We start from the raw sequence: 144,179 nt of genomic DNA on the forward strand, positions 1-144,179 counted from the left end.
CTAATTATCTACCAGGATATTTGCATTCCATTTCAAAGTTAGCAAAGCAGAGACCTGGGAAACCCTGCTTTGGGAGTCTGGCTCCCACGCACAGGGTGCTACAGTGATCTATCACATGTTATGGGAAGGATCAATCAAAGAACAAAGGTATCACTGAGACTGGAATGAAAGCCTCACACAGTCTGTAAGACTTAATGAAGAGTCACACTAGCAGTCACTGCTGACTGACCAATGAAAGAATCTTAAAGTCTGAAACTTGCTTAAGGAACTTTGCTCACATTCTACTGATTTTTTGTTTCATGAATTTCAGTATCTAATTTGGAGATTTCAAGGTACTTCTATAATTTATTTATTCTTTTTAGCTATACATGACAGAAGAATTTAAAAAAATATTTATCACTGTCAAAGAAAAGTTGCTGAAAATAAATAAGTGAAAGTTTTTTAAAAAGATATAAATGACACTAGAGTATATTTTGACATATTATACATACATGGAATATATCCCATTCTTGTGGTTATACATGACATGGAGTTTCACTGGTGGTGTATTCATATATGAACACAGGAAAGGTCAATTCATTTTACTATTTTTTCTATTCTTATTCTGTAATTAATTTTTTGATTGACTCATGTATTTTATAAGTATTTATCAATTATCTACTATGTATTAAGTATTTATTCCACAAGTCCTAAGATTTTATTTTTAAATAGTGAACTAAGTAAAGAAAAACAGATGGGTATTGTGTAATAAATTTTGACTAAAAAAATGACAAAACTTTGAAGAGCATCTTGTAAAGTTTCCCCTGTTTACTGCTCACAATCTTGCCTTGCCCAATTTCAGATGGACAGATGATCCCAGAACCACTCACCAGCTTTGTCAGAAATCTTGATGGTCCCTTTAGCTTAAAGTAAATGAACTGAAACTAATATTTCAGTTGGCGACTCTTGCATCAGAGACAGAATTTATGCATTGACATTAGCATGATTAACTCCTATCTAAACAATTACACAAAAATTTATAATCTTTAGAGGAATATAATAGAATTGAGAGTCTTTTGGTGAATCATTGATAATGTCTAAGACATAATTCCAAATGACTTGGCATGTGAAGAAACAAAATGTTCTACACAACACACAAGGATTTTATAAATATAAGGATAGTGATATCAAGGTAATATAATTTAGTAATGTTAAACAGATAGTGAAGGATAGTGCCACATGTAGAAATCTGGTTTGCTAACTCTGAATCCTACTTTCCTTCTGTATCTATACCTCTATTACATCTCTAAAACTTTATGTATATGTGAAATATTGCTTCCAATTTAAAAGGAATATCTTGCTCTAAGACCGGTCAAAATAGAATAGCAATCACTGTTACTATAAAAGAATACTTCAAGATCCTCTTTTCAACTTTACTCCCTTCTGGAAATTGTTAGTTGCCTAGTTGCAGTTTTACCTTGTTAACAAAGTCTAGTTTTGTTCTATCTGGAGTACCATCTGGGTAAATACTGGTTTTCCTAGCCTCCTATACAGCTACCTACCGGGTCCAGTTCTGACTGTGAAGATAAAGTAGAAATCAGCAACTTCTACTGACATTGTTCCCACCTACTTTCTGCATTGAAAATAGACATTACATCTTGTCTACAAGAAGAGGAATCTTCTAACCATGAGGTGAAATACTCAGATAAATCCAGAATACAAAAGATCCTGAGCCTTTGAATCATTGCCAGAAGCTGCCTTCTTCTAGACTGTTTTTTATGTGAGATAAACAAAAACCTTATTTACTTCATTGACATAATAAAGAATTCTGTTTCTTGTAGCCAAATAGATCCAAACTAACAAATGTATAAGAGAGTTAAGACACCAGCATCTCAGTCCCTGGAAGTCACATTCTTTGTAGTTGTAAGGTATCATCTGTTTAAGATGAGCCATAGATTTTCATGGGAAAACCCAGAAACATTACACTAAATGTACACATGATTTATACAACCTAAACGTATTGCAGCAATTTTAAAGTGTGTAGAGAGGTAGAAGTCAAAATACTGCTTAAGCAATGAATTACAGCTACACACATACTAGAATCCAGACAGACAAACTGATAATGCCAATTACTGACAAGGATGAAGACTACAGGAACTCTCAGTCATTTCTAGTGAAAGTGTAAAACATTACCAGCACTGTGCAATATGGTTTTACAATTTTATGTAAAACTGAACATTGCTTTAGCATGCGATCTTGCAATTGCACTCTTATTTACCCAACTGATTTGAAAATGTGTCTACCCCAAACCTGCATGTGAAGTTTTATAAAGCAACTTTATTCAAATTCACCAAAAAGTGGAACCAGCTAAGATAATCTTCAATGGGTAAGTAAACTTTGATATTTCCACATATTGAGATGCTAATCAGTATTTTCAAAAGAAATCTGCCATTAGGACACAGAAGCATAAGTGAATATTAAATGCATACTTCTAAGCAAAGGTAGCCTATCTGAAAAGTCTACATACTATGTGATTCCCTTTATTAAACTTTATATCACCAAGAGTGAATTTTAATTCCTATTAATTTTTAAAAAAATACAGAGATTGATGGATCCCAGGGGAGAATGCAGAATGTGGAAAAATAATGTAACTGTATCAGTAATGTATGAAATAACATGACTGAAGAAGATGGGGTGGGGGTGGGGTAGGTGTTGACCTAAATAACTTTGGAAATGATTGGAGATGGTAAGATTAAAGGCAAAGGAACTGTTTACAAGGACTGTATTCTTTCTATTTATTAAAAATTTTCCCCATGGGGTATAGGTTATCATTTCTGAAACCACACTTTTTTTTATTAGAATTAAACAAATTAGTAAATAGGTGTCAAATGGGGAGACCAGGTTGCAGATAAACAAGGGGTGCACTATAATAACCTATGCAGTAAGACTCAAATTGGAGATGGGAAGTTATGCTCCATTTATTTATGATGTGTTGGGTGCACTCTGCTGCCATGTATACTTCATTAGAACAAATTTTAAAAAGACTCAAATTGGAGACATCAGTATGAACTCCTGTTTATCTTAGTATAAATGTATGTGGATATATAGAGAAATGCTTGTAGATATATGTGTGTGTGCACAAGGTAGTATGAACACATGCTCATCACATGTACTCTGTCAGCCAAGAAGGTATGGAAGCAGCAGCAACCTGGTGGTAATAAGAAAACCCAGAATCCAGATTTTTACTATTCCCATCCTATGAAGAGAAACAGGGCTTCACGAAGAAAGGGTTGACTCTAGGCCTGGGGCATCTGTAGGGCCAAAAAGGAAGTTCTCAAATAAGTAAATAAATGAATAAATTGATGGTGAAGATATATCCAAGGGACATAAGAGTCGACTGAACGAGCTCCCAATAGCCAAAGCTGGAATAGTTGGAGAAACACAATAAATGGCTTAGCATTGGATGATGAGCCAAAATATAAAATCTATGTGTTCACACTGTTGTGAAGAAATGATCGAGTGGCTAAATGTAGAATAAACAAAACATACATACACGTTCCCTCTCAGGGAGAAAAAGCAAACTTCTCACCCTGTAAGTGTGGGCTATACATAATGGTGTCCTTCTAAATAGTACAGTAAGGAAAGGGAGGAAGGAATAACCTTATAGTGGAGAAATCCCCTAAATCTTACCTGCGGGGGAGATCGCAGTTCAACATCAGTGATAAGTCATGTTGATGACATGAGCACTTAACTTCATTTAAAAAAAAAAAAAAAAAAAAAAAAAAAACCCAGACAACCCAAATTAAAGAACATTCTACATAATTCCTAGCCAGTACTCTCAAAATTGTCGAGATGATCAAGAGTCTGAGAAAAATGAAAATCCAAGAAACTGTCACAGTCTAGAGGAGACCAAGGAAGCTTGCCAAATAAATGCAATTTTGTATTCTGGATAGGATCCACAGACAGAGGAAAAAAGGATATTGGGTAAATGTAGAAACCTGAGTAGCCTAGACTTTAGTTAAAAATTGTATGTCAATATTGGTTCATCAGTTTTGACAAAGGTCTAACGGAAATGTGAGACATGGATAGGAGGAGAATTGGTGTGTGAGGTACAGAGGAACTCTCTGTGAAACCTTCAATCTCTTCTGCAAATCCGAAAATATTCTACAAATGTTTATGCAAAGTGCATTTGTTGGGGGAGGGAAGCACCTGTTGAAATCTAGATAACATGGTGTTGGGACTGTGTTCAGTTGTACTGGTTTGTCAAAGAGTTTTTGGTTCTGAACTTATGAAATGATTGTCACTGAGCTCTCTAATAAGCTCTGCCTTCGCTGGAGACTGTTTTTATATTTTCTTCTACTGTGTCAAGTCTGTAATTCCAAGAGCAGGATTAATTTGCTTTGTGCTCAGGTAGACAGAATTAGAATCATGATCAATGTGGTGGTACTGAAAAAGTTTTCCTCACAATAACAGGCCTTTCTCTTGATTTGTGAGATCTTTCCCCAAGAAATGAAAGAGCTTTTATACTTCATAAAATCCAAAGAATGGAAATGGAAAGAGGAAATAAAACTTTAAAATCATGTTAATAAAAAAATTAAGCCATTGGAAACAGTTCAAAACATTGAAGTGTTTGGAATTCAAATATTCTTTGTGGCAAAACTGATGAAAGCAAAAAGAAGATCTGGAAAGGATGTTAATAAGTGGGGGAACATAAATACCATCTCACAAATCAGAATCTGTTTATTAAGACAACGAATGGTCAGCCAGCCTGTATTTCTTTTACATATTTCCTCTCCCTTATAATTTCTTTCCTTTTCACCTCATGGCTTCCATTTCAAAGTGATGGAATTTTAAGTCTCTAATGTCTTAGCATGTATTAGCTATTTATAAAATACGGAGGGAAAGGAATAATGTTTGTATTTTTGAATGAGTGTTTCACTTCATGATTTTGGTCTGAATGCTACTATGGAACCAGAAAGATATTATGGAAATCCTCAATAACACCATATCTACCTGCTGTCAAAAAGTGGCTTGGGTGCCATGTACAAGTGCATTCACTCACACATACACACTTCTCATGCTGCAAGCTATACATACACAACACACTGCTCACACCTGTTAAAAGACTGGATGGCTATACTCAGCGTGATGAGAAGGGAAGAACAGTGCCATGTACTCCAGAGAGCCAGTTGAGGGGGAGAGGTTAAGAAAGCTTCTGGTGCATGTATGGTAAATTACGAGGTTTTGGTGATAATTGTTAACATTTTGAGACAGTGGAGTACAGAATAGCCGAGTTTAAATGCAAGCATGTGTGATTGTGAGCAGGCTTAGGGACGTGGAGCAGTGCTGGGTAGGCAGGATTCAGGTTATGAAGTTAGTCTGAGAATCCCTGAACAATCCATGGGGGAGCAGTACAGGCCTTTATGACAAACCTCTACAGGGAAAAGGGGAACAGTTAGGAGAATAAAATGCCACGTAGGCAAATATTCTGTTTCCCCATTTCATCCTGGAGAACCCTCCTTAGAGAAGCTTCTGGGTCATTTTGTAGACAGAATAACTGGTTTTGAGACTTAAAAGCAGGATATTTCACTGTCCCTTGTCTCACGCACAGCATAGAGAAAATGTCATTGAGTGACGAGTCAAGGACTTGCTTCTACTTTCAGCTCTGCCTCTAATTTAACGTGTACCCTTGGGGGGAGCATCTTAATGTTCTGACCTTAGGATTTTTTTTTCATTTTTTAAAATGAAAATATTTGATAGATGCTCTGCAAATCCCTTCCAAATGTACTTTTCTAAAAGACTTGGAGGTTAATATTACTGTCTGATCAAATTTCCCGGAAAGCTTCCCCAGAAAACTGGCACATTAGGAAAATGCCTTTAGATAAAATACTCTGAATTCAAAATCTACAACTAAATAGATTTTGTGATTCTCATGCCCGTGTTCCTGTATTTTCACGTTGTAAATACAAAGATTATTTTGTAGCCAAATTGCCTGTCTTTCCGTCCACTGTTTGTGTTTTCCCCTTTCCTTCATATTTGCTCCTAGTACGAGAAGAGTTGAAGCAAGTTTGGATATTTGTGGCTTTGAGTCCAGGCCCCAGGGCTCTGAGCAGTGAGGACTTTCTGTTTCCTATTCATTAGGCATATGTTATCCTCCGAAGATTCTTAGAAAATGTACTATTCTCTGGACTAATTTGACCCCTTGAGAATATTTAATATCACACATTCTATCTCCTTAGAACTGTTTTCATGGCTAAATTGTGCTTTTGAGTCTGTGACTCTTTGAGTTTGGTAAGAATATTCAAGTGAATCAGTTCTGTGTGGGACATGTTTTCCATTTACACATTCTTGTGCAGATCCCTAAACATGGCACCAGTAGTATTTTCCCAGACTGCATTAGGGCTTTCTCAGGAATCCAAACAGGATGGTGAGCTGTTGGTCTTTCTTGCCTATTGCCTGTCATCTGTGTCTCTGGAGCGTGAATAGGCAATGACAGCAATATTCTTTTTTCATAAGGAGGGAGAGGATTTCTACACATCAGCCATTTCATGGATTTTTAGGTGACAGTTTGTGAGTAGGATGCTGGTGATATATAATGTTCATAACCATCAAGTTTTCAATTGACAAATTAACCAGGGTTTTTTTTTTTCCAGTCATTAACTGCTTGACTGATTGTCTGAGAGTACAAACTGCTTTGGACTGATTCTTGGTGACAATCTTGTTAAGCTTTGACACATCATGTCTCTAATGTCTTCATCCTTATTCAAAATGTTCTCACAAAGTCCATACAAAGTTCATAACTGCTTTATAAGAACTAGTGATATTTTAGCAGCTTAAAAAACCACCTTTGAATATTATACATGAAATTATTTTTAAAATAAGAAAAAAGAAATCTGCTAATCAAACAAAATATAGCCTTCACTTCTCATAAGGGCAAACATGAAATTTTGAATTATCAAATCTTAAGAGACCAAAACTTGTTGAGTCATCTAATCGTTAATACCTACAACTGAGGGGTACTTAAGTATAGTCAGCCCTCCATGTCTATGGGTTAAGCGTTGGCAGATTTAACCAACTACAGCTGGAAAATATTCATAGCAACTATTTCTGTAGCATTTATGTTGTATTAGATACTGTAAGTAACCTAGAGGTGACTTAATGCATATAAGAGGATGTACATAGGTTATTTGCAAATTATTTGCCACGTTATATATGGAACTTGAGCATCTATGGATTTGGCCGTATCAGTGCCCTCCCCCTCCAGCTTACCAGTGGATGATTGTTTTTATATGTATGTATGGTTTCTAATATGTTATTTAAAAAGGAACTCAATACCTCTTAGAGAAATATTTGGGGTACCTCCTCCATTTTGGAGATTATGTTAGAGAAGTTGTGTGTCAATGAAGCTGAGTCAGCTCATCATCTCTGAACAGTTTCCTGTTTTCACCATAACACATCTTGACTATAGTTTTTATCTCCTTTACTTTTTTATCTTCTGTTTCTCTAAGCTTTGGCACTTCTTTTTTTATATTAATCCCCCCCCCCCCTTTTTTTTGTTGTTGCGTTCCTATAAGGTTGTATGAATATAAAAGCTCCTTCAGAGCTGGAGACTTTCATCATTCTTTTATATTCTTATTGCCTTAATAAGCTACAGACAACTTTTGGGTTCCTGCTCTGTGGTCGTTACTACATTAGGACTTTGGCATTTATTATCCATTAATTTTTTTCAGATATCTTGAACTGTAGGTTTAAAAATCCCAGTTTAAGTATTGAAACTGAGATCAGAAACATTGAGATTTCTTAAACAACCAGTAAATGATAGAGCTTAGATTAGAGTGCAGATTATGTGATTCCAATGATCAATTGTTTGTCAACTTAATGATTCTTCTTTAAAAGAAATAAAAATGCAGTTTATTCTGAGCCAAATGTGAATGACCATGGCTCAGAAACAAAATCAAGTCACCTGAATAACATGTTTGGCTATAGGTGAGGTTATAAAAACTTTCATAGTCACAGAACAAAGAAAGTCATACATCAATACATTTACCAAGAACATTGGTGGAGGCATTAGGTAGGCAGCTACAGCCAAATGGGGTAATCTTTTCTATAGGTTTCAGAAGCAATCTTATAGCATTCTTAACTTTAGGGCTACTGGAGGCTACAGGCTCACTAGACTTAGGAATATATTACAAGAGTTTTGCATAATAGTCATCAGTATGTTAGATCAGATACAGAGGTTGGAAGTGAACGGCTATCAAAGGGATGAAGATAGCCCAAGGTAATTTTGGCTGCCAACCCATAGCATTCCATCTCTCCATAATCATGGTCTTCTAGGCTGGCCAATGTCCAACATTCTGCAGGATCTTTAATGTGAATGCAGCTTCTTCAGAGAACTTCTGTTTATACTTGTAGTTCACAGATTTATATATTAGTTTCTCTGTAGTCTAATAATATATTAATATTGTACATTATTAAGCATTTATGTGTATCAGTCATGGTGCTAAGTATTTCATGCATCCTATTCTATGTAGTTCTCCTAGGAACTGCCCACAGTATATAAAAATACTTCCTTGGAGAGGTTAAGAGACATGGTCACGCAGGCAGGAAGTGATGCTGCCTCAGAGCCTTGCTATGAAGTCATATGCCATAACATGCTAAGTCTTGGGCAAGTTTTCCAGGATGAATTTCAGGTAAAGAACAAGCCATACCCATGTACAGTCCTGACTGTTGTATCAGAAATAAAGGGCAGTTAACAACTGCAAATTCATAAATTACATGATTTTTGAGAAACTTTGTTCCTTCTGTTTTAGTTTGCTTCAAGGAGTATGCTAGCTATATCTAAAATCTTAGTTTATTGGGTGACCCTGGCTAAATCTGGCTTGCTAGAGGATAAAGAAATAAGACTTTGTGATAACCAAGGACATTTTAATAACAAATGTGTTGTCCAGTTCAGTCATTTGCCAACTGGTCTTTCCCTAGCTAAGAATCTGGCTTGGAGTTTCCACCTACATTTAAATGATGCTCATTGTCCTAAGGGACCTGGCATTTTCAGTAGATGTTGCTATCACTATCCTATGATGATAAGGAAGCATTTGCATATTTTTAAATAATGAATTTTTAGTAATTATAAGTATGAACACTAGCAATTTTAATGCTTTGGGGGAAATAAAGCTCATTGATTTACTTTATGTAAAGAACTAGAGGCATAGAAAAATAGAACATTCTTAAACTTTCAGAAATCAAACTTGTATTGAACATGTTATCTGTGCATTTTTTGAAAAGTGATTTACTTTACCAATAGAATCAAAATATGAAATATCACATATACTTCATGCAGAGAATGTGTGGCACTACTCTAGATTTTGCCAGAAATGTTATATTTTAAACCTAGAAGCTAAAGAGCTTAAAATCTTTCAGGTCAAATTGGGCTGGTGTTAAATTATGGATGGACTCAAAACATGGTTCATTTATGCTATGCTTGCTCTGAGTGGAGAGGCAGAGCAGCGGGAATCCTGCCAAAATGCTTCCCCAGCTTGTAGTCACCCATGCTAAAAGATGCTGGCTTTTCACAGTGTGGTAAAGTGGCAGAGTCTCACACAAAACTGCACAGGGCTCAGCTGCCCATGGTTGGCACCCACACAGCTGGTGCCATCCTTTTTCATTGCTGCCTCATCCATTTATGGGCAAGCCATTCTCACCACTCCTGGGAAATCAGCCCACGTCATTGAGTTCCACTGCTGGAGAGTCTCCTGGAATCCATTTTGACACATCTGGGTGTGAATTTTGGCTCTTCTAGTTACCAGTTCTCTGAACTTGGGCAAGGCATTTAACCTCTCTAATTCTATGTCTACCCTAGTTAAAGGGGGATAAAGAATACTTATATGATTATCATAAAAATTAAATATTTAGCACAGTGCTAGATAAGTAGCAAATGCTCAATGACTGGTAGATATTATTACTGTCCAGAGGCAGAATATCTATTTCACTTAAGCCAGGGAGTTGTAATATTATCCTATTATTAAATATTATTTCATAAGGAGATTCCACTCATTCTTAGGGAGCTCATCTCCATTTTTAACTTATACTTAAATTTGTTGTCTCTTGCAATATTAAAGACCTTAAACAAATTTTTATGCTATGAGGGAATCACAGAAACTAGTTCCTTGTTATACATAAAATTTGAAATCATGCTCTGTAAAAAGGTTTTGGGCAGTTTTTAAATGCCCACAAGATATTCAGTTTAGAGCCATCCCAATAAAGTTCTCAGATCTGGATGGTGTCCTTTGACTATGACACATACAACTGTGGAGGTATGTTAGAAATAGGTGAAATTGAGCACTGACCCTCTGCTGACCTGTGTACTCAATAATGTGCACAGATATAAAGTAGGACAGTTCTTGACTGCTGCTCAGCTGGCTGGGAGAAAGTGATCTCATATTATGCAGCTTATCATAAATTTATTGTCTTAATACTGAGGTCTAATCCCTGCCCCGTCCCCTTTTTGAGTAGTTCCATTTCCACCCAGTGATTCACTCAGACCCCTTCTCCCAAGCTACCCAAAGCTTTGGAACAACTATACACCTTCTCTTTTGGCCCATTGTGTTGTCCCATGTTCCGCATTGCTGCTTACAGCCCAGAGAACTTGAAGGCAGGGGGACACACTTCCCTGAAAAGAATTGACAAATGCCTGGGGGTCTCAAACACTAGATTTAGTTTCCAATTGCGTTAATTAGCTTTCTATTCTTGTGAAAAACTGGAGTGTAGCAACTTAAGCAGAAGGATTTATTTTGGCTCACGGTTTCAGAGATTTCAGTCTATGGTTCACTGACTCCATTGCTTTGAGGTCTGAGATGAGGCAGAAATATTATGGCAGAAAGGTGTAACAGAGGGAAGATGCTCACCTCATGGCATCCAGGAAGCAGAGGGAGAAAGAGAACAAGGAGGGGGTTGGGAACAAGACATACCCGCCCAGGGACTATCCCCAGTGACCCACTTCCTGCAACTAGGTTTCACCTCCCACCATCTCCCTCAGCTCCCAGTACTGCCATCAGATTTCAAACCCATCCACAAATCAATCCATGGATGAGGTTAGAGCCCTTGTGATCCACCACTCCCCAAAACTCCCACCTATGAACACTGCGACATGGGGGACCAAGTCTTCAACACATGAACTCTTGGGGGACATTCCAGATGCAAATCATAACACCAGTGGCGAATTCAAACTCCTCGGGCACAAGGCAAGCAGTCACTTAATACTCTGATACTAAGGAGAACCCATTCTCTTATCCAGACCCCATAGTTCTGCTACCACAAAGATGAACTGTGTTTTAGATTCTAAGGAAGGCCAAGATAAAGCTGAATAAAATGCACAAAGAATTGAGGACTCTTCTTGTTGAAAGTCAATTATTAGTTCTCTGAGACTATTAGGCTCTTAAAAACTAATCTTTCTAGTAAAATTTGATTATTATGATTATTTCTAACTACAGCAATTCATTCCTCCACAGAGAAGTAAAGACTAAAGAGAAAGACTTGTCATTCAGGCATTGGAATTAGAATTTGAAGGACTGTGTATCTGTGCTTGGAGATCAGAATAGGCTTTTTAAAAAAATTATCATTATTCTTTTGTGTGTGTGAATTTGTGATTTTTTTTTTTTGTTCTGTCTTTATGTGGCATACTTGAGTGGAGGTCTTGTTGATCTAATGGATTCAGATCTCTCTCTTCAAGCAATTGGAAATGTTCCAGTCGGTAGAGTCCTTTAGACAGTTCTATATTTTCTACATCCACTTTATAGATCATATGTTTTGTCGACAATGCTCTTAAAAACAAAACAGACACACCAACAATTGAATAATCTTAAAAAGTCATAAAGCTGACAGATAGGAAAAAGAAAAGGCAAGGTTCAAATTCTATGTCCACAAACCCACTAAAAGAATTTTCATTTTAGAAAAGTGAATATTTTTGTCATATATTTTTGTCTTGAGCTTAAATAAATTCTAAGTGTAATTTCCAGTGATGCAAATACTGCATTTAAAAGTAAAAAGCATTCTTTATATATCCAATAGAATAAAAATGTTATAGATATTTGACATTCAACATTCTTTTTAAAGTATATATGAACAAACTCTTTAAAAACTAGATAGCTTGCAATATCCGTATATTTTCTTGAAATTGAATTTTCATTCCAACATAGAATTTTATCATATTACAGTATAACTTTACTTTTTATAATCTTCTTATACATTCTTCAAATATATACATATTTTATGTATATGCACACATATGTACACATATATTTAGTTTTTTAAAACTCTTGTTACTAACAGGTTATAAGATAAAAATTTTGCTTGAGTGATTATAATTATTTATATATGCATTTAATCAAAATAACAAATAATAATTCTAACATGAAATACAATTTTATTAAAAATACTTCTCTTTATGAATGAAGTATCCTGAAGGAGTTGATTTATCCCTTGTTTTAGGGCTCTGGAGATTTGTACCTCTCAGATCCACTACTATATTAGACTCCTGACTAGTGAGAAACAGTTAAAAAAAAAAAAAAAAAACTCTTTTGAAAGATGGGAGAGAAGGCACCTTTACAGCCAGAGGAGTTTTAGGAAAGAAAACATGTAAAATATCAGATATTTAAGATATTACTCTTCCTAAAACTTTCCCTTCCTGCCCATAACTTGGAAGTCTTTTGAGACTCCTGGCATATTCATATGCCAGACTGAAGACTACTGGGCAGGTTCACAAATACCTGCTCCTTTTATAAAAGTGAAATCAAGGTCTAAAAAACGAAGTAATTTATTCTGCTTTTACATAGCGAATGAGTGGCTTGTTTGGGTCTCAAGTTCCTGGTTATGTGTCTCAGCCCCCTTTATTTTATGCCACGAGAGTATCATGGTCACACTACCAGTTGTATCCTTTGACCTCACCTGCAGGTGTAGAATTACATTTTGCCATCACCCAATCAGTGTAACTTGGAAACAAGAGGACTTGAACCTTAGTTGTTTACTGTGATGCTCTATTGATCATATTATAGAATTTAATTTGTCTCCATATCTTAGACCCCTGACCCTTTAGTGTTCAAATATTCAGAAACTAAAGATTTCCTCACAGGAACTGGCATGTCCTACCATGCTTACTTTTACTTTTTTTTTTTTTTTTTTTTTAAGAGGAAGGTGAAACATGCTAAAAAACTTTACTAACCCAGAGTAAATAAAATTTTATCTGGCCTGAATAATCTATCCTTCTGAAAAATTGCTGTTTTATTCACTATTACCAAAACAAAGTCTAATAAAACTATAAAACAGCCTGGTTGTGATTTGCCTGTAATCTGCTTGTGGCATGACTAAAACAGCCTACACAGTGAAATTCATCTCTTTCATCAAGATACTGTACTTGATGCAGCCTGGAATACCAGTTTGGATGGCAGTCATTGCACACATAGGTTTGTAATCAGTTAAGAAAAATATTCTTTGATATGGGTTTAGTTTTCATGCTGCAACTATCTATTGAGAAACCATCATCTACTGAATTTTAGTGTAATAAGAAGAAAGAATATTCATAGTTATCTGAAGAGGTAATTAAAATACTACTTACTTTTCCAACTACATTATTGGTGGAAGTCCAGGTTTTCTTTACTCCCTTCAATCAAAGTAGCACATTAAGACAGACTGGATACAGAAGTTCACATGAGCATCCAGATGTTTTCTATTAAGTCAGACATTATGTAGATTTGCAAAATTGTAAAATGACGTCACTCTTTTCCCTAAATTTTTATTTTGGAAGAATATGGTTATCTTCAGAAAAACACATTTGTGTTAACATGTAATGAATTTATTGTTATTTGTTACTGAATTAATCACTGTTTAAAAAGTTGTTTAGTTTTAGTTTAATGTCTAATGTAGAGGATGCCAAGAAATAGATTCCAAGTAAACAAAAGCTCAAAAATGTTTAAGAGTATAAGGAGATCTAGACTCCAAAACAGTTGAGAACACCATTCTAACACAGTGGTTCTCAGCCATGGCTACACATTATAATCAGCTGGGACTTTTACACAAATCACTTGCTTGAGGCTCACTCCCAGAAGTTCGAATTAATTGGCCTGCTTTGGAGTCTGGATAAAAGGATCTTAAAAACTGTTCTGGTGAATATACTATGCAGACAATCTTGAGAGCCATTGTAAGGGCCTGTCTGCCCAATAATCACCTTGGCATGAATGTCCACAGCTTATTAGAGCACCTTGCCCGCCATCTCCTAGTCCACATTCTATAATGGACTTATAAATTGCTACCATGTCTCAGGAATTCTTATATCCTGTTGCTTCTGGAAAAGTATATTTTTAAAGTTTTTAAAAAAATTTGTATTATTTTTAGTTATACATGACAGTATAGTCTATTTTGACATATTATACAAACATGAAATATATCTTATTTTAATGAGAATCTGTCCTCTCTTGTTTGGGGTAGTGTTTTTATAAACCATTCTGTTTTCTATCTGTTTGCATCTCTTCATTCATGTATGTATGCATTTATTCAATAAATACTTTGAAATGGCCTCTTTCTTTGGCCTAGGCATTGTTTGATAAAATATAACTAAGAAGGTAGTCACATTGGCTGGAAATTAACCTGACTATGCTGAAATCTTAATAGGAGGTGGGCCTATTTGAACAAGGGTTTAGAAGCAGTTCAAAGTGTGTGAAAAACTGACCAGGTTCTGTTCAGTGGTTGGTAATAGCTTCATTTAGTCATTGTTCCTCACAGAAGTCTTTGCTCAGACTCTTAATGGCCGTTTGAATTAGCATTCTAATAACTATGCTTTATTTTTTTCTGAAATACCCTTTGAACACACTAACTTCTGTTCACTCAAAGCATTTGTTATGTGCTATCACATCTGATATTAAGCTTCCAACCAGAGCATGAGAAATACTTCTTCTGCAAATACAGGTCTCATTTCTCCATGAGCAGCATGGTTCTCTGATCCTCAAAGCTCTGGGGATTTCCTGTGGCTCAGTCCTTTGTGCTGCCTAGCACTGGCCACCAAGTGTCACTCTTGCTCTTTTTTGTTACTAAAAAATTTTTAAAAAATGTTTTCATAGACTTGATCTCTATCCCAAGCCTGATTTATAGCTTCTAGTTCCAATATTGTTGCATATTAACCAGATTTCTCATTTGACATCATTTTAGCAATTCAGAGTCTGTAGTTTGGATCCTGCTGTTTGGGTTAATGACATGAAGAGGAAAGAGCAATAGTACACAGATGTGATGGATGTGGGCCTTTGTGTCCCCATCACCTGGGCAAGCTGAATTGCCCAGCTCATTTCTCAGCTTGGAGAAATCACTCTGACAACCCTCTATGCAGGTGACCATTCAGAGTCAGTCATTTGTAGATTCCTATTGATAGCAAAGCAATGCTGGTTATTTATAGCAGTAGAACTATGTAATTTCAAAGGGGTTAAAATGATTACAAACTCAATTTTCCTATCTGTGTAAGGCTAACTTACAGAAGCAAAATATAGAGCACACTATTGAGAAATAAATGCATTATGTGTTAAAGAAACATACTTTGTCAGAATTGCAATGGCAAGATCCTGTAGGGGATGGTATTTTAGTCCATTCTATTAACTTTAGCCTACAGAGTTTAGTTGGGGGCAGGGGAGAGAAGTTAATGAAATTGGATGTTAATAAAAGAGAGTTGATCTCAATGCAAATACTAATTTGATATCTGGGGATATGCTTTTGATAAAAACTTACACAACCTAGAACATGCCTTTCTAGTTCCACGGTCAATAGGTAGAAAGTGATGTTTGGTGCCTCCAGTCATGAGTTAATCACATTGCAATTTCTCACATTTATACTCTGACCTTCTGAAATTCATAAAGCAGAGTTGGAAGTCCCAGTATTGGATCCGACCTGATTTAATATGATCCAGGGCTGAGATTGAGAGATTGGATTCTGTGCTTACAACTTTTGGTGCCTTAAAAGTTTATCATTAGTAGGACAGACTGGGACAAATAAGTTAGAAACTAAGGGTCTGCATAGGAATGCTATTCACTGGCACCCCTCTACCTAACCCTACTCAAATGGCATTAATTATTAATGCTATATACACACATTGAACATTGTATTGTGTCATGAGATGGACTTGGTTTTTGATTCTAATGGTCCTGGGACTTCTTGTTTCAATAAATATTAACTATTTAACATGAACAAGTCACTTAACCACTCTAAATAGTAGTTTCTTCAGCTTTAAAATGCATAATAATAATTTTCCAGGGTTATAATTAAAAGCAATCACATGTACAGTGTTGGGTACATAATAAGCACTCAATAAGAGTGTAAGAAACTGGCTGATACAAGTGTTCCTTAGCTCCAAATTTGCCATATTCCCACCAAACAAAAACAAAACCATAAAATTTTAAACTGCCCTGCTAATAACTATCCTATATCCAGTCAGTGAAATGAAGGAAGGTAGCTGTCTGGAAACAATAGTTGTTAGTTGATATATTAGTTATCCATTGCTGCTGTAACAAATGACCACAAACATGAATTTATGGAAATTATAAGAGGATTTACATTAAATGGTTCTAAGAAACAGTTTCTCAAAGTGGCATTCCAGAACGAGAGCTTGTCATATTTTCAAGAAGTATAGTATAATCATCACCTTGTGAGAGCAAGAGGCAGGGAGAACATCATAACCTATTATGCAAGGGGAATCATGGTCACTTGGGTTATCCCAGGTAGGATAGTATTAAGTGGGAAATGAAAATTAATCACTATAAAAGTGAAGTGATTATGGTCCTAGAAAACCCTTATAGGAGAAAGGAGAAATCAAAAACCATGGGCAACTAATAGAGAACACACAAGGAGAACCCAAACGTCTCCATGTGAGTTTTGAAGGAATGCTCTGGGCAGATGTGACTTCCGACCAGTCCCAGGGATGATCTGCAGGTCAGAGTGTAACCTCACTAAGTATCTTACAACAATATCATGGCACTACTGGGGAAGAAGTAGGAGGTTGAGAAATGGAAGAGACATTTGGGCTGACCTGGTCAAGACAAAAATGTCCTGAATGTCCCCTAAATTATTTTGCCTATGGAAGTTTCCATTTCCCTATCTGAGGAAACAGTCTTTGCCAAATACACCTTTCAATGACTGTTTTTGGCACTAAACTCCCAAATTGTACTTTTCCCTACTACTTCTTATTGTCTTCAAGGCAGGTATAAGATTTAGGTTGTAGGATTCATTTAACATAGGAAGGTTAAATAGAAGCTCTACTTAGAACACACAGATAGCCTATAGAACAAAAGTTACCAGTGGAAGCCAGAGAAGCAGGTGGGGGTCAATTCTAAGGGTGTTTGAAAAGTGGGGATAAAATAAAAAGCTCAGACCAAATTCATTGCTGTGGAGAACCACCAAGGAGTCAGGACTTAATAAGTTGGTTTAAGCATGTTCACATGATACGTATCATGTCTAGGGTTGGCAAACCCAAGTGTAAACTCATCAGTAGCCTGGATTTTTAAATATAAAAATGGAAACTTCCTCCAGGGAAGTAGCTGTGGGAGTCTGTAAACTTGGGAAAATGGGAATGTTGGAATGATCTATTGACTGCAACCTTCTATGCCTGGGACAATTCAGAGGACCTTCCTTTCAACAGATTAGGAAACGTGTTATTCTTGGACAGTAAAAGCAAATGTTTAGTCTTTTAAACATAATATTTTATAACTGTAAAATTTCCTCCTCAAGTCTTCTTGTAAAGTTTTCCAATAGCATTTGCTAGAGTACTGAAAAAATAAACAACTGTAAAAATAATATAATGCATTGGAATTATTTAGAATACCAGACAAAAAAGATGTAGAATTGGTGGTCATAAGTTATAATACAAGTCACTTGCCTATATAAAAATAAAATATTGTTATTATAATGCTCAAAAATAGGTAATCAGCAATGTCATTTGACAAACTGAACTTAACAATTCCTATTTATATTTGATTACTATAAATCCAACAAGTATAGTTAAAGCTTTATCCCTTTCTGTTTTTAAATTTAATATAATGTTTAGCAATTATATAACAGTTGTACTTTCCAAAAGTATGTTAACATATTGTTCATATGGTATATTGAACATGTGTTTTTAAGTGCATAAACATGGATTATAGTTTAATGAATACTCAACAAAGAAAACTTGAAGTAAGTATCACCCAGGTAGAGAAACGGTACATTACTATCCCAAGTTTCTCTGCTTGCATCTGATTCCAATCATATCATACTCCCTAACACTAACCACTGTCCTAAAATTTCTTGCTTTTCATTCATTCTTTGAGATTTTACCACCTGTATATATACTTTTTTTTTTTTTTTTTTTTTTTTTTTTGCAGCACTGGGGATTGAACCCAGGGCCTTGTGCTTGTGAGGCAAGTATTTTACTATATGTGCAATTTTGGACAGTCTAATTTCATTTTGCCTAACTTTTCACTTTCTTTAAAAATTATTTTTAAAATGCCAAGGCAAGAGAAAAGTGGCAAGTGCAATAAGTTAAATGAAAGGAACATTTCTAACACAATTAAATAAAATCAAGTATGAATTAAGTATGAAATGACATGAAGTTTTAATTTTGTTAAGTGCAATGATAGTATTTTGGCTAAGTAGAAAAAAAGTTTTTAGAGATGCAAACTAAGATGTTTAGAAGTATGATATCAAAATGTCATTAATTAAATATTTCAGCATAAAAACAAGTAAAGTGAATTTTAAAAATACATACTATATAAACCATAGTTGGAGAATAAATGGCTTTAGGATAAGACTTTTCATCCTTTGTTAATGACTATTCTCTATTTAAAAAAACTGCTCTTGGCTGGCTACTGGACCCTGGTGGAGACTGAATGAATGACTATGGGTCACCTAGTAAGTATGTGACTTGAGCTGCCAATCATAGACTGGTGTTCTCTAATCTGTTGAACCATAAAATTGGACATGTACAACAACATTACATTCTAAGTGGAAGTTGAATATAGAGACCAGGTTTGAGCAGTAAAAAAGGCAGAAGCCAACTGCATGATCAGGTGGTCAGATTCTCCGGGTACCCACTCCTGATGCTTCACTGACTCTGTTTCAACCTACACCCATGATATTATGACTGATTCTCTGACAAGTTAAAGGAAGAGGGTAACATTTGGGTCTAATTACAGTTATATCTGCCTCATACACTAGGAAAACAAGCCACTATACTGTAATCTCACAAGGTGTGCTAGGGAGGGGCAGGGGTGAAGGGAAATTCTCCCAGTGGCCAGAACTCAGAAAGGTGCATCTAACTGCCCACTTGGTGTTAAAGAGAGATGCCTAAGGTGCAACTCTACACTGACCATGGACAGGGGCTAACATATTTTTCTATTTCTCAGACTATGAAAGAACAAATTAGAAAAATTATTGAAGAATTCTGAGGGGAAGAGATGTGAATGTTTTCTCAGAATGAACAGTATGAAGATATTTATATCCCATGTAAATGTGTACCAGAGGGCATTCCCTCTGGAGGAGACCCACAATCAAGTGGACAAAGGGAACTCATTCTCCAGATGTCAGCCTCTTCCCAGCCACCCTACAACTTACTTAATGGATCCATGTACAAAGTGGTCATAGCAGCTGGGATAGCAGCTACAATATAGTCTTTTCCTTATATAGGCTAATTTGCTATTGTGGTACTGAGTGCCCAACCTTCTAAAAGCAAAAGTTGATGCTGAGCACCTGTGTGGTACCACTTACCAAGAATCAAACTGGTTTCCTAGGGACAGATTATCCCATAATGCAGAATGTATCACTTTGTCCTTTACAGGGCAGACATATATTTCACCAAAAATGTGTGTGCTTCATGTGCAATGCTCCTGATAGAACTATCTTTTGTGAACTCAAAGAACACCCTTTTTAGTTATTATCAAATTCTGTCTTTGTCTGTTTGTGCTACTATAACAAAATACCTGAGACTGGGTAATGTATATATAATAGAAAATTTATGACACCAGAGTCTGCAAAGTCCAAGATAAAGGCACCAGTAGGTTCAGTTGTTTGATGAGGGCTGCTCTCACATTTTAAGATGGTACTATGAATCCAGTACCCTTTTGTGGTAGAAGGACAAACAGGGGAGAAGTTGGGAATGCTAAGTGAAGATTCTTTTATAAAATATTAATCCAATTCACAAAGGTGGAACTCTAATGACCTAATGACTTCCCGAAGGTCCCATTTTCTAATAGTGTTGCATTGGGGATTAAGTTTCAATATGAATGTTAAAGGAAACACAAATATTCAAACCATAATGGTATCCCATGAAATATCACTTCAGGCCAGGGAGCATGTTATATGCAAAGGAAGTGAGTTCTGGGCTCCTCCTTGTGAAACTCACTGTCTTGCCTCTATGAGTTGCACCTCAAGGATATAGAGACACTGGATCCAAAGTTTGGGACATGTCAGAGGAGATATCCTGAAAATGCTTTCTTGACTTTGAGAGTCTCCTTGTTTCCCTGAAGTGCATGCCTGCCTTTTCTATGTTAGTTAACCAGTCCTTTTGTACAATATTATATTTATGTCAGTTAAAGGCACTAATTCCACAAGAAAGCAGCTCTACAATAACTTCTTTTCCTGAGGAAGGTATGACAAGCTAATGGGAGGTGACTTTGGAAATGGCACAATTGTCTTCAGTACTCACATCATATAAACATAAACATTCACCTGGTGTTAACAAGGGAATGAATAATTTAGATAATAAAGAGCAAGCTACTTTCATTATTGTTCTGAAGAGAGTCTCATGGTTGTTAGACAAGCTGCCAGACTAACATATTGGCTTTTAAATTATTTCACCCATTCAGCCAGGAAAATGGTTTTATGTGGGTTTTTTTCATCCCTGAATACAATAAAGAATGAAAGATAGCCAACCTGGTTCATGAATACATAATGAACACTGCCTGGAAGACATGAGTCTGGTAGCACCTCAGAGTCGATCAACTGGAAACTGTCCCCACGTTGATTTTGTGCTCAGTGAGGAGCCACTGCTATAAATTTGGGACAACTATAAAGGCTCTCACTTTAGGGGAAGGCTTTGTGCCCAGGTGACCTACAGGGCAGGTGCAAGCAGTGTTCTCAGCGGGCGTCACTTACAGAGGGCAGGAACCCCTGGTTGCAGAGTTTTGCTTATTTTCTCAAATTATTTTTCTGTCTCCTTCTAAAAATGCTGGAATTTTCCTTTCTTTCTTTCTTTCTTTTTTTTTTTTTTTTTTTTTTTTTTTTTAGCAATGCAGCTGAAGCTCATTTTATGTAAGAATGGTTTGAACAGATCTCTATTATTTCCTGCTTCTCAGTTTTTTTCAAGCTGTGCCACTGTTTTGATTATTAATCTATTATGACTGAGAATAAGCCTATTGTGCTTGCTTTATTTGTAACTTTTAATTTTATACATTTGAATCCCCTTGAGTTAGGGCATTGTTCTGGTCCTTCCTTCACTGTGCATGTTATGGTGCTTTGCATTTTGGGTTTTTGTTTAATAGACAGTTGGAAAGATGATGGATGGTTGAGTGAATCCATGGATGATGATGTACCTGGTTTGGAATGGGTGAGTAAAGAGGACAAAATAGTAATATATCAGGTTATATATTTTTGTTTTATTTTATTTAGTAGCAAATTAACTAATTTTTCTATTAACTAATACCTTGATCTCATTTAATAAGAGTTCACAAATACTGAGTATTTTAACAAAAAATGCAGCTATCTTATATTTCCAATTACTTGTATTTTTGGTGGTTCTAAATACCTTGATCTTTTCATTTTGTTATCAAAATTATCCATTCAGTCAAAACCTCATGACATGGAAGAGCAATCCCCACCTCCCAACACATACAGTTGCTCCCAGGAGCCTTAAATTATTCCATATGCTTCAAAAAATATAGAATCAGTGACAGCCATAGTATTTTCTAAAATATTATTTTATTATAAAACAAATTTATCTTTGGGAAATAAGTTTTAAACAATGTAAAAACTTTAAAGACAGTAGCCATGACCTAAAATTTGTTAGCACTAAAAGATGATTGCTGTAATGACCTCAAAAATACAGGGCATAGTAAAGGAAAGATGAAAGATAAATGTTGGATAAGATGTGTGGAAAAAGAAACCACTGGACACAGTTAGTGGAATGTAAGTTAGTATAACCATTGTGGAAAACAGTATGGAGGTTCCTTGGAAAATTAAAAATAGAATTAACATATGATCCAGCAATGCTATTTCTGGGTATATATCTAAAGGAAGTTAAATCAATGAGATGTCTCAGATCCCATGATCACTGCAGTACTGTTCCTAATAACCATGATCTGAAATCAACCTAAGCATCTTGGATGAATGAAGAAAATGTACAAATACACTCACGCGTACATATTCACACACACTGAAATATTCTTTAGCCTTTAAAATGAAGGAAATCTTGTCATTTGCAACAATGTGGATGAACCTTGAAAACATTATGCTAGGTAAAATATGCCCAGCACAGAAGGACGAGTACTGTATGATCTCAATTCTAAGTGAAATCTACAAAAGCAGAACTTATGGAAGCAGAATAGCATGGTGAATGGAAGCAGAATAGCATGGTGATCACTAAAAGCAGTGGTAGGAGGTGGTGGGGATCCCTGGGGGTTGGAGAGAGATATTGGTCAAAGTATACACAGTTTCAGTTAGGATGGACAAGTTCTAGAGATCAATAGTACAGTATGGTGATCACAGTTAATAAGAATTTATTATATACTTGAAATTTACTAAATATTCTCACCACCAAAAAAAGATGGGTATGTGAAGTGATAGATAAGTTAATTAGCTTGATTGAACCATTTCAAAATATGTAGGTACACTGTAAACTCACAAAATTTTAATCTGTCAATTTTACCTTAATAGAGCTGTAGGGTGGGAAGACAAGCCATAAAGTGGAAGAAAATATTTACAAATCTAATGGAGGTCATCTTCAGGATATATAAAGTTCTCTTAAAATCTATAACAAGAATATAAGTAACATGGTAAAAGGGCAAAAAATTTGAACAGATACTTCACCAAAGAAGGTACATGGATGACAAAATAGAAGTGTTCAGCATCAGTAATCATAGAAAAATAAAAATAAAAACCACAATAAATATATAACCACAATGACATAACTATGTGAGTTTCACAGTCAACAGACTGAGCACACCAAATAACAGGGAGCATATGGGGCCCTTGCAACATTCACACATTTCTGGAGACAATGTAAAATGGCACCACTGCTTTGGAAAACAGTTTGGCAGTTTCTTGAATAGTTAAAAATAGATTAGCATGAGATTCAGCCATCACCTTCCTAAATATTTACCAAGAGGACTAAAGGTATATGTTCATACAAAAACATGAATGGTTTTAATGTGCATTTCTCTAATTACTAGGGATGATGAGCACTTTTTCATATATTTGTTGATCACCTATATATCTTCGTCTGTGAAGTATCTGCCCAGTTCCTTAATCCATTTATTGATTGGGTTCTTTATATTTTTGGTGTAAAGTTTTTAAAGTTCTTTATAAACTTGGAGATTAGTACTCTGTCTGAAGTGTGTAGAAAAGATTTTCTCCCACTCTGTAGATTCTCTTTTCACATTATTGATTGTTTCCTTTGCTGAGAAAAAGATTTTTAGTTTGAATCGATCCCATTTATTGATTTTTGTTTTTATTTCTTGCACTCTGGGGGTCTTGCTAAGGAAGTCTGGTCCTAAGCCAACATGATGAAGATTCGGGCCTACGTTTTCTTCTATTTGGTGAAGGGTCTCAGGTTTAATTCCTAGATCTTTCATCCATTTTGAGTTGAGTTTTTTACAGGGTGAGAGATAGGGGTTTATTATCACTTTACTGCATATGAATTTTCAGTTTCGCCAGCACCATTTGTTGAAGAGGCTATCTTTTCTCCATTGTAAGTTCTTGGCACCTTTGTCTAGTATGACATAACTGTACTTATGTGGGTATGTCTCCATGTCTTCTATCCTGTACCATTGGTCTACCTGTCTATTTTAGTGCCAATACCATGGGGTTTTTGTTACTATTGCTCTATAGTACAGTTTAAGGTCTGGTGTTGTGATACCTCCTGAGTCAATTATATTTTGACAAATTTAATTAAATAAAATAAAAAAGAAAATGGGAAGAAAATAGTTGCTGTTAAGTACATGGCTGCATATGTGAAAAAAATTGTGTGTGTGTGTCTCCTGACTGGAAGTGTAGTTCCTCTATAACCCTGAACCAGAATTAGATTAGGGACTGGAGTTTGGTGAGAAAGCTGCCTTTCCCTGAGCCTTGCACTAAGACTACTTTCATATACTCCTCCTCCCACAGTCATCTCCTGTCATCCGTCCCCAGTTTTACCCACAGAGTCTTAAACCTTGTGATTTGTACCTCAAAATTATTGATGAGGTAAAGTGTCTCTTTACCTGCTGCTCTTTGCTCCTTCTTAGAGCCAAGAATGTAGCTCGTCCAGGATCTCTCCTAAATGCCCAGTAGTGTACAAAGAGGGATGGTTTCAGGACTCAGGACCCTAAGCTGCCATATTTTCAGAAACTCTGCTTGGATTAAGAAATTAGCAATATGCTTATTAAAATGCTTTTACCTTACTTCTCTAATTTAAGCTGAAATACCAAGCTTGCTCTGGAACCTAATGCTCTTTCTTACAACTCTCCTTCTCAGACTGGACTCAATTTGGGGCATGGAACAAAGATGGCAGATTTGAGTGTTCCTGGAAGTCATGGGCAGAGGAATAATAAGGTGACACTCCATTGAAGGAACCCACCTCCATGAGAACCCTGAAGAAAATGGGAAGAAAATAATTGCTGTTAAGTGCATGGCTGCATATGTGAAAAAAATTGTGTGTGTGTGTGTGTGTGTGTGTGTGCATGCGTCTCTGTGTGTGTGTGTATGTGTGTGTGTGTGTCTGTGTGTCTCCTGACTGGAAGTATAGTTCCTCTGCAACCCTGAACCAGAATTAGGGACTGTGGTGGAACTTGGTGGCAGGCTGCCTTTGAGGATAAAATTCTTCCCCCTTGCTGTGGTTTGAACAGAGCTACTGACTGTGAGACACTCAGAATGGAGCCCGTCTCCTAGCTCCTCAACAGGAAGGTCAGAAGCTTCCTTTACATGTCTGGCCTTCACATGTGGGAAGTGCTGTCTACAGATTTGCCACAATGGAAGAGCCCAACAGCTTGATCTGCACAAATGTGAAAGGAAGACAGAAGTATGAGCAGGCATAGGAAGCTCACAACCCACTCCAGGGAACTCTGTCACCTGTAAGAACAGGACCTAGTGGATAAGAACAGATGGCTCAAAATGAACTAGAACTAATGGAAAGGAATTTAAATAAAAACCTGTGAGAACTCTCAGGAGATAAAACTAGAGCATTAAAAATACTTTGGGAACAAAATACCACGATTTCAACATTTGAAATTCAATAGATGAATTTAAAAAGAGGATGATTTCTCCTGAGCACAGAATTGGTACTTTGAAAGAAAGATCTGACAAGAGAGAGTTGCAATACAGAGGTAGATATCATGAAGCAAAGCATAAGGTTTGGGGGATAGATCCAGGAGAATTATTGCCAGATATGCTGAATTCCAAGTGTGGAATTAAGCATCTCCAAGGAAACTATATTACAATAGAACTCTTCAAGCAAATACCAGATGGACAACTTCTTCTCATAAAGAGATTAAACGACAGGCAAGCACTTGAAGCCTGTGAGATAAGGGCTACTTTGAGCCTCTAGAAGACAAGCTGTCACTTCTGACCTTTTGCATATGACTTAACATTCTCATGAAATTTAGGTAAATTTTCTGGGATGCATGTTTGACTTTAATAACTATTTATAGCTTGACAAAGAACAGACTGCTAACTTGACCCATCTTCTCACCAGGAATGCAACTAAGATACCATCTCATCCAATGGTCAAATGTTCCTACCTAAGGTTAACCCACCTGTGTAATGTCCCTACTGGTATACTTCACTGTACATATTGATTCCCAATTACCTTTGTCCTCTGCCTATAAATGTTGTAACAATCTATTTCTTCAGAGTACTTTTTTTCAGGACAACTTGATTCTGTGTTTCTGGGCCATGGTCATTCATATTTGACTCAGAACCAACTGTTTTCTTATTTCCTTTAAAGCAGATTCATTATTTTACATCAACATAATGATATAGATTCCCAAGTATTTTATTTTTTTCGAGGCTATTGTGAATGGGGTAGTTTTCCTAATATCTTTGCCAATCATATTTCAGATAGAGCACTAATCTCCAGAATCTATAAAGAACTCAAAAAACTCTACTCCAAGAATTCAAATAATCCAGTCGACAAATGGGCTAAGGAAATGAATAGACACTTCACAGAAGAAGATCTACAAGCAATCAACAAACATATGGAAAAATGCTCAACATCTCTAGTAATAAGAGAAATGCAAATCAAAACCATCCTAAGATTCCATCTCACCCCAATTAGAATGGCGATTATCAAGAATACTAGCAACAATAGGTGTTGGCGGGGATGTGGGGAGAAAGGTACACTCATACATTGCTGGTGGGGCTGCAAATTAGTGCAGCCACTCTGGAAAGCAGTGTGGAGATTCCTTAGAAAACTTGGAATAGACCCTCCATTTGACCCAGCTATCCCACTCCTTGGCCTATACCCAAAGGACTTAAAATCAGCATACTACAGAGATACAGCCACATCAATGTTCATAGCTGCTCAATTCACAATAGCCAGACTGTGGAACCAACCTAGATGCCCTTCAATTGATGAGTGGATAAAGAAACTGTGGTATATATATACAATGGAATATTACTGAGCCATAAAGAATGATAAAATTATGGCATTTGCAGGCAAATGGATGAAATTGGAGAATATCATGCTAAGTGAGATAAGCCAATCTCAAAAAGCCAAAGGACGAATGATATCGCTAATAAGTGGATGATGACACATAATGGTGGGAGGGAAGGGTTAGTGTTAGGGTTAGAGTTAGGGTTAGGGAGGGGGGCAAGTATGGAGGAAGGAAGCACTGTATAGAGGGAAAAGAGGGGTGGGAGGGGTGGGGGGAAGGGAAAAAGTAACAGAATGAATCAAACAACATTACTCTATGTAAATTTATGATTACATAAATGGTATGCCTTTACACCATGTACAAACAGAGAAATAACATGTATCCCATTTGTTTACAATAAAAAAAAAACAATGGTATAGAAAAAGTGTTAAAAGATCCCAGCAGGAGAGGAATGATGCTTATTTTCATATGAACAAATATCCAAATAGCTTAAGAATATCTTATTGGTTACAATGAAAACTAGAAGATATGGAACAAACTCATTGAGAGGGAAGAATTGTGATATAATAACTCAATTTCCAATTGATATACATTATTCACCTGTAAGGACAGTACAATAGGTAGAATTCTCAAGATGGACCTCCCCCTGACATTCTTATTTTCTGGTTATTTAATTAAATACTAATCTAGATGCTGTTGTGAAGGGATTTTTCTAGATATAATTAGAGACCTGCATTGGTTTACCTAAAATTTGGAGATTATGCATTTGTCCTTCCCTAGTCCTGCTGAGCCTTTAGAGGCAGAGAACTTCTGGCTGATAGTAGAGGATGAGTCAGAGGTTTGTGCCATTACTGTTTCTAAAGATGGAGGGGATCATGCGCTATGAAATGTGGGCAGCTTTTGGGAGATGACAGTAGCCTCTGGCTGATAACCAGCAAGAAAATGAAGACCTCAGTTCCATGATATATGAAATTGAACTTGGCCACCAACCTACGTGAGCTCAGAAGTGGATTAGCATCCAGAATCTCCAGATAATATCACATCTTGACCAACACCTTAATTTTAGTCTTATAGAGACTTGAGCTAACAATCTACCCAAGTCTGCCTGGATTTTTGATCTATATAGTTTTAATATAATAAATGAGTATTATTTTAATTATAAGATTTATGTTAATTTGGTATGCAGCAATACAAAACTAATGCAAAAGTAATTTAAATATGTTTGTTTTCAGAAAGCATTCTATGTACTCATCCTACCCTAAGGGAGTCCCAAAAGAGGTACTGTCATGAAGCACTCATTAAGTCAAGCAGAAATCTCAAAGTACGGGAGAAGAAGAGAGGAAACAGGGTGAGCAGGGAGCCTTTCATGATAAGTGATTAACTGTAGATGAAAATGACTGAGATTTGTAAGGTGAGGGTTAATGTAGAGGTTAATGCATTAGCTTGGCACTTAGCTTCTAAATTATCTCAATAAAACTCAGCTTATGATAGATTCGGAGAGCAGAGAGAAACTTCAAGTGAGACTTTCATTTGAGCAGTGGAACTGAAATGAAGGGGAAATTCATTAATCCAGTCAAAGTAAGGAAAGGAGAAGAGGGAAACAGTGAGCTTATTAAATAGTAGAAATAAAATAAGATGGAGTGAATAAAGTCATAAGCAGTGGTTGATGCCATAAATGGGAAGTGCTGAACTCCCCAGCTGAATTCTTCTATCAAAGATGGAAACTGTCAGATAGGGTTAAAAATTGGGTGTATTTGTAAGAAATACATCTGAAATAAAATGATACAGAAATGTCAAAAATAAAAGAACGAACAAAGGCCTACATGGCAAACTAAAAGAAAACAGTAATGTATGTGATATGATAAAAGGACCTTCAAAGACAAAGACAAAAACATTTAATGAGACAAAGGGGGAAGTTACAGATGTTACTTGGGGATAAAAGTTACAATCCACCAAGAAAATAACATGGAAACAAACTTAAATCACTAAGAACCACTGAGCATGTAAAAGAAAAAGTCCTCAAAATACAAACAGATGAAGATGAAAGCAAAGTGATGTCCTTTAACATCCCCCAAATTTAATGACTCAAGGAGACAGAAAAGTAATCATGGATATAGAGTTATATAATGCAAACAATATAAGTCTGTATTTTATTGCTGTTATTAGAAGATAAAAACATAGTAGAAAACTTGGTGTGTTCCAAATGAATGTACTTTGTTTTATTATGCTCATGGAACTTTTTGTTTTTAAACCCGTAGACTTTGACAATTAAAGCTAAATAAATTCTAATATATATTTTCTAATTACAATTGATTGACTCATCATCAGAATTTTAATTATGTGAAAAACAAGAATATACTATTAAAACTTCTCCATCAAAGAGGCCATCATACTTGAAATTGTAAATTATATACAAATCTTCAAAACTGAGAACAAGCCTGGTGTGGTGGTGCATGCCTGTAATCCCAGCAGTTCAGGAGGTTGAGGCAGGAGGATTGCAAGTTCAAAGCCAGTCTCAGCAACTTGGTAAGGCCCTAAGCAACTTGGTGAAACCCTGTTTCAAAATTTAAAAAAAAATTTTAAGAAGGGGGTTGGGAAATAGCTTAGTGGTTAAGCACCCCCTGGGTTCAATGCCTGGTACCAAAAAAAAAAAAAAAAAAAAAAGAGAAAGAACAAAACTTTCAGCTAAAATGATTAGAACATAACTAAGCTGTACTTAGAGGAAAAAGAGAGATTAAAAATAAGAAAAATTGACAGTTAAATGTCTTTTATTTCTGGGATAGCACAATTTCATTTTAATATATTTCTATATTGCTAATTTGGTTAACTAATATTTTGTTTGAAATATTTGTATAAACCTTTTCCTTTTTAATAATTTATTTATTCATGTCTTGTTAATTTCATCATCAAAGCAATTACCCATAAAATATATGGAAAAATATATCAATTCTACTTATTTTATTAGAAATAACACATACTTAGTCATATATATACATAATGTTAATTATTTGTTCTGAATAAAGATTTTTTTTAGTTAAGAAACTTCAAATTATTTATTCTCAGAGTGCACATTTCCTCAAGAATGATTCAGTATAGCACTAGTGATTACAAAAATGATTAAAACACTATTTGAATGTGCTACTTATATTGTCCTTAGATAACTCCTTGCTAGAATACTAATCTACCTTCTTAGACTATTGAGCTAAAGTCAGTTTTTTAATTATGAACTGAAAACTGGTCAAATAAAGAAAATTAATTTATCCCATCTAAAATTTAAATAGGGATTACAAAGTGGTTGGTCCATTCTTTTTTTTTTAAATTTATTTTTATTGTAAACAAATGCACTACATCTTGTTTCTCTGTACATGAAGTAGAGGCATACCATTTGTGTAATCATACATTTACATAGTATAAAGGCGTTTGATTCATTCTGTTATTTTTTCCTTCCCCTCCACCCCTCCCATCCCTCTTTTCCCTCTCTACAGTTCCTCCTTCCTCCATTCCTGCCTCCCTCTTACCCCCCATTATGTGTCATCATCCGCTTATCAGTGAGATCATCCGTCCTTTGGTTTTTTGAGATTGGCTTATCTCACTTAGCATGATATTCTCCAATTTCATCCATTTACCTGCAAATGCCATCATTTTATTATTCTTTATGACTGAGTAATATTCCATGTGTGTGTGAGAGAGTGTGTGTGTGTGTGTGTGTGTGTTTATATATGTATGTATCTCACAGTTTCTTTATCCATTCATCAATTGAAGGGCATCTAGGTTGGTTCCACAATCTGGCTATTGTGAATTGAGCAGCTATGAATATTGGTGTGGCTTGCATCTGTGCAGTATGCTGATTTTAAGTCCTTTGGGTATAGGCCAAGGAGTGGGATAGCTGGGTCAAATGGAGGGTCCATTCCAAGTTTTCTAAGGAATCTCCACACTGCTTTCCAGAGTGGCTGCACTAATTTGCAGCCCCACCAGCAATGTATGAGTGTACCTTTCTCCCCACATCCCCGCCAACACCTATTGTTGCTAGTATTCTTGATAATCGCCATTCTAATTGGGGTGAGATGGAATCTTAGGGTAGTTTTGATTTGCTTTTCTCTTATTACTAGAGATGTTGAACATTTTTTCATATATCTGTTGATTGCTTGTAGATCTTCTTCTGTGAAGTGTCTGTTCATTTCCTTAGCCCATTTGTTGATTGGATTATTTGTATTCTTGGTGTAGAGTTTGAATTCTTTATAGATTCTGGAAATTAGTGCTGTATCTGAAGTATGAGTGGCAAAGATATTCTCCCACTCTGTAGGCTCTCTCTTTGCATTGCTGATAGTTTCCTTTGCTGAGAGAAAGCTTTTTAGTTTGAATCTATCCCAGTTGTTGAGTCTAGCTTTTATTTCTTGTGCTATGGGAGTCCTGTTAAGGAAGTCTGATCCTAAGCCAACAAGGTGAAGATTTGGACCTACTTTTTCTTCTATAAGATGCAGGGTCTCTGGTCTGATTCCAAGGTCCTTGATCCATTCTGAGTTGAGTTTTGTGCAGGGTGAGAGATAGGGGTTTAGTTTCATTCTACTGCATATGGATTTCCAGTTTTCCCAGCACCATTTGTTAAACAGGCGCGCGCACACACACACACACACACACATTCATATGCCATATGCACCAGCAATTTTGTTTCAACCATTATATGTGCAAATGTAGCATATCATCAGTCATAGAAAAATTTCTTATATTTGCATTGATACTGGAAAAATTGCTAAGAGCACATTCACAAAGCTCTTTAAGTTGAATATTGGGGTGTATTTCCTTAAGATATTTTCATTTCTCTTTATAATGGTAGAATATTTCACTCACTTGCATTGGTTTTAGATTTGCTGTTGAGGTTGATACTACTTTAATAGTTGAATTTTTTAACTTAGTTTCTGAGTGCATATGTAAGTTTTTCTAAAAAACATTTATGTCTTTTTTGCTTTTCTTTTCTTTTTTTTTTTTTTTTTTTTTTTTTTTTTGGTACCAGGAATTGAACTCAGTTGCATTTAACCACTGAGCCACATCCCCAGCCCTTTTTTATTTTTTATGTTTGAGACACAGTCTTGCCAAGTTGCTCAGAGCCTCACTACATTGATGAGGCTGGCTTCAAACTTGCGATCCTCCTGCCTGAGCCCTGCAGGAGTCACCAGGATTACAGGAGTGTGCCACCATGTCTGGCTGCTCTGCATTTCTTCTACTGGCAGTCTACGATGAATATTCAAAGTGGGGAAGTCAGCAGACATTATTGAGTAATTTAAAAACTATGTGATATTTGAATCTTCTAGCAAGATTTACTGCACTTCACAGAATTATGTGCCAATATTTCCTACTTTTCCAACAACCTAGTTTTTTGACTTATTTTGCACCAAGCTAGTTATTTTTTAGAAAACCACTCAAAGGATTTGTATAGAATGTATTTCACATATAAAAATATGAATCTTAATTTTATTTGTAACAATGACTCATTGCTGTCTGCAGATGGGGCCACTTTTGTGTTTTCTGTTCTTTGCACTTTTCCCCTTTCTGCATCTATGGCCTTCCTTTTGGGATCTATTTGTCCTTGCCCTGGAGCACCCTTTATAGGGAGTGTCTTTATTCACCCTCAATCTTCAAAGATAACTTTGGTGAATATTCAATTTTGACTTCTAGTATGATAACTATTCTCTTTCTTCATTTTAGGGCATTATCACTCTGTCTTTGGACATCAATTGCATTGTTTGGGAAATCAACTTCTGTCAAGCATTAAAACTTTTATCTGGGTATAATAACCTTCCCTGGCTTAGAACAGTTAAGGGCTGCAACACCACAGTAGCTTTTTAAAAGAACTACCATTGACTCTACTTCAAGTCCTGGGAACATGATAAAAACCTCATGTATCTCTTTCTTTTATCTCATTATAAGCAGCTAATTGTATGGGGCTAAAATTTTGAACTTCAAATTATGCAGAGAATTAAAAAAATTCAGTTACTTAAGTTAGTTAAGTATATCCATCTAATAAATGTTAGGTCCAGATGCTTATAAGACATTATTTGATTAGATTATAGCTTTTCTACAAGTATTCATTTATATATGCTAGAGATTTTCATTCATCTTCATTATAAATCTTTATAATGGTCTTTATTTCTTTAGTCAGCACTATACAAAAGAAAAAAAGGTTTTTGAAGTACATTCAGAGAAAACCTAGCAATTGTTCTTAAATTTTCAGGTAAATTATAATATTTTATAAAATGTTCATTCAAAGTCAGCTTGGCTTATATGATACTCTGGCATAATAGATCTAGGAAGAGTTCCAACATTTAAATTCAATTATCAAAATACAAGTTGACCAACAAGCTAATAAAACTTAACCTTGTCAAATCAAATTTCCTAAGTATAAATTAAATATGTACCATCTCACTATTTTAATCAATTTTTCGAGGAGTGCATTTTAGATGAAACAGTCATTAAGTTATAAATTAATAACATTTCATGTGTTAGAGTAGCATGTGTTAGTCTTATTGTAACCCTAATACCTTTCAGAATTAATCAAAGCTTTCTACAAAGTATAATTTTTATTTGGGTTAGCATTTGACTTTTGCTCTATGCTACACATTTCACAGGGAGAGTAGCTGTTTCTTTTGAAAAAGGGTGAAAATTGTTTTATTTCACTCTTTAGAAACATTGAGAAGTTTGCAGTATTGACCCAATATCAAAAAATGAAAAATAATGGCATCACAAATGTTTTTTTAAGATATGAATGATTTTGATTCTCAAAAATAGTAATCATTCTTAATTATTACAGATTACTTGAAGGACTATCAGAACAATAGTATGCTCAGTCCTGAACAGATTTATTTTTAAAGTTTGTTGTGAGAGCTGAACTTATTTCAGGTACTGCACTGGGGCAGTTCATAGAAGGACAGATGTTCCCTACTCCTGAAGTTTGTACTCTATCAAGGAAAAAGTCATGAACAAGTATTAGCTCTGTACTTGGTACAGGTCTACGTCGGCATTTGAGTTTCTAAATAATCTCACATTTTGCAAAGTTAGTTACTGAGATACAGTATATTAATTAGGATAAAGTTATGATTAATTAATAACAAGAACACAGTTCTCAGTAACCTGAAACAAGTAACTGAATTTCTCACACTCCACATTCAGAGTTGTTGGGCAAAACTCCATCTGTTCATCATACTCTGCTGGAAGCAATACCATGTTACAGTACTGTCATTTCAATTGGAGTTTGTTTAGGTTCAACTCAGTAGAGGGAGATCTAGACATTCTTGCACTGAAATTAAATATGTCTGCCTCAAAGTGACATATGTCATTTCTACTTACATTTCTTAATTTCAGCTGGATGGAAAAATGTAATCCTCTATCATGAACAAATAAAAGCGGGCAAAATACTGATGAACACTGTTAATATCTATCTTGGAAAACAAATCTGATCATCAAATATTCAGTATATTCTTCTTCCCACTCATTTTATATGTTCAGCCCTCCACAAAAGAACTTCAAATAACCAGTCATGACTTTAAGATCAAAATCCAGTATTTTTTCTATTAAGGCATAATAAATAGTGGTTATCAGATTCAGATGATGTTTCTGTTGATCCAAAGGACACTGAAATAAAAAGCTAAATTCTCTTTCTCCACCTCCACCCTACTCACATGGTGTATAATGGTAGGAAAAAGACAGGGTACCAGCAATAAACAACCCTATCTGTGATGGGGGAACAGAGGGCACACAGGATTCACAGATGTGTAGCATTTATGAAATCCCACTGGCAGATGTATTGAGGACCATAAACCCTAGGAGTGAGGGCTGTTCTTTGCTGGGGCCCTGAAGATATTCTCGGAGGATGTCTCTTGTCTTCTGTTCTCCATGGCCCTTGGCTCTGTCCACCCTGAGGTTCTTCCTTTTCTACTAGACTGCTGGTCAGATCTGAGATGGGCATTGCAACATATGCAGTTGTTGAGGACCACATAAATTATTCGGCACACTTCCTTTATGTGTGTAAGTATTTGGGTGAACAAGACTGATTTTTAAGTCTTAAGTAGTCAAGGGATCCTGGTTTCTTTCATTAGTACAGTTTTCTCTATTTGGTCCCAGCAATCTCTCTCTGCCAGTAGCCACTCCCTTCGTTCTTTTTAAGGCAAAGTTCCCAAAGCTGCTACACAGAGGAAATGGATCAATAAATCAACTCTAATTCTTTCTCCCTCTCCCTACCTTATGATTTCATGAAAGGCATTGTGAGGCCATTGGCTTTGGTGTTTAGTGGAACAGTTACATTTCATTCTCTTAATTTTGCATCATTTTTTTTTTTCCAAGTTGAAAAGTTTCTACAGCAGAACTTCCACTTTAGGCCATGATGGAGATCAGATTTAACCTCCTGCTTTAAACAACTTGAAAACTGGGAGAACTATATGAAACAGCTAATTTCAACATTGGACACAAGGCAACACAGGACTCTGGTCACTGAATAAAAGTACACACATGAGTTCAATGACAATGTTTTCCTTTCCACCTGGAAGTGACATGGAGAAGGATGCCAAACAGAACCACAGCTGCCTCAGGTAGCTAGGAATTATAGGAAAGAGTTCCAGAGAGGAATCAGTGCTATAGGAAAGAGCTCCAGATATCTGAGAATGAGTTTCCTAGACATGTTAGCTGAGTAATAATCTGTTCATGCACTGGAGAAAACTGTGAAGTCAGAGAGGAGCTGTGAGATGAACAGCTCGCAGAACTCACCCAGTGACATGGCTAATCACCCAGTAGAGACCCCAAATGTAGTAAATCTAAACATCCATAAGAATAAAGGTTACCCTAGACCTGCCCTAACAATGTTTAAAAACAAGACTTACCAGGATCAAACTGAGCAGCAGGGAACTTAATTGCCTATCAGAACAAAATCCACACTCTTTCAAGGAAGTCAACAAAATCCAGATATTCAACAATCAATATAAACTACAAATACAGGATCCAGAAAAAAATAAATATACAAACAAAAACTACTAGGCATGGATTCTGACTAGAATGATCTGAGTTCCAGTCTTGGCTTTCGGACTTATGGATCATTGGTACTTAGGCAACTTCTCAGCTTCTCAGAGCTCAGTTTACTTACATCTGAAGTTATTATAATTATAATTATCTCACTGAGCTGTTGAGAGGACTAAATATACAAAGACTGCTTAGAAGAGTGGTTTAAATAAATGTAAACTACGGTTGTATTTATCTTCAGGTTTAGCTTGCACATAGATATAGGGATCAACAAAACACTGGTGGATACACAGTGGAGGATGGAGTCTGTGTGCGGCCCACCCTCTATGAGCACAGGCAGGAAGTAATAAGAGGTGGTGGGTTCCCTAAACACACCCATCCTCCTTGGTGGTTACGTAGTCACCGTGAAATGGCACAGTGCCGGGTGCTGTGCTGGGCATGATGATACATAGGATAACTCACTGATGAATCAGAATCTCCTCAGAGTGACATTTTATTGAACATTTTATATATTTCCATTTGGACTGAAAAATAGTTCATGAGTCTTTTTCTGAGTTGAAAGTAAAACAAATGTCTAATAAGACAGTTTACTAGGTTGGATGTTGACAAGACTTGAACCACTCATCTGTGTTCTGGTTTTACAAAGGAAGTTCAAAGTCATCCTATGTTCTAAACATGGGTGTAGTGCCTGCATTATTCAATCAGTCAAATCGTATTTACTGAGGGCCCCACATTGTGCAGGACACCCCTGCAGATTCTTGGGATACATCACAGGTTAAAATAGGAGAAAATGCCAATGCTCATACAACTTATATTCTACATTATAAGAAAGACAGAGAGGCATGGATAATTCATGTAAAGCAACTTGCATAGATGTTTTGGAAATAAAATTTCCAATTTGACTGGTAAAAAAATTTCATTGGTTTATCTCTCCTTTGTGACAAACTTTATTCTTTAGTCAATAATTGTCTCTTCTCTATGGTACCCCCTACATTCACAGTCAATATATGTCTCAGAACTGTAAGTTTTCTGGAAATTATCTGGTCCAAATTTCTCATTCTATAGATGTGACAATTGAGACCTTCCAAATTAAGAGGACTTAGCTTAAGATTTCAGAGCGAATGGCTGACCTTGGCAGACATGTGTTTACCTATAACAGATTTCTTGTGAAAATTAGGTAAAAAGAAATAAATAGTTCAGTGACTTTTTTTCCACTCTAATTCATGATGCTCTTATCTTTGAGTCCTCTAATTAATGTTTATTTATAATATAATTCTATGTATATGACATGGTACCTCCATCAATCAGAAATGGATTTGGTTCAAATGATAGCAAACACCAATGAGGCCGTGGCCTGAGGAAGACAGAGACTGATTTCTCTGTGATGTGAAGGAAACATGGAGCTGGGCGCTCTGGGGTGGCACGGCAGCTCTATCATATTCAAGCCGCAGCTCCTTGCAGCCCACTCTGCACCACCCTTGGTGTGGGCCCTTGTCCTCATGTCCAGGTTGGCTCCCGTAGCCATCAGATCTTTGTTCTAGACAGCATGGTTGTGGAATGGGCAAAGACGGGCAAAGTGTGCTGCCACTATATTGGTGTCTATGAGGGCTGCTCAGAGAGGCAGCTGCCTAGGAATGAATGAAAATAAGGCATTTATTTCAGGGATCTTCTACAACTATGGGCACTAGTTGAACTTCTGTTTTGGTTTTGAATATAGTGCTAGGCCTACTGAGATAGCAGGGCAGGCAGTCAAGAAGGAAAGATGGACATTGTCAAAGTGAGTTTTATGAGTCAATGCAGGTAGGTTAGAGCCCCCAGGCATTGAATCTACACTAATCTGGGTTTGCTGTGAAGGTATTTTTTGGATATAATTCAAATCTATACTCCATTGACTTAAATAAGGAAAATTACCCCAGATAATGAGGATGGGCCTGATGCCATCAGTTGAAAGAGCTTCAGAGTAGAACAGGCTCCCCAGAAAGCAAAGAAACTTCACTTGTGGACAGCAGCTCCAGCTTCTGCCCAAGAGTTCAGCCTGTCCTTCCTGACAGTCTTCCCTACAGATATCACACTTGCCTGGCCAGCTTACACAGCCACATATGCACACACACACACATATCCCTACCAATTCTGGTGCAACCCTGACTTGTAAGCTGTGATGTGATAGAGAAGGATACCCTGGAACCCACAAGGACAAAGTGGACTCTGCATCAGTCCCTAACTCTCTCCAGCCTCCAATTTCAATGGTGTTGGTGACCTGGAGGAGAAGGAGGGCACCCTCTGTCAAGTGCACCTTATCCATGAGTTGCAGAAGTCAAGGAGGAAATCCAGAAGGATATGCTAAAGACCTGGCTGTTGTCTTCTGCTGCCAAGGTGAGCCAGCAGGGCTGTGAAGAGTATGTGGCCACAACAGCCAACTCTACACAGAACTTGCAAGTACAAATGTGGCTCTTACCTTCCAATATTGTGCACGCTTCTCTTGTGGCATGAAGTTCAGAACCATCCTGGGAAGATAATTCTGGGAAGCACTGTTCCAGTTTAGTTAGGGGGACACAGTAGAAAGTCTTCACAGCTAGGTATCTTTGGAGAAGTTTCGTGGAATCTTCTACATGACATCATCTTTGATAGCTCCTAAGAACTAAATCACATAATCACACCTGGCTACAAGGCTAAACCTCAGAGGTTCTCTTCTACAGAGGGGAGAATGGAGATTGGCGTACATAAAGAGCCCTTTCTGCCTCCTTATAGGACCCAGTTCCTATCCTCTACAGTCTAATTTTTTGGAAGGGAAAAAGGACACTATATAAACCTGTATTGAGTTTTGAGTTTTCAGCTAAATAGAAATACTTTCCCTTCGTAGTCCCTTGGAAAACTTCTCTGAGTGTTTTTATGATTAAAGAACTTTCCATATATCAAAACATTATTCTCAGGACAGCCGTGAACCACTGTTAGTGGGAGATTCTTTACCCTGGGTGTCAGGAGTGTTTTATATGGATTAGCAGCAGGACTTTTTAAAGGCCTTTTGGGGAGCTGTTTTCTTTCCCTGGAAGAAGAGAATGCAGAGTAATAACCAGGGGCCTCCCTTATACAAGCAATGACTTGGTGAATCTGCTTTAGTACATTGAAAAGGAAACTAATTTATCGTGTGGATTTACATAGATAAAGTAGGTTTTATTTCAATGCCCCTTTGTACAAATACATCTAAATCAACTCCAGCTCATATTTGTGTAGCAATGATATTTAATGCTTGTTGAGCTTTACCATAGACCAGGCACTAGTCTAAGCAATTCATATTTACATCCATATTTAATCTCACAAGAACTCCATGTGGTATCACTATTACTCACATTTGACAGATGAAGCATGGATGGTAAATTGACAAAATCACTTAAACAGACAGGATGAGGGTAGGAAAGAGCTCCAGAGCATATCTCCCAGATGCATATCTGCAGCTTGACATATTCCAGAAGCAATGTGTTGTGCACTCTCTTCTTACTAGGGCAGAAAAGTGAATATGAGGGAAAGGTGTTACAACAAGGGACTGACACCAAAGGGGTCTCTACCTAGCCCATAGTTGACTGGAAAGTTAAATTAATTAGAAGCTCCACTGCAAGATCATTCTGATTAAATAGTCAAATAATTAATATCCTCTCAGGACATTTAAATCAGCCCTAAAAGATAAACCAGGAGATTGGTAGGAAGAGGATAAGGAAGGAGGGCAGACCTCCAGGAGCACCTGTCTGGTGGTCTCTGTTTCCACCCACACCTATTTGGACAGCAGGGGCCTAGCTATGTTCCTTGAGCATCCAGGGGGGCCGAATATCACAGGGGCTCAATAATGTTTCAGGAAGGACTAATAGAAGGAAGGGGTTTCCGAGCAAGGTGTCGGTTTGGAACCTTCTAGAGTGGTACAGTGTGCTCCATTTTATGCTGAACACAGGACTCCAGGAAGCAGATTTTGTTTTGTTTTGTGGGTTTTTTGTTTGTTTGCTTTGGACCAGGGATTGAACCCCGGGGGCGCTCCAACACCTAACCACATCCCCAGCCCTATTCTGTATTTTATTTAGAGACAGGGTTTCACTGAGTGCTAGGACCTCCTAAGTGCTGAGGCTGGCTCTGTCCTCCTGCCTCAGCCTCCCCATTACAGGCATGTTTTGTCTGGATGTTATCGGAATCCACCGGGGCTTGGAACCCATATGTGGTACAATTACTGGGCACTCTTTGCAGGCAGGTTTGGTGTGGAAGTTTCACAGAAACCACCCAACTGGGCTTATGCAGGCAGCTAGTGCTGAGACACCTTGTAAGCAGGCAATCAGGTGGCCGAGGATGTGATTTTTCATTGCTCTTAAATTCGCCTCATACCTCCTTGTGGCCACGTGACTGACAGGGCAAGCCCCAGACAGGTTGAGTGTTGCAGAAAATATGAAATGAGCCAGAAGCCTGTAAGTCCATGGAGGGTTGTTTTTTTTCCCCCTTTTTCGGACATCTAATAACAAAGGGGTCCCCAGCGTAACAAACTGCCTGCCTGCATTCACCTCGTCTCAAACTCCTCCTGGCTCCCCGATATTTTGTGCTTTCAGTTTGAAAATGGAATTTTGGAATGACAGAGTGTACAGGGGCATTCAAAATCCAAAGGCTAGAGACATTTCTGCCATTCACAGAATTTATGAAAATCCCTTGTCTCCGGAAGGCTCTTGAGCTCAAAATGCTCAGCGCAACCGGCGCTTTCCCTGCAGCAGCTGGAAGTGGAGCTATAAATAGAGCGGGGAGGGAAGCGCCCTCCGGAGGGGGAGCGGGCGGGAGATTCCCGGCTCTCCCCTCCGCCGCCCCCGCTGCCGCGCGCTCTCGGCGGGGGAAGCCGGCGGGCGGGCGCGCGGCCTTAACCCTTGCGGCGCCCTGCAGCTCCATGCGGCACCCGTCAGGGCGTGATGCAGAAGACGCCGGGAAAAGGGAATCTAGACACGTTTCTAACCTTGTGTTGCAACACCCAGGATCTGCGTTTTCTCTCCTCCGATGCTCTGGTTAACATACCTGAAAAATCCTAACACGCGCGCGCGCGTACACACACACACACACACACACACACACACACACACACACGATGGAATTTATTCCATACCAGTATTTTTTTTTTTTAGAAGCTTAAAGCCGAGCCTTAAAACCAATATCATCCCCAAATTTGGTCTTGGGAATAATGTTGGCTTTCATATTTAAGCACAGGGATCCCCTCCTCCCCCATGTTCCATGCAGCTTAGGGACAGTTTTCTCCAAAGGGAACTATTAAGTGGAAACGGTGTGTGTGTGTGGGGGGGGGGGGGTGCGCGCGCGCGTGTTTTATTTTTGGCGCATGCACACCCTCAGTAGCCTCAAGGTCGGCAATACCCTGAGCGTTCGCGGGCCCCCAGCCGACCCTGTTCGCTCCCGCCAGCCAAGGACTCCGGAAGGAGGGAGTCCCCAGTCCCCGCGGGGCGTCTTGAGACTAGGTTCAGTTTTTAGCCCGGTCGGTACTGAAGCAAGGCAAGTAGGAGCTGGGTTCCCCGAAGATTTACTTGTATCAGCCGCGAGTGGGAAGCGGGGGCCTGGCTGGTTCCAGCCGCGCCCCCCGTCCGGCGCCCGCACCCGGGGGCATCCCCGCCAGCTCTCGGCGCCCCGGACCCGGGAGGAGGGGGTGCGGTGCTCCCTGGCTGCGAGCTGTCACGGAATTTGACACCCGAGTGGCAGCTGGTCCCGGCCAGGACTCCTGTCCTTCTCAAATGGAAACACTTTCTCCCAGTGAACCTACCGGAATTCTCGGAGGAATCGCACTTCGGCTTTGCCCCCTGGCGCATTTAACCAAGGCCGCATTTACCACTTTGAGGCGAGGAATTCTTCAGATGGAGCGGGGTTCCTGGTTGCAGAACAAGGTAAGCTCGCGACGAAGGTGACATTGTCTGGGGGCTACAGATTTAGTGGGAACCAGTCTCCCCCAGACAAGATGGTGAAGTTTGCCTTGGGCTTCCACTCCTTCCCTCCCCCACCCAGGCCTCCAGTCCCCTGCAAAGTCTCTTCCTGCTCTGCCTTTCCCCCGCCCTGGGCTCCTACCTTAAAAAGAGAGATTCGCGAGTGGGTGGGATTCCCTTATGCTCTTTTATCATTGTAACGTTCTACACTGAAGGTCAAGGCCATAGCATGACCTGAAGTTTCCCAATCTCCCCATCCGTTTTCTCAGGTTCTCTTTCCTTATCTGATCTACTTTTCTTTGCCATCCCCCTTTCTAACTTCCCTTTCCTTTGAAAATGTGCATCAAAAGGAGAGAGGGGAGAGTGCTGTGATTCTTGTGTAATGCCATGCTGGGGTTATAGGGCACAGCAATGGATGGTTTATGAGCATTTACTTGTCACATAGTGTGAAGTACCTACTCTGTTGCTGCTCAGCTTCTTCAGGTTGGGGGTCAGGAGACCATTTATTGAAAATAATATGCCCCAGGAACTAACCCCCCCCCAACATTCTTCTCTGTGTCTTTCTCTTGGTCATAGGAATGCGTATCTGCAACAACAGAAGGATGCAGAACCTGAGTGGGAGAGAGCTCTTTAGGTCAAGGCTGGTTTGGTTTATACTCTCAAGTCATTGAGCAGTGATAACAAAATTTCATCTTAATAATAATAACTGGCATTTATTGAGCACTTGCTATATTTGTGGCATTATTCTACGAACTTGACAAATATTAACTCAAATATTAAACCTCTTAAGCACCCCCGTGAAGTAAGGACTGTTATCTCATTTTGTAGGGGACACAACTTGGGAATAGATGATTGAAGTAATTTGTTCAGGATCATAGTAAGTGAGGGAGCTGAGATTGAAACTCAGAGCATCTGAGTCTAGAACATAACAATACAGTGCATGTCTCTGTCACTCAACATATTCATCTCTCTACTCTGTGCTTGGTGCTGTTCTAAGCATTGGAGATGGGACAGTGAACAAGGCAGACAAGACCCTGGTATTCTAGTTGAAGGAGACAGATCATATATTAGTGAACCATGTTCAGGGAGTGGTAGATACCATAAAGGAATTCGAACAGAATAATATGCTAGGAAGGGTTACCTCCACATGGAGAGTGGTAAGAGAAGTTCTCTTTGCAGTAGGACATTCAGGCTGGATCTTGAAGAATTTAGGAGGAAAAAAAATGCAAATTAGTCAATGAACACAAGAACTGATGGTGATTACCTTTAATAATCATGGAATTGCAAACCAAGTCCACATTGAGATATCTTCTATTTGCATTTGGTTGGTTCCAAATTAAAAGTTTGACAATATAATTTTGTTGAATTTGATGTAGATCCAAAGGATCTTCAAATACTGCTTGTAGAAGTATGAATTAAAGCAGTGACTTTGGAAAACAGGAGGGCATTCTAGCCTAATGTGAACATTGGTGCACCTGTGAGCCAACTGTTTAGTGTCTTCCACATTTTCAGCAGGAGACATGTATATGAATATGCATAACGTTGTGGTTCCCAGTAATGAAAACCTGGAAGGAACACCAATACCTATGGCCAGAGAGTGGAAGCAGTAGTGCAATACTGCACAACCATAAAAGTGAACAGATTAAGTGACATATAACAACATAATTAGTTCTTTGCAATGTAATATTAGGTGAAAAGTTAAGTCTAAAACATTGCATAAAGCATGGTAGTTTTATATTAAGAGCTACTAAAATAAAAAGCCCAACTATTTAGGAATATGTAAATATATATATATATATATGCTATAATGTTATATAAATAGGAAAGCAAGAAAATGATTATCATGAGATTTGTGATTATGGTTTGCTTAATGAGGAGAAGCCAAAGGACCATATGTTTGGTTAGAGGCAAGTCACTGGCAAAGCCTGAGCTGAGTTTTGGTTGGTAGGCCAGGTGTTCCTACTGCATCATTCAAAATAACTAGTAGTATGACCAGTCATGTGTGGATTAATGATGAGAGTATATGATGAACCAAATATTAAGATTAACTCAGTTCTGCACACTGTGGTCTGAAGTGAAGGGCAGCAAGGGACGAGCTGAAGGTAGACGCCTCACTTGGGGGAAGGAAGCTGGGTGTTCTAAGAAGGAGAAAAGCAGCTGGAGTAAGGATGGGCCAGCAGAGGGGACCTGGGACCAGATTATGCAGGTTCATATAGGACAAGGTGAAGAATGGAAGGGTTTAAAGAGGAAGGTGGCATAGCCGTCTTTGCGATTTCAAACTGCTCTGGATGCTGTGTGAAGACTGAACAATGGGCGTGGCTCTCGGGAGGCCCCTGCAGTAGTAGAGGGGAAGATGCTGGCGGAAGGCCACTGGGTTTCTGCAGGTTCTTTACTGCGCAGGGTGCCCAGCCTGGAGGCGTTAAGCCACTGAAACCCAGCCCATGTTCCTCCATCAGCAAATGTCCTGGCGCCGGGCTGTGAAGGGCTCGAGGAAGGACACATTTTTCAAATTGCACAGAGGGCTGTGTAGGCCCGCAGTAGCCTGAAGGTGGGTCGGGGTGGTGGGGATGGACTTGAAGAGAAGTGGATGGATCAGGACATGTTTTGGAGATAGAATGGCCAAGACTTGATGGTGAATTAGATAGAGGAGTTAGAGAAAGAGATAATCGAAGATCTTTAACTCCTGGATTTTTTGTTTGTTTGTTTGACTGCAAGGATATTGATTCTGTGTATACTAAAGAGGAAGAGCAGGGAGTGTTCACATTCCCCCGGGGGGGTGGGGAATCGCACGTTGGACATATTAATTTTAAAATGCAAGTACAGATATCAGATAGGATGTTAGACATGAATCTGACGCTTGAGGGAGATTTAGGGTAAGACATAATTGTGGAAAGTGTAGTATATTTATGGTATAGTTCAAGATCCTGCACCTGGTTGTCATTGTCAGCTTGTGAAATGCATTAGACAGGGACACTTTTATCTTTTTTTATCCCTAGCAAAGTGTAAAGGAGAATAGCTTATCAATAAATATTTGTCAAATAGCTGACAGAAGGATGCATACACAAAGAGAAGTGGAGGAAATGCCCCAGGTTTCTGACCCTGCTGTTGAATGAAGCCTCCAGCGTGTGGTTTTCAATCCCTGTGAGGCCGAAGTAAGTCTGATGGTGGGGCCAGCCCATTAAGAGGATGTGACCCAGTGGTCTTGGGGCTAGTGTCACATGTGGGGTCACAGAACTTTTAGAGCGGCTGGAAATGACAGGGTGGCCAGGAGAGCCCTGAGTGTTCAGGAAGGAAGAGTAGGGAGCACTGAGCCAGAAACAGGGACACACCCAAGAACACAGCAGCCCTTGTGGATGCAGGGAGGGTCCGTCCAGCAGGAGGAGACGGAACCAAGGGCAAACAGACAGATCCAGGAAAGATGGTGCTAATGGAGCTTCAAGGCTTAGAGGCTATTGTACTGCAGGTATTTTTCATAGTAGCCAACTGTGTGCTGGATGCCATGGTCCTGGCCACTGCAGCCCAGCACCAACTCAGGCTGGGTGTCCTGTTTTGTGACATCTCATTTACGGAATCTTTGCTGAGGCCTTCCCACAGAAGATACGCAATCCCATCACCCTGCTAGTCTGGGTATGATGCATTTGGCTTGGTGTGGCTATCCAGTGCCTTCACAGTACCATCCTGGTGCCAGGGCTGAGACCTGGCCCTGTCTTGCTACCCTTGGGTCTGACATGGCTCTCCCATGTCACCACATCCTATCACCCCGTAACATCTAGTTCTCAGCCTCTCACTGCTGTTCACTGCTGTTGACTTGTCTGGCTCTTTTCCTCAAATGGATGTCCTCAGTCCCTCATTCAGTGGTGTATCTCTAATGCCCAGTACAGTGCCTGGCATGCAGTAAACAGGCAGTAATGGTAAAAGGCAGAAAGGAAGCAGAAGAGTAAGGGAGAAACAGGAGTTCTCCTTTCTGCTTGACTTTGAGTTGATCAGAATGAGACCATCCCTCCCTGACTCATGATAAAGGCACAAGTTCCCTCTTTCTGCAGACAGAAAGCCTGAGTGTGGAACTGATTTAGAATATAGGCTCTGGAACACACTAGACCTACAGTTCCACTCTGACCCCACCACGCGTAGCCTGGTTGGAGGTCACTTATCTCTCCAGGACTCATGTGTGAAGTACAGATAACAACAAATCCTACCATATAGATGGTTGTGAGTTTTAAATGTGATCATGAGGTAAAGCCTGTGGTGCAGTTCAGCTCTTATTATATTCCAAGTCACTTAAATGTCAGTGACTCTTATTGAGCAACTTCAATGAATGCTTCCAATTATGAGATTTGGGGCTCTTTGTCTGGTGAAGCCAGGACTCTGTCAGTGGGTAGTAGCCATTTTTGGCAGATGGGGAACTATTCCTGAGCACTTGAGCATTCGCTGTTCGATTTCTCACATTATGCCACATAGTCTTCCACTTCACATAATTCACAGCTAGCTGAATAATAGTGAGAATTCAGAATTTATTCATTCAGCATTCCATGAACAGTGATTGAATATCTTCCTATGTAAATGGAGACACAGTGATGACTAAGAGGCAGTCCCTGCTTTCAAGGAAATCACAGTCCAGTGAGGGCGCAGGCAAGTAAACAGAAATTATACTACAGACGTTCAAGGGACCACCTCTGGTGCAGACCCCTACCTCATGAAACCCTCACCCCACACTGCTGGGAGAGTGCTGTGAATACTGATGGCCCCTTGTGTTTGCACATAGATTTGCAATTCATAAATCACATTCACTTTGAATTATTTCACTTGATTTTCACAATTGTATGAGTTAGGCAGAGAGCAAAAGTGACTCATGCAGGACAGTGCTGTGATCTGTCCTTCCAGCCCCTTGGCACAGTGTTCCCATTTGGGGATCTGTCTAGACTGCCATTCTTGTGGGATGGGCTTTGGTTCTGATTCTGATCTCAGCCCTGAGACTCAATGACTGGGTATAGCTATCATCTTTGTTGGGATCTTTGCTCTCTGTTACCTATGCTGACATTCAGGTGTCTTTGTGAAACCATTTCAATCTTTGGGGACTCTTAGTATTGGCTGGATGGTGAAACCCAGATGAGGATAAGGATGGTTCCTATGTTTGTCCAACTGGAAAATAGAGGAACTGGCAGAAGGACATTTGGGTTGCTTAGTTTTAAAAGCTTGTGCAATTGGCTGGGTGTTTCTCCTGATGAGGAAAGCAAGTCAGGAGTCACTTATCCTCCTTAAAAATGGAATGACCAATTTGCACTTTATTAGAGATGTTTTAACAGTAGTTGGCCATTAATGGTCATTTGAAGTCTTCCAATACATAATTAATTAGTGATTAAAATCTGTTGATTGGTTATTTACATAAGGAATATGGGTTCTTTTCTCTTTTGAAATCTAACCAGGGAAAGTGAAATTCACAGACTTACTTGTCATATGATTATAACATGGGAAAATGAGTTTGTTGTCCAGAACAACATGTGTATTTCAAATCTACCTCTGTGTTTTTATCTTTGTGGAAGATACTGTATTTTGCTGTCCACAGCATGTCTGGGGGGTGGAGGCTGCTCCAGTACCTCCTGCCAGACCTGCAGTCTGTCAAGAGGATGCCCTGCCTGTGGCACTCTGGAATTGTTGAAGGAGCACCTCCCTCCGTTCAGCCAGAATTTTGACCATGGTAACTTGGGTTGGGTTATCTTATGTTGGGGGAAAAATTGGTTAGGTGGCTGTTTTCTTTGACTTTATAGATATGAGTTTGTGAAATACACAAAAAATAAGAGCTCTAATTTATCAAAGGTGAGTTTTGACAAGGGCTTTTTAATTTTCATTTGCTTCAGCGTATTAGGGATCAAGTCACACGTGTTAACTGATGCAGAAACCCCACTAATTTATTTTCCAGTGTGCAGAGAGACCAATCTGAATTAGTAAAAAGTCTGAATTAGCGTGTGTATGCACGTGCTTTAAGAAATATTTTGTTTTGATTTCAATTCATGCAGTTATATACCAAAAGAGCCTTTTGCATTAGAGTTGTATAGGTAAGACTCACATGGAGTTGTTAGCATCCACTTAATGTAAACAGATAAACTTTTTCTTTCAAGGCAGTTAAAATTTTAGAGTAATAATTTATTTACCAAACTTTCCATTGCTCCAGCCTAAGCTACTTAAAAGAGTATTGAATTTCTAAATTACTGAAACCTAAATGATTTTTTTATAATAAATTCACATGAAAACCAAGCATCCAAAGTTGAAACTTGATTATTTTGCTTAACTTTAAGGGAGAAATGTTTTTTCCTTCCAGCTTGGAGAAAAATTTGCTCTCTGCCTTGTCTTGACGGTTTTGATGTGTTCAGACATCGCTGCTCAGCGTGTCCCTCATACTCCAGTCCCGTTGTGGATCTCAAAAATTTTCCTACAGTCTCTCAGATAACTGACTGACAAAACTAAACCCCGGATGATGATTATCATGGATGTGTCTGAAGTTGCTGACTGCTCTTTGTCAAGGCATCTCTGGCCAAAATTAGCATTGACTGACTCTTCCTGCTATGTTTGTTATACCTCTGTTGCAAAACAGAAATCTGGTTTTGCCTAATGTGGAATGGTGGAGACAAATAGATGAAGGCATGCATCAAATCATGCTTTCTATGCCCAGATCCCTAAATCTTGCCCCCAGAGATTCTGACTCAGTGATCAGGGCAAAACCCCCAAATATTCATTTCCAACAACTGTCACGTGATGCTTCTGCTGCAGGTCTGTGCAGCACTGACATAGATCACGTTTGAGGAGACTCAGGTGGTGATAATGGTGTTTCAGAAACAAAACTCACCAGAATGTGACCTGTCTAGCACACAGAGAAAAGGAGAGGCTGAGGTGACCAACTGCTGTGGTTTGACTTACACTGGCCTGGTTTTCGCACTGAGAGTCTTGTATCCCAGGAAACCACTCAGTCCCAGACAAACTGGAAAGTTGGCCACCCCTCAAGGCATACTAAGCAGGCGAATCATGGCAGCTTTGTTGTGCTTTAAAGAGACGGGTGTTTAGCTTAAATTTTAAACCCACTGTGTATTTCAAGATGAGCCACTGAGCATGCTGTCAAATGACATGTAGTCGTATATAACAGAGGTGTTGCTAGAGCCTTCAGCTTTTTTAAGTCTCTTTCCTTACAAGTTATGGTAGACCCAGGGTCCCCAAACTTGTCCACATATTGGAATCACCTGGGGAGCCTAAAAACGAAAAGAAATGCCCATGATCTACCCCCAGAGGCTCTGAATTAATTGGTTTCAACTACGGCCTGTGTGCTTGTAGGTTCACAAAGATCCCCAGATGATTCTACTTTGTAGACATATTTAGGAATCTCCCTAAATGGCAACCATTAATATCCTGCATTGTGCTGATGGGCTTGGCGTTTATCCTACCAGGAGGAAAGGCCTGTTTCTGGTCCTTTTGAATTGTGCTGCCTTTGTGACTTGATTTGAACAATAAAATTCAGTAAAGGTGACATTTGAACTTCTGAGCCCAGGCTTTAAGAGGACTGGTAGCTTTTGCTTCCTTCTGGGAGCCAGTCTCTGCTAGCGTTCTGACTGTCGGGAGTCCACAATGTAAGGAAGCTCAAACTTGCTTTGGGGAGACCTGCCATGTGAAGTAAGAGCAAGACATTAGATATGTGACTGGTGCTTTCTAGGACCTTCTAACCCTGCCAGCTAATAGCTAAATTTGACTGAGTAACCCTGGGAGCAGAACCATTCTGGCAAGTACTCCTCCCCTCATCAATCATTTTAGATTGGTTGTAGAAAAACATAGGTGAAGTGCAAATGCATCCCTTATACTTATTTGTAATAACAACATAAAGACATTTGTAATAACAAAATAAACACATTTTGATAGGCCTTGTAATAATGAGGAATGTTTTATCATTTTCAAAGGGCAAAACAAAACCAACCCAAATGTTCTGCACATTTGATGGGCAAAATTATTTTTATTAATATAATTATTAGTGATCATTTGCAAAAACGCAGTAGCTTCAACAGTGCCACCTCTTGCATCCTGTAGAAAGCAAAAGCCAAGGTAATGCTTAGGGTGCTCTCAATATTGTTTGGCTTGCACAACTCCAGAGAGAGAGAGTGTACAAGGCAAGGGAGAATATGATCGAGTACACTGTTAGTCAGAAGCTAGGATGCAGCTCACTATGTCACTCTAAGCACACTCACTTGGGCATTTGGGGCTTTTCCAGGAAGACTGAAGAAGAAACTCTATGTTGAAAAAGTTCATGTGAGAGAAGAAAGAAAGAGGAAGTTAGCTTCCATGATGATTGCTCTTATTTCTCTTTATCCATTATCCATTCATCTGTTGAAGGGCACCTAGTTTCGTTCCATAGCTTCTGTAAACATTGATAAGGCTATGTCACTGTAGTATGCTGATTTTAAGCCTTTGGGTATAAACTGAGGAGTGGGATAGCTGGGTCACAAGGTGGTTACAATCCAGGTTTGCTGAGGAATCTCCATACTGCTTTCCAGAGTGGTTGCACCAATATGCAGTCCCACCAGTAATGTATGAGTGCATCTTTTTCCCCACACCCTTGCCAACATTTATTGTTACTTATGTTTTTGATAATTGCCATTCTGTCTGGAGTGAGATGAAATTTCAGTGTAATTTTAATTTGCATTTCTCTAATTGCTAGAGATGTTGAACACTTTTTTATGTATTTGTGGACCATTCGTATTCTTTTGAGAAGTATCTGTTCAGTGCCTTTGCCCATTTATTTATTGAGTTTTTTTTTCTCTTTCTGGTTCTAAGTTTTTGAACTTCTTATTTCCTCTTGATGAAGTCATACCCCAAGGTCTGCAAACTTCTTCCTCTGGGATCCAGGCACCCTACCACACAATCCCTGGATTTACTCCAGTTCAAATGTGGAGGGACCCTGACCAAGACAAACAAGTCGGAAGAGGTTGAGGGAATCTGAGAAGGTGTATATGGGTTTTTGTTTGTTTCATCTGATTATTGGTTTTTGCTAAAACAAACACTGTGAGATATACCTTACTTTGATACTGCTTTTGTGGAGTACAATCTTAGAAGGAGAGAATACAATTGTATGGATTCTTATTCTACCTTTTGCCATATGCACATAAATGCAGTGGTAGTCTTGACTGGTCTTTTCCCTTCCAATAATCAAAAACAACACTCACCCTGGACATTTGCAAAAGTACTTGTAACACCTATTTCCTTCTTCAGCTCCAAGGATTTGATTCTTATTTTACTACTTTGCAGAGCCATGCCTTTTACAAAATACATGTATAAAATGAAGTATGCATGCTTTATAGCCTTGAGAGCGAAGCCAGACACCAATAAGCTAGCACTCCTGAACATCCATCCTCTTTGATAAGTGTTAACTCTTTTCCTTGGCAGGGTTTTTTTGTTTTGTTTTTGTTTTTGTTTTTTTGAATGCAACAAAGAACTTTGAGTGTAAACATTTTCATGTCTAGTTATTTCATGAAGCTGGGTAGTTCGTAAATGTCTGTGGCTTTATCTATCATATTTTTGCAACCCAGTTCCAACCTGAAGTAGGAGCCTCAGTATGAAAGAATCAAAAGTCTACTTGATAATACCAGCAACTTGGGAGGCTGAGGCAGGAGGATGACAAGTTCAAAGCCAGTCTCAGCAACTTAGTGAGACCCTGTCTCAAAATAAAACAGAAAAAGGGCTGGGGATGTAGCTCAGTGTTTAAGCACCTTTGGGTTCAATCCCTGGTACCAAAAATGTCTGTGTGAATATTGGAAGATTCCCTGTTCGGAGCCTAATTTTTCTGGAAAAGTTGTTTGTATGTGTGTCCCCAGAATTTTTTTTTTCCCTTTTAATTGTTTCATGTAACTAAGAGAAGGCAAAAGGAATTTTGTGTGCAGTTCAAGTCTGTCTGGCCACTGTTTTTCCTGCAAACCAGGTCCTTTCCTCTCCTACCTTAGAACTAAAGTGCTTGACTATAGTGGTAACCAGCTGTTAGTCTCCTGCCCCTTCCTGGGGCACTGAGAAGAAGATGGTTTCTTTACATTTCATAAATGATAGTCCTAAAATGTAAGCATGGAAAGACTCTATGATAGGGCAAGATTTGCAGAGTACCTCATATTTTTGTCCCTTCACCATGCTGCAACATGGGAACTGTCCTTAGAAACGGAAAGCTAAGTCTGTGCTATCATTGTTTGCTAGTGACAGTTATTAGGTTCTTCCTAGTCACACGGGAAGCAGACTTGGCATGCAGTTAATGTCCAGCAGTCCACACTTCCCATGGGTGTGGTCATTCTAAATGTCCCCATGAAGGTTGTTCCAAGGTCTTTGGGAATAATGATTACTTGTCAAACAGAAAGGATGCTCTGTGCATGGGCGAGAGCAGTGTTGTTTTATTTTAGATTTTTTACCATAGTAAAGTAAGGAAACCCAATCCAACTGGCACAAACCAAAAAGGAACCAGGAAGCTCATTAACACAGAGGCCATGGGTGGACCAACTGTATCTAAGACTCAAATAATGATGTCATCAAAGCCCTTCTCCCTTTTTCTATCTCCAATTTTATGTTTGTCTCTTAGTTCTTTTTTGGTTCATAGTGGCTTTGTTCTCAGGCATGGTTTTTCTCTTATGGCTCCCTGACAAAGACCAATGGATCTAAGCTTTACCTTTCAGCATAGCTTGGTTTAACCAAAACTCTAGGGTTGAGTTTAAATGGATAGGACTAGAGTAAGGGGCCATTTTCAGATTTTGGAAGAATCTTGGAGTGATTCCTAAGGGAAATTCAAGATGCTGTATCAGAAACATGGAAAGTGTGACAGGCTGGCAATAACAATGGATACACTGTTGTGGGAAAGGGACTCACTAACTCCTTGCTAAGAGACTCTAGCTGTTATAGCTTACATGCCTACTGAAAATGGACTGAAGTTTTAGGAGAATAGACTCACATTAACTGAACTCAGAGAGACTGATATATAAACTGAATACCAATTTATTATGTTACAACTGCCACTATTGACAAAGCAGTAATATTTTCTTCTTAGAAAAACCACAAGGAAAGCCAATCATAGGAAATCTGCTCAAAAAACATGGATGAACACAGAGGAGACAGTGTCATGTCTACAGTAGCATGTGCCACAGGGGCCAGAACCCTGGAATTCCCTGGGTCAGAACAGCATTGTTTCTGGATGGAGAGTCTCTGAAATTTTAATGGTTTGGGCTTCTCTTTTGATCAGAGTTTATCAAAGTGTGGCCTCACCAACAGCATTAGAATCATCTTGTAGCTTGATTGGTTGCAGGTTTCTGGTCTTACTCAGATGTACAGGATTGGAACTAATGGGATGAATTTGCATTTCCCACAAGCTCTCGTGGCTTTGCCTCTGTAGCATAAGAGTTGTTTGTCTAAGCTAATCAAATCCCTTTGTTCACACAGTCCTTATTCTAACAGGATACAAGTGATTAGATTTCTACTTAAATTATTAAACAATTTGCTTTCAAATTCTTATCAAAGCTCTCAATTTAGATTATTTTTAGATTCATCTTAAGCATAACTTCTGATTAAAAAGTAATAAAAATATTTATAGAAAATTTGGAAAGAATGGAGAAGATATAGAAGGGATTAAGCAAAATCATCTAAATTTATGATTTGTTTTATCTTTTCTGTGTGTAGAAGCATATCTTTTGTGAAGACAGAATTTGATTCATGCTTCATATCTCCAGTTTAATTTGAAAGCATCTCCCTATATCTTTAGTCCTCCCATGATATTAATGGCCATTCTAAAACATTTTATATTTATAATTTTACCACCACAGGTTATTAATCATATATATTGCTTATAGTTTTTAACTGTGGAAAAATTATATGTTGTATTTTATAATTTGGGGAAAGGGGTGCTGGGGATAGAATTTAGGGGTCTGAAGCCTGCTAGGTAAGTGCTCTACCACTGAGTTAATCCCCTGCTAGAGATGTTGTATTTTACTGAAAAACTGATAATATTCAAGGAGGGAGGCCCTTAGGCATGTTCCAAGTATGGGAATATTATAACAAAGTCACAGAGGTCATGGTTAATTATCACAGGGTTGACAAGTGTTTAACTTCCTGTTATTAAAATAGTTTTTAAGTTTATAGTTTTATATATTAATTTAAGCAAATCTAATTTTTGCATTAAATAGTCGAACAGATGCATTTTTCTGCAGCAGATATACTTAGCCTCAAGGGTATAGGTCAATAATCCTTGGAAGATAGTAGTTCAATAAATTTCTGAAATATTTCACCCTTTTTAGAATACAGTTGGGCAGAAACTCAGAAGATGTAGAAGAAATATGAATTTAACAGAAAGATTATGGTCACATAAAAATTTTATGGGCACACATGGTCTGCAGTTGTCCCAGGCCCTTTTATTCACTGCTTCAGGTCAACTTGGCTTTGTCCAGCCCCTGGGCCTCAGATTCACAGTGTGACAGTTGACTCTTTTTCCAGGGGTGAAAGCCCAGGCTGCTGTGTCTCTCTGCTGGCATATACTTTGGGTCCCTGCACGTGGCAACCACTGACAAGGAGAGCCTGCTGCACCTGGTCCTGCCTGCTTTCAGGGACTCCACCTCCTCACTACTCCCAGGAGACTGGGAACATCCAGGATGCAGGAGACTTAATTCACCAGGGGGTGGACACTTACAATGAAAGATGGGAGAAGAAAAGACAGTGCTTAAATTACTTGCATTTCTTCTCCCACCTACAGACTTTCCCAAGTTGTAGGATTTTATGCAGCCTGTCTGCAGAGAGCCTGGAGATTGAGCAGCTGGCTTTGTCTGCGGTGAAGGTATTGCCAAGCTCAGTTACATGCTCCTTTTATTTGCTCTCCTTTCCTGAGGGACTCGCTCTTGCTTCTTTTTCTGGGGTTACTTCCACATTCACCCTTCACCAAAAATAAAAATAAAAACTAGTGCCTTGCCTTCTCAAAAACACCTGTGCCAGCATCTTTTCTGGAAGTTATAATTAAATACTGTTGAATCCTAAAAACCTTCGACTATAGATTTTTGAGATTTTAAAGCCATTTGGGACTCATGATAGTGTTTTTTTTTTTTTTTTCCCCCTTGCTAGTAAGATTCTAAAGCTGCCCTTTTTCTCCATTCCCCTAAATTCTTGTGGGTTTTCCAAGCTGGCCACATATATCCACCAGCAATATTGTTTTCCAAGGATGAGGTGAAAATCTCCTATTTTGTGGTGCTGTTAGCGTTGTCAGAACTAACACTGTTCAAGCTCATAGAGACCAAAGTTTAAACCCTAATCATTTTTAACATTTTTTTTTTTTTGTATTAGGAATTGAACTGGGGGAGGGTACTTAACCATTGAGCCAAATCCCCAGTCCTTTTTATTTTTTTTTATTTTGAGACAGGATCTCACTTAGTTGCTTATGGCCTCTCTAAGTTGGTAAGGCTGGCTTTGAATTTGCGATCCTCCTGCCTCAGCCTCCCAAGCTTCTGGGATTACAGGCGTGTGCCACCACACCTAGTTATTTTATTTGTGAGCTGTAACTATGAGGGTGTGGGGTGCTACAAACATGTGTCACTGAGGGAGGGTGACCTGGGTTCTTGCTCCCTGGTGTGTGAAATTGGGCATATTACCAAACTTCTTTAAACTTCAGTGTGTTTGTATGGAGAGTTGTGGAAATCAACCTTCCTATGTTCACATATGAGTACACCACTAGTGAAACTCCACATCACGTACGACCAGAGGAATGGGATCCTAATTAGAATGTTATATTCCATGTATGTATGTCAGAATACACTCTACTGTCGTGTATATCTAAAAAGAATAAAAAAGATGAATAATATTGAGGAACATTTTCTATATTTGACTCATTCACTCAGTGCCTTCACAGTTTCAGCTTGTTCTTATACCCACTTGTCTTAAACAGTGTTCTTTGAATTGATTAATTATAAATATTAGCACATGCAAAGGAATGATTTTTGTGAAACTACAGGGTTCAATGGGCTAGCCATATGCATATATGTTGAGAGCTATTACTGAGATCGGGGGTCTCTGATGCCCTCATGAATGTGGCATGTCCAGTAGCTGGAAATGTTTCTGTGTAAGGGCACAGGATGCCTAGCTGCTGTAGCAAAGCCCTGCATGAGTAGGCTCTGTGCACATGTCCTATCAACTCTGACCTTGATCTCAGGCACTCAGGTCCCCGGAAGGAAGGAACTCTTTTGGTAGACAACCACAGTGTTTCACCAGCTCCGCTTCTCCAGTTCCTGCCTGCCTTATAGTAACTTTTAACAATGAACTTTCTTCAGAGCTGCACAAAGCTCCTAACATTGCACTTTGCAACTGTGAATTGCAAACGTGGAAAAGCTACATAGGATGTCCTAATTTCTGTAACTTTTCTGAATACAAAGAATAATGGTTGCAGTCTTTAACCTGATAATGAGAAATAAGTAAATAAAGATTGCTGGTGTAACTCTTTAGATCTGCATTTCCATCAGAGAGCAGAACTCCGCCTGATCCCAGCTTAATCTTCAAGATCTGTGTCTTTGACTCTTTATTTTCCAATCCCCCTTCACCCCTCACCAGACCCAAGAGTTTGGTCGTGCTCCTCACGGCACATATGTAGGTAAAGATAATTAGTTGCAAATAATACAGTCCACTCTAGCTAATGTAAGCATGAAGAATTTTTTTCTGAAGGATGTTAGATGGTGCCCCAAGTGTCTGAAAGGTCCAGAGGCCAAAGCATGCATGCCATAGCGAGGGGCATCTAGCAAGCACACAAAGCCCAGACCAGGAGAAGTCCTGGAAACCTCAGCAACTACTGTAGGACCACACCAAAGTTACCCAAAGGGGCTGTCACCACTGTACGCTTGTAATCCAACCCCCCACTCTAGCTGCCAAAATACATTGCTTGTTCCCATGCCAAAATTGTTTGAGGATGTGTCTTTTTGAAAAACTCTTAGGTCACAAGCTTGCTTCAGGGAATGTAGGGAAGGTGATTTGCATTTCCAGCCTTTGTGTTCCAGGCAGTGGGTAATTGAAATAGCAGTTAAATCAATGTACAGTATCTGCCACATGCATGAAAACTGAAAGAAGTCATTGGTGTATCGATCTTCCTGTGTACAGAGCACATTTATCACACTTTGGAAAACCAAAGTGAATTAACATATACATGGAGCTGTGTGTAAAGCTCTCAATCTATGGTGATATTGATATGATCACTTTTCCCTCTTTCATCGTCTCTGTCCAGCACCAGAGACACACTTCCCATTCTTCTGTTCATCTACAGGTGTTACCAGGTGAGGTCATGAGGTACTTTGACGAGGTACATAGACTTTGGAGCCAAACTGCTAGGATCCATTATTTTTGTTTTCTGTGAGGATCTAAGGAAGGAATGTTAAACTGATTAGCCAAACTAGGTAAAACTCAGTTTTGCTCTGGGCATCTGTGTTAATGTGAAAATGAAAACTTTTACAAAGACTCAGTTATTGCAAGTAGTTATTAAAAACAATGAAAACAACAAGCCCTGGACAACTTGTGCAGCTAAAATAGAAAAATACCAAGAGCACTTGAAAGGATAGGTGGTTCAGTGTTAAGAGTGGACCTTGCTCCTTACAGATTTATTGAGGACCAGCATTTGTGCATTTTTAAGGGACTGCATTGGGGCAATGACAATGGCCCGTGTCCTCTGCTCTCACCCTGTCCCAGCCTGACTCAGTGCAGCAGCTTCCTTTGAAGAGTTGTCTAAGTGAAAGGCTGGTTCTGCATAAGAGGAAATTGACTTGGAATTTGTTTCAGCTGCCCAGAGAGATTAATGTCCTCACCAGGAGCTAGAGGACAGTCAGAATTAAAAATAACTTGGTGACAATTTCATGATGAAGAGAAGAAAGTCAGTCACTTTTAAACCTTATTCAGAGGAGAGAGACTCTATGAAAATTAAAAGTGATCCAAGGGTGGATGTTTAAAAATGCAAAACTCACTTTAATTTTGAAAATGAATTGAAATTCTTGAACTCTATTTCTTTCAAAAGTCACTGGTATATGTCCCACGAACCACAAGACACAAAGATGGGCTCAGTCTCTGCCTACCTTCTTCCTTCTGTCCCTGTGATATTCACAGCCCTTAGCACAGTGCCCAGTACTCAGCTGATTTATAAGAAATATAAGTTCAGCCGGGTTCTGGACTTTGATTCTATTGACTTTTTTGTCTGTATTTATAGCAATAAAACAATATCTTAATTACAAAAAAAAAAAAGAAATATAAGTTCATTGAGCGATTCTTAAAAGGGTATGGTATAATACTCAGTTTATACTAAACACAGATTGGAGATGGGGAAAATTGGTATATATTCCAGAGTTCTAAATTCTACTGAATGCTCATGAATTTCTTAAAGATGTCATTACTTAAAGGTAATGACATCTTAATAATTTCTTAAACACCTTGAGTGACTTGCCTGAATGCACAAGAAGAACTCAGAGGGTTAGCTTTTAGAAGGGCTAGAATTTTATAAAAGATATAAACCCAGCAGCTTGGTAGGTCAAGGCAGGAGGATTGCAAGTTTAAAGCCAGCCTCAGCAACTTAGTGAGGCCCTGTCTCAAAAATAATAAAATTGAAAGGGTTGGGGATGTTGCTCAGTGATTAAGAACTCCTGGGTTCAATTCCTGCTACCAAAAAAAAAAAAAAAAAAAAAAAAAAAAAAAAAAAAAAAAAAAAAAAAGAAAAAAAAAAAAAAAAAATTAAGAAAACCAACTATGAAGAATTTAAATTTGCATTTCCATGTATGACGTGTATTTCCTTATATTGCATGGAGTCTTAAAGCTTAAATGAAACTGAAAATTTGCTTGAGAAATTTTTGATTCTTTTTGAAGACTCATTAACTTATTAACATTTTGCTATAAAATATGCTGCTATGTAAAGTATAGGACTAATTTCACCTGTTTGCTCAGCACTTCAAATCTGGGGATAAAAATAAAGTCATACCAACAGGTCTGTTTCTCTGTGAGGTAAGTTGCAAAATTAGCCTCAAGTCATTCCCACCTTTCAATTCATACACTGTGACAATAAGATTCCTCTTATCAAGTGGGTAGCACCCATGTCCTTAGCCCTTGAATCTAGGTTGGCCAGGTGACTTGCTTTAGCCAAGAGGGCCTCAGCACACGTCTCAAGCAGAGTCCTGAAGAGTGCTTGCGTATTGGGGCTTGTCTTTTGCTGCTCTGGGGACTCATGCTGTTTTTCCTGTGTGAAGAAGCCTGGACTGGACACCATGGCCCAGATGACAGCCACAAGCAGAATCACTTAGCTCACCATGGATGCAGGACTGAGTCCATGTGTGAGGCCAGGAAGAGAAACACCCAGCTGTTCCCAGCCTAAATTGTAAGCTAAAGATTTGTTTTAAGCCATTGGGTTTGGAATGGTCTGGGGTGCAGCAGTAGATAAGCAGTGTACTGGGCACTTTTGTACAGGAATTCCACTCCTCCTTAAGTTTCTCCTCAGCAGTTCTAGGAGTTCCAGGTGGCTGTCACGGTTCTCTGAGGTGTAGTTCTCCAGCCCACTGCGCCTCACGTAATCTTTCTTTCTCCTCTTTGGCTCAGGGTCTATGCTGCTGGTGTCTTTGGGAGTTGTCATTGTCCAAAGGTACAGTTCTGGTTACTTTGGAGATGACATCCTTTCTGATTTCCACCAGAAATACCCACGCTGTAATGTGCAATCCAACTCACGTTGAGGGCCTCTGTGATACCATAATTAGGACAAAATAAGAGAGAGGTGTGTGGAGTGAGTGGGAACAGGCATAAGAACAAAACCAGAATAGACATGAGTTGAGAGCTGGCGGGACCTTCAAGACCGTCTCTTCCAGCTCCTCATTTTAACAAGAGGCTCCTTGCACAGAATGCTTATGTTTCTGGCCCAAGGCCCCATTATCTCTGGGATCAGAGTAGAATTTCCTCATTCCAATTCCAAATAGTCCTCATTTAGGGACTATTTCCATTTCATTGTTTTTTTTTTTTTTTTTTTTTTTTTATGCCACTTAGGATTTTCTAAAGAGAAATGTAGATTTGGGGGGAAAGCTTATTAATAGTGATAGAGAAAAAAAATCTGGGGTATGATGAATTATCACTAGAAAATGATTTGAATGCAACAGTAGAAAGATGGTAGTTTCCCTTTTATATGTGCATTATCCTATTTAAATGCCTGTTTCAGCTGGGAAGTGCATTGGAGATGGAACTTCCTCTTAGGCAGGTTCTATAGCATTTGGAGACCTAAGCATCCTCTTCTCCCAGCCAAGCAGGTTACTGGCATTTCTAATGGTATGCCCCATGGAAACCGATACCATTATTGGAGATCTACCTTAGCTCAGACTAAGCACAGTAGGGATACCCACAAAGCCCTCCCATATTAATAAGACCTCATGTGGAGCTGTGACTCATTGTGGCAGAGAGTTGCCTGGGGTGCAGACATCACAATTGCTACATGGGAGCCTATACTGTGAAACCCTGAAGTTCCTGTAGGGACAGCAGGACATACAGCTGGGGACACTAACAATACTGGGTTGTGTTGGGGGCTGTGCCATGTGGGCTGTGCCGGGATGGTGCCTGGCGGCCAGCCGGAGGTTGCTTTGATCACATCGGCAGTGAGGAGGTTGATTAACATAAGCACAATCAGGTGATTTATCATTGGCCGTATTCAATTAAGTCCATGCACACAACGCGTGCACAGGTGTTCCCGAGTGCTCCTGCTCAGGCCTGCTCATTTTGACCTTTGCCATGATAGGGCAGCTGGCTCCTCGCCTGATGTCAACTGGTGTGGCCCCCGCCCTCCGCCTCCTGGAGGGACTATAAGCGGGCAGTAGGCAGAAGGCAATTAGCAGCAGTAAGACGCAGCAGCTAGCAGAGAGAAGAAGCAGCAGTAAGCAGAAGCAGCTAGCCCTCACATAGATAGCACCTAGTTCACAGGATGCGGGATGCAACTCTAAGAAGAAATAGATCCCTGATAAGCGTAGAAGCCTCTCTTTCTCTAAAACTTACTCTCTAAGCAAAGTCTCTTTTTCTATAAGCAAAGCCTATCTTTCTCTCAAAGTTTCTCTTCCTCTAAGCAAAGTTTCTCTTCCTCTAAGCAAAGCCTATCTTTCTCTCAAAGTCTCTCTTCCTCTATAAATTAGTGAATATAGGAAAAGTAGTCTATTTTAAGTCCATCTCAGATAAATACCCGCACAATTGTTGCCGCAGGTGGCAACAGGGTTGTTCATATACCAGGATCGAAAGACAAAGAGCACAGCCCCAGATCTTGAGGGCTGCAACTCTTGTATTTTGTTTATTTCTGTCAGGTGATTGGTGGCCCTTTTACACTTGCCCTTCCTCTCTTCCCCCTTCAGTAAGATAATTGTAACTGGCCTTCATTAGCAATGCTTGGAAAATTGGGGAGAAACAGGGAATGGAGCTGCCTGAGGGAGGAGTGTAGGACCGTACTTTGTGGAAGGCCCCATGCTCATGCTGTGTCACTTCAAGGCAGAGACAAAGCAGGTGTGTGAAAATCGGAGGACATTTCTCAGCTCCAGCTAGGCAGAGGTCTCCCTGTGGCAGAGGGTCAGAGAAGTGGAAGGCAAAGACTTGCCCTCCTCAGCTGGCCACTTTGTGTCATTATAAACAGATCAGGAGTGACTTACTTCGTTCAACAAATATGTTTGTCTTGGGTATATTAAAAATATTCCCAAGCTTTTCTTTTTGGGCATATTCTTTCCATGTTATTCTCTTAATAATGCTGCAAGAATATTACTTGAGAATGATCAGTACAATTGCAGTGTAGAGTTGAGGACACTGTCCATTGAGCTAATGTATGGAGTACAGAAAAATCAGGGCAGTCTGCTCATAACATTTCAATTTCAAGCTTCTGATGGATATTAAAAATGATTAAAGGGAATTCAAAAAATAATGAAAAATACCTTGAGGGTGTCACTTTAAATTAGGAAACCCAAATGAAGAAGTACATCAATACTTTTAAGGTAAATTAGAATACAGAACACATAGGACCTACGAAACAATGACCTTGATAAAAATTGAGAACAGGAGGTGGTCTTGTTCCTGTCCTCCAGACACACAATCTGGTGGAACTTGTTGACTGGCTCCATTTCCTGTCTATACACAGTAATTCAAGGATTCAGTGTTTATCCAGTGCCTGCCTGTGTCAGCATTGAGCTAGGTACCAGGAATCTAAGAAAAGAGACCAGCATTCGGGATTTTTTTTCCATATCCTGACCCCTTAGAGAGACAGGTGTTGAGACTAGAATGGAAGAAGAAATTTCTCAGGCAAGTGGAATCTCATGGGGGAAAGTAGTTTGAGTTGTTGCAAGCTGCTAAAAGGTGGAGATGGGGATGTCTCTTCTAGGGCAGCTTGAAGAATGCTTGGAGGCCCAGAGGAGCATATGAAGAGTGGTTTGTTTCCTGTTATGGCTGAAACATAGGCGGGCAGAGGAAGGGTGTGGTGGCAGAAAGTGAGGCAGGAAAATGTGGACTGAGACCAATATGGTTTGGGGTTTGTGATTCTGAATCAAGAATTTGGACTTGATTCTTTATACCCAGTTATCTCCGTGTGCAGAACACCTCTGCTGAAAATGTGTGCTGATGTGATATTTACCAGAGTTATAAGCAAGAAAGTATGTATCATCTTTTTAAAAATATCTATCAACCTCATGACCTGACCAGAGAAGTTCAGCTTTGCAGTGAGGCTGCTTGATTTTAATAACCCAGGTACATTCATATTTCCCACTTCCTCCATCCTCGAATATACCAGCCCCCTGACAGCCTATGTAAAAATGTGTGCAGATGCATTCACTCATCAAGCTTCTGGCCATAGTCAATATGACATTTTCTATTAAGAATAAAGTTCTCCTTCCTCAACAATTGAGGAATAAGGAGTATTAAGGACTTTTGTAATTTAAGTCAGAAAAATCTAGCAAAATTTCAAAACTGCAAAACTTTGAGTCCAAAACCGGCTATTCAAAAACAAGGCAGGATGTGACCATAATACAATATTGCCAGTCCTATGTACGATAAATCATTACTCAACTATATAATCAGGGTTACAAGAAGCTCTTTCTCAATGAAGCCCCACAGCAGCGTGAAAACAGCATGAGCTTCAGGGTGGGGCAGGTCTAGGCTCAAATGCCGGCTGTCCTCCTTTCTACCTGTAGGAGCTTCAGCAGCGTATTCGTTCTCTAGATCTCAGCTACCACAGCTAAAAGACAGGACCAGTGATAACTAGCGTCTAGGGCCACTCAGGAAGAGTTGTTCTTTTTAAATCCATCCTGTTATACCTTGGAACTTAGACCGGGACTTTACGAGGCCACATACCCTGGTTGATGTCGCTGAACTTGATCTCTGGCACATAGCAGGCTCTCAGTGAATACTTAGGGGAGGGAGGGAGTCTTCAAGAACATCTGTTTTTTAGCAGTTCCCAAACATATCTTGCCACAGCCATCAGATTTAAGAGGAAAATTAAACCATAGGGGTGAGAGGGAAGGAGAAAGAGGGGATACATGTGAATGAATAATTGGAAATTCATGTATAACTTACAGCGTCCAGGTCCTTCTCTTCTCTGCGCATGCCTGCATTTCCAGCCGGCATTCCTCTTGCTCTCCTGAATTTCGTAACGTGCAAAGTAACATATTTTGTGAAGAGAAAACTAAGAAGGAAGAACTGCAGTGAATTCACCTTTACCTGCTGCCTTTCAGAGGGGAACAGGTGGTGTATTGGTGTCTGTCCTGCAGTGCTGGGCAGGAGGCGATCCAGATGCTGGTCTCTCCTCCAGACTCTTCTCTCCAGTGTTGGAATCTAAGAATACTCTACCAAATATTTGGGAGTGAGAAACTTGAAAACTAGAGAGAAAAAGCAACTTGCTCAAGGGTATGCATATAACAAACAGGATTTCTTATTGCACATTCAGGTTCTAATCTTGCTCTCAAGGGTATCATAGCTACATAAAATAAGTTAGAGTTTTTTCCTCTTTACTTTCTGGAAAAAAAATTGTATGAACATCTTTATGTGTTTGATAGAATTTCCAGTGAAGGTTTCCTGGCTTGGGGATACCAGGGATATGGTGGTGATGGGGAGTTATTTATTCATTTACCTTCTTTAAAAGATAGAGGGCTATTCAAAATACATGTTTTTTTTATGAAAGTTTGGAGTCTTTCAAGGAATTTCCTCATTCTGTCTCTTTTGATAAATTTATTGATGTAAAATTATTTGTAATATCATCTCAGTTAAAACAGAAAAAGCACTGAACAAAATTCAAAGCCCTTTCATGAAGAATACACTCAGTACATCTGGAATAGTAGAAAATTACCTCAACATAATAAAAATCCTATGTGAAAAACCATATGGAAAATCTTAATGACTGAAAGGCTGAATGCTTTTCCCCTAAGATGAGGTATGAGAAGAACTCACCTTTGCCACTTCTCTTCAACATAGTATTACTGTTGTTAACCAGAGTAATTGGGCAAGAAAAAAGAATAACAGGCATCCAAATCAGAAGGGAAGAAGTAAAATTATCTCTGTTCACAGATGATATCTTATACAAATTTTATGCTTAAGATTACATGAACCCCCCACACAACTGTTGAAACTAATAAATCAAGCAAAGTAGGATACAAAGTTGATACACAAAATCAGTCGCATTTCTAGACATTAACACTGAGAAAACTGAAAAGAAAAATTACAAGAATAAATTCTATTTATAGTAGCATAAAACAGGATAGAAGGTGAGAACCCATAAAACTCAACATCAAGAAAACAACCTTAAACACAATTGGCTAAAGGACTTGAACTGAAATTTCTCCAAAGAAAATATACAAATGGTCAATAAGTAAATGAAGAGATGTTTCAATCTCTAATCACTAGAAGAATACAAATCAGTAAGATCTTACCTCACATATGTTAGGATAGCTAGGAAGCAAAGCAAAACAAAAACAAGTATTGACAAGGATTTAGAAAAATCAGATACTGCTGTACTATTGGTGGGAATGTAAAATGATACAGATGCTGTGGAAAACATTATGACAATTCTTTTTAAAAATGAACACAGAAACCATTTAATTCAGAAATTCCATTTTTGGATACATACCCCCCACCCCAAAGTGAAGGCAAAATGTTAAAAAGATATTTGTGTTCCAATGTTTATAGCACCATTATTTACAATAACTAAAGCTTGGAGGTGCCCTTAGTGTCAATCAGTAGATGAATGGATAGACAAAATGTGGTATACACATACAAAGGAATATTATACAGTCTTGAAAAAGCTGGAAATCCTAACATGTTATACAACATTAGACATTAATGTAAGCAAAATAAGCAACCAGAAGAAGACAAATCCTATGATTCTACATTTATCAAATACTTAGTTGAAATTCGAGTGACAGAAAGTAGAAGCGTGGTTGCCAGGGGCTAAATGAAGAAGGAAATGAGTTATTGCTTAAAGTGGCATAGAATTTCAGTTTTACAAGATGAATAGTCATACAGATGGTCATATGTAACAGTGGTGATAGTTGTACAACATTATGATTATTTAATTCCATGAATTTTATGCTTAGAAATGTTTAAGATAGCAAATTTGGTTAACTATTTACCATACTCAAATATTGGAAAAATTATATATTTTATTGTTTTCCATTTGCTTCTATAGGATCTCTAGTGATGTCTCCTTTTAAATTCTTCCTAAGTTTATCTAGAGTTTTATTTTTTGAAAAAACCATTGATTTTATTGAGTTCTCTATTTTGATTTCATCGATTTTTTTTTTTGCTTGTATCTATATTTTTATCTTCTACCTATTCTGTATTTAATTTGTCCTGCTACCTTTAGTTGAATGTCAGAAGTTTTAAAATTCTATCTTTATTTTCATTCAGTTCAGAATATTTTCTAATTTCCCTATTTCTTTGTTGCCTGAATTTTTGAAGTGGAATTTTAAGAAAGTAATAGACCTTCTCAGAATAATTTTGGATTTATAGAAAACTGAGCAGAGCATAGAAAGTGCTGTCATGTTTCTCTTCTCTGCCCTACTCAGGGATTCCTGTATTATTTAACATCTTTCATTAGGTAGTATGATTTTTATAATTGATGAACTATTACTGATTCATTATTCTTAATATATGCATAGTTTAATTTTGTGCTCACTTTTGTACAGTTCTGTGGGTCTTGATGAATGTGTTGTTTGTCTGTGGCATTAGAGAATTGCACAGGATAGTTTCACTGTTCTTAAAATCTCCTTTGTTCCATCTATTCATTCCTTTGTTTCCACCTGAAACCCCTTATCCTTCTACTGTTTCTTGTAGTTATGACTATTTTGAATGTTGGTATCATATATCACGTAGCCTTTTCAGACTTGGTTCTTTTACTTAGCAATATGAGTTTTAAATTCCACCATGTCTTTTTATGGCTTGATAGCACATTTTCTTTTTTTTTCTTTATTTGGGGGAGTCGAATAATATTCCATTGTTTGGATGTACCAGAATCTACCCATCCAGTTGCTTATTGAAGAACATTGTGATTACTTTCTGTTTTTATCAAATATGAATAAAGCTGCTGTAAACATTCATATAAAAGTTTTTGTGTGGACATGTTTTCAAATCATTTGGGAAAATAGGAGCGTGATTGCTGAATGGTTTATTAAAAGTATACGTGGCTTTGAAAAGAAACTGCCAAAGTGTCTCTTCCAAATGGCAGCACCATATTACACTCACACTGGCAATGAGTAGGGGGCACCCCAAGCGCTACATCCTCACCAGTGGTTGGTGTTGTTAGTTTTTTTTAAGTCTAGGTTGTAGTGACTTTTTTAAAGCCTTTATAATAGGTAGGTTGTTACTTTAATATGTGATTCCCTAAATGGCATATGATATATAGCTTTTTGTGCTTATTTGTCCTCTGTGTATATTGTGATGAGATATCTATTCAAATCTTTTTTCTAGTTTTAAATTGGATTGTTTCCTTAGCATTAAATTTTATGAATTCTTTGGGTTACAAGTCCTTTATTAGATACATGTTTTGCAAATATTTTCGATTATGTGGCTTACCTTTTAATTCTGACACTGTCATTCACAGAGCAATTTTCATTTTAGTGACATGTTACTTATTAGCTTTGTCTATCATGAAATATGCTTCTGTGTTTATCTATATAGTCACCACCAAACCTAAGCTCACCTGGATTTTCTATTTTTTTTTTTTAGAAGTTATATAACTTTGTGTTTTATATTTGGAATTAGGATCCATTTTGAGTTAATGCTTATGAAAAATTATAATCTGTATTTATTTTGCATGTGGATGTTGTTCTAGCACCATTTTTGAAAAGATTATCTTTGCTCCATATACTTGTCTTTTCTCTTTTGTCAACAGGCACTTGCTACCACCTGTGTGTGCCCATTTCTGATCTTTATATTCTGATTCATTGATATGTGACTTTTTTAGCCAGAACCATACTCTCTTGATTACTATGGCTCTTTAGTAGGTTTCAAAGTCAGATAATGTCTGTTCTCAGCTTTCGCATTGTCTTGGCTATTCTGGGTCTTTTGCCTTTCCACGTAAACTCTAGCATCAGTTTGTTGACTTCTCCAAAATAGCTTTGGGGATTTTAATTTTATTATGTATAATCTCTAGGGAAAGTTGGGAAGAACTGACATCTTTACCATAACGAGTCTCTACTAATGTCTTTAATTGTTTCCATCAGGGTTCTATAGTTTTTTTTCCAGATAGATCATTTATATATTTTGTTAGATTTATACATAGGTGATTTTTTAATGCTTTGTAACTGACATTGTGTTTTTTAATTTCAGATTCCAATTGCTCATTTTTTTGGTATATAGAGAAATGAGTGACTTCTTAATGTTAATCTGTTATCCTGCAACCCTGTTGTAATTTCGGATGTTAAACATTGATTTTTTTTTTCAATTATTTTGTATCAAGAAACACATGGTTCAATTCTTTTAAATTTATCGGAACATGTTTCTTGGTTTAGCATAAGATCTAAGATTGCAAATGTTCCCAAGGCACTGGAAAATAATCTTGTTTTGTAGTGATTGTTCTGTAAATGTCAGTCAGTTGGTGGGGGCATAGTGTTCTTTCCTTCAAGTCTTCTTTATCTTTACTAATTTTTGTCTTTTTATTCCACTAATTACTGAAAAAGAATTGTTAAACTCTCGCAATAATTATTGATTTCTTTCCTTTTCAGTTGTGTCTACTTTGCTTCCTACATTTCAGAACAGTTATCTGGAACATTCATATTGAGGATTCTTATGTGTTTTTGATAAATACACTTTTTTAACTATCAAATGTCATTTCTCATCTATAACCCTGAAGTCTGACATTAGTATAGCAACTACAGTTAATTTTTGGTTATTATTTGCTTATAGATTCTTTTTTACTTCTTTTCTCCCTCCCTTCCTTACTTTTCACTTTTAACCTTTCTCCGAGTTTACACTTAAAGTGCATTTCCCACAGGCAGTGTACAGCTTTTATATTCCTTCTAAAACTTTTTTAACTTTTACCTGGAATGATTCATCCATTCCCATTTGTGTAATTTTTGATACGATTAGGTTTAGGTCTCCCTCTTCACTTTTTAAATTTTATCTTATTTAACTTCTGTTTCTATCTTTATTCTCTACTGTCTTTTTTTGGATTGACTAAATCTATTTGGTATTCCATTTTTATCTCCTCTGTTGGCTTATCAGCTCTATTTCCTTATTTTAGTTTTCAATGTTTGCTGTAGAGGTAATATTATCTTTAACTTATCCTAATCTGCCTTCAAATAGTTTTATTACTTTTCATGTAAGGTAAGAACTGTATAATGTACTTCCATTTTCCTGAGTTCTTGTTCTATTTTTATTGTACATTTTTCTTCTGTAGAGGCTGTACATCTCATGTTTATTAACATTGTTAATTTTTATACTTTGCAATTTCTTTCTGGTATTTTTCTTCAGTAAGTTTCCTTTCACCTATCTTTAGTGTAGATCTGGTGGCAATAAAATCTATCAGGTCTATTTAAACAAAAACTTATTTCACTTCTATTTTTGAAGAATGTTTTCACTGGATGTGAATTCCCGTTTATAGTTTTTCTCCTTCAGTCTTTTAAAAAACACTTTCATTGTCTGTCTTGAATTCAGAAACTTGAATTGTTTTGTGAAATGATGTTGCCTATTATTCTTATCTTTGGTCCCAAAAAAGTAATTTGTTTTGCTTCTCTAGATAATATTTTCTTTATCATTTATTCTTAACAATCTTGTTATGATCTTGTTTTCTTTTTGCTTATTGTGCTTGTGTTTCATTGAATTCCTTAAATCTGTAGAATTTTTGAACCAAATTTGTAAAATTTTGTTAATTTTGAAGTATGTTTCTGCCTTGATTTCCTCAGTTCTGCTCTTCTGGGATGCCAGTCAGCTCTGTGTTGCATTGTATTATATTGTCTCCCAAGTGCTCTGTTCACTTTTTTTGCTTTTGGGTTTGGAAAATACTTGATGACTATTGTCTTCAAGTATTCTTATTTCTTCTTTAGTGTCTAATCTGTTAGTCTCATTCAGAACATTTTTAAATTTTAAGCATTATAATGTTAAGTTTTCATTCTTCTTACTATAATTGCATATAAATCCTTGAATGTATTTGCAGGTTTTGTTTGCTAATTTCATCATCTATGGTTTTGGGTTCTGTTTATATTGACTGAGATTTTTGTTAGTACTGACAGATTATTTTCTTGTATCTTATAATTTTTTTTTTTTTTTTTTTTTTTTTTGTACTGGGGATTGAACTCAGGGGCACTCAACCACTAAGCCACATCCCCAGCCCTATTTTGTGTTTTATTTAGAGACAGGATCTCTCTCATTGAGTTGCTTAGTGCCTCACCATTACTGAGACTGACTTTGACCCTCAATCCTCCTGTCTCAGCCTCCTGTGCCATTGGGATTACAGGTGTGTACTACCACACTCAGCTTCTTCTAATTTTTTATTGGGTGCTAGTCATTGTAATATAATAAGTATTCCTTATATACAGAAGATATGTTCTATGATCTCCAGTGAATGCCTAAAACCAAAAATAGCACCAAATTCTATATATCCTATGCTTTTTCCCATACAGACACACCTGTGATAAAATTTAATTAAATTAGGCACAGTAAGAGATAACAGCGACTAATAATGAAACAGAATAATAGAATAATTATAATGGTATATTATAGTTATATGAATGTAGTCACAATATAATTTTCTTTCTTTTTTGGGGGGCGGGTACCAGGGATTGAACTCAGGGGCACTCAAGCACCGAGTCACATCCCCAGTCCTATTTTGTGTTTTATTTAGAGACAGGATCTCACCATGTTGCTTAGTGTCTTGCTTTTGCTGAGGCTGGCTTTGAAACTTGCAATCCTCCTGCCTCAGCCTCTCCAGCAGCTGGGATTACAGGCATACTACACTGTGCCTGGCTCATTTGTTTTTCACTGTGTGGAGGTTTCTTGTTCTGACTTCTGTGTCAGGCTTTATCATATGGCCCTCAGCATTGCCACATAGATTAACAAGAGTTAATCTGTCCTTCTATGTTTTATGCCCTGGTGCCTCCTTTGCACTTTTATGAGTGTATTATTGGGATTTATTCAGAAGGGTCTGATTCCATTGCAATTGAATACTTGCCTTGGATGCTATTCTTTTTTCTTAATCCATTTAGTCTCATTGTCCCAGATGTGAATACCTTTTAACAACTTAAATGAAATAAATAATATGGTAATTATAATATAATTATATTAATTGACATAATACATAAGCTGTAGAACATGATTTCCAACCTATTTTAATGTGTCTGTGTCATTGAAATATTTGCAGAATTAAAAACTTGGACTCAATTGGTTTAATCAATTTCTTCACCTCTCCTGACAATGTGGCTACAGCTTCTTTGTTGACAGACAGCCCCTCCATTAATTTTTATGATTTCATTCCAAACTTTTTCCTGAATTTGTCCAATTGTCCCCCTCTTGGACTAAATGGCTGGATGTCATTCATCTCAGGGGATCCCTTGCTTAATGAATTCTTTGTTTAGGATTGATTCTTTCTGGAGCCATATGTTTCTGTTAATTACACCATGTTCTCTCTTCATGCCTCCCACTCACAAATTTAGTGTCTTTTCAATCTTAGCTAAGCATTCATCATGGACTGTCGCCATAACTTTTGCAGTTTGAAGTGCAACAGCAAAGCTAGCACAAAGTTATTTTTCCTCCATCAAAATTTTAGGGATAGATTTGTTCTTACCATCGATCTTAGTAAGCTCAATATGTGATTTTTCTTTCTGTAATAAGTTGAGAACTTCTACCTTTTCACTTAGAGGAAGCAGTTTATGGCTTCTCTTTGGCCTATTAGAATTGTCAGCATTGCTACTTCTGCACATTGGGCCTGTTATTAAGTAAAATAAGGATTACTTGAGCATAAGCACTATAATATTGAGATACCTACTTAGTGACTCATAAGCAGGTAGCACAAACCATGTGGATACACTGGGACAAAGGGAAGATTAGTGTTCTGCAGGGAATGGCATGGAATGACCAAATTTCATCATGCTATCCCACAACAGCATGTATATGAATTTTGTGAATTATTTCTGAAAATTTTCACTTAATATTTTTGGACCATGATTGTGCATGGGTGACTGAAACAACAGAAAGCAAAACCATTGATGAAGGTGTACTGTAGAACTCTGCTACTTAGTGTCGATTTTGTTGTCTTCCTTGAAAACTACTGAGTTTTGTTATGGCAGTTAACTAGTGATAGATAAGATCCAACCTTCTGAGATTTATCCTTAAGCTTTTCCAGGTGGGTCTAGAATAGTCCTTACCCTAGGGCTGGTTTGCCTTCTGGATTTTAGTCCTGGTTTAGTCCTACTCCTGAAATGAATGTCCCAGATACTCAGAGTGACCTTTTCACTCTAGCTCACCAGGATTTGAATGTCTCCCAACTCAGTGGTAGCTCCAGTAGCTTATAGAGGGTTTTTAAGAAGCCGTGATTGTTCTCTGGCAGGCCTTGTGGAATCCCATCCGACACATATGCAGCTTGATAGTCACGTTAAGAACTTGGGGGGATCCTGATGCAGAGTTACAGAATTCTCTTCCTGCAAATTGCCAATTCCAGATGCAGGTGTTCTCTTAAATTTAAACCTCTGTCTTCTTGGCTTAGAGAAATTGTTCTTCTCTTCTTACATTTCCCTTTCCTGAAATGGGGTCAGAAAATTGCTTCAGGCAGAAAGCTGAGGCAACAATATTTCTTCTTTTTATTTTAATCTGTAGCTTGTGCTTATTGGGATATAATGTAGGTTAAACCAGTGCCCTGGGTATAGAGTAGGAAAAGACTTTAGGATTGAGAAACCTTCCAGACTTTCCTATTATTATATACTTTAAGTGCAAATTAAGAATCTGAGTATGTTATTTTAAAGTGATTATCAATATCTTATTGTTTCAATGAATGCTTTACAGTATTTCTTTGTGAGGTTGGGGGTTGAATGGGTATTATTCTCATGGTTATGCCTAAAGACTGAAGGGTCGAATTAGTGAATATCCCTTGATTAAATAAGAAAAGCTGAATTTTAGACTGTGAATTATCCTGTGTTGTCACTGCAGGTATATTTTCATGTATTTAGAGCAAAGCAGTCTCATAGATTTTTAATCACTTAAAATTAAAAGTTAGTATTTCTTATATAGTCGTGTGCTGTTTTAACCGTGGGACATTCTGGGAAGTTCATCACTAGGCAATTTTGTCCTTGTATGAACTTCATAGAGCATACTTACACTAAGATGGCTATATTGTCATTATCTTATGGACAACTGTCATAAATGTGGACTATTGTTATGCAGTGCATAACTATAATGGTCTGAGTTGACAAGTAAGGGTTCAGAAAAATCTCCAAGTTAACTTTTACACTGATCAGGAAGCATTAAGGATAAAGGAAAAAAATCGGGATGTTTTGATTCTCTTATTGTATTTTCTATGGAAAATTCAGATAATATAAAAACTGAGCCAGAATATCCAGGGGGGTGGGGAATCAGTACATTTATAACTTAAGAGAAGTGGTTTTGTTCCTTTGCAAAGAGCAGACATGAATAATTATCTCAAATTGGAAGTTTGGATAAAATCTTCACAGGTTTCTGAATTCTACAGAACAACTACATCCATAATCATTCTGCATATTTGTGCCTCTTAAGTTTCTTCAGTTATAGAGAGTCTAGAATTTATCTTGTTTTTCAACTTTTTCTCTGAAGGAATTCTTTCCTAAGTCAAACTTGAACAAGTACTGTAACATTTCAGAGCCCCTATCTCAAGGAGGATTGAGAACCAGAAACCTATTGCCATAGTTAGGTGCTGTGAAAAAATTTAAAAATTCATCTCTTTTTTTTTTTTGGGGGGGGGGGAGGGGGGAGTGCTAGGGATCGAACCCAGGGCCTTGTGCTTACAAGGCAAGCACTCTACCGACTGAGCTATCTCCCCAGCCCCCCAAAAACTCATCTCTTAGTACAGTTTCTGTATATCTTTATGGTTTTTGAATGTACATATATAACATAGAAAGTGAGGAAGTGACATTCAAATAGAGTTTTAAGGTTTACAAAGTATTTTTCTCTAGAGGTTTAAAATAATAAAAATATGTTAGAGGCCTACGATACCTATAGTTCTCTCTGCACAGCACTTTTGCCTCATCCTATTCTTCTACCATTAGCCACCTTCCAGCTTTCCTTTGAGGATGTTTTTGCCCTATCACATGTTTCCAAGTGGGCTGGTTCTCACAGTCTCTTGCTGTCCCCTGCCTGTTTCCCCCCACCCCCAGGTGGTGAGTCAAAATAACCATTCTAATCTTCATTGTTCACAATGGTTGGTTGAAAATCGCATGTTATTCCGGTAGGGTCTGCAGGAACTCTCTGTGACATTTCCCTGCTAAAATTAATGTTGAGAAAATATTCTTTTGCTTTTGGAATCATTTTGCTAGGTTTGGAGCTGCATGGAATATCCAGGTGGTTGTGTAGAGCAGGAGTGAATGAGGCTAACATGCTGAGATGAGTTTAGATGAAATAGAGAGAATTTCCAATGGGTCAAACTCCTAGATCTAGCCATATTTAAATTGTTTCATGAGGTGATAAGTTCCTTTACCTTTAATTTAAGATGAAATTTTCTCTCTCACAACCTAAAGAATTTCCCCATTACAGATATTTCTGCAGGTGAAAAACTGAGTTTCTATGAGGGTAAGTAACCAATCTATGTCTATATGTAGTGTGGGAGACTTGAATAGAACCTGTTCTCATTTCAGTTAACCATTCTCTCCGCCAGCTACCTTCCTGCTCAAGAAAAAATATCTATGACCTTTCATTTTTTTTGTTGGCTTTTTTTCCTTAACTTTTAGTGGGTGATCTTGTTTCATCCCCCTAGATAGTTTGCAGATTGACTACAGAACATTTTCTGCTTGTGTCCCTGCAGGTAGTTATTGTGGAGCTTCCTGGCTCTTTCCTGACACTCTACCTACCTGGCCTCCACAAGGCCAGGTTCCCATGCTGCAAGTGTAGAGCTTGTAACAGGCCTTCTGTAGAAACACACTCTCCAGACTCCTATCATTTTAAAGCTGACTCTGAAGACAATAGAGTTGGATCCGGGCAGACCATCTCATCTTACACCATTGTAACATCTTTCAAAAGACGCCTTGTGGTGGTCTGTGAGGAGAGAGGATTCTCCCTGTTTGAAAACATGGCTTGACTGGGCTATCTGTCCCTAGCTAGTCCCCTACCCTCCTCGGAGACCAAATGGCAGAGAAATGGCTTCAGAAGTAAGGAGAAAAAACTACTTCCATAGTTTGTGAACAAAAAAGAAAAGGAACAAGTAATGTGATTCTTCAAAGGTTAAATATGGTAGCAACGCCCAATTTGGCTTTGCTGGAGAAAGAACTGCTCTGTAAGTGAATTTTGAGGAAGCACTTTAAGCACCAAAAACTGTTTATAAAAATCTATTTTGACAATTATGAGGTTGGAATCTTATAAGATCTCCTGCCAACTCCACCACTCTGCTCTGTGAAGCAGAGCTCTCCTAATATAACCTCTTCCTTAGAGGCTCAGGGCCTCCTCTCCGTCGTTTCTGGATGACACACAGTGGGGTACTCTGTGCTTGTTTGTGATTCTAATGTGTTTTTAAAACTGCTAGTTCTCCTGTGTGTTTTAAGTGCGAGTTTTCTCTACTGCCCTTCTCCTGGCTCTTGGTATGTTTTCCCCTCTTGCTTTAAGTCTTCTTACTTCTCACAGAGCACAAGGCTGTCAGCAGCCCCCTCTTACGGTGTGGAAAGTGAATTTGTAGTACCATCTTCTTTTTAATCACATATTTATATCTTCTGCTTACGTATCTTGTCCCCAAACTGGGCTTGGACATGAAGGATGACTGAATCTCAGGGAGAAGGAAGAACTTGGTCAGATATCTACTTAATAACAACTATCCTTTTGCTGACCATGTGTGGGGTCTCTGGTGATGTGCCTTATCTCATTGAAAAACAAGGCTTGGAGGAAGATTTGCCAGGCAATGTGCTAATGGTTTTACACATATTATCTCATTTAATTCTCAAACATCCCTATGAGCCTCAGGAGAGGAAGGGGACTTAGAGTTAAACAGGCACAGATTTTGACTTCAGTGTTCTGGGTTCTGGGGTATATTACAATGTAATTACAAATTCTATCATATGAGATTTTATTTAGCAAGATCTATTGCCCAGGATCATAGAGCAAATGGCAGAACTAAGATTCAACTCTGATTATTCCAGAGGTCATGCTCTTACCCACCATTCATTTGGCTTTGATTTCTTGCCTGTATTCTATTTGGTTTCTTTATAGTACAGCAGGCTTCCTCTAGGACTTGGTCTGCCTAACTTTCCCTAGCTCTTCTTTCCTAGGATGGAAATCTTTTCCCCACATATCCTACTTACCTATAGACAAATCCCTGTGTTCTCAGTAATTCCTTACTGACTTTCACATTGTGTCCTCTGTGTGGGGTGTGTGTGTGTGTGTGTGTGTGTGTATGTATATATGTGTGTACTGTATCCTCCGGACATCATGGACATCATATTAGAATAATCTAGTTGTCCAGGACATTTAAATGTATATTTACATATGAGTGTCTTTTTTAATCAAGCACATATTTACTACATAAATCTGAAAGACTTCCTCATGTATCTGACCTATAGAAAATGCACACATTGATTCGTAGACCCTTTGCCATGAGTCAGTGGTCCTCGAGGGTCTACGGTCCACAGGTTGAGATCACTGTGTAGGAGCAGTGTATCTTAATGGCAGAGAGCCAGACTCAGAAGTCAAAGACACTTGCCTCAAACCTGTCACTCTGAGCTCTCTAGGTTCCTTGAGCTGAACTATGAATCTTCACCATCACTCACACAACTACTTTTTTTCTGAGGGTTGTTGTAATGTTTAAATGAGTTCAGGCGCTTAAGCACATGACAGGGCAGCAAGCTGTTCCTTCATGGGAAGTCATGGTTTAGAGGTTAAAAGGCAATGCAAACAACTGTGTACCAGCTTTGACCATGCCACCCTGGATCCTGAGCAGATTTGGTAACAGTCTGAAATTGCAAGTTCTGTTATATAATGACCTCGAAACAGGGACTTGTATTGTCTCGATGGTGAAGAAACCTATAACCAAGTTACAGTATGATGGCCGATACATCATTCCTTGGACGTGTCATTCCTCTTCCACATCTCTTATCAGGGCCTGTTGTTTAGAATCCAGGCCAAATAGTAGACCTTATTTAATGGTTACACTTGATAGGTATTATTCTAGAAATAAGCTTTGAAGGAAGTTTTCTTTTCTTTTGGTAACATTGTAAATTAAATATAGGTCCAAGCTTAGTTTCCACATGATAGTAAGTAGCTATGTGTGGACAGGTGATCACACAGGTCTTTCAGTTTCAGTCTGTTCAGATGACAAACGCTCTGAACTACAAGTGAGTTCCAGTATTCAAAAAGAGAATTAAAGCAGAGTGTTGAAATATCTTTATAAATTTATTAACCATGCTGGAAAACTGCCTCTGTGTCCCATAGTTGGTGAGTTGCTAGCGTCATATATGTAGGTTTAGTACCCATTCACAGCTCATGGATTATGTGGACCTGGAATAGCCTGCAGACAGTAGTGGGTTTTATCAATTGTCATTTGTCCACCTTGCTGAGGACTACCCTTTCCCACCTTGGGCACTGTCCTGCCAGTGTTGAAGGAAGCAGACAATCCAACACAATAGATCTCTTGTTTTCTTTCCCTCTTATTATCTTCAGGATAAAATCGCAGCAGATGAAGTTCCCCATCCATTTAAAGTATGAACTTCTGTTGCATCCTAGGCTTGCAGACTGTCCGCAAGCACCACCCAGACTACCCAGACTTACCAAGGAGCTGCAATTGTTCAGCAACTTTTCTACCTCCTATCTGGTGCTTCCTGTCAGTTTTCTGCTAATTTGTCTCCAGTGCCCTGAGTTTCTTCCATATTCTTTTATTTCCTTTTGCTGCTATTTAAAAAACAAAAAAACAAACAAACAAACAAAACCAAAACACACATTTAGTGGATTAAAACAACAGAAATTTATTATCTTCTGGTATTGGAGGCCAGAAATCTGAAATAAGTTTTACATGGCTAAAGTCAAGATGTCAGCAGGGCTAGGTCCCTTCAGGAGGCTGTAAAGGGGGAATTTGTTTTCTTTTCCAGGTTTTGGAGTCTGTGCTTGTTCCTTGGTTCATCACCTTTTCTCTCTGTTTCTCTTCTCCCATGGCTGTTGCTGTCTGACCGTCCTGTATTCCTCTTTTAAGGATCCTTGTGATTATACTGGACCCACTGGATAATTTCCCCATCTGAAAGTCCTTAACTTAATCCTATCTGCAAAGTTTCTAGCCATGTGAAATAAAATTCACAGATTCTAGGGATTGGAATTTGAATATCTTTAGGCCATTATCCAATCTGTCACATGTTTGTTTTATGAAGGACTGTTTAAAGAAAAAGGTTTTATAGTACAGTAGGAATATGAAGGAGCACAGAAATTTGGTTCCACCCTTGAACCTGACATTACATTCATTTTTAGCATGAATAAAGCATGTCACTTTCCTGAGAGAATGGTACAGTTGGAATTTTGGATTAATTTAGTAATATCCCTCACAGTCATACAATGGTATAACTTGACAAACTTATGCATATTGACATATAAATGATTTGGAGCAATTTTGGTGGGGATTAAGCTTTTTTCCAAAGAATTGACTTTATGTTAAAAGTAATCGTTTATCACATTTCATGAAAGAAGTATTTTCTTTTGAAAAGAAGCATCTTCAGAACTATTGGGACCACACCGTGTGGGCAACACTGCTCTTCCTCCAGGGTGAAGACTGGTCCAACTTGGGGCCAGTCACACACCTGAATATGGAGGCCAAGGTTTCTCAGCAAGTGGATCAACTGCATTAGCCTCACTTGGGACAGGTGTTAAAATTGGATATTTCTTGTCTGCATACTCCCACCTATCCCACAGAGCTGATGATTGACATATGCTAAGTGGCTCAAAGGAATCATTTGAACAATAAAGTTTGAAGAAAAAACAGAACTGGTTATAGCTTGTGGCATTATAAAATGCATACATTGTTAAAACTGGAAGGGATATTTCCTACTCCCTTTTCCACTTCCATATTCACAGATTCCCTAAGAAATCTAAGACTTAGAGGAGTAAAATTCTTGCTCCAAATCCAACAACTCCTTCAAGGCAGAGTCAAAAGTACAGTTAGTCTCTTTACTTTATGTTTAGAGTTCATTGGCAATGGTGCTATTTTTTTCTTGTAAAAATTCTTTTGACCCGATTACAACTTTTCTTTAGATATATGGTAACCACTACTTTTCTAAAGGACTTGGTCAAAAAGACTGTCAGTAGAATGACCACAAATATTTCAAAGTGATTTCTATTATCAATGTTAGATCCTTACTCACAAAAAGAAAAAAAAAAAAAAAGGTTTCTTTTAAATTACATGTCTTAGGACTGGGGGTGTTGCTCAGTGGTAGAACTAACATCTATGAGACCACGAGTCTGATCCCCAGCAACACGAACAAACACCAAACAAAAAAGAGGAAAAAAAAAAACAACTACATATAGTTTTAAAATTTTGATCTATAAAATGTTAAAAATAATCAAGTAGGTCATAAAATATATTTCTACTTTAAAATGAAAAATATTATACTTGAAACGTGCTTCTTTGATACTAACTCCATAGGAATGTATGTCCTGTGCATTACTTCACAAATCACAATGTCATTTAGTCTTATTCTTAATTTAACCATCCCCTTAAATCTCAATCTTACAGATCAGAAATGAATGAGATTATCTGTAAGCAGTGGATGAAAATAGAGTAGAAAGGAATAAGACATGTCCGGGTATCATTTTAATGTGGAATTGACTTTTTTTTTTATTGTAAACAAATGGGATACATGTTGTTTCTCTGTTTGTACATGGAGTAAAGGCAAACTATTTGTGTAATCATAAATTTACATAGGGTAATGTTGTTTGATTCATTCTGTTATTTTTCCCTTCCCTCCCACCCCTCTTTTCCCTCTGTACAGTCCTTCCTTCCTCCATTCTTGCCACCCTCCTTAACCCTAACTCTAATGCTAACCCCTCCCACTCCCCATTATATGTCATCATCCGCTTATCAGCAACATCATTCATCCTTTGGTTTTTTGAGATTGGAGAATATCATGCTAAGTGAGATAAGCCAATTTCATCCATTTGCCTGCAAATGCCATAATTTTATCATTCTTCATGGCGGAGTAATATTCCATTGTATATATATGCCACAGTTTCTTTATCCATTCATCAACTGAAGGGCATCTAGGTTGGTTCCACAATCTGGCTATGGTGAATTGAGCAGCTATGAACATTGATGTGGCTGTATCTCTGTAGTATGCTGATTTTAAGTCCTTTGGGTATAGGCCAAGGAGTGGGATAGCTGGGTCAAATGGTGGTTCCATTCCAAGATTTCTGAGGAATCTCCATACTGCTTTCCAGAGTGGCTGCACTAATTTGCAACCCCACCAGCAATGTATGAGTGTACCTTTCTCCCCACATCCTCGCCAACACCTATTGTTGCTTGTGTTCTTGATAATCGCCATTCTAATTGGGGTGAGATGGAATCTTAGGGTAGTTTTGATTTGCATTTCTCTTATTACTAGAGATGTTGAACATTTTTTCATATATCTGTTGATTGCTTGTAGATCTTCTTCTGTGAAGTGTCTGTTCATTTCCTTAGCCCATTTGTTGATTGGGTTATTTGTACTCTTGGTGTAGAGTTTGAGTTCTTTATAGATTCTGGAAATTAGTGCTCTATCTGAAGTATGAGTGGCAAAGATATTCTCCCACTCTGTAGGCTCTCTCTTCGCATTGCTGATAGTTTCCTTTGCTGAGAGAAAGCCTTTTAGTTTGAATCTATCCCAGTTGTTGATTCTTGTTTTTATTTCTTGTGCTATGGGAGTCCTGTTAAGGAAGTCTGATCCTAAGCCAACAAGGTGAAGATTTGGACCTACTTTTCTTCTATAAGATGCAGGGTCTCTGGTCTGATTCTGAGGTCCTTGATCCATTTTGAGTTGATTTTTGTGCAGGGTGAGAGATAGGGGTTTAATTTTGGAATTGACTTTTGAACCATGTGAATGTTTCACAATTTCCTAAAGAAAAAATAATTCTAAAAGGATGGGGAAAACTCCTATGTTAAATTACTCCAAATATATATGAAATTTATAACAAGGAAAACATTCCAACTGTTTTATATATATTAATCAATTTTATCCCCTCAGTGCGATTTTTTAAAAACAAAATTAAACCATGCTGGGCGTGCTGGCACATGCCTGTAATCCTAGTGCCTCAGGAGGCTGAAGCAGGAAGATCGCAAGTTCAAAGCCAGTCTCAGCAAAAGGAAGGTGCTAAGCAACTCAGTGAGACCCTGTCTCTAAATAAAATACAAAATAGGCAAAATAGGGCTGGAGATGTGGCTCAGTGGTTGAGTGCCCCTGAGTTCAATCCCCAGTTACCCTTCCTGCAGAAATCAAACCAAAGAAATGTCAATTTCTTAAGTTTCTTGTTGGAAATGATACAGGTATGATGTTGCTGAATTTTGTGTATTATAGTGTTAAATCAAGGAGTAAATATATTGTTTTGAGAAACCACTGTTCTCACTGTAGAGGAGGGGAAATAAACTATGAATTGGGGAGAGGAAGAATCCTCTCCTTGCATCTATTGAGATGGATCTCTGGTATATTTGAGTGTGTATGTGTCTGTGTATGACCTTTGTTCAAGGAAGTCAAAGGGCCAAGAAGCAATGATTTGCAAGTGGTAATGAGATAACTGGAGCTCAGACCTTGGTTTTTAGTGAAAGAATCTAGGAATCATTGTAGAAATTATAGATTCTGAGTCTAGGAGTGGAAATAAAAGTTAATCCTAAATGCTTTATTATGCCAGAAAATAAGAAATGTTTAAAAACTGATATTGAAATGTCAGGTGGTACAGAAATTCTTTTCCGTCCATTGTACCCAAACCTACTGATCCAAACTGAACCATTTGAACCTGGATAGATGGTGGCAATAATGAGTTATTAAATATTTGATAAAAATGAATGTAAGTTCACAGTGATAGAAATTTATATACACTGTGTGTATACATATATACATATCAACCTTTTTTCAAAATATTTGTGTAATATCCTCACTTATTATATATACAGTATATGCACTACTTACATTGTTTAGGTAAATATCTTTCACTGTTATTATAACTTGTATTTCACATAGTCAGATATTAAAGCAGTGCATATTTATAAATTCTAAACTGAATATTATTTGATATATGTGAACTTTTATGGATGTAATTTGCTTGGCAGTTTTTGTAATTTATTTTCAACTGTTATCTATTTTAAAACTATATAAATATCCATACAGTTTTAAAATTAGCAAGGAGTTTAGGGAATTAACAGTCATTCATCTCACAAATAAGTCTTACCTGAGGGCCCGTCCTACTACGACTATGGTGAACCTTGTGTGTTTGTATAATACACATCTCTAGGGGGCACCATTGGCATAGTGGTTTTCAAAGTAAATACAGCCTAGTTGTTTCAACACCCTAATTCCTGGACATACAATGGTGAAAAATGAAAAGTTCTAGACCTCTGAATCATCTCAATCGAGAGAATAAAAGTACACATGAGTAAGCAAATGTACAACAGCGATTAAAGCAACATGACAGTCCTTAGGAGTGCCTGAAAGGGGCACCCACCTCAGGACTAGGGGATAAGGGGGTAGGATAGAGATTTCCTGAGCAAATCAGTTATTTATCTGCTGGGATCTGAATTGAAAGGACAATCTGGTGAAAGGAAAAGAGGCACAGAGAGACAAAAAAGAATGTTTGGGCAGAATTTATTGCAAGTACTTCAAGGTAAAGAGAGAGGGTGGTGCTTAGGAATGTAAATAGTCCTGTTGCAGACAAAGAATTGCTAAGGCACACTAGTGACTTGACCAGAATCATCTCCTCCTCACTTTTGATTCATTAATGAATATGTTAAATTATAGCACATTTATTCACCACATATACAAATACATACCCTGGGAAATGCCATTAATATTTATACGATAGTCAACTCCCAGGTACTTCTCATCCTAGGCTAGAGATTGCTGGTTCTCAAATGCCAGCAACTGTGTCCTGCTTATCTTTGCATATCCACAGAGCCTACTTGTTGACTTGCATGTAGCCGTCTTTGGAGATGTTTTGATTGTTGAGGTCCCACACCAATGTAAACAACTGAAGTACAGGTGGTCCTTGACTTATGACATTTCCACTTAAGATTTTTATCTTTATAATGATATGAAAGTGATACACATTAGTAGAAACCACACTTTGGATTTTAATTTTTTTTTTTTTTATCAGCTGGCCATATGGGGTATGATAGTCTCTCCTGATGATGGGCAATGACAGTGAGCTGCTGGTCAGTCAGCCATACAGTGATGGTGGGGACCACAGACACTCTACAGTGTTAATAAGATGATACCCCACTGGGCTGGGGATATAGCTCAGTTGGTAGAATGCTTGCTTTGCAAGCACAAGGCCCTGGGTTCAATCCCTAGCACTGCCAAAAAAAAAAAAAAAAAAAAAAAAAAAAATACCCTTTAGGTTGGATGGATTAAATGCATTTTCAACTTACAGTATTTCTTTTTTTTTTTTTTTTTTTTTTTTTTTTTTGCAGTGCTAGGGATTCAAACCCAGGGCTTTGTGCTTGCAAGGCAACCACTCTACCGACTGAGCTACCTCCCCAGCCCAACTTACAGTATTTCTAACGTGAGGAGGAGTTTACTGGAATGTAACCCCATTCTTAAGTCTAGGAGCATCTATATAAGTAATTATTACAGGAAGATGTTTCATCCTGGTTTGAGGGAATCTTTGTATTCAGAAGCTACCTGCGAAAGCATACTAGCTTCCTTAGTGGTATCCTGTTTCTAGTCTCATTTGCTCCTTGTTATCAGTCTTTTAGCAATCAAGGCAACTCGTCTGTAAGTCAAACAAAATTGAATTAATAAAATAAGATGACATGAGTCAATCTTAAGAGTCTTAAATACATTAAGATATGCTTCCATTTATAACAATGTTTAACACTGCATCTATGAAAGCAATTAAATATATTTCATTATTTTGGCTGTCAAAATGTCAGTGTAGCTGAGCTTGGTGTCACACACTTGTAATCCCAGCAGCTCAGAAGACTGAGGCAGGAAGATCACAAGTTAAAAACTTGTGATCACAAGTTAAAAACTTAGTGCCTCAGCAAAAGCAAGGCACTAAGAACTTAATGAGCCCCTGCCCCTAAATAAAATACAAAATAGGACTGGGGATGTGGCTCACTGAGTTCCATCCTTGGTACCACCCCCCCCCGCTCATAGGTGGCTCATAGATTATCATATTTGCTTTTGTTTTTTGTTAGATTCATGAACTTTTTAGGAGTTAAATTTAGTCCTGAGGGAAGTTAATGAGGGCCTGGAGGTGGACTGTGGTTAGTCCTCAGTCTTCAGCGATTTGTGCTTGGCAATGTTACAATACTTAGTTCCTTTGTTCAGATTGGTTAAAAGAAGAAATTTGTAATGTTCATCTGTATTATCATTTCTTCTTATGGTTATCTTGAGAAAATCTATAATTTCTATAAAAATTTTATTTCCCAATAGTTTTCTTTTTTTATTTTTTGGTACCAGGGATTGAACCCAAGGGCACTGAACTACTGAGCCACATCCCCAGCCCTTTTATTCTTTATTTAGAGATAGGGTCTCACTGAATTGCTTAGGTCCTCACTAAATTGCTGAGGCTGGCTTTGAACTCACTATTCTCCTACCTCAGCCTCCCAAGCTGTTGGGATTACAGGCATCCACCACTGAGCTTGAGTTTGCCAATATTTTTCTAACTTGTTATTGTGTTTATAGTGCAGCAATTCAACTTTTGGGTTTTTCTTTTGAACTAACCATTTTGCTCAATTATATTAGTTCTAAACTTTTCCTCCACATTTTACTATGACATTTTTTGAATGTTTTGAAAAGTTGAAAGTATTTGCAAAGAATATTTGTGAACCCAAAATTTGGTTTCTGACAACAGTTTACTTGCTAATCCTTTTCAGTTGATTTCTTATTTTTATTCTTTTGGATTTCCTAGACGAACTACTAAGTACAAGGTAAATAATCATTTTTACTCTATTTATACCTCTTGATCCCTGGCTAATTTAAGAAAGTATTTTTAAATAATAGCCATTGTTGACTTGTTCCCATGGAAAAAAAAATTGTCCAACATTGAGGATTGTTTGACATTGATACTCTTTTCACATTAAGGAAGTGTTTTCATCGTATATAATTTCTTCATTGGGGCAGATAACTTTGGGCATTTACTTATAATTACAACTTTTCCCCTTTCATTTTGCTGATCAATTGATTGCTACTTAGTTGATTAATTCATTTATGGAATTTTATTAAAATCTGATGTTTCAGGCACACTGGGCATATTGTAAAAAAACACCCCAAGCATCCTGGTTCCTAACTTCTTAGGGATTATAATCTAGTTGTGTTGGCATAGTAAATTATGATAATGTATGATCTACCATTAAGATATCCTGTTATTAATGACATAAACTTACTTGATATTAATATTTTATTTTTTAAGGATATGAATGTTTTAGTATGTTTGGGCTGCTATAAACAAAACGCTATAAACTGGGTAGCTTACAAACAACAGAAATTTCCGTCTCACGGTTCTGGGAGGTTGGAAGTCCAAGGTCAAGGCAGAGTTGGTATTTGATGAAGGCTCACTTTCTGGCTTGACTATGGCTCCTTTGTGCTGTGTCTCGTTGGTAGAAGGGGTGGAGACTTCCTCTTGGGCCTCTTAAAACACTACTCCATTCATAACAGCTCTACTCCTGTGACGAATTACCTCTGAGTCCCTGCCTCCTACTGCCATCACCTTGGGTCTTAGGATTTCAGCATTCAGATTTCATGGGGATGCAATTGGTGGGATCATAGCAACAAAAGAGTTGGTTTTTTCATATTTTATGGGGATTCTTTGTAATTTTAACAAAAATTTATAAGTAATTTTGTTTTGATTTCTTGTTGCATTTACCAAATTCTCATACACAGATTATGCTTGTTTTATCATTTTTCAGGCTTGAGACTTTAAAATTCACATGCATGAGATATATCTGTTTCTTGAATATTTGAAACGATTTGTTAATGCAAACTTCTAAGTTAATTCTTTTCTATTTTGAAATAATGTATTATACTAGAAATTCATAATTTCACTTTCATTTTAAGTTTCTTCATATTGAGCTGCATAGAGAGTTCTCTAAATTTTGGAATGTCTACCATGGGCCTGTCTCCTTTCTTATTTATTAACTTGTAATATTTGTTAAAAAAAAAGTGATCTGCTTCTGTGCTGGATAAATGCTCTATCATTACAAGGGGACTGGTGATATGTTTTAAATAGCCTCTTAAGAGCATATATGTGGGAGCACCGCATTATCAACTTCCTCCATGACTTCAGCCTACTGAAGGCTAAGGGGGGATATATATAGAAATCTTCAGGGACATTGTAAGTCAATAGAGGAAATCTGCAATATCTCAGCGGTCCACTGATACCTGAACAATATGAGAAAACAAGGAAAGAAAATGCTGCAAACAAATCTAGATGTTACATCAATAAAACCCAATGACAGCATGGCAGAAGAAATGACAGAAAAGGAGTTCAGAATGTACATAATTAAAATGATCAGAGAAGCAAATGATGAGATGAAAGAGCAAATGCAAGCATTGAATGATCGCACCAATCGACAGTTAAAAGAGCAAATACAGGAAGCAAAAGATCATTTCAATAAAGAGTTAGAGATATTGAAAAAAACCCAAACAGAAATCCTTGACATGAAGGAAACAATAAACCAAATTAAGAACTCCATAGAAAGCATATCCAATAGGATAGAACACCTGGAAGACAGAACCTCAGACATTGAAGACAAAATATTTACCCTTGAAAACAAAGTTGAACAAACAGAGAAGATGGTAAGAAATCATGAACAGAATCTACAAGAACTATGGGATATCATGAAAAGGCCAAATTTAAGAATTATTGGGATTGAGGAAGGCCTAGAGAAACAAGCCAAAGGAATGAACAATTTATTCAATGAAATAATATCAGAAAACTTCCCAAATCTGAAGAATGAAATGGAAAATCAAGTTCAAGAGGCTTATAGGACTCCAAATACACAAAATTACAACAGACCCACACCAAGGCACATTATAATGAAAATACCTAACATACAAAATAAAGACAGAATTTTAAAGGCTGTGAGAGAAAAGAACCAAATTACATTCAGGGGGAAACCAATACGCATATCAGCAGATTTTTCAATCCAGACCCTAAAAGCTAGAAGGGCCTGAACAACATTTTTCAAGCCCTGAAAGAAAATGGATGCCAACCAAGAATCTTATACCCAGCAAAACTTACCTTCAAATTTGACGATGAAATAAAATCCTTTCATGATAAACAAAGCTAAAGGAATTTACAAAAAGAAAGTCAGCATTACAGAACATTCTCAACAAAATATTCCATGAGGAAGAGATGAAAAACAAAGAAGCAAATCAGCAAAGGGAGGAATTATCCTAAAGGAATTGTCAAATAAAGGAGGAAACAAATTGTGTCAAACAAATAAATAAACAAAATTTTAAAAATGAACCAAATGACCGGGAAACCAAATCATTTCTCTATAATAACCCTGAATGTTAATGGCCTGAATTCATCAATCAAAAGACATAGACTGGCAGATTGGATTAAAAAGAAAGATCCAACAATATGTTGCGTACAAGAGACTCACCTCATAGAAAAAGATACCCATAGACTAAAGGTGAAAGGATGGGGAAAAACATACCATGCACATGGACTCAGCAAAAAAGCTGGAGTATCCATCCTCATTCCAGATAATGTGGACTTCAAGCCAAAGTTAGTCAGAAGGGATAAAGAAGGTCATTTCATACTGCTTAAGGGAAGCATAAATCAGCAAGATATAACAATCATAAACATCTATGCCCCAAACAGTGGCTCATCTATGTATGTCAAACAAATCCTTCTCAATTTCAGAAACCAAATAGACCACAACACAATAATACTAGGTGATTTTAACACGCCTCTCTCACCACTGGACAGATCTTCCAACAAAAATTGAACAAAGAAACCATAGATCTCAATAACACAATCAATAATTTAGACTTAACGGACATTTATAGAATATACCATCCAACCAAGAGTGAATACACTTTCTTCTCAGCAGCACATGGATCCTTCTCTAAAATAGACCATATATTATGCCACAAAGCTAATGTTAGCAAATACAAGAAGATAGAGACACTAGCATGTATTCTATCAGATCATAATGGATTGAAGTTAGAAATAAATGAAAGAGTAAAAAACAGAAGCTACTCCAACATCTGGAGATTAAACAATATGCTATTATATGATGAATGGATAACAGAAGATATTAGGAAGGAAATTAAAAAATTCTTAGAGGTAAATGAGAACAAAGAAACATCATATCAAAATCTCTGGGACACTATGAAAGCAGTACTTAGAGGGAAATTTATTTCATGGAGCGCATTTAATAAAAGAAGTAAAAACTCAACAAATAAACAACCTAACACTACAGCTCAAAGCCCTAGAAAAAGAAGAACAGAACAGCACCAAAAGTAGTAGAAGACAGGAAATAGTTAAACTCAGAGCTGAAATCAATGAAATTGAAACAAAAGAAACAATACAAAAATTGACAAAATAAATAGTTGGTTCTTCGAAAAAATAAACAAAATTGATAAACCTTTAGCCACACTAACAAAGAGAAGACGAGAGAAAACCCAAATCACTAAAATTCGGAATGAACAAGGAAATATCACAACAGACAGGATTGAAATACAAAACATAATTAGAAGCTATTTTGAAAATCTATACTCCAACAAAATAGAAAATTTCGAAGACATCAACAGGTTTCTAGAGACATATGAATTGCCTAAACTGAACGAGGAGGACATAAACAATTTAAATAGACCAATTTCAAGTACTGAAATAGAAGAAGTCATCAAAAGCCTACCAACAAAGAAAAGTCCGGGACCAGATGGGTTCTCAGCCGAGTTCTACAAAACCTTTAAAGAAGAGCTCATTCCAATACTTCTCAAAGTATTCCATAAAATAGAAGAGGAAGGAACCCTCCCAAACTCATTCTATGAAGCCAATATCACACTGATACCTAAACCAGACAGAGACTCATCAAGGAAAGAAAATTTCAGACCAATATCCTTAATGAACATCGATGCAAAAATTCTCAACAAAATTTTAGCAAATCGCATACAAAAACATATTAAAAAGATAGTGCACCATGATCAAGTGGGTTTCATCCCAGGGATGCAAGGTTGGTTCAACATCAGGAAATCAATAAACGTAATTCACCATATTAATAGACTTAAAGTCAAGAATCACATGATTATTCAATAGATGCAGAAAAAGCATTTGATAAAATACAGCACCCCTTCATGCTCAAAACACTAGAAAAAATAGGGATAGTGGGAACATTCCTTAACATTGTAAAGGCCATTTATGCTAAGCCCATGGCTAATATCATTCTAAATGGTGAAAAACTGAAAGCATTCCCCCTAAAAACTGGAACAAGGCAGGGATGCCCTCTTTCACCACTTCTATTCAACATCGTTCTTGAGACTCTGGCCAGAGCAATTAGACAAACCAAAGAAATTAAAGGGATACGAATTGGAAAAGAAGAACTCAAACTATCCCTGTTCGCTGATGACATGATTATATATTTAGAGGAACCTGGAGATTCCACCAGAAAACTCTTAGAACTCATAAGTGAATTCAGTAAAGTAGCAGGTTACAAGATCAGTGCCCATAAATCCAACGCATTTTTATACATAAGTGATGAATCTTCAGAAAGAGAAATTAGGAAAACTACCCCATTCACAATAGCTTTGAAAAAAATAAAATACTTGGGAATCAATCTCACAAAAGAGGTGAAAGACCTCTACAATGAGAACTATAGAACACTAAAGAAAGAAATTAAAGAACACCTTAGAAGATGGAAAGATCTTCCATGTTCTTGGATAGGAAGAATTAATATTGTCAAAATGGCCATACTACCTAAAGTGCTATACAAATTCAATGCAATTCCAATTAAAATCCCAATGACACACCTTACAGAAATAGAGCAAGCAATTATGAAATTCATCTGGAAGAATAAGAAACCCAGAATAACTAAAGCAATCCTTAGCAGGAAGAGTGAAACAGGGGGTATTGCAATACCAGATCTTCAACTCTACTACAAAGCAATAGTAACAAAAACGGCATGGTATTGGTACCAAAATAGAAAGGTAGATCAATGGTACAGAATAGAGGACACGGACACAAACCCAAATAAATACAATTTTCTCATACTAGACAAAGGTGCCAAAAATATGCAATGGAGAAAAGATAGCCTCTTCAACAAATGGTGCTGGGAGAATTGGAAATCCATATGCAACAGAATGAAACTAAACCCATATCTCTCACCATGCATGAAACTAAACTGAAAATGGATTAAGGACCTCGGAATCAGACCAGAGACCCTGCAGATTATAGAAGAAAAAGTAGGTCCAAATCTTCACCTTGTTGGACTAGGACCAGACTTCCTTAACAGGACTCCCATAGCACAAGAAATAAAAGCTAGAATCAACCACTGGGATAGATTCAAACTAAAAAGCTTTCTCTCAGCAACGGAAACTATCAGCAATGCGAAGAAAGAGCCTACAGAGTGGGAGAGTATCTTTGCCAATCATACTTCAGATAGAGCACTAATCTCCAGAATCTATAAAGAACTCAAAAAACTCTACTCCAAGAATTCAAATAATCCAGTCAACAAATGGGCTAAGGAAATGAATAGACACTTCACAGAAGAAGATCTACAAGCAATCAACAGACATATGGAAAAATGTTCAACATCTCTAGTAATAAGAGAAATGCAAATCAAAACAACCCTAAGATTCCATCTCACCCCAATTAGAATGGCGATTATCAAGAATACGAGCAACAACAGGTGTTGGCGAGGATGTGGGGAGAAAGGTACACTCATACACTGCTGGTGGGGCTGCAAATTAGTGCAGCCACTCTGGAAAGCAGTGTGGAGATTCCTTAGAAAACTTGGAATGGACCCTCCATTTGACCCAGCTATCCCACTCCTTGGCCTATACCCAAAGGACTTAAAATCTGCATACTACAGAGATACAGCCACATCAATGTTCATAGCTGCTCAATTCACAATAGCCAGACTGTGGAACCAACCTAGATGCCCTTCAATTGATGAGTGGATAAAGAAACTGTGGTATATCTATACAATGGAATATTACTCAGCCATAAAGAATGATAAAATTATGGCATTTGCAGGCAAATGGTTGAAATTGGAGAATATCATGCTAAGTGAGATAAGCCAATCTCAAAAAGCCAAAGGATGAATGATATCGCTAATAAGTGGAGGATGACACATAATGGGGGGGAGGGAAGGGTTAGTGTTAGGGTTAGAGTTAGGGTTAGGGAGGGGGGCAAGTATGGAGGAAGGAAGTACTGTATAGAGGGTAAAGAGGGGTTGGAGGGGTGGGGGGAATGGAAAGAATGGCGGAATGAATCAAACAACATTACTCTATGTAAATTTATGATTGCACAATTGGTATGCCTTTACGCCATGTTCAAACAGAGAAACAACATGTATCCCATTTGTTTATAATAAAAAAAAAAGAGCATATATGTGTAGGATTACACTTGTACAACAAAATACATATACATATATAAATTATTTTATCTGATATTATGTATAGTAATGCATTGTGAAACAACATTTTGGTCAACTGCAGACTACATATGTGAACATGGTCCCATAAGATTTAATTGCCTAGTGATGTGGCCACCTTTGTTTATGTACACAGTGCGATGTTTGCATGAGGAGATTGGCTAATTACACAATTCTCAGAACATAAGCTCATTATTAAGCAACACATGAAAGCATTTGAATGTGTCTTAGTGGCTAACTTTGCAGAGAAAAAATAATAGAAGAGTGGGAGGGTTTTCCTTTTAACTTCATACTTCCGTACACAGCTTTAAGCTCCTTAATCTTTGCATACTTTCCCATTTTATACATTAAAAAATGAATCTGAGTTCTCTGCATAATCAAATAACAGTTGTTAATGATTACAGACTGTGGTGTTTCCTTAATATTTTTCTGTATTTTAATTGAACAAATTTTATTCTTAGCTATGTTATTTTAAAGTAACTATTCTATATATATTTTTTAAGTTCTAAAGGAAAAAATGCATCAGGGTCATTGTTAGCACAAGCACCTAGACTCATGAATATGTACCTCTTTGCCCATTTTGTGGTAGGTCAGAGGGGCAGAGTAGATTAGAGGTGTGGTTGCCAAGGGATGCTTCTACTGAGCGAAAGGAAATTGTGATGGAAGTTTGCAGTCTCAAGAAGTCATTTCCTTTCTCTCTACCTCCTGGCCACGTGGGAGTGAACACTGAGGGATTGGAAGCTTAGCACTCTGAAGATCAAATATAGACCTTCAGAATGAAAGAAGTAATTTCTTCCTAAACCAAATGAAAGTTTCTCGTAGAGAAAACTAAAATTTGGGGGAAAAATTACATTTACTTTATAAAAAAAATTACAAGCAGTTGATTAGCAGTTGAGGTGCAGTGTCCTGTCAATCTCTTTGATTGGGACCACATATCTGGGATCAGCATTATGAAACTTTAATCGTATCAGAATCATTTCTAAACTAGTTTGCTATTTTTGCCTAGACCTCCCATTTTGAGATTCAGATATATAGCAGGAGTAATGTATGAATGTAGTGGCAGTATAGCTCAATGTTACCTGGGGGATTGAGGAGCTATTGTAGTGGCTTTAAATTTTGTCATTTATCAAAATCATCTGGATAGTTTGTGAAACAAAATCTCTGCTCCTCATTCTTCAACACAATCTCTGATTTAGTTGTTTCTGAGCAGGGTCTTTCCAGTTTTAGGTGACATTGATGCTACTGGTCTGGAAATGGTCTGTAAAACTCAGTGCCTTTGCAAGAAGAGACCAGCTGGTGGTTCAGTTGAACCTTGCCTAATGAATTATAGATTGACACTCTCTTTGCTCATGTATGTGTTTAAAGATTTTGATAAGACCCAACCCACTAACTCTCAAAATGTAGTGGCAACAGAAGTCACCTTACAAATTGTTGAGGTTCTGGTTCCTGGAGCTCATTTCCAGAGGATATAATTCACTGGACCTGGACTAGCTCAAGCATTTGAATTTTTAAAACATTCCACACATATTTTGATCCATTGGTCAAAGGACTATGGTTTGATTTACAACTATATTGTTATCCTATTTAGGAGTTTCCACTGTTTTACATCTTGCTGTAAACTATCATTTTATTCCCTAATGATATCAATAGTACTTAGACAAATAGTTACTCTGACATATATTTGCAAGATGGATATATATGTATATATACACACATATGTGGATTTCTATATATAAAGATGTATATATGTACATACACACACAAAGAATGACAAACAACAAGAAAAAAGAGTTGAAGAAGATAATAACTGTCTTTCATCCTTACTTAGTAAAACCTAGCTGTTTATTCTCCATATTCCTGTGGGGAGTATATGCAAAACATTACCCTAAAACTAGGAACCTTATCAGAATTAAAAATGTAGGTCATAATGTCCTGGGAGTCATCAAATTTATATGGCAGACCTTGTAAGATCAAACTTGTGTAGACAAATTGCCACTTGGAATGTGTGTACAGGGAATGAAAGCAAAGGAAGGAGAAAAACAAGTTACCACTCTGTGTACATTGGTAGACAAAGAAAAATAGAAATAGAATCCTTTTCCTTGAACCACAAGACCATAGTTGAGAACATCCCTTTATTTCGTCACGTAGATGTTTTAAAAGTTTGAGTTGAAACTGAATTGATCTATTTAACGTAGCTCCTCAATATAACATACCTTTGAAACCATGGTGTAGTGGGCCCTTACTTCAGAAATTCAAAGATCTGGAGTCAGGATTTCAAATTAGAAGTTCAGTCTAGCATAATAACCAATAGCAAAGTGAAAATGATACAAGAAGCCAAATCAGTCACAATTTTGTGAAAAAGGAAAAAGCATTTCCTAAGTTCACTAGTGCAATCACCAAGAACAGGGGTAACCTTCTGCTTGGACGATTTGGCCTATTTGTGGAGTAACTTGCAATAAAATCTGAGACAACGAGGTAGTGGTAGAAATTGCTTTAATAACATTTTTTTCCTCCAAAGTAGTTGTTTTATTATTAATCTTCCTTGAAAATGTTGATTCTGCCAAGATTCTAAGCATTTTACAGTACGTCAGGGATTTTGCATCTGGCCTCAGTGATGATTTACTTTGTTTGCTGATGAACATTTTAACTGAAGTGGAATATAGTCATGTGTAGCAGATAGATTCTCACAAATGTATACACTAGTGTACCCAGCACTCAGATCGAGACAGGGGACATCACCAGCACTTCTCAAGGTTCCTTCCAGTTCCCTGTAGTCAACAACCCACCAAGGGAACCATTATTCCGCTGACAGAACTGACATGGATTAGTTTGTCTGTGTTTTCAACTTAACATAAATGGAATTATAGAATGTGCACTCTCATATTTAGATTTTTAGCTAAATTTTATGACTACTTGATCTATTCCTGTTGCTTCATGTTCAAGGGTTTTTTTTTTTCTCATTGTCATGTAACATGCCACAATTTGAATTTTACAATCTATTAATTTATAGTTTGTGCATGCTTGGGGGATTTTGGGGTTAAGAGGACTGGGGTAAACACTCTGGCACTAGATTTTTGTTGTGTATACATTTGTGTTCATTACTGTGGTGTGTATGTCTCAGGGGAATTGCTGGCTGATAGGAATTATGCACATACAGCTTTAGTATATACTGTCCAAGAGTTTTCCAAAGAGGTTATATTGATTCCAGAGTGTTATATTAATTCTAAAATTCTAATTTGGCTGTATTAACATAAAAATAACAGCATTACTATGTGAGAATTTTAGTTGTTCCACATTCTCATTAATGCTTGGTATTGGTATTTTTGGTATTGTAATTTTCATTTTGTTAATCTTAAGCTATTTTAGTAGGTGCATTGCTTTAATTTGGATCTCCCTGATGGATGAGCATCTTCCCATTTTTTTATTGGTCATTTGGATGTCTTAAGTTTGTGAAATGACTGTTCTATACTTTAACTCATTAAAAAAATTAGATTGTCTACTTTTTCTTTTTGATTTACATAATATCTTTATTCTATGAGTCTTCTATTAGCTATTTATATTAAAACACTATTCACTTGGTAGTTGTTTTCTTACATTTTTAATTTAATTTTTTTATTTGTTCTGATTAGTTGTATATGACAGTAGAATGTATTTAGGCATTTTGATAACTCATACATAAATGGAGTATAATTTTACAGTTTTCTGAGTTGCATATCATAGGATCACATCAGTCATGTGTGTTTTCTTACTGTCTTAACAGTAAATTGTTATGATTTCAATTTTTACATTTTAATGAACTCCAGTTTATCAACATTTTGCTTTAGCTTATTGCTATTTCTGTCTTGTTTTAGAAATCTTTGATTGCAGGGTCACAAAGATATTCTTCTGTGTAATCTTTTATGTGCTTTACAGTTCTATTTTTCACATTTTATGCATGAAGTCTAAGGGTCAATGTCCCTTCTCCATACAATCATTCAATTAATTTGGTATCATTTACTAAGCAAACTGTGATTTCCTCCTGCACTGTGGTAGCATTTTTGTTGTGAAGCATAAGTGACCAAACACAGCCTACTTCAGAATTTTCTATTTTGTTACAACTATTTGTCTATTTTTATGTGAACACAACCAGTGTTCTTGTTTTATCTTTATAATAAATTTGACATATAATATTATAAATCTTGCAACTTTATTCTGTAAGAATGCTTTCTTTAGGATCCATTCTTCATTATCATTTGCATGTTAGAATGAGGCTATCAATTTCCATTGAAAATGAAACAGCCAGAATTTTGATAGGGATTGCATTAAATCTATGTATCAAATTGGGGTCACTGGACAGATTTACAACATTGTCTCCAAGTCCTTGAATATAAAATAATATTGACCTTTATTTGTGTAGATCTGAACTTCTTTAATTTATCTTGGGGATATTCTGCCAAAATTTTTGTTTCATTAGATTTACAAGGTATTTGATGATAAAGTTATTAGACATTATATCGTTTTGAAGTTTTAGTGTTTAATATTGATATACATTTCAGAGTATCCAGTGGCCTTGCTGAAGGTTAATTTCTTTGTTTTGTTATTTAAAAAATGACAGTTCTATGTCTTCATTTCCAATATTTTATCTTTTATTTCTTTTTTAAGGTAGGCTCTACAGGATACTGTTGAATAGAACTGATCTTATTTTTTTTTTTAAATTTACATAGAATAATGTTGTTTGATTCATTCTGTTATTTTTCCCTTCCCCCCACCCCTCCCACCCCTCTTTACCCTCTATACAGTGCTTCCTTCCTCCATACTTGCCCCCCTCCCTAACCCTAACTCTAACCCTAACACTAACCCTTCCCTCCCCCCCATTATGTGTCATCCTCCACTTATTAGGGATATCATTCGTCCTTTGGCTTTTTGAGATTGGCTTATCTCACTTAGCATGATATTCCCCAATTTCATCCATTTGCCTGCAAATGCCATAATTTTTTCATTCTTTGTGGCTGACTAATATTCCATTGTATATATATACCACAGTTTCTTTATCCACTCATCAATTGAAGGGCATCTAGGTTGGTTCCACAGTCTGGCTATTGTGAATTGAGCAGCTATGAATGTTGATGTGGCTGTATCTCTGTAGAATGCCGATTTTAAGTCCTTTGGGTATAGGCCAAGGAGTGGGATAGCTGGGTCAAATGGAGGGTCCATTCCGAGTTTTCTAAGGAATCTCCACACTGCTTTCCAGAGTGGCTGCACTAATTTTCAGCTCCACCAGCAATGTATGAGTGTACCTTTCTCCCCACATCCTCGCCAACACGTGTTGTTGCTCGTATTCTTGATAATCGCCATTCTAATTGGGGTGAGATGGAATCTTAGGGTTGTTTTGATTTGCATTTCTCTTATTACTAGAGATGTTGAACATTTTTCCATATGTCTGTTGATTGCTTGTAGATCTTCTTCTGTGAAGTGTCTGTTCAATTCCTTAGCCCATTTGTCGACTGGATTATTTGAATTCTTGGAGTAGAGTTTCTTCAGTTCTTTATAGATTCTGGAGATTAGTGCTCTATCTGAAGTATGATTGGCAAAGATACTCTCCCACTCTGTAGGCTCTTTCTTCGCATTGCTGATAGTTTCCTTTGCTGAGAGAAAGCTTTTTAGTTTGAATCTATCCCAGTTATTGATTCTTGCTTTTACTTCTTGTGCTATGGGAGTCCTGTTAAGGAAGTCTGATCCTAAGCTGACATGTTGAAGATCTGGACCTACTTTTTCTTCTATAATCTGCAGGGTCTCTGGTCTGATTCCGAGGTCCTTAATCCATTTTCAGTTTAGTTTCGTGCATGGTGAGAGATATGGGTTTAGTTTCATTCTGTTGCATATGGATTTCCAATTCTCCCAGCGCCATTTGTTGAAGAGGCTATCTTTTCTCCATTGCATATTTTTGGCCCCTTTGTCTAGTATGAGAAAATTGTATTTATTTGGGTTTGTGTCCGTGTCCTCTATTCTGTACCATTGATCTACCATTCTATTTTGGTACCAATACCATGCCGTTTTTGTTACTATTGCTTTGTAGTAGAGTTGAAGATCTGGTATTGCAATACCCCCTGTTTCACTCTTCCTGCTAAGGATTGCTTTAGTTATTCTGGGTTTCTTATTCTTCCAGATGAATTTCATAATTGCTTGCTCTATTTCTGTAAGGTGTGTCATTGGGATTTTAATTGGAATTGCATTGAATTTGTATAGCACTTTAGGTAGTATGGCCATTTTGACAATATTAATTCTTCCTATCCAAGAACATGGAAGATCTTTCCATCTTCTAAGGTGTTCTTTAATTTCTTTCTTTAGTGTTCTATAGTTCTCATTGTAGAGGTCTTTCACCTCTGTTGTGAGATTGATTCCCAAGTATTTTATTTTTTTCAAAGCTATTGTGAATGGGATAGTTTTCCTAATTTCTCTTTCTGAAGATTCATCACTTATGTATAAAAATGCGTTGGATTTATGGGCATTGATCTTGTAACCTGCTACTTTACTGAATTCACTTATGAGTCCTAAGAGTTTTCTGGTGGAATTTCCAGGTTCCTCTAAACATATAATCATGTCGTCAGCGAACAGGGATAGTTTGAGTTCTTCTTTTCCAATTCGTATCCCTTTAATTTCTTTGGTTTGTCTAATTGCTCTGGCCAGAGTCTCAAGAACGATGTTGAATAGAAGTGGTGAAAGAGGGCATCCCTGCCTTGTTCCAGTTTTTAGGGAGAGTGCTTTCAGTTTTTCACCATTTAGAATGATATTAGCCATAGGCTTAGCATAAATGGCCTTTACAATGTTAAGGAATGTTCCCACTATCCCTATTTTTTCTAGTGTTTTGAGCATGAAGGGTTGCTGTATTTTATCAAATGCTTTTTCTGAATCGATTGAAATAATCATGTGATTCTTGACTTTAAGTCTATTGATATGGTGAATTACATTTATTGATTTCCTGATGTTGAACCAAACTGGCATCCCTGGGATGAAACGCACTTGATCATGGTGCACTATCTTTTTAATATATTTTTGTATGCTATTCGCTAAAATTTTGTTGAGAATTTTTGCATCGATGTTCATTAAGAATATTGGTCTGAAATTTTCTTTCCTTGATGAGTCTCTGTCTTGTTTAGGTATCAGTGTGATATTGGCTTCATAGAATGAGTTTGGGAGGGTTCCTTCCTCTTCTATTTTATGGAATACTTTGAGAAGTATTGGAATGAGCTCTTCTTTAAAGGTTTTGTAGAACTCGGCTGAGAACCCATCTGGTCCCGGACTTTTCTTTGTTGGTAGGCTTTTGATGACTTCTTCTATTTCAGTACTTGAAATTTGTCTATTTAAATTGTGTATGTCCTCCTCGTAAAGTTTAGGCAATTCATATGTCTCTAGAAACCTGTTGATGTCTTCGAAATTTCTATTTTGTTGGAGTATAGATTTTCAAAATAGCTTCTAATTATGTTTTGTATTTCAATCATGTCTGTTGTGATATTTCCTTGTTCATTCCAAATTTTAGTGATTTGGGGTTCTCTCGTCTTCTCTTTGTTAGTGTGGCTAAAGGTTTATCAATTTTGTTAATTTTTTCGAAGAACCAACTATTTATTTTGTCAATTTTTTGTGTTGTTTCTTTTGTTTCAATTTCATTGATTTCAGCTCTGAGTTTAACTATTTCCTGTCTTCTACTACTTTTGGTGCTGGTCTGCTCTTCTTTTTCTAGGGCTTTGAGCTGTTGTGTTAGGTCATTTAGTTTTTGAGTTTTACTTCTTTTATTAAATGCGCTCCATGAAATAAATTTCCCTCTAAGTACTGCTTTCATAGTGTCCCAGAGATTTTGATATGTTTCTTTGTTCTCATTTACCTCTAAGAATTTTTTAATTTCCTTCCTAATATCTTCTGTTATCCTTTCATCATATAATAGAATATTGTTTAATCTCCAGGTGCTGGAGTAGTTTCTGTTTTTTATTCTGTCATTTATTTCTAACTTCAATCCATTATGATCTGATAGAATACAAGGTAGTGTCTCTATCTTCTTGTATTTGCTAACATTAGCTTTGTGGCATAATATATGGTCTATTTTAGAGAAGGATCCATGTGCTGCTGAGAAGAAAGTGTATTCGCTCTTGGTCGGATGGTATATTCTATAAATGTCCGTTAAGTCTAAATTATTGATTGTGTTATTGAGATCTGTGGTTTCTTTGTTCAATTTTTGTCTGGAAAATCTGTCCAGTGGTGAGAGAGGCGTGTTAAAATCACCTCGTATTATTGTGTTATGGTCTATTTGGTTTCTGAAATTGAGAAGGATTTGTTTGACATACATGGATGAGCCACTGTTTGGGGCATAGATGTTTAGGATTGTTATATCTTGCTGATTTATGCTTCCCTTAAGCAGTATGAAATGACCTTCTTTATCCCTTCTGACTAACTTTGGCTTGAAGTCCACATTATCTGAAATGAGGATGGATACTCCAGCTTTTTTGCTGAGTCCATGTGCATGATATGTTTTTCCCCATCCTTTCACCTTTAGTCTATGGGTATCTTTTTCTATGAGGTGAGTCTCTTGTACGCAACATATTGTTGGATCTTTCTTTTTAATCCAATCTGCCAGTCTATGTCTTTTGATTGATGAATTCAGGCCATTAACATTCAAGGTTATTATTGAGATATGATTTGGTTTCCCGGTCATTTGGTTCATTTTTAAAATTTTATTTATTTATTTGTTTGACACAACTTGTTTCCTCCTTTATTTGACAATTCCTTTAGGATAATTCCTCCCTTTGCTGATTTGCTTCTTTGTTTTTCATCTCTTCCTCATGGAATATTTTGCTGAGAATGTTCTGTAATGCTGGCTTTCTTTTTGTATATTCTTTTAGCTTTTGTTTATCATGGAAGGATTTTATTTCATCGTCAAATTTGACGGTAAATTTTGCTGGGTATAAGATTCTTGGTTGGCATCCATTTTCTTTAGGGCTTGAAAAATGTTGTTCCTGGCCCTTCTAGCTTTTAGGGTCTGGATTGAAAAATCTGCTGATATCCGTATTGGTTTCCCCCTGAATGTAATTTGGTTCTTTTCTCTCACAGCCTTTAAAATTCTGTCTTTATTTTGTATGTTAGGTATTTTCATTATAATGTGCCTTGGTGTGGGTCTGTTGTAATTTTGTGTATTTGGAGTCCTATAAACCTCTTGAACTTTATTTTCCATTTCAGTCTTCAGATTTGGGAAGTTTTCTGATATTATTTCATTGAATAGATTGTTCATTCCTTTGGTTTGTTTCTCTAGGCCTTCCTCAATCCCAATAATTCTTAAATTTGGCCTTTTCATGATATCCCATAGTTCTTGTAGATTCTGTTCATGATTTCTTACCATCTTCTCTGTTTGGTCAACTTTGTTTTCAAGGTTAAATATTTTGTCTTCAATGTGTGAGATTCTGTCTTCCAGGTGTTGTATTCTACTGGATATGCTTTCTATGGAGTTCTTAATTTGGTTTATTGTTTCCTTCATGTCAAGGATTTCTGTTTGGTTTTTTTTCAATATTTCTAACTCTTTATTGAAATGATCTTTTGCTTCCTGTATTTGCTCTTTTAACTGTCGATTTGTGCGATCATTCAATGCCTGCATTTGCTCTTTCATCTCATCGTTTGCTTCCCTGATCATTTTAATTATGTACATTCTGAACTCCTTTTCTATCATTTCTTCTGCCATGCTGTCATTGGGTTTTATTGATGTAACATCTAGATTTGTTTGCAGCATTTTCTTTCCTTGTTTTCTCATATTGTTCAGGTATCAGTGGACCGCTGAGATATTGCAGATTTCCTCTATTGACTTACAATGTCCCTGAAGATTTCTATATATATCCCCTCTTAGCCTTCAGTAGGCTGAAATCTTGGAGGAAGTTGATAATGCGGTGCTCCACAAGGAAGCTGACTCTCTAGGAGTGGTGGCCTTCAGGTGGCATATATTCCCTGGTAGTGGCAGAGGTCCCTCCACTTGTTGACCAATGGTCATCCAAAGGGGAACTAGGCTGCGGGCTGAGGCAAGGCCTGTTTGGGCCTGAGTCTCTGGTTTTACCGTCCTTGTGGGGAAACCTCACCCGGCAGGGAAGACTCACCCAGTGGGGAGGTCTTGCTGGTCAGTTCCCTCCTAGAGGTTCCCCTCAATTTACAGCTACCGCCTGGGCTGGGCTGCCTTCCTCTGCAAATTCCCAGGGGCCTGGCCCCACCTCCTGTGCCTGGAAGCCTCACCCTTCGCAAATGAATCTCCTTAGGCTGCCCCCCCTCAGAGAATCTGCCCGCAGTCCTGGAACCTTCGCTGTGCCCCTAAGCGTTTCTCTGTGGGGCTCTTCCACCAAGAAGCCTCCTAGATCCTGGGACCCTGCTCTGCACCTAATCGCCTGGCTATGCGGCCCCTCCTCTAAGCAGCCCCCTGGGGCCCCATACAATCGCTCTGAGTCCCAGAGACTCGCCACAAGTCTCTTCCTCCAGACAGTCGCCCAGTATTCCGGTGCGGTCACTAGGAGTCCAAGCAACTCACTGCGTGCCTCCTCCTCCCACCAACTGCCCGTAGCCCTGGGCCATCACTCCGAGTCGAAGTGACCCTCCCCATTCCTCCTCCTCCTCCAGGTACAGCCCCCGGGTGTTCAGGAGTGGTCACTCTGAGTGTCTCTGAATCCATGTGACCCGCTGCACACCTCCTCTGGGCAGCCGCCTGGAGCTCTGGTGGGGCCACTCGAGACCAAGCGACCCACCGCGCTCCTCCTCCAGCCAGCCCCCCTGTGTTCAGGAGCGGTCACTTTAAGTCCAAACAACTCACCAGTCGCCTCCTCCTCTGAGCAGCCGCCTGGAGCTCTAATGCAGTCACTGCGAGTCCAAACGACCCGTCGCGCTCCTCCTCCTCCTCCTCCTCCTCCTCCGGGCAGGCCCCGGTGTTCAGAAGTGGTCTGAGTCCAAACAGCTCGCCACGCAGCTCCTCCTCTGGCAACCACCTGTAGCTCTGGTGAAGTCACTCCAAATCCAAGCAGCCACGCTCCTCCTCCTCCTCGTCCTCAGGGCAGGCCCCGGTGTTCAGAAGCGGTCCCTCTAGGTCCAAACAGCTCGCCACGCAGCTCCCCCTCCAGCAACCGCCTGCAGCTCCGGTACAGTCACTCTGAATCCAAGCAGCCATGGTCCTCCTCCTCCTTCTCAGGGCAGGCCCCGGTGCTCTGAGTCCACACAGCTCTCCTCGCCTCCCCTCCCCCAGGCAGCCACCGGAGCCCCAGTGGTTGCTCGAGTCCCAGGGCTGTGCTGATCGGCCTCCTCTATGACGCTCCCAGTTGTCCGAGTTCACTGCTCCAGCGGGGGGGAGGGGTGTCCTGCCGGCAGCTCTACTTCACAAAGTTCCCTGCGTTCCGGGACTTCCGTCCCATCCGGGACGCCTCCCCAATGGGAGAGACTCACCCGGCTGCTTTGAGTTGGTCCCAAGTCTCTCAATATCTCCTCTTTTGAATCCTGAGTCCTGGAGCAACATGAAATGCAGCCACCCTCTAGGCCGCCATCTTGAAAAACCTCTATCTTTTATAAATCGAGGCAAAACTTATGCATAGTGAATTACACAGACCTTTAGTTTTTAACTTGTTAAATCTTCCCCACATATGCAATAATGCTATCAAAACTTAGAATATTTTCCTAAGAATTTTATTATGCCTCTTTTCAATAACTCTCTAACATACTTTTGACTTTCACAGATGATTATTTTGCCTTTTCTTGAACTTCACAAAAAAAGGAATACAAATTGTTGTTATTTGAGGGGAGATTCTGATTTTTTTGTCTGGATATTCACGCATGTGTCGCATATCAGTAGTTAGTAGTTAATTCTTTTATTGTTGAATGATGTCATTGAATGAATAGGCCAAAATTTGCTTACTGATTTTGCTATGGGTTGGAAGTTGGATTGTGTTTAGTTTGGGGCTTTTATGTTCAATGCTACAATAAGCTGTCTTATAAAGTGGGCATGTGTGCTTGTTGCTCCTGGGTACATATGAGTGGAGGTATTGGGTCATGAGATGGGTGTACTTTTAAAGATATAAGAATTTGATGAGTATTTTCTAAAGCGGTTTGTTATCTTACATTCCCATGAGCAGTATGAGTGTCACAAGTACTGCACATTCTTACTGACATTTGGTGTTGTCAGTCTTCAATTTTCCTGTTTTAGGGTTGTAAAGTGCTATCTCCTTACAGCATTAGGTTGCATCTACCTCATAGTAATAATGTTGAGCTTCATTTCATATTTTTATTAACCTTTTACATGTCTTCTTTTTGTGAGTATCTTAGCCCATTTGGGCTGCTATAACAAAACACTGATAGATAACATTTATTTCTCACACTTCTAGAGGCTGAGCAGTCTGAGCTCCAGGTGGCAGTGGATTCATTCTGGTGAGGGCCAACTTCTTGATGGACAGTCTTGTAACTCTGACCTTCCTTGGCAGGACTGAGGGTTCTGTTTTTTGTCCCCGTTGATAAAGGCCCTAATCCCATTCATGAGAGCTCTGCCTCCAGCCTGATTGCCTCCCAAAGGTCCTACCTCCCAATACCATCATTTGGGGGTGAGGATTTCAACACATGGATATATGAGGGGAGGATGCAGGTGCTCAGACCATATCACGTAAAATGTCTATTCAAATGTTTTCCCCATTGAAAAATTGTTTTTAAAAAAATTTTATTTTTTAGACCTTTTTAATTGCCATATATTATATATGTTATATATAAAATAATTATATATATATATATGAAATAATTTTTTCCCCCAGGTTCTGGCTTGCCTTGTTTTGAAATAAGCCTTTTTGTTAGAAAACATATTTGTACATACTTCAAAGTTACAAAGTTACTATGGTGTTACCACATATCCTTCAATTTTTCCCCTACTAGTAATATCTTACTTTGATATGGTACATTTGTTGTAATTAATGAACCAATATTGATAACTTATTATTAACAAAAGACCATATTTAATCATATTCCCCCAGTTTTAACTGAATGTCCTTTTTCTGTTCCAGATTCCATCCAGAATATCACATTCTATTTAGTGGTCTTGTCTCCTTAGGCCTCTCTTGGCTGAGACTGTTTCTGAGACTTCTCCTTATTTGACGCCATTGACAGTTGTGAGGAGTCCCAAATGGATATTTTGTACAACGCCCCTCCAGTGGAATTTGTCTACTGGGTTTTTTTTTGTTGTTGTTGTTTGTTTGTTTCATGATTAAACTGTGGTTATGAGCTTTGGGGAGGAAAACCACAGAAGAAAAGTTCCTGGTTACTATAGCATATTGAAGGAATATGGAGACTGTCATTGATGATGATTACTCATCGGACTGAGGTAGCATTTGTCCAGTTTCTCCACTGTTACGTTCATCCTTTAGTCCCCTTACCATACCATATTCATTGGGAAAAGTTACTGTATGCAGTGCATATATAAGGATTGTAAAGTTAGGCTCTTCTTTGAGAGAAAAATATTTGCATAAATTATTTGAAATTCTCAGTGTAGGTGATTTGTTGATTATCTCTTATTTATTCAATTACTTAAATATACAGGAGGCTCTATTAATATAATTTATACTTTTATTATAATTCTGTGTATTACTCTATTTATAGTTTGCTCAGATTATTTCGGCTTTGACGATTGAACCCTCCTTCAGTTGAATCCTGTCTTTTTGGTATAATCCCATCATTGTGGTGGATATTTTGGTTTGTTTTTTATGTTGTTGTTTGTTTATTATTAAGAGTTACATACATTCTGTACAATAAGATCTCTAGACTTCTATGTTTCTAGTCCTACTCCCAGAACCATCCATTTCTTCATTTGTTCTTTTATTGGAAAATGGTCATTAGATACTAAGATGCAGTGATAGTCACTCCTGTTGCTCTGGGAGAGTTATTGCTTCTAGGCCCTCTTGGCTAACAAAATGTTACAGACTGAACGTTTATATGTCACCCAAATCCACATGTTAAATCTTCACCTCCAATGTGAGGCTACTTGGAAGTGGGGCCTTTAGGGCAAGGTGCTCATGAATCTCATAAATGGGTTTAGCATCCTTCCAAAAGAAATTCCAGAGGGTTCACTTACCCCTTCCACCATGTGAGGGTCCAGTGAAAAACTGGCAATGAACCAGGAAATGGCCTTCACTAGACACCGAGTCTGCTGTGCCCTGATCTAGGACTCTCCAGGCTCCAGAACTGCAGAAATATGTTTTTGTTATATATATGCCACACGGTATATGAGATCTTGTTATAGGAGCCAGAATAGACTGACCAATTTATTTGTATATTAACAAATATCTGTAAATATCTCCATCTCTATCTCTATATTAAGCTAAATATGAATTTATACTGATATGATTAGAATTGTTGTTCTAATAATAGGTTGTTCTACATAATAGAATATGATATTCTAATATGATTATTAAACTGATGAGAATATCAGTTTATACTGATATTCTAATATGATGATATTCTAATATGGTTCACTCTAGCCCTTCTTGCTTTTTTGTACCCTGACACTCCAATAGGGTAACACCTGACTCCCATCATCAGTTATCCATTTACTTAAGTGGCTGTTGCCAGCCTGTGTTGTGGTTTCAGAGTTGTTACCAAGAACCCTTGAACTAGAGGACAGGGCTGTGTGAAATCGCTTTGCCTTAGTCTTACAAACTGTACTCATTTCCATAGTTACATAGGTCTATACTTCTATCTTTCCAGTTTTATATAATTGTAAAACAGGTTCTTTTGTCACAATATACATTCCATTCTAGGATTCCCCAGATTTGTAAATTATTTTTAGAAAAATTATGTTTAATAAGATTCACTTCTTTTTCTGCAAAGTTTTATAGGTTTTGGTAAATGCCTAGCATCATGCATATACTATTACATATACTATAATAAACATTTACTACTTTACAATAGTTTTATCACTCTAAAAATTCTATATACTTTGTTATCCCTGTACTATGAATCTCTGCCCATCACTGATGTTTATTGTCTTATAGTTTTGCATTTTTGATAATATCATAGAAATGGAAACATGCGGCATATGGGATTTTAAAACTGACTTCTTTCATTTATCAAATCACTTTAGTCAGTATAAATGAGGGTAAATGCTGGGTCTTATGGTAAGACTGTATTTAGTCTTTAAGACCCTGGTAAGTTGTCTTTCATAGTGGTCGTGTCATTTTGCATTCCTCCATTAATAGAGGAGAGTTTTTCTGGTTGTTTTGCATAATTACCAGCAACTGGTATTGTTAATAGTTTGGAATTTAGCATTTTAATTGGTATAGAGTTGTATCTCATTGTTTTAATTTGCATTTCCCTAATGACAAATGCTGTTAAGCCTCATATGCCAGTTTTCACCTACGTATCTTTTTTGTTGAACTCTCTGTTGAAATCTTTTCCCACTTTTTAATTGGGATGTTTATTTTCTTATTGTTGAGTTTAGAATATTTATGTATTTTGGATACAGATCCTTTTTTAGATATGCATTTTGCAAATATTTTCTCTGTCTGTGCCTTACAGTTTCATGCTCTTAATTATCTTTCTCAGAGCAGAAATTTTTAATCTGAATGATGTATAACATCAGTTTTTCTGTCTACATATCAAACCTTTGTTATTGTGTCTAAAACTCATCATCAGAACCAAGAACCAAGATCATGTTTGTTTTCTTGTATGCTTATCTGTTTTATACTTTTGCAATTTGTGTTTAGGTCTGTGAATCATTTGGGGTTAATTTTTGTGTAAGGTGGAAGGTCTGGGTAGGTTCAGTCTTTTGTGTATGGAAGTGCAGCTACTCCAGCTACTCCAGTGCCATTGATTGAAAACACTGTCCTTTTCCCACTAAATTGCCTTTGCATCTTTCTGAAAAGTCAACTGGCTATATTTGAGTGAGTCTAGTTCTGGGCTCTTCATTCTCTTATATTGGATTATGTGTCTCTTTCATAAATACCATATAGTCTGGACTACTATAACTGTATAGTAGAATTTGAATTAGGATAGTTTAAATCCTCCAGCTTGTTCTTCAGTTTTGTATGAGACATTCTAGTTCTTTTGTCTTTTTGCACATAGAATTTATGTGTGTATTCTAGAATTGAATCAGTTTGTCAATAGCTGGAAGATAGCTTTTGGTTCTGGTGGTAATCTTTTAAATCTGCAGATTGATGGTGTTGGAAATGACATCTGAATTCATGATGTCTTCCAACATAAACAAGGAATAATTCTTCATTTATTTAGATCTTCTTTAAATTATCCTATCAATGTTTTTATGCTTTTTTATATAGAGTCTATACATGTTTTGTTACTCCCAGAATTATAAACCGAAATGTCTCTAGGAAGGTTGAAATGAAATGGATTAGGGATCAACCTGCTAATTAACTTTCTTTCCCCAATGTTTAAAAGACACATTTGTCCTAGAAACATTTGTTTTACAATTTTTATTTAAGAAATGTTGCAGATACATAATGAAGAATGGGAAGCAACTGTTAGTCTCGGGGAGATCATTGAGACTGGTAAAATCTATGCTGTATGGAAAGGATATCACCTTAGGATTAGGCAGATAAAGGAGTACCTTTAACACCATTTATTTCAATTTTTTTCAAGAAGAGCTTAAAAATATATTTTAATATTAGTAATTAATTGAAAAAACACTGTGGATCTGACACAGGGGTATAATCTCAATATATTTGGCAACTGTGTGAATTTCACAGGCCGTAGTTTGTGATCTCTTTAAGTTTTATCAAATAAAGATACAGAATCCCAGATAAGATAGGGTAAGCAATTTGCCTAAAGTTACATAGATTATTAAAAATCAAGCATATATTATAGTTTGGTGTCCTAGTTTTATTTTTCATTATCCTGAGCTCTTAGTTGATTATAGTGATTATCTTCTGTGTGTTAGGAAATAATTTAAACTTTAAAATCAGTGGGTGAAATGTAGGTTTTTACAAAAAGAATATTATTTATTTATTGTTTTACAATATATTGCCACAAACAGCAATTTTATATGATACACACTTATTATTTCACGGTTTCTGTGGGTATGGAATCTGGGCACAGCTTAGCTTAGGGTGTCTCATGGGGACCCATTGAGGTGCCAGCAAGTGTTAGAACCCCTCTGGTGCTGGAATGGGGAAGGATGCTTCGAGCTCCCGTGGCTGGTGTCAGGATTCAGTTCCTGGAGAGCCCCAGCTCCTTTTGGCTGTGGGTTGAAGGCTGCTCTAAGTTCTTCACCAGAGAGTCTTTCCCATAGGGTTGCTTACTTCCTTAGACCCTACAGAAGAGAGAATCATTGGTTAGTCAATTAGCCAGACAGAAGCCACATCTTATGTAACTTAATTGCATCTCCTCAGCTTTGCCTTCTTCTCTTGGTTAGCAGCAGTTTCATCTCCTGCCAACACTCCAGGGGAGGGGACTCCACAAGGACCTGGACATCAGGAAGTGGGATACTTAGAGCTTTCTTAATCTTTAAACCACAACTAATTTCAGAGGTAGTTGATAAGATGCACACCATTTTTGTCATTTTAGCCATGGCACAATTGACTATGATCAGATATATGTATAATGGGGGTGAGACAGATCTGGAATTAGCCTTGTCCATTATGAGGAGCAGAGACTTTCAGGAAGAGGAGTTTGGATAATGGACAGCCAACTGATAACAGTTGAATTTACAGCCCAAGATGGGTGTTAAAACTGTGCCTCCTTAGTGTCCCAACAGTGTCAGAGCCCGGAATCCTGGCAAATGAGGCAGATGTTTGCAATCTGGGATTTTTGCCACAGGTTACATGTTCCTGCTAAGGTATGGGAATTTCTGACAGTGCTCCAATTCCTGGATGAGACTTGTAAGCAAGCACATGGTAATTCTATGGCTTGAATGTGTTCCCTATATAACAATTAGAACAAATTAAAAAAAAAAACTCAGACATTGTCAGTGTGAACTTTCAAAGTCTATGAGGCATCCTCCTTCACGAATGAAATTAAGACCCTTTTGTAAGAGGCTTTCCACAGCAGTATTTGTCGCTTGCCCTTCTGTATTTCATCATGTGAGGACACAGTGTTTTTTCCTCCAGAGACTGCAGCACTCACCAGACAGCTGAACCTACTGGTGCTTTGATCTTGACCTTCCTGGCCTCCAGAAGAGTCAGAAACTTCTGTTACTTATAAATTACCTTCTCTCAGATATTTTGTAGAAACATAAAACAAATATAGACAGACAGGTAAGGAGCTAGTACTGGGTAGATTTAAAAATAAAGAGGAGGTCTAAGAAATAACTTCAGCATGTAAATTACTAGAACTGGGGCAAAAATTTTAGGAAATGGTTTAGGAATAAGAAATCTAGATCTCAGTACTAATGTATAAGGTCAAGACCAGCTCAGGTGAAACCTGGAACCCTTAGAGTTCTTAATGCTGTTGCCTCAGATGGGACTGATTCTAGGGATTGGAAGGGAATTAAATCCGTAGTTATGGGGAAAGAAGCAACCTCACTTTTAGCTTCTGCTCCTATAATTTTTTGGTTTTGGGTGGGGACCAGTTGAGGGCCTCAGTACTCCAGCTCTTAAGAATATTTCTATTTTAACCTTTCTCATAGTAGAAAAAAATAGGCCTGTATCTTAGTCTTGGAGTTTTAAGTATGCTGGGAGAGGGACGGGTGTAAGAGTTATATAGGAAGTGGTATTCTCTAGGTCTTTCTGAAATCCTATCTATATATCTAATGTGGCTTTCAATAAATGGTCATCTACCTTTCTTTTATATAACAACTATTTTTGAGCATCTTATTCTTACTCTTCTTACAGCTCTGAACTGTATTGTTAGTGCTGGAATAAAATTAGAATTTAAAGAAATTCACATTATCTTGCCCTCAAGATCTTTTAGCTAGTGTGCTAGACTTATGAATGAGTTACACACATTATTAAAGTTAAAACTCTAGTTGCAGCTTAGAAAGTGGGGTCACATGACATCTGGGGCATCATAAATGAATAGATTTAGCCATAGGGACCTTTTATAACAGGTTAAGTATTTATAGTCTTTCTTAAAATTTTAATCAGGTTGGAAGGGGACACATTTGGATTTTAAAGATCACTTTGCATATGCAGGTTAAGAAAAGATTAAGGATCCTTGTGAGGCTGGGGCAGGAGGATCTCAAGTTCAAAGCCAGCCTCAGTAGCTTAGTGCCCTAAGCACTTAGAGAGACCCTGTCTCAAAATAAAAATAAAACGGGCTGGGATGTGGCTAGTGGTTAAGCATCCTCTGGGTTTAATCCCTGGCACAAAAAAAAAAAAATAAATAAATAAAAAAAAATAAAAAGAAAGAAAGAAAGAAAAAGGAGTGTGGAAGGCATAAAGGGTTCAGGAAGATCCATAAGACAGACCGTGCAGCAAAGATGATGGAGTCTAGACTAGAGTGGTGCTACTGGAAATACAGGAAATAGATTTTAAAGGCAATAGAGGGGGTAAAAATCAAGACCTTAATGAGGTGGTGCTTAATAGAACTGCGTGATGGCTCTTCCGCTCCCTGAGACTGAAAACACTGAAAGAGGAAAGAGGCCCATATATTTCTGGGAAGGAGACTTTGGGTAGGTCTTGAGTTTATATTTTATTCTATTGGTTTGGGAGGCGTTTGAAATGTCCAAAAGGGAATGTGAGGTGGGCAGTTGCTAGATGTGTCTGAAACTCAGAATTAAGTTTTGGGCTCTAGATAATTCTGATAGTAGTTGGCAATTCCTGGGCACATATGATGTTAAGGAAGGGCATAGGATAAGAAATAAAGGGAAATAATAAAGAAATAAACAGACCCCAGTGCCTGCCATATTTACCTTATAAGGACTGTGGGGTCACATGAGCTTTGGCAAAAATATATTGACCCAACTCAATTTTCATCTTTTTATTTTATACCTTTTAATTAATTAATTAATTAATTTTTGTGTGTGTGATGAGGATTGAACCCAGTGCCTCACGTCTGCTTGGCAGTGCTCTATCACTGAGCTACAACCCCAGCTCTCATTTTCTTTAGCAATTATTATGGTTACTTTGAGCCTGAAATCTTTGTTGAGATGGACTAGTAAGTACATAAATTGAATAAAGCAGTTAATCTCAAAAGACTGTAAATTTAAAAAACATTTTTTATATTACAAAGCTAATTAAAAAACTGAAAATGCAAATAAGTATGTGGGTGGGAAAACAGGAAGTATCTATATTAAATTGTTTTATTTTCCAGACTGAATTAAAATAATTTCTGAAAAAATGAATATCACTTGTTATGCACATGGGAACAAGGGCATATTACTTCAAAATACGTTCTCCTCTGTACATGGTAATGGGATCTTTTTCCATCCTCTTGGTTCAGAAAATATAATTCATCCTATTGGATGATATTTTTTCTACCTGGAAACTTGAAAGCAGAAATTAATTTAATCAAATAGCCTGAGTCTGAAGTGCTTCGTGTTTTGACTTCAAAAATGACACAGGAATGCACTTATTAAGGATGGATAGTGAATCATGGTTCCAAGAGCAGACAGGAATCTTCTGAAACCATTAAAGAGAGTCTCCTTGGAGGATTTTTAAAAAAAAAATCTTAAAAAAGTTTTGTTTTCTTCACTTTAAAAGATCTCCAAATATTACCATTTAATCAGTGTTTTGGGGGAGATTTTTCAGTGTCTAATCTGTCTGGCATTTTCTCATGTCTTGGCAGTCTCTCTCTTGCTATACTTGAAGGCCATTTCTTTTCCTTCAAATGAACAGGCAGCTGTGTAGAACCTTTTCTATAATGATTCTTCATCTGTAAGGTGATTAATGAAGCCAGGTCTCAACCACTCGTCATCCAAGTTAAAATCACCCTGTAAAGGAGCAGTGTGCAATTACATACTTAATGTAGAGGAAAAAAAAGTAAGAGGTGGTAGAGGAATCTAGGGAAGAAAAAATCCTTTTCCCTTTACTTTCTTAGGTTTATTGGCTGAGGCCCTGCAAAATAGAGAGATTGACAGGAGAAAATGTATGCAAATTCTATTTGATGTTAAGTTTCTCGTGACATAGGAACCTTCCTAGGGAGAGAAAAAAAAAAAAAAAGTGAAGACCCAAATAAGTGGATAGACCAGCGATTTATGGACCTTCTTGAACAATGAGTGATAAATTACGGAAATGTGACAAGACAAAGGAAAGGCTTTTAAGCTTCCAGGAGTGGTAAATTAATTAGAAAGTAAATATATGGAGGAAACTAATGGAAGATGAGAGTCATTCTAGTTAGGTTTGTTGTGTGCAGGTTCATCTCAGTGCCAGCTTCCTGCCTTCTTCGTGGCCACAAAACATCCCTTTGAGAGGGAATCTCTAGCAGTTGTCATTTCTCAGAGTTTCTGTTTTTTGTCATATAAGGGGTGTAAATTCTGGGAGGGCTTCTTTCTGCATCGGTGGAATCTCACATTCCTTCAGTTCAAAACAATCCTCATGCCAAAGCAGCATATTTCAGTTCCTTCAAGTACCGACAGACAAACAGATTAGTGACAACCCTCGGGGGAAACAACTCCAGCGATGGCCCCACCATCCCTTCTTTATAAGTCCCTTTTCCAACCTTCAATATGAATTGTTATTCTTTTGTTTTTTCTATTTAAATTAGGAGTAGATATGTAGAAGAATGGGTTCTATTCATGCAAAGTTAAATTGAGGCTCTTTATCCTGGACTGTATTGGTGGAATTCACTTTTCATTTAACAAATGCTTATCTAGTCTCTCATCTGTGCAAGGCAAATGTTCTAGGGACACAACTGAGAAAATATAGTAACCCAAGTATGGCTTCTGCCACAGATCATGAATAAAATGGTTGTACAGGTTATTCTGGAAATTGAAGACTGAGTTTATTATTGCTATTCTACTTGTCTTGAGTTGGTCATCAGTGTTGGTTTATAATCAGGTCATCCACCAACCTGAACTGAGTGCACTCATGACAGGCATGTACTCTCTAGGCCCTCACGGGGCTGGTCATTTAGCTCAGAAGAAGTCAAGATGGGTCATTATAATCCACAACCTAAGGCATTCAGAAGATTTCACAAGCAACAAAAGGGGATTAACAGCTTGGTTCAGACTCTTAGTTCAATGCTAAGATTTCTGAGGAGGTAGTTTGCTCAATTATGTTATAAAGTGTTTTGTTTTTCCTTCACCAGTTAGTGGGTAGAAATAACATAATGTAAAAGTAATTTGATGTCTGCCTACATATCTATGAATTAAATAAAATCTCTCTGGTAACATGGTGTGAAGTTCTAATACTCCATTCTGAAAATCTCTTGTTCTGAATTAATTAAGGTGTCAGACTTTCATTAAATTCATTAAACAGTGATTTTTCCATATGGATAAGTTTTATTAAAATATATCCTTAGGTAGCAAAATATGGACAAACAAATGTTCCAGAAAACTTCAATTTTAAAAATTCATGCAAATAGACTTTTTTCTCTATGAACTTGCTTTTAAGCCTCATATTAAATACTGTTTGTCACTTGCAAAATGCTCTTCCTAGCCCTCAGACCCAGGGCAAGCACTGTGCAAGTTATAAGGACAATAAATTGGCATTCCCTGTTGTGGGTTAACTACTGAAAACCTTGCATGAAGATATCTGAACGTGTAAGGCTGATGATAGAGCCTTGGGAAAATCCCAATTACTGGGTCAACTATCATCCTCCTTCATGATGACGACACCAGTGTCAATGTAAATACAGTAATGTCGGATTCTTAGTTGAGCAGCTGTTGAAAAACCCATACTTCCAAAGATTACCACCTTATTTGAATCATGGAGGCTCTCTGCATTGAGAAATGATCATTCTAGATGGTATTGGCACATTGAGGAGGAAAGGAAGTGATTAAATTGAAAGAAGACGACTGTTACAAACAACCTTTGGGGTATCACTCCGCTAGAGAAACTGGGGGTTTTGGAATCAGGATGTATATACAACTTGACAAGTATTTATGTAAGAATAGGACTGTAACAACAAATTTAGAAACTGTGGGGCACCAGATTCTGCCACGTGGATAAATAAGTGGGGGATACAGATCTATAGAGAATGAGAGGAATTAAGCTGAAGTGGAGAACTGAAGAGGAAAGATTAGGAGGAATTTGATGGTTCTAGTTTCCTTCCTGTTGACATGACTGTGAAATACTCACTCAGCCCAGATGGGAAGTCAAATTCCCCAAGTCACAGTGAGAGAGGGACAGAGGTGAGTCCCTCAGGAAAACCAGAGGGTCAATTGCCAGAGGTGGAAATAGTGAATGTCAGGAAAGTAAAACAGATGTCCTCTATAGTCAGAGAAGCAAAGGGAGCATTTTAAAACAACTGGATGGTTTTCTGATTATCTGATGAGAGTGACCCATAGGTTAATATGAGGAATTACTATAGAATTTAGATATTAAAAGTAAGGCATAAAATTCATTACTGTTTTCTTGATCTCCATTAATATTGATTTTGTGATCATTTGACAACACACTATTTGCCTCATATGGTGTCTAAAGAAGAGGTTTAGCAAGAAATTGTACAGTATCCATTTTGATTCTCTACTAAGTTGTAGAAGATTTTGGTTTTAAACAACTGTCAGATAATTTATGCTGTTTTAAGAATTATTCTTGGCTTTTAGGGATGTGGGGATACATCCTCATCTTTTGCTTCCCTGGACAATTACCCATTTTGATTCATCATAAAATTAACATCTGCTTCTATAAGTATGAAAAGTCATGCAGGGAGAGAGGCAGACATCTCTTGAAAAGGTCTTTTGTTGCCTTCTGTACTTATGAGAAGACTGGGAGGCTCTGTGACCTTCACAATGGTAGGCTGTCAGCCATGGGAACAATGGGAGGAGAAAGCATATCACATAAAGCCAAGAGGGGAATTTAATTTCTGGCTTAACTTTTATAGGGGAGATCAGGACATGACTAAGCATATTGGCAAAACTTGCTTATAAATGGCCAGATCACTGTAGACCTTGGGTCCATCTGGGGATTTTTTCACCTGGCCACTTGTGTTTTCCTACACTGGATGTGACTATTCTGTGAAACTCAGTAGCTGTTTTCACTCAGTTTTGAGGAAGGCAGCCTGTTTCTTATCTATTCTCTTACCTAACCTCCTCTGACTTCAAAAACCCTTTCAGTGCCCCAATCTTCCTTTTCCTAGTAAACATAATGGATATCACATTTTAATCCCTAAAAGGGATTCTGTCTGAGAGGCTACCTATGAGAAGCCAGCACAAGTTCCTTGAGCACTGTTTCTTCAATGGCAAAATGCACTTGGGAGATGACAGTCTGCCTATGAAAAGACTAGAGAACAGTGAAGTACTTGAGGCCCATGACTATGTGCATCTGTGGACCCCAAACCAACGGACTTGGAAGGAAACATGCCCACCTGTTCTGAAGTAGCAGGAACATTAAAGGAAGGGGAGCTTGAGGCAGAAAGAACCATATGAGCCAACACAGAACTGGGAATATTAACATAATTAGCATTCCTTTGTCATGTAAGACACTATGCCACAAGTTTGACATAAATTATCTCATGTAACTCTCACAGGTAGGTAGTTATCCTCTGTTAAGTGCTGAGGAAAGATGTTCAGGGACGTGAGCTGGTTGCCCAAAGTCAACGAAGCTCAAAACTGCAAAGACTAGAGTGCATCAGAGGATACATCCACAGAGGAGGAGAGACTGGCTTTGCTGTGGCTGCATGTGTGAGGTAGTGGGTTTCTCTGCACTGAAGCCTTTAGCTGGTACAAACTGTACAGAGAACTGGAGCTATGCAAGGAAGGGTTTCTCTATGGTGTCCCCTGGCTTAGGTGATCTTTGACTCATGATTTCCAGAAGTCACAGTTCTGTGCTGCTCATTGGGAGTTTATTTCTCACTTCCTTCCTTAAAAAAAATACCATGGCAACTTCAATATATCAGCAATAACATGCACACTTACACACACACACTCACACACACACATGCACACATACTTATCAGAGAAGGAACCTTGATATGTAAGTTAAAGCCATCCATATTGTATTAGTCATACTCCAGACAATAGAACTGAAAGAGAGAGAAGAGGTTGGGGGGGGTGTTGTAGAGAGAGAGAAAGTAAGCATGTGTGTGTGTATTTATATTGGCTTATTCCAAATACGCAAGCCTAGAAGTCCCACTGTGGGCCATCTACAAGTTGGAGATCCAGGAAAGCCAGTGGTATTCAGTCTATACCCAACAACTTGAAAATCAGAGGAGTCTATATAAATTCCAGTTCAAAGGTGAGGTAGATGAGATGAATTGTCATAGCCAACCAGTGAGAAAAAGGGGAATTCAAATTCCTTTTTCATCCAGCTTCTGCTCTGTTTAAGCCCTCAATGGTTGAATGATGCCCACCATTGCAGGGGAAGGCAGAGCAATCTGCTTTACTGAATTTACCACCAATTCACATTCAATTTACCATCATACACCCAAAAATAATGTTTAATGTGGGCATCCTGTGGTCCAGTCAAGTTGACACACAGAAGTAACCATCACACACATTACCTGTTGGGTGCCTTTGGTCTGTCAAGCAAAACCAAACCACATTCTTTAGTCTGCAGGGTCTTTTTCAAAATCCCTGCACTCAGGTAGTATGTGAAGGAGGGTGGCGCTCTAGAAGGAATGGATCAAGATGTCAGAGGGGCAAGCAGAAAGGCCATGGAGTTTGACAGACTTGGCTCTGATCCTAGTGCCTCAGTTCTTGATGTATAAATGAGAATAATGACGCTAAATTTATGGAATGGTTGTGATAAGTACCAAGCACAAACTCCAAGTGCTCAGTAGATATTACTGAAAACCATATTGGCAAAAGAAACAATTTCTTCCTAAGTTTAGTAAGAATTGTTTTTCAGGTTTAATTAAAGAAATCAGTGGGGTGTCTGGGAGTGGTCCTGGGGCTCAGCGTTCTTTGCAGACCACTGACTATTTTGCTCCATTACAAAGAGTATCATCCAGGATAGTGTGCTCAAATAATAAACTACTTTACAAAACTATTGTATCATATAAATCAAATAAGCTAGGGGAAAATTATGGATTCTTTCAACTTGAAAGCATTATTCATCAGCTACTTTAAAAGCCTTTTTTTCCAGCTTAAAGAAGAGGAATTTATGTGGTATCCATTTTCTAATTTGTCTTTTCCATATTTGCTAGTGTTATTTTTTTAACCACTCTTGTTTCACATACAATCCAATGCAGGTAGGCTCCCCATCTTCCAGGCCTATCTTATGTCTTGTGAAGTTCTTATTTCTATGTCTTGACCATTCTTTTTATGTGGGGTTTTTTCTCTTTTTTTGGTGTCAGGGGTCAAATCCAGAGCCTTAGGCAAGTGCTTTACCATTGAGCTACATCCGAGCCCATACATTCTAATTCCCACTATTGGAACTCTCCTCTTTCTCCTGTCTAGTCACATCCTTCCTTTTCTTTAAGTCTCCATTTAAGATCTGTTTTCTAAGAAGCTCTTATTGTAGGCCCCAGCCCTCTCTGCCTGCCCTGGCCTTTGGAAATAAGAATAAGATGTGCTGAAATCCATGGAGCTCCAAGAAACTGTCATCACTAAGCAAAATGATTGTAACCCCAAATGTTCTGTTTGGATGATCATGCTGATTGAGGAAGCCTGAGGCAGGTTTGCCATGTCTTGGTGCTGGTATAGGTTTTGAGATCATTTAGATACTGAAGATCATCAGTATCCTGCCATTAGGAAAAGTAAAGTCACCAAGAGCAAAAATACACACACACACACACACACATACACACACCACACACACACACACACACAATTGTTTGTTTATATACTAAAGGGCATGTAAGAAATCTATGCCAAGAAAGGTCAACTATAGCTCTTTTAAAATGACCTTTATTTAGGGAAGTACTGCAGTCTTTGATTATCATTTAGCCAGAAAGCTCTTGACTTTTTCTTTTTATAAATCCCTAAACATTATGGAAATGTACCTGTTTTCTGAGGTTTTATTAAATTATACTTAAGTTCATTTTCATGTGGAAAATGAGCTTCAGGCTTCAAAATGATGAATCATTTCCTTCTGCCTGACAGTGGTGGAGGAAGTTAATTTAGTGTTGCTGCAGTAGTCTTGGTTGTCTCCTATTTTTTTCCGGGGCTGTTGTGATTAATAGGATTACATCGGAACGATTATAGCTGCCTATTTGTTAGTCTCATCATTGGGGTCAGTGCTGAGGCCCTTAGTCTAGGTTTCTTTGGTTTAGAAACCTAGTTTGTGATGTCCACAGTATAATAAGCTGCTCTGTGTCATTGCCCTGTGGAGTGTTGAGCTAAATGAAGTCTCAAAGCCATTCGTGTGATGGGACTTTGGGTCATTTTTTAAGAAATATTGGTTGAGCACTGAAGGTGAGCAATGTCTTGTACTATGCTAAGGAAATGAGTGCCATTACCCTCAACACATTGGGGAGACCAGTGTACACTTTGAGAATCTGATTAGGGATAGACTGAGTGTTGGGGAGGGGGTGGTTGTTTAGGTGAAATGCCAAGTGGCTGCTACAGCTCTGCTTTAGTATCACCAACAATAAAGTAAATAATTAGAATAAATGACAGAAATTTTCCACGTTAATTCAGATTGTGGAACACCTTGCCATTTTGTGGAATGTCAAGAAATACTGATATTTAATTCCTCTGTGTAAAGTGGGGGATACAGTTTAAATGTCTGTTCTTCAGCATGACTCTGCATAGGGCTTGCTTAAAAGCATGATCTGCTGTGTCCAGGGAACAGTGCCATCCTTATGCCTGGGAAGTAGGACCTCTGTCCCAGGCCTCATGAGTTGAAGTGCCCTGTGCCTTTCTTGAAAAATTTTAAATCCCCCTCTGATGCCTGGAATTATCTAGGGGCTGGTAGGGTGATCTAATTAGGATGGCCTAAGCCTGGAGGGACATGTGTGGATCTCTGTCCCATTTTGTCCTTTTTGGGATATTCTCTATGTCATGTGATGGGTTGATGGGATGTCCTAAGGAACCATGAAACTTGTACCTATGGGAGCATTCTGGGGCTCCAATGCTGGGCTCTGGTTCTAGAAGGATAGAATAATGAACTGGTAGCCCCTGCAGTATTTCTTTTGTGAATACATTCAAGATTGAGCTACCAAAATTCTAACATTCACACACATTTTTCAGAGCAGCAATTCTGGGTCCTGGGGTACCCATGTAGACTACTTTCTCTTGCCCTCAAACCATGTATATGGACCCATATATTGGTCCTTGCCCATTCATGTTTTGACTGTAGAGTTGCCCCCAATCTGCAAAACCTGAGGGTCCCAGTATTGAATGCAGGTGTCCTTTAACTTAATACCCCTGCTGCTGGCTCCCAGGGAAGTTGCCTCATCCCTTCTCAGGCTTAGTGCCAAATGTTGGGTCATCTCTGTTAGTTTCAGTGCTTATCTTTCCTCAAATATTTACATGTCATTACAGTGCAGTGCCAATGTGCCATCCAACTGATGTATTCTCTTGCCTTCAATACATGGGTCAGTATTGTGCTCTCCCAGATTGGTGGTAAAGTGGACTGGATGAGGAAGAATCATTTGTTGCCCTAACAGGAATATTCATTTTCTTTTTCCCACTAGTGGCAGCATGTAGAAGGCAAGGGTGCAATCAATGCTGACAGGACTCACATTTCAGAAATGCCAGGGTTAAGTTCTAAAGAGTTCAAAGAAGATATGGAGTTGGGGGAATGTGTCTTTTTTTTTTTTTTTTTTTTTTTAAAAACTGTATAATTCCAAACAGCAAATGTATCTTAATCAGAAAACAGGTTATCATTTGAGTTTTGCGCATTCTCTATGTAAGACTTGATTTTGTGGGCACTGTCAATGAAAGCACATGAACAACTTTTATGAGAGTCACTGGAATCCAGGATGCATTGGTAGCATAACAGATGATGTAGTGTCAGAAGTAATGATATAACTGGCATTAAATAAATGGAGTTGGGAAACTGAAGAGGCAAGGAAACCTATAATTAGAAAAAATACCAATAGGTTCTGAAAAGCCATGGCATTGTGAGTAATAATGGTATCGCTCCCTTTTTCTCACAGTTCGCAGAATGAAGTAGCTTGGAATGATGCATGTGATATAAGAACATGAATTTATGATTTCTGAATCAGACAGGTAGAGACGGTGCTTGGACACTAAGAAGAATCTTCACATGCACTGATTAGAAAATAAACCACTATCTATCTCTTTTTTTAATCCATTATTCTATCCCTTCATCAGAAAAATCTGTTTGCCTTACATGAGCCCATGAATTCTATATTACATTTTAAGGATCAAATTGCTACTATTAGTCAAGACTCTGCAAAATTATTTGCCAAGGACCCATCAGAGGTAGTAATAGCCCCATTGGGAAGAATACTTCTAAGTGGTATTCGGGACATAAGATACCTTCTGTGCTGCCTTTTGAAAGATTTGTTTTGAGCTTAGACTCAAAACTGGAGTTTACTCTTTTCAATCAAAAAGGAGGGGAATATGAAGCACCCTGCTTCTCAGCAGAGAGAGAAAATGAAGGAGGGAGGGAATGAGGAATAGGAAGCAGAGGAGACTCATGGAAGAAAAGCCTGCTGGGCTATGGACATGGAGGTTTCCCCAGGAGTAGACATTATTGACAGCAGATATGTAGCTAAGAACATTGGAGGACAGCAAATTCTTTTACGTAGAAGATTAAAACTCTACATTTAAAAATATGTTGTATGTAGTTGGAGACACAGATTCAGCATTTTCTGCAATTTGTAATTAAAAGCTTTTGGAGTAGGACCTGTCCATCCATCCTACAGCAGGCTTATTTGTGACAGAGAGCAATGTGAGAGGGTGTTAGAATGTCAGACAACAGACAATACCCCACAAAGGGAAGTCCATATTATAAGTGAAGCAGACCCCACTCTTATTAAGGTAATGTTTTCTATGTCCAGGTACGTTATATCTGTAATTCACTATAATTTTCCATTGAGTTTTGACAGATTTTTAAATCATATTTGGTGCTGATATCATGTCCCCTTTTACTCTATGTCTGGAATTTGCATTTATTCAAAGCAAGTTGGTGCATCTTTAGTATAACTTCATACTCTAGAGGTGCATTTTCTTAATGCTTTCTACAAGATCAAATAGACTTGCTGTCTTCAGACTTAAGCCTCAGCCCATTTTTAAAATTTTAATCTTCTGGACACACAAAGATTCATGCCACCCTGTCATATTTTTCCTAGGCTCTGTACTTCTTCATTTTTAAAATATGTGCCTGTAAAACTGTGTCCCCTTGGGGGCTCCCTGTGTAACCCACCCTGGCTTCTTGGTGTTCTTTCTATCTTCCTTCAAATCAAAATTAGTAGCTATACCAGGTCTTGCCAATGTGGGTCGAACCCATCTGGCCCTCACTGCCTTCTTTCCTTCCTCAATGCTTGCAATAGGAGTACTGAAAAGACTAAATCTCAATAATTGAGGTGTCAGAACATCTCATGCCTGTTTTTAGTGCATAAGACACTTTTAATGTGTATGTAATTCATCTAATTTTCTCAGTTTTTGCTAGTTTGATGAGGACAGATGCTTGCTAAAAAAAAAAAAAAAAAAAAAAAAAAAAAAAACCACCACCAACAACAAAAAAAACCAGTATTGAGGCTAGCATGATAAGTAAATTCAGATCACCAAAGGAATAACTTGAAAAGTTAGACATTTGAATAAAAGAAAAAGAACTTTCATGTGATTCCATAAAACAAGTGCTCCTTTACCCACAATATCACAAGTAGTTCTTGCATATTAGTTACTTTTCTTCAGAGATCCAATAAAGAAAAATCACAGAATGCAGGTCATGGGCATTCACTGAGGGCATGAGGCAAAAGGCATAGAGTGTGCCTTTGAAGAATCTAAATTATTAACAGTAGAAATTATAGCCTCAAAATCATGAATTCACTGTGGTAGTGAACAAGGTGTGTGATTTTGTAGAATCTATTACAGGTAAAAAAAAAAATCATCACCTCTATTAACATCCCTCCCCATCCTGCAGTTACTTTTGCCTTATCCCTTAGTTCAAACTGCTGTTTGCCTGGTTTTTGGAAAATATTCTGGTCTCAGGATTCTGCATTGGCTGTTTCTTTGCTCTAAATGTCTTTCTTCCAAAAATCTGCATACCTCGCCTCTCCACTTCCTTTCAGTCTGTTTCTCCAGCTCCATTTGACCTTTCATCCCTGGTGACATTACATAAAATTGGCACATACCTCCAATACACACATTTTCTGTCTGTCTTCTCAGGTTTATCACATTTATCACTATACAGGTTTATTGTTAAATTTTCTTTCTCCATCAGTTGTAAGCTTGGGAGGATGAAAATTATTTTTGCTGTTCTGATCACTGCTGTATCCTCAGCATGAGAATAGCATCCAAGATACAGGAGGCCCACAGTTAATATTTGTTGAATGAATAAATGAGGCATCAGCTAAAAGGAGCAGTTGGTTTCCTGGAATTTTCTCTGATCCATATATAATAGTGCAGGTTAAACTTAAGGATTGGTTACCAAACATAATGAACTTTTTATACCCTCATGGTAGGTATTAGACTAAAAATTAGGCAGACAGAAAAAAAAAAAAAAAAAAAAAGCCTAGCCTTTGGCCCCCACCTTGACAAGTCTTGCTGAAATGTTCTAGCACCTTTCTTTGGAGGATGAGACTACTTCCCCTTGTGGTCTTAGGGAGTTTCAGCTGACACCAAGGTAGGATGTTCCATTTTAAATCCTGTTACGTTAGCATTGACAGAGTTTAAAATCTATTCTTATTGAAATCACTGGTATTAAACTAAATAAAACAGTGGAAATGAAATTATAGAGAATGTTCCCAAATATATTTTAAAACAAATAGGAAAGATGTTTTATAACCTATGGCTTCTGCTCTACAGATTCCTATAAAAGGGCCAAACTCATTTACATGAGGGGTTCTCTGCATCTCAGCAAATTTGAAGCACAGCCAAAAACATGGTCTTGAAGTTGGTCTAGGTTTAGCATTTGGTAATTTTACAACCTTGCAATTGTTGAACAATTACCATATGCTTGCATGGTTGTAAACACTTGTATAATAACTAGGAAATCATCACGGAATCCTGTAAGTTAGAAAATATTATCCCACTCTCAGAATAAGGTTTTGAGATTCAAAAAGTCACTTGTTCAAATTACAGAGTCATTAAGTGGTAGGATCAACTTAGAATCAAAACTCCAGTGGATATTTGATTCAGATTGCACCTCTGCATTTATCTATGCCATTTATCTGAGCAGATATTTATACCTTCTCAGGATATCAGCAACATCTATTAATGAGAGTTGGACTAAAAGTCACAATTCAAGTGTGTTCAAAGCAGATTAGAAATGTCTGTTTGACATATAGCCTGAATAATCCAGATATGGTTTTTGCTAACTTATTAATTAAAGTTCAGGCCTTTTTTTTTTCCAGGACTCCTACTATGAAAAATGAAAAAGTGATTATATTAGTTTCCTATGGCTTCACAACAGAGCACCACCAACTAGGTGTCTTAAACAACACATATTTATTTGCTCATAATTCTACGGACTAGAAGTCTAAGGTCAAGGTGCCAGCAGAGTCATGCTCTCTCTGAAACCCATAGGAATGCATCCATTTTCTAGGGTTGCCTCAACCAAGTACCATAGACTGGGTAGCCTACACAGCAGAAATTTTCTTATAATTCTGAGAGCCAAAAGTCTGAGATCAAGGTTTGGTTTCCTCTGTGGTATCTCCCATTGTCCTGTAGTTGTCTTCTCCCTAGGTCTTCACATGGTTTTCCCTCTGAATGTGTCTGTGTTCAAATTCCTTCTTATAAGTACAGCAGTCACATTGGATTAAAGCCCACTTTAATGCCTCATTTTGATTTAACTACATCTTTGCAGGACCTATCTTCAAATACATGATGAGATATCAAGGGAAACAGGTTCAACATTTGGGGGAGGTGTACTCTAGGCCAGAATTCAGGAAGTGCCAGTGGTTTCCCAGGAATCTTTGGAATTCCTAGGGTTCTGCATGCATCACCCCCTTTATGCATCTTCACATGGTAGTCCCCCTGTGCCTCTTTATATTGTTTTCCCTCATGAGTATCTGTTTTTGCATCCAGGTTTTTCCTTTTTATAATGACCAGTTGTATCAGATTAGGATCCAGTACATTAATTGATTACCCCTGTGAAGACCCTAATTCCAAATAAGGTCCCATTCTGAAGTACTGGGTGTTAGGATTTCAACAAATCTTCTCCGGGAGACACAGTTCAACACATAATGGTGATTATACTGATTCATGTTTTCTTTGGAACTCATGTTAAGCTTAGAACTTGATGCCATATTTAGGGTCACCTGCTTTTCCTTAAGAGAATCATTAACACTAAATTAGTTTGTTTCCTATACTTGGGTTATGCACTAACTGGTACTTAAAATTAGAGAATCAAAATTGCAAAAATGTGAGAGATAATTCCAGTAAGTATAAGTGTTATTCGAGGCTTCTTATGTTTATTAATTTCCCCCACGCCTACCCCAAATTCAGATTAACTTAATTTTCTTCTCTAGGTAAAGTAAAACATTATTTATTTTAGGTAAGTAAAAAAATATCCTTGATTGTGTTACATTACTTATATTGGTCAGAGTCCTTATAGAAAATGAATGGCACATTGAAATTAAGATAATTCAAGGTTCATTTAATAAAAGATAATTTTTAAAGATGTGCATTGGTATCCTGGGCTAACAGCAATGCAGCTGTTAATGCCCCTGTATCTTACAGAGGGAGTTGGTGAAGTGGGGGAGTTAAAAGCAAGGGAGCAATCTTTGGTTGTGGGACATAGGAAAGGATAAGGAAAATAGACAACCCAACCTTACTCTTCTTGTTTTATCTTAACTTCTGCTGTGACTTTCTCTGAGGCAAACCCAGCTGGAATTCAGTGTACAAGGGGCCCTTTGACATAGACCATAAACATCAAGCTTTCAGGACAGAATAAAGAGGTAGGTAGAGAAGGGGCATGACATGCACTGGAAAATTTCCAACATAGCAAGTTCTTTTGCCCTTCAGTATCCAATTATTTTTTTCTTCTTGTGGTTCAAACTCAGCAAAGAGGATTCAGGAAATTCCATCAGTTACCTTACCAGGGATAATGTGAGTATGTGTCACTGGCTGTTTGCGGTACCAAATCCACGGGTATTTGTCACCGCCTGCAGCAACATTTTGCATGGGTTTTATGGGTGGTGGACTGGAAACAGCTACTTCTATCTCTGGGCTGCTTCCTTGCTTGCTTGCTTGTTTATAGAGGATAGAGGAAATGAAGCTTACTTGCTTTGAGAGGAGAGAGAGAGAGAGGCTTTGCTTATCAGAGAGAAAGAGAGACTTTGCTTCAGAGAGAGAGACTACACTTTCAGAGATCCATATCTTCTTAGTTCTGCTGCTGTTTCTTTTTTTTTTTTATTGTAAACAAATGGGATACATGTTGTTTCTCTGTTTGTACATGGCGTAAAGGCATACCATTTGTGTAATCATAAATTTACATAGAGTAATGTTGTTTGATTCATTCTGTTATTTTTTCCCTTCCCCCCACCCCTCCCACCCCTCTTTACCCTCTATACAGTACTTCCTTCCTCCATACTTGCCCCCCTCCCTAACCCTAACACTAACCCTTCCCTCCCTCCCATTATGTGTCATCCTCCACTTATTAGCGATATCATTCGTCCTTTGGCTTTTTGAGATTGGCTTATCTCACTTAGCATGATATTCTCCAATTTCAACCATTTGCCTGCAAATGCCATAATTTTATCATTCTTTATGGCTGAGTAATATTCCATTGTATATATATATACCACAGTTTCTTTATCCACTCATCAATTGAAGGGCATCTAGGTTGGTTCCACAGTCTGGCTATTGTGAATTGAGCATCTAAGAACATTGATGTGGCTGTGTCTCTGTAGTATGCTGATTTTAAGTCCTTTGGGTATAGGCCAAGGAGTGGGATAGCTGGGTCAAATGGCGGGTCCATTCCAAGTTTTCTAAGGAATCTCCATACTGCTTTGCAGAGTGGCTGCACTAATTTGCAGCCCCACCAGCAATGTATGAGTGTACCTTTCTCCCCACATCCTCGCCAACACCTGTTGTTGCTCGTATTCTTGATAATCGCCATTCTAATTGGGGTGAGATGGAATCTTAGGGTGGTTTTGATTTGCATTTCTCTTATTACTAGAGATGTTGAACATTTTTTCATATGTTTGTTGATTGCTTGTAGATCTTCTTCTGTGAAGTGTCTATTCATTTCTTTAGCCCATTTGTCGACTGGATTATTTGAATTCTTGGAGTAGAGTTTCTTGAGTTCTTTATAGATTCTGGAGATTAGTGCGCTATCTGAAGTATGATTGGCAAAGATATTCTCCCATTCTGTAGGCTCTTTCTTCGCATTGCTGATAGTTTCCTTTGCTGAGAGAAAGCTTTTTAGTTTGAATCTATCCCAGTGGTTGATTCTAGCTTTTATTTCTTGTGCTATGGGAGTCCTGTTAAGGAAGTCTGATCCTAAGCCAACAAGGTGAAGATTTGGACCTACTTTTTCTTCTATAATCTGCAGGGTCTCTGGTCTGATTCCAAGGTCCTTAATCCATTTTGAGTTTAGTTTCGTGCATGGTGAGAGATATGGGTTTAGTTTCATTCTGTTGCATATGGATTTCCAATTCTCCCAGCACCATTTGTTGAAGAGGCTATCTTTTCTCCATTGCATATTTTTGGCACCTTTGTCTAGTATGAGAAAATTGTATTTATTTGGGTTTGTGTCCATGTCCTCTATTCTGTACCATTGATCTACCTTTCTATTTTGGTACCAATACCATGCCGTTTTTGTTACTATTGCTTTGTAGTAGAGTTGAAGATCTGGTATTGCAATACCCCCTGTTTCACTCTTCCTGCTAAGGATTGCTTTAGCTATTCTGGGTTTCTTATTCTTCCAGATGAATTTCATAATTGCTTGCTCTATTTCTGTAAGGTATGTCATTGGGATTTTAATTGGAATTGCATTGAATTTGTATAGCACTTTAGGTAGTATGGCCATTTTGACAATATTAATTCTTCCTATCCAAGAACATGGAAGATCTTTCCATCTTCTAAGGTGTTCTTTAATTTCTTTCTTTAGTGTTGTATAGTTCTCATTGTAGAGGTCTTTCACGTCTTTTGTGAGATTGATTCCCAAGTATTTTATTTTTTTCGAGGCTATTGTGAATGGGGTAGTTTTCCTAATTTCTCTTTCTGAAGATTCATCACTTATGTATAAAAATGCGTTGGATTTATGGGCATTGATCTTGTAACCTGCTACTTTACTGAATTCACTTATGAGTTCTAAGAGTTTTCTGGTGGAATTTCCAGGTTCCTCTAAATATATAATCATGTCATCAGCAAACAGGGATAGTTTGAGTTCTTCTTTCCCAATTCGTATCCCTTTAATCTCTTTGGTTTGTCTAATTGCTCTGGCCAGAGTCTCAAGAACGATGTTGAATAGAAGTGGTGAAAGAGGGCATCCCTTCCTTGTTCCAGTTTTTAGGGGGAATGCTTTCAGTTTTTCACCATTTAGAATGATATTAGCCATGGGCTTAGCGTAGATGGCCTTTACAATGTTAAGGAATGTTCCCACTATCCCTATTTTTTCTAGTGTTTTGAGCATGAAGGGGTGCTGTATTTTATCAAATGCTTTTTCTGCATCTATTGAAATAATCATGTGATTCTTGACTTTAAGTCTATTAACGTGGTGAATTACGTTTATTGATTTCCTGATGTTGAACCAACCTTGCATCCCTGGGATGAAACCAACTTGATCATGGTGCACTATCTTTTTAATATGTTTTTGTATGCGATTTGCTAAAATTTTGTTGAGAATTTTTGCATCGATGTTCATTAAGGATATTGGTCTGAAATTTTCTTTCCTTGATGAGTCTCTGTCTGGTTTAGGTATCAGGGTGATATTGGCTTCATAGAATGAGTTTGGGAGGGTTCCCTCCTCTTCTATTTTATGGAATACTTTGAGAAGTATTGGAATGAGCTCTTCTTTAAAGGTTTTGTAGAACTCGGCTGAGAACCCATCTGGTCCCGGACTTTTCTTTGTTGGTAGGCTTTTGATGACTTCTTCTATTTCAGTACTTGAAATTTGTCTATTTAAATTGTGTATGTCCTCCTCGTTCAGTTTAGGCAATTCATATGTCTGTAGAAACCTGTTGATGCCTTCAAAATTTTCTATTTTGTTGGAGTATAGATTTTCAAAATAGCTTCTAATTATGTTTTGTATTTCAATCCTGTCTGTTGTGATATTTCCTTGTTCATTCCGAATTTTAGTGATTTGGGTTTTCTCTCATCTTCTCTTTGTTAGTGTGGCTAAAGGTTTATCAATTTTGTTTATTTTTTCGAAGAACCAACTATTTATTTTGTCAATTTTTTGTATTGTTTCTTTTGTTTCAATTTCATTGATTTCAGCTCTGAGTTTAACTATTTCCTGTCTTCTACTACTTTTGGTGCTGTTCTGTTCTTCTTTTTCTAGGGCTTTGAGCTGTAGTGTTAGGTTGTTTATTTGTTGAGTTTTACTTCTTTTATTAAATGCGCTCCATGAAATAAATTTCCCTCTAAGTACTGCTTTCATAGTGTCCCAGAGATTTTGATATGATGTTTCTTTGTTCTCATTTACCTCTAAGAATTTTTTAATTTCCTTCCTAATATCTTCTGTTATCCATTCATCATATAATAGCATATTGTTTAATCTCCCGATGTTGGAATAGTTTCTGTGTTTTACTCTTTCATTTATTTCTAACTTCAATCCATTATGATCTGATAGAATACATGCTAGTGTCTCTATCTTCTTGTATTTGCTAACATTAGCTAGTGGCATAATATATGGTCTACTTTAGAGAAGGATCCATGTGCTGCTGAGAAGAAAGTGTATTCGCTCTTGGTTGGATGGTATATTCTATAAATGTCAGTTAAGTCTAAATTATTGATTGTGTTATTGAGATCTATGGTGTCTTTGTTCAATTTTTGTCTGGAAGATCTGTCCAGTGGTGAGAGAGGCGTGTTAAAATCACCTAGTATTATTGTGTTATGGTCTATTTGGTTTCTGAAATTGAGAAGGATTTGTTTGACATACATGGATGAGCCCGTTTGGGGCATAGATGTTTATGATTGTTATATCTTGCTGATTTATGCTTCCCTTAAGCAGTATGAAATGACCTTCTTTATCCCTTCTGACTAACTTTGGCTTGAAGTCCACATTATCGGAAATGAGGATGGATACTCCAGCTTTTTGCTGAGTCCATGTGCATGGTATGTTTTTCCCCATCCTTTCACCTTTAGTCTATGGGTATCTTTTTCTATGAGGTGAGTCTCTTGCAGGCAACATATTGTTGGATCTTTCTTTTTAATCCAATCTGCCAGTCTATGTCTTTTGATTGATGAATTCAGGCTATTAACATTCAGGGTTATTATAGAGATATGATTTGGTTTCCCGGTCATTTGGTTCATTTTTTAAATTTTATTTATTTATTTGTTTGACACAACTTGTTTCCTCCTTTATTTGACAATTCCTTTAGGATAATTCCTCCCTTTGCTGATTTGCTTCTTTGTTTTTCATCTCTTCCTCATGGAATATTTTGCTGAGAATGTTCTGTAATGCTGGCTTTCTTTTTGTAAATTCTTTTAGCTTTTGTTTATCATGGAAGGATTTTATTTCATGGTCAAATTTGAAGGTAAGTTTTGCTGGGTATAAGATTCTTGGTTGGCATCCATTTTCTTTCAGGGCTTGAAAAATGTTGTTCCAGGCCCTTGTAGCTTTTAGGGTCTGGATTGAAAAATCTGCTGATATTCGTATTGGTTTCCCCCTGAATGTAATTTGGTTCTTTTCTCTCACAGCCTTTAAAATTCTGTCTTTATTTTGTATGTTCGGTATTTTCATTATAATGTGCCTTGGTGTGGGTCTGTTGTAATTTTGTGTATTTGGAGTCCTATAAGCCTCTTGAACTTGATTTTCCATTTCATTCTTCAGATTTGGGAAATTTTCTGATATTATTTCATTGAATAAATTGTTCATTCCTTTGGTTTGTTTCTCTAGGCTTTCCTCAATCCCAATAATTCTTAAATTTGGCCTTTTCATGATATCCCATAGTTCTTGTAGATTCTGTTCATGATTTCTTACCATCTTCTCTGTTTGTTCAACTTTGTTTTCAAGGTTAAATATTTTGTCTTCAATGTCTGAGGTTCTGTCTTCCAGGTGTTCTATCCTATTGGATATGCTTTCTATGGAGTTCTTAATTTGGTTTATTGTTTCCTTCATGTCAAGGATTTCTGTTTGTTTTTTTTTCAATATCTCTAACTCTTTATTGAAATGATCTTTTGCTTCCTGTATTTGCTCTTTTAACTGTCGATTGGTGCGATCATTCAATGCCTGCATTTGCTCTTTCATCTCATCGTTTGCTTCCCTGATCATTTTAATTATGTACATTCTGAATTCCTTTTCTGTCATTTCTTCTGCCATGCTGTCATTGGGTTTTATTGATGTAACATCTAGATTTGTTTGTAGCATTTTCTTTCCTTGTTTTCTCATATTGTTCAGGTATCAATGGACTGCTGAGATATTGCAGATTTCCTCTATTGACTTACAATGTCCCTGAAGATTTCTATATATATCCCCTCTTAGCCTTCAGTAGGCTGAAGTCTTGGAGGAAGTTGATAATGCGATGCTCCACAAGGAAGCTGACTCTCTAGGAGTGGTGGCCTTCAGGTGGCGTATATTCCCTGCCAGTGGACAGAGGTGCCTCCACTTGTTGACCAATGGTCATCCAAAGGGGACCTAGGCTGTGGGCTGAGGCAAGGCCTGTTTGGGCCTGAGTCTCTGGTTTTACCGTCCTTGTGGGGAAACCTCACCCGGCAGGGAAGACTCACCCGGTGGGGAGGTCTTGCTGGTCAGTTCCCTCCTAGAGGTTCCCCTCAATTTACAGCTACCGCCTGGGCTGGGCTGCCTTCCTCTGCAAAGTTCCCAGGGGCCCGGCCCTACCTCCTGGGCCTGGGAGCCTCACCCTTTGCAGATGACTCTCCTTAGGCTGCCCTTCCTCAGAGAATCTGCCCGCAGGCCTGGAACCTTCGCTCCGCCCTAAGCCTGTCTCTGTGCCACTCTTCCACCAAGAAGCCTCCTAGATCCTGGGACCCTGCTCTGCACCTAATCGCCTGGCTATGCGGCCCCTCCTCTGAGCAGCCACCTGGGGCCCTGTACAATTGCTCTGAATCCCAGAGACCCGCAACACGCCTCTTCCTCCAGACAGCCGCCCAATATTCTGGTGGGGTCACTAGGAGTCCGAGAAACTCACTGCGTGCCTCCACCTCCACCAACCACCCGTAGCCCTGGGCAATCAATCACTCCGAGTCGAAGTGACCCTCCCCGTTCCTCCTCCTTCTCCAGGTAACCCCCGGGATGTTCAGGAGCGGTCGCTCTGAGTGGCTCTGAGTCCACGTGACCCGCAGCACGGGTCCTCTGGGCAACCGCCCGGAGCTCTGGTGCGGCCACTCAAGACCAAGCGTCCCGCCACGCTTCTCCTCCAGGCAGCCCCCCTGTGTTCAGCAGCTGTCACTTTAAGTCCAAACAACTCACCACTCGCCCTCTCCTCTGAGCAGCCGCCTGGAGCGCTAATGCAGTCACTGCGAGTCCAAAGGACCCGCTGCGCTCCTCCTCCTCCTCGTCCTACTCCTCTGGGCAGGCCCCGGGGTTCAGAAGTGGTCTGAGTCCAAACAGCTCGCCACGCAGCCCCTTCTCTGGCAACCGCCTGTAGCTCTGGTGTAGTCACCCCGAATCCAAGCGGCCGCGCTCCTCTTCCTCCTCCTCATCCTCAGGGCAGGCCCCGGGGTTCAGAAGCGTCGTTCTGAGTCCAAACAGCTCGCCGCGCTGCCTCCCCTCTGGCAACCGCCTGTAGCTCTGGTGCAGTCACTCCAAATACAAGTGGCCACGCTCCTCCTCCTCCTCCTCACGGCAGGCCCCGGTGTCCTGAGTCCACACAGCTCTCCTCACCACTCTTCCCCTGGGCAGCCGCCGGAGCCCCAGTGGTTGCTCCAAGTCCCAGCGCTGTGCTGAGCGGCCTCCTTTAGGGCGCTCCCAGTTGTCCGAGTTCACTGCTCCAGCGGGGGGAGGGGCGTCTCGCCGGCAGTTCTACTTCACAAATTTTCCTGCGTTCCGGGACCACCGTCCCATCCAGGATGCCTCCCCAGGGGGTGAGAGTCACTCGGCTGCTTTGAGTTGGTCCCAAGTGTCTCAATATCTCCTCTTTTGAATCCTGAGTCCTGGAGCAACATGAAATGCAGCCACCCTCTAGGCCGCCATCTTGAAAACTCCCCCCTCTGCTGCTGTTTCTTAAAGGTGCGTCCTGCATCCTTTGAACTAAGAGTGCGTCTACCTAAGGTGCTTTAGTGAGGCGTCCCACTTACTGCTGTCTGTGATCTGCAACCTAAAGATGTGTTCTCAGTTCTCCGCTCTACGATCGGCCTTCCGCCACTGCCCCTACTCGCTGCTTCTATCTGCTTGCTGCCTTTTCTTCTTCCTTTGTGCTAGTGGCTTCTCTCTGCCCCTTGCTGCTAGCTGCTCCTTTCGCTGTCGCCCTTGCGCCTTCCGCCTACGCCCGCTTATATTCCCTCCAGGAGGCAGAGGGTAGGGCCATGCCTCTTATGCAAAGATTAGGCAAGACACTAGATGTCTGAGCAGACACGATTAGGAGTGTTCCAGAACACATGTGCATGCATTGTATACTCGGAAGATAAATCACCTGAGTGTGCTTATGTCAATTAACCTCCTCGCTGCCGACAACCTCTGGCTGACTGCCAGGCGCCATCCTGGCACCGTCTGCATGGCACAGCCCCTAACAAGTATGGTCATATTCTTGTGCGAAATCTAAAGATGCTGCTATTGATGCTTTCCACGAAAAGTATCAAGAATAGTAGAAAAAGAGGGCTGGGGAGACGATTTAGTGACATATAACATGGATGTTATAGTCCCTGATCCTGCTGCTTGTCACAGATTTCCTTCCTAATCATTGCATTATTTTTCTACCAAGCTTTTCATGTTCCCCTAACTCTGCTTCAGCCTCAGCTGTTCCATGTTCTTTGCCTGTTTGGTGATCCCATCCTCCAACCCAGGAGGAGCTGATGCTTGGCGTTCTTGGTTTTGTTAGGTTTCTGATGTTTCCCATTGGTCTCTGTTATTTCACAAGTGAGGCAACTCAGTGGTGACCAGTGAATATCTGGGTTTTACACACTGCCATCCACCGAGGAGCAACTACCTGATTTCCTCCTTAACAGAGTCAATCATCTTGCCTGGTATGGAGACCTATTTCTCAGACTATTGGCTTGGTGTCTTGAGAATCACAAAGTGATCTGGGGGAGATAAATTCCCATTTTTTTCTTTTGTTTTTTTTGCACATAACTCTGATTCCTGGTGGAATCTCTCCTGTGGACACTGGGTCTTCCAAATAAATCAAACTCCAAATTTTTCAGTAGTGCTATTAGGTGTAATTTGGGAAAGGAATCACTCTGATCTTTCCTCTTGTTTCTAGACATTTATTCTGGCAATGGGGAGACAGCCCTAAAAATTGGCTGTTAATTTAAGACATACACATCATCCCGTAGGACATCACCTTGACCTTGCTCCCTAGTGTACCAACTCCTGCCATCACTTAAGAATGACAAATCAAGTAGTTGCTGTCTTCAGTTTTCTTGTTTTTTAGGCATAAAATTTAATGAATATATTTAAATTTGCCCTGCAGACTATGCATTTTTCCTTTTGTTTTAAAGAATATTTGCTTTTTCTGTTTCTCTATTTATCCTTGACTGGGTATAGATGTATTCAAACCTGTGATCTCTCTGAGAATGGAGTGGTATGTTTTCCTTAGCTTTCTTTCCTTGTTTCTTAGGCAATAGTAAAATTTAGGTAGGATGGAAATGTGGCTCATGCCATCATTTCATTCATTTAGGAAGTTGAGGAACATGGGAAGAAATAATGGGCTTTGAATATTTCTGTTAAAACTATTCAAGTAGGATCCAATTTGCTCTTTCTTGTCTACTAAAATATGTACCTATTGCCAACGTCTAGTGGATTAAGATTCTGTAATTCTGCTTATTTGACTGCATGCCTAGCTGTTTTGCCATCTCATCTTTGCAGTTTTATGGCTACCTCTTTCTTGCCGAGTTAGCTTTAGTCTGTTTCTCTAACTGCAGTCTTTCTGGACCTCATCTAGTTTGACTTCTCTTCATCCCTACTCACTGAGTAAGAAAGTGTCTATACTTTGCAGTATTTGTCTCTCACAGCCCAGCACTGTTCAGTCCATGTGACCTACAAGTAAGGGTAAATGCAGAGAGCCTCAGTGCACGTATGTGTGCATGTGTGACAAGCACTGTTTATTAGATCTGTAAAGACACAGGTTATCATATAAGTCCATGTATAACAGTGACTCAAAAAAGCTTAGTTCATGAATCTGACTACTGTAGCTGCTCAAGTAGTTTAGAGAGTTGGGGCTCAGTCTGGACAAACTTCTAACAATGATAAATGAGGAAACAATTTTCTAGATCAAAAATAAAATGTGAACATCCGAAAGTAAATAGAAAACTTTTATGGTTTCCCAGGAAGCATTCTTAAAATAACAAATTCAAACTCAAATCCAGTACACTTTACTTTGTTTTTTTTTTTGAAATTAAGGATTCAATGAGAATGAATGGATTCAATGGATGAGAATATATAAAATTTTAAAAATCTATTATCTTGGCTTTTAGAGAGGTGTAGGCCTAATGCTTCATTATTATTTCAAGTAGTCTCTATGGAACAAGGCAACAAAGATTGAAATGACTGAAGGATCATAAATAAAACATAATTATAAGTGGTAAAATCACCAAATTAAATGCCATTAAAAGCTTACATAAGGTCTCTTTTAATATCTATTTTATATTAGGCAGGAGAGATGGCTTGCTAAAAAAAAATTCACACAAACAAGTACATTTTGCAGTAAGAATGGGGTTATACTAGAGAATGATATTGGTCAAATTATATTGTTATATCTATTGTGTGCATGTATGAATATATAATAATGAATCTTACCATTATGTACAGAATTAGAGCACTGATAAAAATATGAAAAAATAAATTTAAGAATTGACCATAACTGAAGGAGGTTAGATGTGGTTATAATGAGACTATTCTAGAAAATGCCTCCCCTCATTAGCACTGATACTTCATTGAAAGGAACGTTTTATATGCCCTGATCATGTGGGGAGAGAGAGCAAGAGATTATTTAATTCATGTGCTCAAAGAACATAATATTGTTCAACATTATTTCAAATCCTGCCATCTATCTATCTATCTATCTATCTATCTATCTATCTATCTATCTATCTATCTATCTATTTCTTATCTGTCTAATTGGTTTTACTGCCTTTGCCTAAATTTAAGAAACTTAATTAATGAATTTCTGTCTCATTAGGGCATCACTTTGAGTCTGATAATTAATTATATAAATCTATAATAGTTTCAAATTTCAATCAGACATTTTTCTTTCTGATATAATTTCCTCTCTTCTTATTTCAGAGCCACTAGAGGCATAACATACCATGGAGAATAAACTAATACAGTGCAGGGATTTAAATTTTATGATTCTTTTTGTACCAGGTGATTTAGCTGCCATTTTACTTTAAAAACTGCCAGCTTGACTGTTACAATATTAACAGTAATTTTACAATGCTTAGGCACTAGCAGGTTTGAGTCTTTTATTTTTGGTGTAATTACTGATGATTCTTGTAATTACTTTATTTGGGGAACAAAAGTTGGGGAACTCCACTTATAATCTGTCCCCTTCCCACCTTGTGCCATAGAGAAATCCAGGCAGTGCTTGCTGTATGGCTCGCTTCTCTGGGAGCCTTGTTTATTGGAACTTCAGAACCCCACAACTTGCATAGGGGCCCTTATAAACCCCTTTGAGTGACTTCTTTGGTATCACTTTGTGACCTGCAAAACCTGCTTTAGGGTTAGCTAAAAGTGATTTAGGTTTCTGTATGGCAAACGAGATTATAAAAATGTGAAGATCCTAACAGTTCTAGAAAAGCAAATGTGTGTTATGTGATAGCCTATTTCTTCCAGTTATCAATGCTTATCTTCATTATATGCATCCTTATCAAGTAAGGAGCCTAATGATATTTTTACCAATGGTTAAAAATGCATGGATTCTGAATTCTTTTTCATATTACAGATAGGCAGCCAATGTATTTCTAGTTTGTTATTTTACAAAGGCACTTTGTCTATTTTGGTTGTTTTGATTCCATTTAAGGACCACATTTGCCTAATTATACAATTTTAATGCCTCTGCTTTGTATTGGCTGGATACTACCCAGGAGGAGGGCACTTATCAGATTTCCATATGGCAAGTGTATTTGGCAATATGAAGCCCTGTTCCTAAGTTTATCTTGAGATCTCTTACCAGCTTCCTATCCATCCAGTACAGAGAGAGGCTTAGAGCTGTGGTCCGCTCTTTTCTCTCTGCTCCTCTTTCTCCAGGCTAATTATACTATCCTAGGAGGGAATTTTTATTACCATCTTATATAGAAAGAATTTCATAACCCACAGATTATAGGAAAAACCATATGCTCAGTTCTCTTAGCTTTGGTCCTTGATGTTTTGAAGAAAACTTTTTGACTTAGAAAACTTTTTTATTCTTTAGTATATGGCTCTTGCAATTGAAGTCTTGACTTTCATACCACTTCTCCTGAAATGGTCTTTAAGAGCCTGTTTTGAAGTAATTTTCCTTTGCATTATAGCCATAATGATACTAATCTTCCTCATAGCAATCAATATTTCTTGCTGAACACAGGAAAAGCCAAGGACAAGGAACTATAGAAAAGTAAAGAACAATACTTTGTTATCATTTGAGAACTTAATTATCTTGGAATAGTGGGAAAAGCATGAATTTTGAGGAATCTAGTTAAAAATCAGGCCTGAATACTGTTTCTAGCACACATTTGTACCTCATAAACTACTCTCTGAAAGTGTAGTATAGTAGATAAATGTAGAGGTGTGATTAAAAAAAAATTTTATTAGTTGTTGATTAACCTTATTTATTTATTTGTATGTGGTGCTGAGAATCGAACCAAGTGCCTCATGTACTCTAGGCAAGTGCTCTACAGCTGAGCCACAAGTCCAGCCCCTTAGAGATATGTTTTTTTTTTCTTCTTTCATATGGCAAAAGATAGAGATGCAAAGGGTAGGCAACAACATTAGGGACATTATAGAAATAAGAAAAATACTTGGTGGGTCTGAGAGAGGTGAATCCTAAGTCGTGTGTGGAGAAACACAGGAAGCTACCTGATTTGCACAGAAGATCCTGAAAATGCTCTGGAATAGGTAACCACAGGTATCTCAGAGAGTGAGGGTACAGGTAGAGCTAAAAACAACTGGCTGAAATACTTATGGAAGCAGTTTCCCCATCTCATTCAACATTGCCCCCACTCCAACCGGACAGTAAACTGAAGATTTTTCTCTGTATATAATAAAGCATATATTTCTCTGTAGAAAATAAACCAGGTATTGCAAAACTGGGCACATAGGAGGGAAAAGTACCAGACGGAAACAAGGATATTAAATGAAGTCACAGCTAAGCATTTGCTTCTCCCACCACACTGCATTCTGCTTTTCCACTGAGATCCCCAAACTTTTAAGGGAGTAGAAGATTATTTTTCTGGGATTTCTGATAAACCTAAGAGAAAACAAGCTAAAGATACCAATATCAAGGGTTTTCTAATGAAAAATGATTAGCCACATTGCCCTAAATGAAGCCCATTGTCAGGCACCCCACAGAATTTCCAAAGAGTATTTTAGATATGAGTATATAGGCCATAATTAACAAAAACATGATGAAGGATCTGATATAAAAGACAAATAAAATAATTTAATAGAAACAAAGACTAATGGAAAAAATAAAGACTTGAAAATTTTGGTCATTATTCTCAGAGATAAGAAAAAAGCTGGATATGTGAAGTGGGAACACAATGTGATTTTTATAGGATTATGCAGAGAAAGGCTGTTGAAAATTAATATATACTAAGGAAAATTGGAGAGAAAAGTAAATTTAGAAATTAAGTAATGGAGAGATAAACTTGAATAAAAAGAAATATAGAAAAAGAGAATAGATTCATCACTTATGTATAAAAATACAATCCTCCATAGAAAGAGCGAAGCAGGGGGTATTACAAAGCAATAGTAACAAAAATGGCATGGTATTGGTACCAAAATAGATGGGTAGATCAATGGTACAGAATAAAGGACATGGACACAAACCCAAATAAATACAATTTTCTCATACTAGACAAAGGTGCCAAAAATATGCAATGGAGAGAAGATAGCCTCTTCAACAAATGGTGCTGGGAAAACTGGAAATCCATATGCAACAGAATGAAATTAAACCCCTATCTCTCACCCTGCACAAAACTCAACTCAAAATGGATCAAGGACCTCAGAATCATACCAGAGACCCTGCATCTTATAGAAGAAAAAGTAGGTCCAAACCTTCAACTTGTTGGCTTAGGATCAGACTTCCTTAACAGGACTCCCATAGCACAAGAAATAAAAGGTAGAATCAACCACTGGGATAGATTCAAACTAAATAGCTTTCTCTCAGCAAAGGAAACTATCAGTAATGTGAAGAGAGAGCCTACAGAGTGGGAGAATATCTTTGCCAATCATACTTCAGATAGAGCACTAATCTCCAGAATCTATAAAGAACTCAAAAAACTTTACTCCAAGAATTCAAATAATCCAGTCGACAAATGGGCTAAGGAAATGAATAGACACTTCACAGAAGAAGATGTACAAGCAATCAACAGATACATGAAAAAATGTTCAACATCTCTAGTAATAAGAGAAATGCAAATCAAAACTACCCTAAAATTCCATCTCACCCCAATTAGAATGGCGATTATGAAGAACATAAGCAACAATAGGTGTTGGCGAGGATGTGGGGAAAAAGGTACACTCATACATTGCTGGTGGGGTTGCAAATTAGTGCAGCCACTCTGGAAAGCAGTATGGAGATTCCTCAGAAAGCTTGGAATGGAACCACCATTGGTTCCATTGGCTATCCCACTCCTTGGCCTATACCCAAAGGACTTAAAATCAGCATACTACAGAGATACAGCCACATCAATGTTCTTAGCTGCTCAATTCACTATAGCCAGATTGTGGAACCAACTTAGATGCCCTTCAGTTGATGAGTGGATAAAGAAACTGTGGTATATATATATATATATATATATATATATATATATATATATACAATGGAATATTACTCTGCCATGAAGAATGATAAAATTATGGCATTTGCAAGCAAATGGATGAAATTGGAGGATATCATGCTAAGTGAGATAAGCCAATCTCAAAAAACTAAAGGACGAATGATCTCGCTGATAAGCGGATAAGGACATATAAGGGGGGGTAGGGGGGGTTAGCGTTAGGATTAGGGTTAGGTTTACGGTTAGGGATAAGGAGGGTGGTAAGAATGGAGGAAGGAAGGACTGTATAGAGGGAAAAGAGGGGTGGGGGGGAAGGGGAAAAATAACAGAATGAATCAAACAATATTGCCCTATGTAAATTTATGATTTTTAATTAAGATAAATAAATAATAAAAAACAAAGTAGAAATTTAAAAAAAAAGAAAAAGAGAATAGAGAAAATAGAGGAGAAGAAAGCAAAAAACTAATTCAATAAATACTTACACAATTAAAGATTGGAGTTTTCAGGATGAAAGTGCTAATTGAGGTCCTAGAAAAATAGATGCAAATGGCTTCAAGTCAAAATCAAACATCATGGAATAGAAGACTAGAGCCAAACAAAAGTTCCTCAAAGAATCAAGAGGGCTTGGGGTGGTGACTATAAAATATAATTGATCAGAAATCAGAGTTGCTTCTTCAAGAGTTCTTCACAGACACTGGAAGTTGGGACATGGTAGAATAATGTATTTGTAATTTCTTTTTTTTTAATTTTTTTTGCGGTGCTGGGGATTTGAACCCAGGGCCTTGTGCTTGCAAGGCAAGCACTCTACCAACTGAGCTGTATTCCCAGCCCCTGTATTTGCAATTTCTAAGTCAAACAGTAACTGACCTGAAATTGTATACCCAGCAAAACTATCAATTACACATAAAAGAACACTAAAACAGTTTCAGAAATGCAAAGAAAGCCTCAAAAATTTTCACTGTGATAACTCTTCCTTGGAAAACTATAAGCTGCTCGATGAAAATTAGGGAATAAATAAAGAAAGAGAAAGTAGTGGAATTTGAAGAATGAGAAATCCAGCTCAAGAAGGAGAGGAAGAGAATATTCCGGTTGACTGTGAAGGGAATGTGTAAAATGAGCCCTCTGTGAGAGCATGGAAGGAGAACCATCCCAGAATCTCACTGGTCAAGAGGCTCTGGGAGAAATGACTCCAACACAGGTAAATTGGGGAAAAAAATACCTGATGAATTTGTATATGTTGAAAGGAGACTTAGAGAACTGGAGAAGAGTTGAGAAACACATTAACATTAAACAGAAGCATGACAATCATTAAATCCGAAGAAAACAAAAGGCTTCACAAGTAAAGATACATAATTAGTGTAATACTTAACCAGATGTATGAAGTAGTTGTAATGTAAACTCTGAATGTAGTATATTACTATTTGGAAAGAATAAAATGGGAGGGAAGTATGGAAGTGAATTGAGTAGAGAAATAGTCAAATAGTGCTTGATTCTCACCTTTTATTGCAAAAGGTCAATAGCTAATCCTTGAACTCCGTGTTCTGTACCCTCCTTACCATCCCTCCAAGCAAGTGGTATGGTATATACAGGACCATTTAGTGTTGTAAGTGGAGGTCAATACTAAAAGGAACAATCAGTTCAAAGTCAGTTAACTCCAGGGAGTTGGAAATGGTCGAGGATAAATTTAGAAAGACTAATATTTACATAAGTCTTTTTTGAGCAATTTAATGCATAAAACTGTACATCACTGATTGAAAAATAAAAACAAAGAAACAACATGCACTATGCCTCGGTCACGAGTCTGTTAAGCTCCCTTCCCCTTTCTTTGCAGTTAAAAGAATAACTAAATGAGATAGTTCATGTAAAGCACAGAATTATATATAGTACATGTGAATGTTAATAAGCTCCAGTAAGTGACAGGAATCAAAATAGCTTTATATGTTTTTCTATCCCTCTGAGAAGGAAGTTTAGTGTTAGTGAGTTTAATAACTGTTTCAGAGTGCAATGGCTAAAAAAATAAGAGCTGCATCTGACTTATCACATGGATTTCTTTTTCTTTTCCTGAGGGAGAAACTGCTTCTCTCATCCTTATGTGAATAGTTAGTGCAGTGCCCCACTCTTAGTAGGCAACTACTTAATTGTTAGGTTGTCTGATTGTGGGTCCAGCAGTTTCCTTCCACACTCAATTTAATCATTGGCTCTTTCATTATGCTCAAGTCATGGTGCCCGCTTGTTTTAGGTTATACACTAGATATAAAAATTCATCAATGTGTACTACAATATCCTTTATTTCTTTACATAAGTAATAACCCAACCCATTTTGTAAATATGTACCAAAAATATTTCTTAAAATCATAAGTCTATGGTAGACCCCTGTTTCTCCATTCCTTCCCCAAGCATGCACCAGTCCTCAGGCACATGCATCCCAGGAGGGAGTACAGGTGCTTTTCCACCTGTGATGGTGTTATGTCCTGAGAATCTCATCCTAAGTTGAAAATACTGTAAGTGGAAATCACCATTTAATACACCGGCCAACATCTAGCTTACCAACACAGAACACCGTAGAGCATCTGATGCTTCCCATTGTGGCTCTGTGCTGAGTGGAAACTGTGGCCCACTGCTTCTGCCTGACCTCCCAATACATGGTCATACCCCATAGTGCTAACTTGGTTAAAGATCAAAATTCCAAATTCTAAGTATGGTTTCTACTGAACGTCCCTTTTGCACCATAACAGAGTTGAAAAATCAAGTCAACCATTGTAGGTTGGGATACATGTATGTATACATCATGTAGTAAACACTGGATACATAATTTTTTGTTGTGCTCACTTGAAATAAGCCAATAAAATAAATATTATCATGTGTTAAAATGTTCGCAGAAAGGATAAGGGTAGATGAAAGACTTTTTGCAAAGTCTTTTGAAGCCTAAATATGATACTTTGTTTTATACACAGAAATAACATGGCATAGGACAGTGTGGTAATGATTCTTCTCTGTATCTTAGAAAAAGGGAATGTACTTAAACCTTTGTAGATTCTGACAGCTTCATTTAGCTCTAGAAATCTAGAAAGAATCTGAAAATAGCAATAAGAATGATAATGGACTGGCAAAATTACTTTGAAAAAATATGAAAAGACATAAGAATAACTTGGATACATAGTGATGAAGAAACAGAATATGTGAAAAATGAAAACATGAAAAATTGGGATGAAATAATGGGAAGAGTGATTCTAATACTGATACACTTAAAATTTTGTTTTGAAATTAGTTGCTATTAATGGTATATGGAAAGATGAAATAATATTTACAATAAAACTAAGTTAACGATAATCTTCCCCAAAGCAGAATTCTAGGAAAATAAATTAAGTTATTGCTTCTATCTTAGATGTTTATCAGGTTGTCAAATTTTACAATAATTCTTCAAGTTTAATTTAGCTAATATTTTTCACCACATATGAAGAAAAAATTAACTATTGAAACTGTCGTTTATTATTTTAAAAATAAATAAAATATCAACAATAAACAATAAAATAAATATCAACAGTGAATATGCTGAATGTTCTGGAGGTGCCTATTTTATTTACTATCACACCTCCAGCAGTTGAGCAGTTCTTGGTATCTATAGGGGTTTCAGTGTTTTTGAGCAAATGAATGAGTTATATGATTTTCTACTTGCCCTTCTTTCTATACATTTTTTTTATTAAAAAAAAAAAAACCTTCCTTAAGGTTGCATATACTTCTTTTTTAATTGGGGGGTGGGGGGGTGTCATAGATTCTGTAACCAGATGTGGAATCCAAATCTGTTTCTCTCTGGAGCTAGAATTTGGTTGTGTAGTTTTTTTTTTTTTTTTTAACATGAATATCCTGTAATACTATTAATAATTTGTTCTGTTCCTGTAAGTTACTTGATTTAAAGCTTAGAATGGTGGTTCTCTTAAACTCGAATGCAGAACTCTGAGAAATGCAGAGACCTATTTGTCCTGTGTGTGCATTAAACAGATTCTCTGGGTATTGTGAGGAAGGGAATGAGAAGGATCATGTTGGTGAGGCTGAAATAAAGGTAGATAAAAACATGGTTAGAAGCTGCCAGTTTTCAGTTTTGTTTTGAGAGTTTCCTTTATGAACCTTGATTTGTTAGAAATATTGCTTATTTGGTTTCTGGCCACATCTTAGGACAATTCCTCCCGTGCTAAGGTCATTCCAAAAGCAAAGTAAGTAAATACTGTTGTTTCTTCTACATAAGAAGTTAGGCCTACCCCAATATCAACTTTATGTGCTTTACTTGAGTGAGCAAGATGCTGTATTGTTAGTCGAAATGTACATACCATAGTAGAGGGCAGTACATTTAGTAACAGATCTTTTTTACATGGCAGTCTGTTACTTGGTTCTTTCTTTTCTGGCTAGAGTTTTGTATTGTTATTTTCTTGTAGGAATAAATAATTTGATGTGAATGAAATTTGATGTAAGATAACTTTTACTAAGGGCCCCATGAATTTTCTATTGTCTCTCAGCATTATGTGTTGCATAGAAAAGGTTTAAAATTATACTGACTTCTTTCCCCACTTGCTTTTAATTCAGAAAAGCAAAGAAATGCACACTTACCCCCCTACCCCAAATACACACAAGTGTGTGCACATATACACATGCACGACTTATAAGATCAGAAAACATACCATTATTCACACATCACATTTTTAGAAACGTGCCCCTCCCAGAGTATACTATGGAGATTA

The sequence above is a fragment of the Sciurus vulgaris genome (assembly GCF_902686455.1).
Source record: "Sciurus vulgaris genome assembly, chromosome: 6".
In the NCBI taxonomy this organism is placed as follows: Eukaryota; Metazoa; Chordata; class Mammalia; order Rodentia; family Sciuridae; genus Sciurus; species Sciurus vulgaris.